This window comes from Tamandua tetradactyla, chromosome 11, assembly GCF_023851605.1.
Source record: "Tamandua tetradactyla isolate mTamTet1 chromosome 11, mTamTet1.pri, whole genome shotgun sequence".
Lineage (NCBI taxonomy): Eukaryota > Metazoa > Chordata > Mammalia > Pilosa > Myrmecophagidae > Tamandua > Tamandua tetradactyla.
In genome coordinates, this window is record NC_135337.1 from 46,815,475 (window position 1) to 46,959,653 (window position 144,179).

The window sequence follows — 144,179 nt, forward strand, 5'->3', positions numbered from 1 at the left end:
AAGCTTATTTTCCTCATGTGAACTCAATTATATTTTCATGCTTTATATTGAGTTTCCAGAATATTCTAATAGTCCATCGTAACTGTTCATAGTACACAGTCACATCTCTGATTATCTAGCAGCTCATAGGTCTAACCTAGTCATTTATATTTGGATGAATATTAGGTATTTTTTCTACAGACAATACATGCTGTGGATAAGAACTTCTTTATAATAATACTCAGTCTCCCCAAGAATCAGGAAGCGGTTCCCATGCTGCAGGCCATAATACTTGACTGTCACCGTGCTTGTTCTAATTTTCTTCTGGCACTTAGGTGGACAGCTAATGAAGTCATCACGTGACAATATTAGAGTTGAATAATAATTCTCCATAAATATTTTTGAAGCACACACTACTTTTGTGATAGTATACAATGTTTATAAAACAAATTAACCAGAGCTCTGAGGTTAGATATTATAATTAAAGTTTTCAACATAAAAATAAATTGATATGCATAATTAAAATAAAAAGGAAAAGGAGTGAAAGGGTAGTTCATTGGCAGAATTCTTACCTGCCATGTGGGAGATTGGGGTTCGATTCCCAGCCCATGCATTTCCCACCAAAAAAACAAACAAAAAATTCAACAAATGGTGCTGCAGTAACAGGATACTCACATGGAAAAAGAATGAAATATGACCCCGCCTTACAGCATGCAAAATAAATAAATAAAAAAGAAAAAGTTTTCATTTCCTGAACCAGTTAATACATTTTATTAGATGTTAAAGCAGTGAATTTTCCTCACCACAAAACTTATTGAAATGTAAGAATATAGAATTATTTGGGGAGGAGTATTGGGTAGTTAAAAAAATACGGGGCATTTTCAACAATATTTAGAACAAATTCTCAGTAGCAAGGCAATCTAATGTTCAACATCTTTAATGATTTTCAGTCACTGGGATGACTCATGGAAGCAGGTAAACAGAAGTAACCGAAAAAAAAAAACAAAACAGCAGGTGAGCAGAAGTAGCCAGAAAACCAGCATCTCTTCATCACCACCTAGATCACTCACTAGCTCAAAGACCTGCACAGTCATTTAGCTTGTCTAAGTCCCCATCTATAAATAGTGGATAATATTCTTTGCCGTACTTAATTCAGAATTGCTGTGAAGATTCCCTGTGGCTTCATTCAGAATCATCCATTCATTCAACAAACACACATTGAGCTCTAGGAGATCGATGTTGTAGAGAACTCAAAGACTAAGAAAGCAAGAAGATTGTCCTCCAAAGAGAAAGATTGTAAAAGTACATAAATAACCAGAGTAAAAATGTAATAGGTGATAAAATGATAAGACAAAATATGATAGACATTCGAAAGATTGAGAAATTACACTATAAATGGGCATTGTGGAAAGTTTACAGGCAGCAGTTGAGCCAAACTGAGGATGGATGGGATTTCACTAGATGGAAATGCAAAGAGGGAGTTTTAGGTAAAACAGAACTGCTTAAGAAAAACAGCATCAAGAGGCTAACTGGAGGCTACCTTACACAAGCTTCAGCTAGATATTGCTGCTACCATGGTTTGCCAAATACCAACCAAACTATTCCTGCCAACCTTAAAGATGCCTAAGACTTTAACTGAGATTCTACAAAGCTTCCATGCACTATGATTGCTTTCCAGAAACCTAAAACCTCCAGAAGGGTTCCTAGACCAGATAAATCCTAAGACCCAGAAGGGCCAGCCTCTCCAGAACATCAAGTAACTCCATCCCAATGATGGTTAAGTTCTGGTGTCAACTTGTGCAGTCGTCTTCTGGAGAGGCGATCGCTTGGGGGCAACTCTCCAACTGCTAAGGGTTAATTCAGAGCTCTGAAGATGGGGTCTAAGGCGCGCCGGAACTCAGCAGCAAGCTGCCGAGGGACCCAAAGACTGGAGCCGAAGACCAAATGTTGGCACTAAGCTTTTTATTGTTACATGGTAAGAGCTTAGGTGCTCGGGGGCTCAAGAGCTAAGGGACCCCGAAGCTCGGTGAGCTTCGGGTTATATACAGTTTTGAGGAGGGGTGGAGTCCGGCATGTACGTCAGGGGAGGGTAGCCAATCACACAAGCTAAGAAGCAGTTGCTAGGCTTAGGGCAGAAGTTAGGAATAGGGAAGTGTAGAACATAACAGGAAGGGTTGCGGTTTTGTGGTGGGTTACGGAAATGGGCGGTCCACGACAGGAGGGGGAGAAGACAGCAGGTAGACGAAGTATGGAGAGAACTCAACATTTTCGTTTTTTAAGCTGACTAGGCTCCAATCCCAAAGTACATGCCACAAACTTGGCCAAGTGATGATGCCCAGTTGTCTGGTCAGGCAAGCGTTGGTTTGACCAAGTATATTTCATGGCTGGCTGATAAACCAGAAGGCTTGTGTATTAAAATCATCAGTCAGTTGATTGCATTTGTGGCTAATTACATCTGCAATCAACTAAGACATGTCTCCCACCAATGAGATAACCCAATCAACTAAAGACTTTTAAGGAAGAAGAGAGAACTTTTCACTGCTTTTTCAGCCAATGAGCCTCTCCTGTGCCATTCATCCAGACCCTTCATCAGAGCTGCCAGCTTCACAGCCTGCCCTACAGATTTTGGACTCTTCCATTCCTACAGTTGTGTGAGACATCTTTATAAATCTCATATTTACAGATCTTTCCTGTTGGTTCTGTTTCTCTAGTGAACCTGACTAATACAGCCTGGTACCAGAAATGCAGTGGCTCTTGAGAAACATAATCTTAAAAATGGGCTTTTATAATGGATTTTCTACTCTGATTAGACTTAGAGGCAATAATTACTCTGTTTCAATAATCAAGATGGCACTGACAGTCCATGGAGTGAGTTGTAAGAGAGAAACTCAAATTATCACCATTAGATTCTGTTAATTGTACATTTATATGAGGCAGGGTTCTGGGTGAGAGTGTTTTTGACACTTTACAGAGTTTTATAGCATTAAGAGGTATAATGATGTTGTTCACTTGTCGTTAATTATGCTGGATATACTGATGAGGGGAAGAGATTAGCTGAAGTCTTCAAATCTGCAATGTCAGTACCATATGGATGATATAAAAGTTTCCATGTTTGCCTCAAAAGAAAATCTTATTTCCTGTGGTCAGTCTTGAGATCTATGAAAATCAGACAAAGAGCCTTACTGTGCAAGTAGGAGATTTACAATGTAAACTAAAATCTCAACTTTGCAGGGTGTTTGCTGTTAAAGTAAGGGCTTTGATTGGAAAAGAATGGGATCTTGAAATGTGGGATGGGGATATATGGCTTGATAATGATGGTGATGGGGAGATGGAAACCTTGGAATCTACTGAGCCTTTGCTAGATAAACCTGTAATGAACTGCCCTGAGGAAAGAGTTTCCCAACCTCCACCCTACCTTGAGGAAGCAGTTTCCAGGTTTCCACTCTGTCCAAAGAAGTCTGTCATCCTACCTCCACCTAATGAGATTAACTGTTCACTGTCTGTTAATCCTATAACTACCTCCCCTGGGGAAACAACCTTCACTCTTCTGTCTGGAGTGACAAATCCTGTTTCACCAGATGAAATTGCAATGGAATGCCCTGAGGTAGTTGGCTTGAAAGACACTTCTCTTTTTTTTCATGACCCACTCCTACCAACCCTCTTTTCCTCAAGACCTATAATAAACTAAAGTCTCAAAAGGCCCTGAAAGGTGAGGTACAAAGTGTGACCCATGAGGATATATGCTATATTCCAAAAGAATTGCATGAGTTTTCCAATCTATATAAACAGAAATCAAGGGAATGTGTGTGAGAATGGATATTAAGGGTGTGGGAAAATGGTGGAAGGACTATAAAATTGGATCAAGCTGAATTTATTCATATGGGCCCACTAAGCAGAGATTCTGCATTCAATGTTGTAGCTCAAGGGGCTAGAAAGAGCCTTAATAGTTTGTTTGGATGGCTGGCTGAAGCATGGATCTGAAGGTGGCTGATATTACCTGAGGATGAAATGCCAGAACTGCCCCGGTATAATGTAGATGATGTGATCCAGAGGCTTAGAGAGATGGAAATGTTAAAGTGGATTTATCATAGAGGACCTGCTCACACACCACAGGAATGTCCAGAGGACACATCTTTCACCAGAACTTTGAGAAATGAATTTGTTAGACTAGCTCCATTACCCCTGAGGAGCCCTGTAGTAGTCACCCTTCTCTGTAGATCAAATATTTCTATGGGAACTACTGTTATTGAGCTGGAATCCTTAAACAGAATGGGGATGATTGGATCCTGAGTTGGCAGAAGCCGTGTGGCACAGTTAATCACCACCGGGAAGGTGGGCATGACCACCATAACGGACTGCAGACTCAAAGCAGGAGTCAAAATAATCTGGGTTGCAGAGACTTGTGGCATTGGCTAGCAGATCATAGGGGACCTAGAAGTAAAGTAGAGGGGCAGGCTACTGAATTCTTGTTTGAGCTGTATAAGCTCAAGAATTTTAGGTCAAGTGAACAGAAGTCCATCTTGAATTACAAAATGGAGAGTCGGCACCTTAATCAATTCCCAGTCTTGAAAGTTTAAAGACCCAGAGCCCCTTGAATGAGGGGAGGTCCAGATACCACTGGGGAAGGACACTTAAACTGCCCAAAATTTACACTGTTAACCTTCCTCCCAGCCTTCACCAAGAAGACCTATGGCCTTTTACCAGGGTGACTGTGCACTGGAGAAAATGAAATGATGAGATGTTTTGGGTATTATTAGATACTGGCTCAGAAGTGACACTAATTTCAGGAGACCTAAAACATCACTCTGGTCCATCAGTCAGAGTAGGGGCTTATGGAGGTCAGGTATAGGTGGAGTTTTAGCTTAGGCCCATTTCACAGTGTGTCCAGTGAATCTCTCAACCCGTTCTGTGGTCATTTCTCCAGGTCCAGAATGCATAATTGAAATCAACATACTCAGCAACTGGCAGAATCCCCACAATTGGTTCTCTAACTCATGAAGTGAGGGCTATTATCTAGTAAAACCCAAGTGGAAGCCACTAGAACTGCCCCTACCTAGCAAAATAGAGAATCAGAAGCAATTCTGGATTCCTGGAGGGATCACAGAGATTAGTGCCACTATTAAGAACTTGAAGGAAGCAGCGGTGATGACCACATCCACATTCAACTCTCTTATTTGGCTTGTGAAGAAAACAGGATCCTTGGAGGATAACAGTGGATTATTGTAAACTTAAGCAGGTGGTATCTCCACTTGCAGTTGCTGTTTCAGATGTAGTGTCATTACTTGAGCAAGTCAACACATCACCCGGTATCTGGTATACAGCTATTAATCTGGCAAGCATCTTATTCTCAATAGCTGTCAGTAAGGACTGCTAGAAACAGTTTGCATTCAGCTGGCAAGGCCAGCAGTATGCCTTCACTGTCCTGTCTCAGGGTATACCAACTCTCCAACCCTATGTCACAATCTTGTCCACAGAGAGCTTGATTATTTCTCCCTCCTGCAAGACATCACACTGGTCCATTATATTAATGATATCATGCTGATTGGACCTAGTGAGCAAGAGGTAGCAACTACTCTAGACTTATTGGTAAGGCATTTGCATATCTTGGAATAGAACATAAATCCAACAAAAATACAGGGGCCTTCCACCTCAGTGAAATTTCTAGGTGTCCAGTAATATAAGGCACGTTGAGATATCCCCTCCTATGACCAAAAGAGGCACAATGCCTAGTTGGCCTCTTTGGATTTTGGAGACAACATATTCCTCATTTGGATATGCTACTCCAGTCCATTTGCTGAGTGACCACAAAAGTTGCTAGTTTTGAGTGAAGACCAGAACAAGAGGAGGCTCTGTGACAAGTCCAGGTAGCTGTGCAAGCTGCTCTGCCACTTGGGCTATATAATTCAGCAGTTCCAATGGTGCTGGATAATTAGGGACTTGGAAGGTACATGATTGAGAGATTGGTTAAAAAGAGGTCTGGGGAATGTATAGACCTTTCCAGGTGGGCAAAGAACACAAAGACATCTGTGTCCCATTTAAATGCTCACCAGAGGGTGACTTCAGCAGAGGAAGGTTTTAATAATCAAGTCAATAAGATGACCTGCTTGTGTATTCTAATCATCCTCTTTCTACATCCATGCCTGCCATTGCTCAATGGGCTCGTGAATGAAATGAGAATGGTGGTAGGGATGGAGGTTATGCATTGGCTCAGCAACATGGACTTCCACTCACCAAGGTTGACATGGCTGTGGCCACTGCTGAGTGCCCAATCTGCCAGCAAGAGAGACCCACACTAAGTTCCCAATATGGCACCATTCCCCAAGGTGATCAGCCTGCTGCCTAGTGGCAGGTTAACTACATTGGACCTCTTCCATTATGGAAGGGGCAGTGATTTGTTCTAACTTGAACAGACATGGTCTCCAGATATAGGTTTGCCTTCCCTGAACACATTTCTGCAAAAACTACCATCTGGGGACTTATGGAATGTCTTATCTGTGAACTTATGGAATGCCTATGGAATACCATCATGGTATTCTACACAGCATTGCTTTTGAACAAGGAGCCCAATTCACAGAAAATGAAGTGTGGGTATGGGCACATGCTCATGGAATGCTCTGGTCTTATCGTGTTCCCCATCATCCAGAGGCAGTTGGGTTGATAGAATGGTGGAATGGCCTTTTGAAGACCCAGTTGCAGTGCCGACTAGGTGGCAATACCTTGCAGGGCTGGGGCAATGTTCTTCAGGAGGCTGTGTTTGCTCTGAATCAACATCTACTCTATGGTGCTGTTTCTTCCATAGCCAGGATTCACGGGTCCAGGAATAAAGGGGTGGAAATGGGAGAGGCACCACTCACTATCACCCCTAGTAATCCACTAAGAACATTTTTGCTTCCTGTCCCTGAAACTTTAAGCTCTGCTGGCCGACAGGTCTTTGTTCCAAAAGGAGGAGTGCTCCTTCCAGGAGACACAACAATGATTCCATTGAACTGGAAGTTAACACTGCCACCTGGCCACTTTGTGCTTCTCATGCCACTGAATCAACAGGCACAAAAAGGGATTACTGTTCTGTCTGGGGTAATTGATCCTAACATCAAGGGGAAATAGGACTGTTATTACACAATGGAGGTAAAGAAGAGTTTTCCTGGAATACAGGAGATCCCCTAGGACATCTGTTCTAGTTTGCTAGCTGCTAGAATGCAACACACCAGAGACAGACTGGCTTTTAATAAAAGGGGATTTATTTCATTAATTCTTCAGAGTAAAGGCAGCTAACTTTCAACTGAGGTTCTTCTTACCTGGGAAAGCACAGGGTGATCTCTGCTGGCCTTCTCTCCAGGCCTCTGGGTTCCAACAACTTTCCCCGGGGTTATTCCCTTCTGCATCTACAAATGCCTGGGCTGAGCGGTGAGTGCTGAAATGAGGTATGCTAAGCTGCTTTGGCTGTGCTATGTTGAGCTCTCTCAATTTAAGCACAGCCAATTAAGTCAAACATCATTCATTGCAACAGGCACGCCTCCTAGCTGACTGCAGATGTAATGAGCAACAGATTAGGTTCATACACCATTGGCTCATGTCCACAGCAACAGAACTAGGTACTTTCACCTGGTTAAGTTAGACAACTGAATCTAACTATCACATGTCCACCCCTTGTCAATTTGGCAACTACACGCATCTCCTTAAACAATACTAAAGCACAAAAAATTATCTACTGGCTGTGGACCTATGAATCTCAAAACACTTTATCTGGTGCCAATATGCAAAGGAGGGACAGTCACAGGATACATAGGGAGAAATTGGAAGGAAAACCTGCAGGGCAAACACCATTGGATTTCAAAGCCTGGAAGTCATTTATCCTTTGGCTTTAGGAAGTGGCAGTTCCACCCTTTCCAAGGGTCTATGCAGTGGCCTGCCACTTTCCAAATCAACCTCAGAGAACATTGAGGAGACCACCTTTTTATCAGCTCCACTCTCTCCAGGTATCGGGATCACACCTGGGCCCTCTGCCATTTCTGGGACACACACTCAACCCATCCATGTGGTGGCAGCCAAGCTCTCCCCAGTCCCCAAGGAGTGTGCTGTACCTTCTCAAGGGCCTGAGGCAGCACAACTCTTCCACTGCAAGGAGATGGGAGACTCATCCTCGCCCCTCAGGGTAAACTCACCCCCTCCATGCATATGGGTGTGCGCACTCTGTTGGCCGAGATTTCTTGGCTTCAGACCCAAGCTTCCATGGTTCTCACTCTGCAAACTCCAATTTGTCCCTTTTGTGTCCCCCTTTGTCCAGATTGGCAGTGGTTCCATTTACACCAATCTCTTCAAGTACCCCAGGACTTCCCCATCATTCTCTTCACAGTTCCTCCATAATCTTTCCCTTAGCCATCCAAAAACACTGTTCCAATATATCTGGTATTTGCAAACTGTGGCAGCACCCCACTCTCTGGTACCAAAACTGTTCTAGTTTGTTAGCTGCTGGAATGCAACACACTAGAGACAGATTGGCTTTTAATAAAAGGGGATTTATTTCATTAGTTCTTCAGAGGAAAGGCAGCTAACTTTCAACTGAGGTTCTTTCTTATGTGGGAAGGCATGGGGTGATCTCTGCTGGCCTTCTCTCCAGGCCTCTGGGTTCCAACAACTTTCCCCAGGGTGATTCCTTTCTGCATCTACAAAGGCCTGGGCTGAGCTGTGAGTGCTGAAATGAGGTATGCTAAGCTGCTTTGGCTGTGCTATGTTAAGCTTTCTCAATTTAAGCACCAGCCAATTAAATCAAACATCATTCATTACAGCAGGCATGCCTCCTAGCTGACTGCAGATGTAATGAGCAACAGATGAGGTTCACGTACCATTGGCTCATGTCCACAGCAACAGAACTAGGTACTTTCACCTGGCCAAGTTGACAACTGAATCTAACTACTACAGCATTTCTTAGTACTACCATGCCTTATGATTAAAGTCAGTGAAAAACTGCAATAACCCAATCCAGGGAAGACTACTAATGGCCCAGAAGTTTCAGGAATGAAGGTATGGGTCACCCTACATGCAAAGAACAGCTGAAGTGCTTGCTGAGGGCAAGGGGAACATGGAATGGGTAATAGAAGAAGGCAATGATAAATATGAGCTACAACCACTTGACCTGACACAGAAATGAGGACTGTAATTGTATGAATATTTCCTCCATGTTTTGATATGAGTATGCGTGCCCTTGCACATAAGCAAATATCTTGTTTTTCTCTTATCATATGACATAAGTTTTATTGTTCATGCTGTAGTATTTAAGTCATATATTATGAAGTTTAACAGTGAATGTTACCTAAGAGCTTGCACCCTATTCTGGAGAGATGTAGTGTGTTTCTTGTTATACGCAGAACAGTTGAGAATTGTTAGACAAAACACATATCTGTTAATGTGTTCTATTTGAGAATTAAGCATGTTTGATTATAATGTATATACATGCCCAGTTGACAAGGGGTGTACTGTGATGGTTATGTTTTGGTGTCAACTTGACCAAGTGATGATGCCCAGTTGTCTGGCCATGCTAGCACTGGTGTGACCATTGCTGCAAGGATATTTCACAGCTAGCTGATAAACCAGAAGGCTTGAGTATTAAATCATCAGTCAGTTGATTGCACCTGTGGCTGATTACATCTGCAACCAACTAAGGGCTGTCTCCCACCTATGAGATAATCCAGTCAGCTGAGAACTTTTAAGGAAGAAGAGATACTTTTTCACTGTTTCTTCATCTACTGAGCCTCTCTTGTGGAGTTTGTCCAAACCTTCATCAGAGCTGCCAGCTTCACAGCCTGCCCTGTGAATTTTCGACTTTTCCATTCCCACCATTGCATGAGACACAATTTATATATCTCATATTTTACAGATATCTCTTGTTCTGTTTCTCTAGAGAAACTTGACTAATATAATCTCTCTATCCATTATTATCAACAGCCCTTTCTAATATGAAAATGTTAGAATGGACTTAGCTCAAACACTTCTAAAGACTGAGTGAAAGATCAAAGGAGAAAGTGGGATTATAACAGAGAAAAAAGGATTTAACAAATGAGTATGACTGCTGAATCATTATATTGATATTTAGTTCAGTCTCCAGTGTCTTGGAGCAGCTAGAAGGAAAAACCTAAAATTGTGGAATTGTAACCCATATCAAACTCTGAAATCTGTTCTGCCACCAATTGTTGCAGTGTGTTTTGAAAATTATTGCTTTTTAGCATGTATGCTATTTTTTCACATAAAAAAGCAGTGCAACTTTAAAAAGGAACTAACTGAGAAATGGGGACTAAATCGGCTTAGTTGTGTGAAGGAACCAGATAAATAAGGTAAATGACCTAAATTGTTGGAAAACCATATGTATTACCTAGGGTTCTCTAGAGAAACAGAATCAGCAGGAGATATCTGTAAATACAAAATTTATAAAAGTGTCTCACATAACCATGGGGATATAGAGTACAAGGTCTGTAGGGCAGGCCATAAGCTGGCAGCTCCAATGAAGGTTCTCAACCAACTCTCAGGAGAGGCTAGCCTAGACAACAGTAAGGATGTAAGAATCCAAGATCTGTGAGGCAGGCCATGAGCTGGTAGCTCCAATGAAGGTCCTCAATGAATTCTCAGGAGAGGCTGGCTGGCTGAAGCAGGAAAATTGATTGCCTCTTCTGAATCCTCCTTAAAAGCCTTTTAGTGATTAGATTAAGCATCACTGATTGCAGAAGACACACTCTGAATACAGCCAAAGTGGTCATGATTTAAGTCCATGAAATGTCTTCATAGCAACAGACAGGCCAGTGCTTGCCCGACCAGATAACTGGGCACTGCCACCTTGCCAAGTTGACACATGAACCTGACCATGACACCATATAATACAGAGTAACAAGCACTGGGTGACCTACAGTCCATGTGTCCCAAATTTAATTTAAGAAAAAGTAAGAAAGAAAAAGGAAAGGCAGTGTGATCCAATTCAACAATCCACAATCTGAACCCACCCTGCAGAATAATCTTAACAGAAAAAGCAAAAACAGTTGATAAGAAATAGAAGTAAAAAGGAAAGGAATGGAATTCAGGGTTAGATTCTGCAGAGCTTTGAAGGCAGTACTGGAGAGTTTCTGTCACAAGGGCTCAACCGGCCACACTCTTAGAATGGGGGAAGTAGTCAATCCCACATCAACATCTGATATCTACTATATGACAGAGTTTGTTCTATGTATTGGGGATACAGAGGTGAGCAAAATCAACATAGTCCCTCCCTTCATGGAGTTTCCATTCTAGTGGGAGGAGACGAATGACAAATACATGTCATGTGGTACTATGAAGAAAACTAAAGCTCCATAAGGTGATAGAAGTGTTGAAGTGGAGTGTTATTCCACTTCTCCAAAGAGAAGGCATCTTAGATGTTGATGGGACATTAGAGGAGATATGTGAAGGAATGGAGAAAGGAAGCTGTGAAAATATTTGAGTGAAGGAGCCACCAAGCAGAAGAAATAGCAAGCACAGAATTCCTGAGGTGGCAGCTTGCTTGGGTGAGTGACTGAACAGCAAAGAAGCTGATAGAGCTGACCAAGAATTTGGTAATGGCAAAACAATAGGAGATGAGGTAGAAAGAATAATCAGAGCCCAGACCAGGCACAGTCCTGTTGACCATGGTCAAGACTCTTTTTAAACACTGGCCTTCATTGAAAGGCTTTGGGCCATTTCAAATTTATGTTTTCAAAGACTCATGTTGCCACATGGGAGAATGATTTATGGTGAGAAGGGACAAAAGTGAGAGCAGAGAGACATATTCCAGATGAATTTAAAAAGCATTTATTAATCACCTACTATGTGCTAGACACTATTGAAGCAGTAGATGTTTTTAAATGATAAAATGGTGGCTGGGGTAGATGTTTGGTCTAATGGAACGGCCTGACTATACCTTGGACTCAAAACTAAGAACAAGCAGCTCCAGCTGCATATCAGGACAGGAACTCTGCCCAAAGTTTGCTTGGTGCGTTCTTTTTGCACAGTAGCAGAACTGGTGTGTATAAATTCCCAGTCCTTGGGCTGCACAGATGTCTCTCATCTTCAGCATGAAATAGAACATTTAGAGCCACCTGCCCGGAGAAGCTAGCCTCCCCTGGAGTTGGCCTAGAACTCTTACCCTGCTCTTTTAGACCACTTGTGCTGTGTAAATAATAAAGGAATCACTTCTTGAGAATCTCTATTGAGTCTGAGATTGTGTTCCCGCAATGTACCATATAGCAACTCACTCCATGGTGCCCCTGGCCTCTAAGAGCAGAGAATAAATGCAATAGGATTTTTGAGTGGGAGCACAAATAACAAAGAAAGTTTCAGACCTGGGGGATAACCCTCACTCTTAAATGCTTTATCCACTTTGGAATATACAATGATTGGATTGTTGGAGATTAGGGAAAGAGAAATTTTTTAAGAAATTCATTAGAAACAGCTATTCTATATGTCCCACCTCCCAAAGGGGAGTGCTTTTCTCTTATCTGAAACCTACTGATATGGTTTTCAAAGAGATTCATCTGGTGGCTTAATTTGTTTCCCTTGTGGAAAGAGGATAGAATGGACTGATGCATGATGAAAAATTTAAGGGAAGAGGAAGGCTGAGTGACATCGGAAGAGAAATAAAAAGAGAAGTGGCTCATTAACACTGACTGGGTATTGTCCTGGGTAAAGTTTACATAAATATTTACAGGGTCCAGAATAGTGCCACACAAGAGAGAACCCACGTGGAGACTCTTTAGATCCTGTCCAGTTGCCACCTGCAGGAGGAAAAGACCTCAACCAAAAAGAAGTCTTGGCCATTTTTTAATGTCCCCAAATTTTTCTATGAGCACTCATAAGATAAAAATACGTAATACATCTAAATTGTTATTCAGTTTTGTTTGTCATTTTATGAACTTTAGGCAAGTATAGTGTTCTAGTTTCTAGCTGCTGGAATGCAATATACGAGGAACAGAATGGCTTTTAAAAAGGGGAATTTAATAAATTGCTAGTTTACAGTTCTAAGGCCGAGAAAATGTCCCAATTACAATAAGTCTATAGAAATGTCCAATCTAAGGCCCCCAGGGAAAGATACCTTGGTTCAAGAAGGCTTAAGAAGTTCAGGATTTCTCTCTCAAGTGGAAGGGCACATGGTGAACACAGAGTTTCTCTCTCATCTGGAAAGGTATATGGTGAACACGGTCAGGGTTCCTCTCTCATCTGGAAGGGTTCATGGCAAATACAGTGTCATCTGCTAGCTTCGTCTCTCGGCTTCCTGTTTCATGAAACTCCCTGGGAGGCATTTTCCTTCTTCATCTCCAAAGGTCGCTGGTTGATGATTCTGCTTCTTTGGGCCATGTTGTTCTGCTCTGCTCTCTCTGAATCTCTTCCTTTCTCCAAAATGTTTCCTCTTTTATAGGACTCCAGAAACTAATCAAGACCCACCCAAATGGGTGGAGACATGTCTCCAGCTAATCCAGTTTAACAACTACTCTTTATCAAATCACATCTCCAGGGAGATGATCTAGTTACAGATTCAAACATACAATACGGAATAGCGATTAGAATAAATGCTGCCTTAACAAAATGGGATTAGGATTAAAACATGGCTTTTCTAGGGTACATGCATCATTTCAAACCAGCACACATAGCTCAATATAGTTTATTATATGTGGTTCACAGCGCATTTATCAAAATTGACCCAAGCCTAGCACCTTAATTTTGGATCCTTTCATCCCCTAAACCTTGCTCGTATTCCTCTCCATCATCCTATAGGCATCTGGTGATGTGCATCTATGTTTTCTCTCAAAAATTGTGTTTTTGAAATGTTGATATCTACCCACTTTGATACATAGATCTAGTTCATCCCTTTTCACAATGTATGCTATCTTGTTTTAGTTTCCCAGCTACTTAAACAAATATAATAGAATGGGTTGGCTTAAAAAACAGGAATTTATTGGCTCAGAGTTTTGAGACTAGAAGTCCAAAGTAGAGCACTCAGTAAAGCATTGCTTTGTTCTTGAAAACTGTGGTATCTGGGTCTGGCTGGCAGTGATTTTTGGTCTTCGGCTTTTGTCACATGGCAATGCACATGGCAATGTCTTCCTTCTCCTCCAGGTTCCATGGACTTCTGGTTTCTTACTCTTCCCACGGCTTTGCTTTCTGTGTCCCATTTTCTCTCTATATAAGGATGTCAGCTGTAATGTATTAAGGCCTCCCCTCATTCAGTCTGGGCACATCTAAACTAATAGCATCTTTCAAAATCTTGTTTACAAATGGGTTCACGCTCACAGGACCAGGGATTGGGACCTGAATTTGCCTTTTGTGGGGGACATGACCCAATCCCCAACATATTCCACCATATGAATAGACATTTTATTCATAAATTCCTTCTTGTAACCACTTAAGGTTGTTTCATTTTTTTTTAAGTGTGCTTATATATTATGGGCCAATCAGATTTCACTTTTTTAAATTAATTTTTTAATTTTTTAATTAAATAAAAAACACCAAACAAATGCAAACATTTTTAACTTTTGATCGTTCCATTCTACATAGTAATCAGTAATTCACAATATCATCACATAGTTGCATATTCATCATCATGATCATTTTTTGGAACATTTGCATCAATTCAGAAAAAGAAATGAAAAGAAAACAGAAAAAAAATCATACATCCCATACCCCTTACCCCTCCCCTTCATTGATCACTAGCAATTCAATCTAAATTTATTTTAACATTTGTTCCCCCTATTATTTATTTTTATTCCATATGTTTTACTCATCTGTTGATAAGGTAGATAAAAGGAGCATCAGACACAAGGTTTTCACAATCACACAGTCACATTGTGAAAGTATATCATTATACAATCATCTTCAAGAAACATGGCTACTGGAACACAGCTCTACATTTTCAGGCAGTTCCCTCCAGCCTCTCCATTACATCTTAACTAACAAGGTGATATTTATTTAATGCAGAAGAATAACCTCCAGGATAACCTCTCGACCCTGGAATCTCTCAGCCATTCACACTTTGTCTCATTTCGCTCTTCCCTCTTTTGGTGGAGAAGGTTTTTCTCAATCTCTTGGTGCTGAGTCCCAGCTCATTCTAGGATTTCTGTCCCATGTTGCCAGGAAGGTCCACACCCCTGGGAGTCATGTCCCACATAGACAGGGAGAGGGTGGTGAGTTTGCTTGTTGTGTTGGCTGGAGAGAGAGGCCACATCTGAACAACAGAAGAGGTTTTCTTGGGGGTGACTCTTAGGCCTAATTTTAAGTAGGCTTGACTTAAGGTTGTTTCTTAACTCTCATTATTTCAAAAGATAACACAATGAATATTCATTTGCAAGTCTACATATATAAGAAAGGATTTCTCTGGTAATATGACTAATACTATTATTTCTATGTCTTTACAATATAAATCTACTCATTTTCATTAAATTCTTTATCATTCTCTCCAAAATTATTGTTAGTTTTGCTTACCAATTAGCAATGTGTAAGAGTTCTCATTTTGTCACACTGTTGCCTCTAGTTGATATTATATGACTTTTTAATTTTTTGTTTGGGTAGGTATAAGATATCTTCTTAATATCTCTTTATAAATTTTATTTTTTATTTTCTGGGACTATATAATATGTATCTTAAAAGTAGCATTTTAAAATTAAGTTTCCCAAACTAAAGAAAATGAACCAGGCATTCTACAATATATTTTCTTATATGTTATCTTGCTTAATCCTTAAAATCCATAAAAGTATTATTGATTTTATACATGTATTTTTCAGTTGAAAATGTTGATGTTAAAATACTTAGGAAACTAAATAACACAAAAACATAAATAGTGAGGCTGGAGGGTGTTGAAAATAGATAGTCATTCATATTTTAAAACTTCAACTTCTGTGTGAGACTAAAGCAAGTGATGTTTATTTGGTGCAAAATTTTTATCTTGACTAGTGTGTTTCCTAATTTAACTTATACGGACAGTTTAGTTGAACACCATTTAAATACATGGAATCTTGAATAGGGCAAGTGATTTTATTGGTTTGCCCAGGTTAATGTGATACCCTGATAAATCTCAGAGTGATTTGAACAGTGAATAAAGATGTATTTGCAAAGTCCCCTTGGGAGAATAGGGAGAAAGGGGAAAAATTTAAACTACTCCACCTGAAGAATTCTTAATATTCTCCCAAGCAGTGGGGACAACCAAATCAATGGACTGAGCCCTCAATCTTGGGGTTTGCCCCTATGAAACTTATCCCCACAAAGGATAGGCTAAGCATACTTAAAATTAGGCCTAAGAGTCACCCCCAGAGAACCTCTTTTGTTCTCAGATATGGTCTCTCTCTCTCTCTCTCTCTCCCTCCCTCCCTCCCACCCTCCCTCCCTCCCTCCCTCCCTCTCTCTCTCTCTCTCTCTTTCTCTCTCTCTCCCCCCCCCCCCCGACATAGCAAGCGAAATCACTGTCCTCCCCACCCCCATGTTGGATATGACTCCCAGGGGTATAAACCTCTCTGGCAACGTGGGTCAGAAATCCTAAGATGAGCTGGGACTCAAAATCAAGGGACTGAGAAAACCTTCTTGACCAAAAGATGGAAGAGAGAAATGAGACAAAATAAAGTGTCAATGGCTGAGAGATTTCAAACACAGTCAAGAGGTTATCCTGGAGGTTATTCTTATGCATTATATAGATATCCGCTTTTTAGTTTTTGGTGTATTGGAGTGGGGAGAGGGAAGTACCTGAAACTGTAGAGCTGTGTTCCAGTATCCATGTTTCTTGAAGATGATCATATAATAATATAGCTTTTGCAATGTGACCGTGTGATTGGGAAAACTTTGTGTCTGTTGTTCTTTTTATCTATAGTATGGACAGAGGAATAAAAAATATAAACAAGAAATAAATAATTGAGGGATCAAAGGTTAAAATAAATTGAGTAGATTGAAATACTAGTGGTCAATGAGAGGGACGGGTAATGGGTATGGCATGTAGCATGTATGAGTTTTTTCGTTTTTATTTCTTTTGCTGGAGAGCAGCAAATGTTCAAAAAAATGATCATGGTGATGAATACACAACTATGTGATGATATTGTGAGCCATTGATTGTAACCATGTCAAGAATGTTTATATGTCAAGAATGTATGTTTGTTGCTTACAATGAAAATATTTTTAAAAAAATACTGCAGCTGTAATTCAAACTCACTTTAATTCCCAACTTCTTTCCAAATGGTTTTTTACCCAAAGTAGAAAAATGGATCAATGTATATGACTTCATTTTGTTCACTCTTAATTGTTAAAAGATCAATTACCATTTAAAAACTATACGCATTCTTATTAGGTTAATTTATAATCAACACCATACTATTTTAGAACATTAAAAAGTATAACCCAGGGTTATGTCAGCTCTTCCAACACCAAAGTTACAAACAAAACAGTAAGAGTGAAAGGTAGGTAAATCACTGTGAAGTGTTAGCAACAGTCTAAGAAAATAACGGCCTGTTTTACTGGCAACACAAGCAATCCATTCTTCAGTTGTTATTAATAAAATGTCTGATGCAATTTGGATGTCATACAAATACTGAAACCACATCTTTAAGGAGCCATAATTCCTGGTTTAGGATATGCTTTTGTTTCACATGCTAAAAACACCATATTGTGTGTGTGTGTGTACCTGTATCTGTGATTGTGATGGCAGAAATGTCATATTATTGGGGCCTGAAAAGCTGGCTCAGTTCACCCTACTCAGGACCCCAGGGAAGTATTTTAATTCTGTTAAGCTCCCAGGGGGAGAAATATAAAATCAATCTATTTAAATCACATCAGAATGTAATGTTTATGGCTGTTTTGAAATCTCTTTCATGCCGAAGGACATGACTCCCTCTGCTTCCCCGTGGAGGCGGTACAGCATATAGGTAATAAAATGAGGCACAGAGTCACAGCCCAGCCTGACTCTTACTACTTGTTATCTCAGTCTTTTCATTGGCAAAATGAAGATGATAATGTCTGCCTCATAGATTCACTATGAATATTTAGTGAGATAATGAATATAGAATACCTGGTTCATAATCAGGTCACATTAAAGGTTAGATATTTATGTTAGGAGCTATCGATAGCCAGTGATTAGGCTTCTGCAAGGAATGGGGTCTAAATGCAATCATCATGGATAGAGCCAGTGGCTTTCTCATTTTGTCTCTGTCCCCTCCTGTGGCTTCTCTTTCTATGTCCAAATTTCCTTTGCTTATGCTTAATCCAGCCATATTCAATTAAGGCCTACCCTGTTGGGTTTGGCCTAATCTTAAGAGGATATTTGAGGGTCCCATTTACAAATGAGTCCACACCCACAGGACTGGGGGTCAGGACTTTGAACATGTCTACCACAATTAGCATTACTGTTTTTAGAAAAAGTCTTATTAGTTTTACTGGACATTATTTTATCTTCTTTTAAATCAATGCATATGTCTTTCTCTAGATACCTATTGCCCTGATATCTCTATGGACACTAACTTTGTTTCATTCTTTATAGAATATGTGGTAATAAAATTATAGGCATACTCTGATGCCTGTTCACGTTCCAACAGATCCTAAAATCTTGGCCTGGAATCTTTGGTACCATGTAGTACAATCTTATGCTTTAGCAAAGGCATCTTGACTCCACAGTTTCTCTCTTATCTCACAAGATTAATAGCAGCATGCAAAATTACTGCCATAGTCATACCACACTCTGTTAGCTAAACATGCAACTAGTTTAAACCTCTGCTTGAAATATGGGCTAAAGTTTATAAATAAAATGTTCTGTGAACAAAACAGAGAACAAAAAGAATAAAAAATAAAAAAATGTTCTGTGGTGAAACAATAAGGTCCCTCTTCCTTCAAAACTTCTGTGTGACTCATGTTAAGCAACAGCAGTATAAGGTAAGCAAGGGACATGCTACTGGAAGTATCACAGCTGCAAAGAGAAATGTTGTTGTCATTAAATTACAAGGAAATCTACCCTGATATCTAACTGACAATTCCTGTTGGGTAGGGAAAAGTTTTCTTCATTTTCAAGCATCACTAGAAAATTGACCCACTTTTGATTGATAACTTTCAGTCCTGTGGTTTTCCCTACTGATGTGACTATTCCATTATATTCTATTTTTCTTTCTCTTTCTGCTTCATCTTCTGGAGCAGAAGCTTCAGTAAAATTCTTTCCAGAAGAGCAGCAGCCATTTCTGGAAAACATGGAAGAATCTGTTCCTTCGAAACCTTAAAATGTGTGAGCAGTAAGAACCAGTCATTCTATTTTTTGAGGTAACTAATACTAACAATAATAAGGAACCATAACCATGATGCTACATTCAAGATGGAGATTTTGCTTTTCCTACTGGACTTATGCTTTCTCACATTCAGTTATCATAAAAAGGTGAAGATGCTGATCAGATTTGGAAACCATCACTTGGCAAAGATGACCTAGGTTATTTTCACATGTGTCTGAAATCTGTAAATTTTAATCTCAATATTCCCAGGGACTCTTATCCTATAGGAAATCAAGCAGGCATCTAGTCAGGCTTCCATTACTTTTTCTTCAGTTTATTTTCTACTTTATCACTAAGTATTACTTCATCTAGTTCGCTAGGTAACTTTATTTGAACCTTTTTGATTTTCTTCCTATTTGATGAATATGAATGTTTAAAAGTTATTAAATTACTCCCTCATAGATCAAGAATGTATAGGCACATTGATCTCTCTTGGGATTTGTGTTATTTCATGGCTTACTGCTCTAGAACTTTCCTTTTTAAATTATTATATTAAGTAGTAGTACTCAGGAAAAGATAACAAATTATAGCTAATAACCGCAGTCCTTCTTATCAAGAATTGTGCTTCCCAAAACAGTGTTAAAAGGGATTCCAGTAAGTATGCCAAGCAAAAAGTTTTTGCCCAAGCTAATACTTTTTTTAAACCATTAATGAAAGCTAAACTATTGCTATAATGCTATTGCACATTGTAATGCATCCTGAAAAAGATTTAAAATGAATTTTTCAAATGTATTTGACCAAGGAAACCTTTACTTAAAGATCATTTGCAGTCTTTCATGCATTAAAGTTTAAGGGAAGCTAGTTTGTGAATATAGAAATCCTAAGGGGATAGTATATCAAAGTCAAAGAAAAAACCAAGAATATTGTGCCATAACCCTTTCTAGCACTCAAGAAAGTTTTCAATTGTTTTGGGCTGAGCAGTTCCTGTAACTCTGTATCTTCTGTCACCAGCTACCAAAGTGCTGTTTTACTCAATTGTTTGTGATTTTTTTCTAGATAACATTCTTTACTCCAGTGAAAAAAAGTGGTGCAGACAATTTGAAAAACTTGGGATCTGCAAACTTCTTGCTTCCGATTTGTATGCCACAATTTGGAAATTTACAGAGTAAGGTTATTTGACATTTCAATTGCACAAATTAAACTCATATCTCATAGGGAAACTTAACTGTCTTAGATTCTCTCTTTTCTTGCCTGCCAACTCTTTATCAGTGCAATTCTCCTAACAGTTCTTTTTGTAAACATAATACTCTACAATATCAATATCTAATAGCAACATTATGGCAATAAGTGCAAAAAATCCTTTTAGGAACCTACAAGGTACTTTTTACTTACTTTTGTTTCATTGTAAAATGGTGATAAAATAATGTCAACTCACTTTATTGCCCCCATTTTCTTAAAGTCAATTATTAATAAGAAGTAAATATTTATTTTTAAAAAGTACAGTCATTCTGATTATGCATTTATTAAATATACTTGCTGATTAAAGAGGTAATGCATATTTATAGAACAATTTAATAAGTACTACTTAGGATATATATATATATATATATTTAGTTAGTTATATACTAACATAGAGTACTTCAATCATTTTTAAATGACATTAGCCAAATGAACTTCCTTCTTAATAATGGGTCCAAAGTCCAGCCCTATGAGTAAGGGAGTTCATGTGACTCTTCAAATATACTACCACACTCTAAAAATTTGCCATGGCAGCAGTGTAGCCTGTATCTTAAGTTGCTGGTGATCTGATCCCTTCTCTGTGCTTTAAAGCAAATTGGTTCTCTAAGCCACAGATTTCTGTCTGTTTAAAACGAAATAGTAATATAATTACAAAATAACACCATGATAATATTAAAATGAGATCACTGATGAACTTACAAATCTAAAATCTCAGGCAAGAGAATCTCATTTTCACTGCTTGATAAAGAAGCTCATCCAAGGCACAATTCAGCTAGTTTCAGAGTACTGTCATACTTATTGGTAAACATCCCAAATAACGATGGAAGGAGACTCACAAATCTGAGAAGGAAGGATGGTTACAGACTGCTAAGACTCTCCATATAGGATCCACTACAGACAAGCTCATGAAGGGCTTTTTCCCATCATGCATAGTAATTTGAACCTGATTCTATAGACAATAAAGAAACACAGCATAATTTGAAGGTATGTAGGAAAAATGTAATCATATACAGGAAGGAGATCCCAAATTCAATGTGAAGGGTCAAAATGGTGACCTTTTGAGGAACAAAGTTGTGAAAATGAAACCAACTAGGCAGTAATAAATCAGGTAAAGCATGATACGTGAACTCACTGACAACTGCAATGAAGAACACATTTAAGATGCTTGCATGTTGGGACTAAACAGTCATCTACTATTTCTTAGTCATCAGAGCAAAGGATGACTTGTGTCTATAAAGAAATGTGTCATTAAGCAAGTGGGGGTCTAGCCACAGGCCATTTCTCAGACGGAATCAATATTTTTACATTTTGACACTCTTGCCTCTTTGAAAGATTTACTCAGCATGACAAGTGAATGCTGAATATCAGAGGATGATTATAATTTTATAAGGAATTGCTGGCAATGCTTATGAGAGCTGAATGATTACCAAGGGCAGTGCTGCAATGTAATGATAGATCATCTCCCATTCCTAAAATCTGCACAGAGTTTTCTTCTAAGATTACAGATGGTACATTTTTTTATCCCATGTTAACTCCCTACAAATTAGGAATCTGGAAAGTTCCTAAACATATGTATAAATGAATGACAGCAATGTCAGCCCATAGACTGAGTGATTGCTTTTGCTTCTTTAGCCCAGAATGAACCACAGTCTCATTCTGACTGATAGATTCTCTTGACAAGTAAAGGCAAGATAGTCCAAAGTATGTTTTTTATTTTAATTGAACTTCAGCCTTAATGGGTTTCAATCAGTAGAGGATTTATAATCTATTTTCATAGGCGTAGGTTAACAACATGCTTAGGGACCATAGGAGGCAAAAACAGTTGATTCCAGGGTGGGCCATGATGGCTCAGCAGGCAAGAATGCTCACCTGCCATGCCAGAGGACCCAGGTTCGATTCCTGGTTCCTGCCTGTGTTAAAAAAAAAAAACAGTTGGTTCCACATCTACATTATAGCACAAAACCACAACCACCACACAAATCCAAATTCTCACCTCAAAGCCCTGAGATGTGGTTTTTCTTGGAAAACTCTTCTCCATCATCATTTTTCCTTGGTTAATTCTTACTTATCTTTCAGGGTTCAGTCTGAACATCAGTTCACCCAAGAAGTCTAATATAATTCCCAAGACTAGATTATCGCCCCTTCCCTTCTCCCATTTCAAAACATCACATTTCTTTCATAGCACATATCGGTGTTTTAATTATCATGTCTATTTAATTTTGATTCAATAGCTTTGATTCCCACTAGACTACACATTTTTCAAGGCCTGAGATCACTTGCTCTACATTATGTCTTTAATGAATAGGATGGAGTCTGGTGCACACACAAAAATACTTGTTAAATAAATTCAATGAATAATTTAAAGGACTCAGAAACAAGCTTTGAGAAGCCATCACAAAAAAGATCCTAGCGGTCAAGTTCAAGTTTAGGTGGTTAGAACCCAGCACCGACAAAAAGAAGTTTCTGTTTCGTGTGGAGAAATAAGGATGGAAGGTGTGTGCCACAAGTCAGAAAAGGAGTAAGATGAGCAGGAGCCAGGGCTAGGTCTTGTGGAGAATTCTACCTCACGGAAAATGCCATTATTCCTTCAGGCATCACTAAAGTACAATTTCAATATCTGTCTAACCATAATTTGGAAAGCAAATAGTTATGCATCACCTCTAATTTTAGCTTTATTAACCCACAAGACATTTTTGAGCTGTCTTGCATTTTCTTCTGAGTATCATGGTGATAAAATCACTAATCCTATAAAATCAAAATAATAAAAATAATGATAAATGTCCCACTCTTCAGAGAACTATATCCTGTTGCTGTTTTCAACTCTTCTAATAGTCCAAGTTTCACAAATAAGTATATTTAGCACTAAGATTTCAGTATGATACATTTAAAGGAGTCACTACTAAATCATTTGTTAGATTGTGTTTATATTTGATATCCTTGGTAAGTCTCCCAGCAACCAATGATATAATCTTAAAAGCGAGGGGAACTTTCTCCAGTAGAAGTAAATCCTGAAAAATCACAGCCTGGATGTTGCTTCCTCCTCCACCTCCCTCACCTTAGAAATACAGTTCTAAGTTTGGACTTTTATAAAAGACTCTATTTTTTAAAGCTTTTAAAATAGGACTTGTGGTCAAATATTTTACTTGGTTTTGGTCTACTTATTTTCAACTGTCATTATGATAGTTTTGAATTAATCATTACCATAATTTACTTGTCCCAGATGAAAAGTATTAGTATTATATTAACCTTTAATTCTCCTTGGAAAGCAAACAACTTTCTACAGATTTATTTTTCTAGAGTAGGAAATTATTTTAGGACCTACTGAATCAAACAAGAGTGAAAAATACAAAAATCAAAGAACATTGCCGTTGTAGTGGTCTAGTTCAGGTATCAATTTGGCCAGATAATGGCGTGCAATTGTTCTGTTGCTGGGGACTTAAATCATTAGCATGTGAAATTCATCTTGGCTGATTACAACTGTGGTTGCCTCAGGGGAATGCCTTCTGCAATGAGTGAGACTTAAAAGGAGAGGTCAGAAGAGAGAGGAGCTCAGCACAACACAGCATAGAACTGGCTCAGACCCAGGCATTTGGAGATGTAGAAAGTACATGCCCAGGAAAAGCTGTTGAATCCAGAAGCTGGGAGAGAAGTCCAGCAGACATCATCATGTGCCTTCCCAAATTAGTAACATTGTAACTAAACAAATCCCCTTTACAAAAGCAATTCCATTTCTGGTATATTGCATTCCAACAGCTTTGGCAAACTAAAACAGAGGAGTAGGGTGCTGCTGTGTTAGCAAATTATCAAACATGTTGGAATGGCTTTTTAAAGGGATGGGGGAGGATTATGGAAGAATTCTGAGGAACTTGATAGAGAAAGCCTAGATTGCTTTGAAGAGATTGTACATAGAAATGTGAAAGCTAAAATACTTCCATTGCAGATTGGAAGGAGGGTAACCCTTGTTTTGAAGAGGCAGAAAACTTGGCTTTTGAATCCTGGTGCTGGATGGAAAGGAGAACTTGAATTCGATGATCTCAATGCTGGAAATTTCTACGCTGAATGTGGAGGATGTGGCCTGATTTCTCTTTACAGCTTATAGTAAAATGCAACAAGAAAGGGATGAATTGAGGACTGAAATTTTGGATGCAAAGAAACCAGAAATTGATGATCTGGAAAATTCTGGGCTTCCAGAAAGTGAGACCCCAGAGAATAATGCCCCATGTGAGGATTTAAACAAACATGGAACCAGTCAGCCATTACAAGACAAGCCAGGATTAGGGATGGAGTTATCCAGAAAGGATTTGTGGAAGGTCATATTTTCTGATGGCTTCAATCCCTGCATGCTGTATGCCAAGTCAACAAATGTTTTGTGAGACCTGTACAAGCAGAACTACTGCCAGTCTGGACTAAAAGGGACAGAAAAGGGACAGATTAAAGGAAGAATGGCCTCAGCAGCAGAACCATGGGAGCTAAGGTTTGAAACCAAGAAACCTCAGGCCAGTAGAGTGAATATACCTGTGCATGGTGGGGGTGGGGGGACTTTGCCCCAGAAGCAAAGGAGGGGCCTCCTGCCTCAATGTTCAGGAAGAGTTCTGGTGCCCCAGGCCTCAGAGAGGGAGGAGCACATTCCCTGGGGATTGGGGCGGGGGTGGGGGGGGGGGGGGAGCCTGGCTGCCACCACATTGTTCTGAAGGGGTTGAGCATTGTGTTCTGGAGATAGCAGAGACTCTGTTGCCACCTAGATGCTGGAGGAGGGTGGGGCTCAAAATAAGGTGATCTCCCCAATGTTCCCCAATGTTGCAACCCTCATCCTAGTGTTTGGAGAGAACAAGGTCACTCCATAGGCCCTTGGAAAGGGTGATACTACTGCTTTATAAAGCCCAAGAATGAATGACTCTCAAACTTTGAAATCTAATGGAGGTTTACAGAATTATTTAGGTCCAGTGATTCCTGTTTTCCTTCCAATTTCTCCCTATGGCAATGGGATCATTTATCCTATGACTGTTCCTTCTTTCTATATTGGAAGCAGATAACTTGTTCTAAGTTCACAGGTTCACAGCAAGAGTAGAATTTGCTTTGGGACAGACCATGCCTGTAACTAACTTTGTTGATATTTTGTACTATTTTTGAGTTGGTTTTGATTTTGTATCGTTACTGAAATGGTTTAAGGCTCTTGTGATATTGTGATGAAATAAATGTATTTTATATATGGAAAAATGTAGTGAATGGTATGCAGGACAGATGAGCATTGTTAGATGAAAACTATGCCTGTTATTGTTTTCTCTTTAGAGATTAAGTGTAGGTTTAAGGTGATGTATAATTGTCAAGATGACAAGGGGTGAACTCTGTAGTAGTTAGGTTCAGGTGTCAAATTGGCCAGATGATAGTGCCCAGTTGTTTGGTTGCTGTGGACTTAAATCATCAGCATGTGAAATTCATCTATAGCTGATTACAACTGAAGTGGCTAAAGGGAGTGCCTTCCACAATGAATGGGGCTTAAAAGAGATGTCAGAAGAGTGAGGAGCTCAGTACAGCCCACGCAATGCAGTTCAGAGCTCAGAATTGGCTCAGGCCCAGATGTTTGGAGATGAAGAAAGGACATAGCCTAGGGAAAGCTGTTTGAACCCAGAAAATGGGAAGGAAGCCCAGCAGATATTGCTGTGTATCTTCTAAAATTACTAAAATTGTAACTAAACAAATCTCCTTTATAAAAACCATTTCAGGTGTTTGGGTGATTCAGTGGTAGAATACTTGCCTTCCATGCCAGAGGCTCAGGTTCAATTCCTGGACCATGCACCTAAAAAAAAAATTCCATTTCTGGTGTATTGCATTCTGGCAGCAAACTAAAACAAAAGTGTAAGGAGAAAAATTTAAAATTAATCCAAATGACTCTGAACTTTTCTTTTAGAATAAATGCTTTTGGTTAGATTTTTTTCATGTAAGCAATATTCCCAAAGAGTACTATGGGAATTTTTTCAATCTACATGATGACAAAATTCCTTCTGAAATAAAAGATGTGCAACCAGCTATTCACATGAACCTTAGCCTCACTTATGTCTGTTTTATGTTTTTATTTGTAAATTTTACCATCTTAATCTGTGTCATTTCATGTTCTTCTAGCCCTTTTCTGCATAGCCCTTACATTTTTCAGGTTCAATTTATTTGTGGTTGGGCAAAAAATATATATTTAAGAAAGAAATGAAACTGTTCCTACAAAAATAATGACAGCATTTTGCATTGTCAAAACGCTTCATTATTCTTTTATACTGTTTCACAACATTACCATCTGCGGTAGGTTAGCCTAGATTAGACTGATTCTCAAAGTGTGTTCCACAGGACCACAGTATCACCATAGCCAGGCACCTTGTTAAAGTGTAAATTCTCTAGCTTTATCTGAGACCTACTGCATCTGTCTCTGGGGTGGACAATTTGGTTGGACAAGTCCTCTAAATAAACCTGAAGTATGCTAACATTTGAGAAATCACCGGAGTGGCGATAGTGCCAATACATTGGAGGCCACTGTTTCAACCCTTGTGTGCAACAATTAGTGTTGCTTCATCTTAACATCACTAACTTTACTCCTAATTAGCCCATTTACCTCTGGAAACTCTATCCTATTGTTACAGGCAATATCTGTCACAAAAAAAGAAAATGGCATTATATAAAATTATGTTCTCTACTAGAAAATCAACTCTAAGACCACACTACATTGGTGATAGGTAGATAATGTCATCAATGAATAATAAAGTAGTACTATTTTGATAATTTTATAATCTAGGCTATTATTTTCCAATCTAAGGTAACAAAAGAAGCCAGGGGAGGTATGTTCAATATTTCAAGAAGCTTATGGAAATTTCTACAAGATAAGACTTTAAAAAATAACTAAATTTTTTTTCTAAAATTACCATTATGGTGTGGTCCTATTGGTTATACATTTGGGATTAAAAAATAAAAGTTGGATCTCTATCTCACATGAGATGAAAAATTAAATTCCATGAAAACTACAAAATCTAAAGATTAAGAGCACAAAATTCTAATTGTAGAAGATGATATAGGATGATATATTTATAATATTTGTGTAGAGAAAGTCTAAATAAGCAAAAAAGTAAAGATTCCATAAAAGATTAAATCTGCCTAAGCAAAAATTAAAAATTCATATATAGTGAAATATACCATAAGCACATAAGAAAATGGCATTCTATGAGAAAAGAATTTGTAATGTAAGTAAAAAAATAAAAGAATAATATCCATAATATATAAATATATATATATATAGACCTCCATAAATCAATTTTAAAAATTGATATTAAAAATGGATGGTCAGGAAATTCCGAGGAAATCAAGTGACTAACAGTCATATGAAAAGCTGCTCACTTTCATTAGCAATGGGAAATGGAAATGAACATAAAGTATGATTTTAAAATGATGTATTTTTGCCTATCAAATTGGAAATTTTTTGAAAATTGCTAAAATACAAAGTAGGTGAAGAGAGGGTGTGTATACACTTTGCCAACTTAACAAAGAAAAGAAATATATCACTATAGCAACAATAGAAAGCATCTTTGTTATCTGGGGGGTTTTACCAATTCAATATAATTCAAATAAAGTAAATTATGATACTCTAAGGAGAACTTTTCCTTTTTTAAATGGAAAGTTAAAGTGCATTTCAAATCTAAAATAAAGCTCTTTTAGATTTCAACAATTCTGTATCTCTATTACATCATGAAAAGATAAATATTAAAATAGAATTTTCATTTTCTTTCATATGCCATTTATATTTTAACTAAATTATGAACTAAAAATATATATTCAGCAAATACAAGATTTTTTGGTAGTGTAAAAACATTCAAACTACTTCCTCTTGATTTCATAAGGAAACAGTGCAAAGGCAAATGTACATTTCGGTCAGTCTTATTTACTAGAAATCCAACCTTCTCAGACTATGCTGCCACTAAGCAATGCTGTGCACTGTACAGAAACACCTCATCTGCTGCATTTTTATAAATCAAGCTTTTCCCTTTTTATTCTACAGTGATTTTCAAAAAAATCTAAAATTTCTATCAAGTACAAACATAAATGCAGCATTCATTCTGCCTTATCGTTATAGATTACAAGAACATATTTCTCAGTACTTATAAAGTGAGTCCTAAATGTTTTCATCCAATGAATTTCCTAAGGGACAGGGGGGACCATGGTTCCTGTTTGAATGCTAATAGGAAGGCAAAAGTAAAAATGATTTGCCTAATATCGAAGCCATTAGTACTATCCATCAATTACTTTCAGTTCTTCTCCTAAGGTTATCATAGGATTATATTCCCCATCCTCCTTGAAGTTAGTAAGACCATATCACTTGCTTGCTCAGAGAAGTGTGAGCAAAAATGATGAATATTATCTCCAAGTAGAAGGTCTAAGAACAAATGAGTGATTTGCTATTTCTTTTTATTTCCTCTCACATGGGGCCAGCAATATCAAAGAGGGTGGCTGTTTTGGCATTCGAGGTCTCTAAATGATGACAGTATGCAGAGAGGGCTCTCATCTGAGTAGACAGGTACCATATAGTTGAGATATAAACCCTTATGGGTTGAAGGAACTGAAGTTTGGGGATTATTTGTCATCGTGGACATAACTGGTCTCTTCTGACACCTAGGATGGCACATTTTAGAAATCCGTCTGAATTATGACTTGCTTAAGTACAGGAAAAAGAGAGCAGATGACAGAGCAGGGATAGGGTACCAAAAGGAAATAATGGAAAGCAAGTTGAGTTTCTGCCCATTTAATAGCAGATAAAAATAGCAATTTAGATTCAAGAGCCCCAAATTCTATATGACCCTCCTATAAATAACCACTCCTGATAAACAGTAATCCCAGTTTATTATAAAATCATTTGTTTGAAGTTTTAAATTTACAAAGCACTAAGAGTACGTGAGTTGCACACTGATGCAAGCAACAAAATATACATATCACTACTGAATCTCTTATACAAGTATTAAGGGCACAAATACATTTATTCTCATAACAAAGAGAAACACATTTCATTTATTAATAATTTATCAGTAACAAGTTGAAGTCCAAATTTATCTAGTAGCTAGCAAATTATTCTGACATCCAGATAAAGAAGTAAGAGAGTGTACATTTGTATTCTTTAATTCTGGTTTAGGCAGTTTATTAATTTGGAGCATTGATGGTGAAACAGGTGAAGCTAGCAACAGGTTTCACAAAAAGTTTATTCTAACTGTTTAATAAGTGCTCAGTTATTTGAGTTCTATATTCAGTTTAGGCACAAAACTAAAACAGGTTTTCCTTTTCAAGTCTGAAAGTGAGCAAATCAGACCATTTGTTACTTAACACAGATAGATATATATGTGTGCATGTGAACTTATAGGGTTTTTTTTTCCCACTTTAGCTATACAAATAATGAGAAGCAACTTTCTGGCTCTAGGGAAAAACAATTTTTAAAGAATACTTCCATTACCTAGCTAAATCCATCAGAGAAAGTTCTGAATTTTCTAGATACACCCACAACTAATTATGAATCAGAAACTGTCTGTCCTTGCAATCATAATTATAAAAATCCATGTGTATTTTTTGGTATTCTTTTTTTAAAACTCACAAACACTGAAAACAAAAGCTTGGTGTTTCAAATAATTTCTACAGAGTAATCATAAACAAATATTATCTGAAATTGTTTGGATATTACTTTACCTAGTGAGAAAGGAAATTCAGCTCCTCTGGTGGTCTAATTCTGAATTTTCAAATACAGATTAAAATACTTCTTGGTAAAGTTGTTGAAAACTAATTGTACTATTTTCAGAAAGTTGAACAAAAAATCCTTCTACTTAGAACATTTATATGAAAGTTATTGAATCTATTTTCCATTACACAATAAATTGTTAACCTCCACTGCAACAGAAATAAAATTCTAAATCAAATATTCACATTGTTGTGTTCACTTTATTTTCCTAAGAAGAAAAACCAAAACAATACACAGGCATATTCTTTTACTAATTTTTTTTCAATTTTTTGTCTACTTCTTGACTTTAACATTACTGTAAGACCAATTTGGTTGTCCTAAACTTGTGCTTGAAAGCATAGATACACCTCCCATAGATGTCACTCCCCCAAATCTTTAGGGACTAGAATTTAGAAAAATAAAACCTAGAGTGCCTCCCCTGTCATCCCCTCAAGCCTTGCATGTTCATGCAATTACACACGGTCATGTCCAAATATTTACTAAATAAATATGCATGGCCAGGGTGATGGCAAAGAGCAACAATTCTGCCACCAAGTTAGAATCCTCCAGAAGAGACCTGGAGCCTCTGAATGAGTTTCTTTTCTATACCTCCCCCAAGATGCAATGCATGGAAGTCTTCACTACAAGACCCTACTCAGCACAATGAGATGGGGTTTTGGTTCTCTGTGCCTCAGTTCAAAGAACACTGACAACCTTAAAAAGCTGTGGGAAATAAACATCTCCTCTAAACTATCTCACAGTTCTTCTGGGCATTGACTGCTCTTGAAATACATGAGAACATCTGGGTAATATATTGACAAGCACAAGTTGTAATGGATTTTTTTTAAAGAAAATACACTAGAGATTGTGTGTGTGTGTGTGTGTGTGTGCATACACCAAACTAACCAATATGCAATTGTCAGCCTAAATTTATATTTAAATTAAACTGTCAGTTTAAATTAAAAATGCACAAAAACTTGCAATTTCATGTTCATTTTTCACAAGAAAACTTTTGCCTGCAATTCAGTTTGGCAATATTTATTGAGAATCTATCATGAGCTCTATTTATAAGAACACTCTAAGCTGGTGTGATTAATCATTCACTGGTTTTAAATTAACAATATCATTTGCCTGTGTGTATATATGTATTTCCCTTCTTTAAATCCCCTGGCAAAATGTTTGCCTTTAAATCTCCAAGGCAGCTATTTGGCTTTCTTTTAATTAATTCATGAGCATTTACCAAAATTCACAAAACTTTACAAGGGCTACCAATGTAAATTCTCAGTCAAGAGCAGAAATTTAAGAATATAATCATTTAAGTCTAATTGAAGTGCAGATTTTCTGGAGAATCTGACATCAGTTTTAAAATGGATCCAAATTAATTAAAGAATTCTTTGAAAGAAATGCATTTACCAATTATAAAGCAGCGCTTCGTAACCTATGCTCTGATGGATTCAGAATGTTTTAAATAATTACTAAAATTCCTTAGGTTGAATTATACAAACCAGGAAAGGCAAAGTTTGCATTAGTATTGGGAAATTTGGACACAGATTATTATCCTTTGATGCCCTGATTAACCATTGAAATGATGATTCCCAAATGCTTGGCTCATCGCCAAACACCCCATGACTCTGGTAGAAACAGGCTTTATAAGAGCTCATCTTGCATATCTAAGGAATCTTCTAGCAACAGAACTTTCTGATGTCCCTCTGTGTGTGTTTGTGTAGGTATACAGCAAGAACGTACTAGCTACAGATAGTCTTTGAATAGGAAATATAGATTCTGTTTCTTTGGTTCTCTGATGCAGAAATGACAGCTCAAGATGAAGTGCCTTTTGCCAAAGCTGCTTGCACCAAACACTGGGGTTTAAGTTCAGTTTGCTTCATCCATTATAGATGGCAAAACTTGAAGGAACATTTATAATGCATGTTACCCGTATATGTGCTGAGATGGAGTCTCTATTTCTCTAAAAATTATTTATTATGCAACAGTGCACTAGAATTTTCAGAGGAAAGGGATTCTTTGCTTACTGTGCAAATCTATGGCTTACCAAAACAAACAAACAAGCAAACAAACCTTCAAACAACAATTTACTTTCATCATAAACACAAGCAGTCATATCTGTCAAATAGGACAAGGAAGGGCTCATTCTAAATAAGTCACAAGATCCAGCAACTTTACAACCACACCAGCTGTATTTGAAGGTCATTATAAGTCCCACAGTGAATTCCATGTGATGTGACCATGTGTATATTGACTGAACCTTCACACTGAGTGGTGAAGCAGTCCAGAAAAATAAGAATGTTGGGCCTCCATTTCATTGTGTTTGACCTTATGGGATAGTTGCAGAATTGTGGCCCCAAAGTGGCCATTTCAACGTACAGGCAGCATTAAAATGTTCTCTGACAAACAGGACAAGTACATGCTTTAGGCCTCAACAGAGTCCTACTCACTCCAAAAGCATGGATAACACAGATAGGCTCAAAACTGCTTCCAATTTTACTTCAGTGGTATTATTTCATTGTGTTTAACTCAAGTCAACACAAAGCAAGTCGATAACATGAAATATCCAGTTAACAAATTTTCAACAGCCAAATCTTACAAAATTGCCCCACAAACTACATGCCGAGATCTGAATTTTCCAGTTAGGTTATAAATTCATGTATCCAATTAACTGAAATACTGCCAAAATGTTTTCTTTTTTATTTTGCTCTAGACCTACAGTGACTTACTATCCTATTGACCTAGGTGCTTGCTGACTTATTTTCTCTGCAAGTGGTGACTCAGAAATAGCAGCAACCTTTAAGGAACTTTTGATGGAGCTAAGCTCCCACATATGTAAGCTGATGACATGCACTCCACAACAGCGTCTGGCAATCTTGTAGAGATTCTTAAGGACAGCCTTCCGTAGAAGAATATACACCCAGGGATCTAAAATTTGATTCCAAGTTGCCATTCGGAGAGCAAAAAGTGTTGTTTCACAAGTCTCCAGAGACCGGTTTCCATTTATTCCAATGTTGGCCATTGTCACCTGGAAAAGAAAAAAAATTGAGAAATCAATTAATACAGACATTTTTTTCAGTTCTAGAGAAGTATTCATTCTACTATCCACAAAATGATGTTATCACTAAAAAAAGAAATGAACAATAGCTGCCAAATTAATTCATACATTTGAATCCTTTGAATTCAAGTTGACATCAGAGCTACAAAAGAAGATCATTTCTATGGTAAATCAAATGTGCATAATTATAATAACTATAAATGTGCATAACTATAAAGCTCAGTAACTGAGCTTTTCAGCAACTATGAACAGTAATTTCAAAGCCAAAACATATTTGTATATTTCAATTAAAAACCTACAGTGTACTTAACTAAGTACACTGATGTATGGATAAGCTAACAGAGTTTGAAGATGAATTTAGAGCACCTGGTATTAATTTATGCATGGCTCATGGCATTGTTCTGAAAAGTTACTCAAGAATTTTGTTTGGTTACTACAATAATACAGTATTTTCTTTTTCATATTCCTTTTTGTATATCCCTCACCCTATCCTTAACTTGACTAAAATATTCCAAAAAGTATGCAATGGAAAGTTCTAAGGGCTTTGAGGAAATTAGGTTCCCCTCCACACTAACCACTGTAACTTAATAATAAGGTATATTTTGGTCTCATATCTCCACTTCTTGAACACCCATGAGGTTGAAAAGATCATATTTACAGAATCAGTTCCATAAATGGTCCCAGCAATAGGTTAGACTGGCCAAATCATTGAGCTTAGTTTGGACCTCCAAACAGATGCAGAACAGACAAACCATGAAGCTTTAAAAACATCCTGGACCATGAAAACAAGATATAAATGAACAAATTTGAAGCTGAAAAATTAAGGAAGGCTTGTATCATTATATCACCAAGATAAATCCCAATAAAAAGAAAATCAAGTCCTCCTAATCTTCTTAAAGGACCATTATCAAAAATAAATGTCTTAATTTTGCCTGATAATACTAATGGTTGAAGGATAAATGCCCCTTATCAAAACCTTCTTTATCTACACAATGCAGCACAAACTCCTTAGCAGACACCTCGTTGATGCCTCTGGAGTCTACTGCTATAATCTCATCTCCGCAAATACCCTATGCTTCAACCACTGTGAATCCTCACCTGTTCCAGTTGCACTATGCTTTTTCTGAACTTTGGCTTGCGTGATCCCTTTGTTTTGAACTCCTATGCTTCCTTTCTGTTTGTAAAAAAAAAAACTCCTATCCATCCTTCAAAACCCATGTAAAAACGAGCTCACCTCCATGAAACTTCCCCTCAACTCTGCCAAGACAAATTAGCAAATCAAGTTGTTCTCTCCTCTGGGCTCCCACAGTACCCTGTTCATACCCAGTGAAATATCTTACTGCATAATAATTATGCATTTATTTATATCTATAAGTAACTTTCATTTTTCTTTTTATTTCTCATACCTAGTAGAGAGTTGACACCTAGGATGTACTCAGAGCTGTTGGTATGAATGCAATCATGTGTAATGTTTATTCATTGACACTATCTCTAGTAGCAGGGCAACTAATAATCAGAGAAACATCTGACTAACCATTACAAGAATCTAGTATTTTGAGGCTTAAAATGTTTCTAAAAGTGTTAAGGCAGCAGTATCCACTAGTGAAGGATTCAAGGGTGGTTTGTTACCACTAAGGAACAAAATCTTGTGCAGGCATACCCCTTGGGAAATGGTTCATTCCCTTAAAGTTCATTTCCTGGGGAAATCACGTATGAAATAGCAAGCCTAAATATTCCTTAGCTAAATAAGGCAGACTGAGTTTTCAATACAGAAAAAATAACAGTCTTCATACAATAGTACCTGGGTCAGGTACAAATTCTTGTTTCACTGTGCCCCCCAACTATATTGAAAAAATACATCTATATAGGCTCAGTTCATTTTAGGAGACAGAAGGGCCAAGACTTGCCTGGTAGATGAACTGAGATATTTTCTCTTTATATATATTTTCATTACTCACCAAATATTGATCATCTGCTATGTGCCAAGCAATATGCTAGCTGCTATGCAAACAACAGTGAACAAGAGACCCTGTACCTGGCCTCATGGGACTCAGAATCTAGCTTGCTAGATTTTTCTTCTTCAAGGATGAACAAATAAATGTTTCTCTTGCTTCAAAAATTATAAGTAAGTGCATTTCCCATTAATGAGTAGGTGTGTTCATGGGGATCTCAGCAAGACACTGCTCCCCAATTGGGAATGAAGAAGTTCTATGCAATTGCACAGGGCAGCTGGCCCTGGTTTAGAGATGTACCAATTAAAACTGCCTGAGTTATATGGCACCCACTCCTCTGATTCTCCCTTCTTCTCTGCAAATGGTAATCACCGGCTATAAACAGGCACTGAGCCCTCTGCTGAATAAGCCCAGTGTCCGAGCTTCTCTTCAGAACACCTTGGCAGTACCCAGGCACCCACTTGCACCTTCTCTCCTTCCTTTGACGCTCAACCTCAGCCTTGAAGACAGGTGGCACAAGGCTCAGCTGCAGAACTGCGCTAATCACAATGTCACTAGAAGAGGTGCGGGTGGAGTATTTATCTAAAAGAAAGTAACAGGGAAAATGCAGAACAACTGAAGTATCCAACAACAGATAAATTATGTTAATTTCACATAATGGATAGGCATGCAGGCATTAAATCATGTTAAAAGAGTATTTAATAGAGCAAATGTTCGTAATTCAGTGCTAACTTAAATATACAGTTACCGGGCGGGCCACGGTGGCTCAGCAGGCAGATTCTCGCCTGCCATGCTGGACACCCAGGTTCCCAGTGCCTGTCCATCCTCAAATAAATAATTAATTAATTAAAAAAAAAAGTTACCAAACTGTATTGACTGTGTGATCCCAAATTTGAAATAAAACAAACATGCGATTTTGTACATAGAAAAATGCCTGGGATGTATCATCAGTGCTTTCATTGGTTAAATCTAGACAGTAGAACTACAGAGGACTTTGGTTTTCTCTTTCGAAAGGTTTACCTCTAATCTGCAAATATTTTACATAGTAATTTGGCTTTTTCTTCCCAAACAATTTGGTGAAATATGCATCTTTACTAGAAAATCACAGCCAATGTGGATTATTTATGCACATCTGTGTATGTGGAAGAAGGTAGCTCTGATGTTGCCACAAAATTGCCTGAAACTCTTGAAATCTGATAAGACTGGCAGAAGTCTGGCAGGAAGGGGGATAAGAATGAGGAATGTCTGCATGTTGAGCCAACAAAAACTGTGTAAAGCCCTTTTCTCTGGACCTATAGTCACCACCCAAATTTTGGAAGCATTCTTCTCTGGTTGGCCCACCCAAACTTGAATTCCAGAGAGTTGCAAACAGATTCTCATCATACACACAGTCTTTCATCTGGTTTCCAAGAGCTCCCCAGCACATGGAACTAGAGAAATATTACATGTCATTTTTCTAAAATATCTTACTTTGGGCCTTGGCAGGCACTGGCTATTTATCTTTGTTAAGGATTAGACTTCTAAGTGGGAAGTGGACAAAGGCCGAGTGTTGGAATAGTCTATGGACAAATCAATGAATTAGTCTGATACCTCTGAGTCTGAAATGACACAACATTACGTAAGAAATAATGAGTTAAAAATGAATGGGAAGAAGGGCTTATATGCATCGCCAGGTTGAAAACAACAAAACAGATGTTGTAATAAAATCTCCATTCATTTAGACCACATAATACAATTATGTCAACTATTAAGGTCACCAAAACTGACACTAATCTCCAAACCACTTTACTCATATATATAGCAGAGCCCATGTTTGCTCAAGTTTTATTCTGGGACTTATTTCATTTTTTTTTAAACTTTTTTATTGTGTAGTATAACATATAAAAAGCAAATAAATAAAAAAGCAATAGTTTTCAGATCACTCTTCAACAAGCAGTTACAGGACAGATCCCAGAGTTTGTCATGGGCCACACCATACGATCCTCTCAGATTTTTCCTTCTAGCTGCTCCAGAATATAGGAGGCTAAAAGGCTTAAATATATTTTTTATCATCACAATTGACTTTTTTTCTTCTCTTTTTTGTGAAAAATAACATATATACAAAAAAGCAATAAATTTTAAAGTACAGCACCACAGTTAGTTGTAGAACATATTTCAGAGTTTGACATGGGTTACAATTCCCCAATTTTAGGTTTTTACTTCTAGCTGCTCTGAGATACTGGAGACTGAAAGAGATATCGATTTAATGATTCAGCGTTCATATTCACCTGTTAAATCTTATCTTCACTGTATTATTCTGGGAATTAACATTTCTCCTTACCCTACAACTGTATACTTTTCTGCCAAAGTCTGTACTCCAGCTGCTGTCTACAGTCTAAAACAGTGGTAAATTGAAGAATTTAGTCAGTTAATTGGGGTATTCATAAAAGCAAAATATGATATTTTTATTTGTCTAGTTGTTATTTCTTTCTCTGACAGTAAACTATTAGTTTCTTGAAGGCAAATATTTTTGTCTCATTTATTCCCTGCTATATCTCCAGCTCCTGGCATGCAGTAGTACAGTCGACTAATATTTGTTGGATCAACTGAATGAATGAAATCCCTAGGAGGAGAAAATAAACTGCACTGTAAGTGCACTGTTTATTGCACTGTAAGTAGTTTAATAAAGACAAGTAAAAGGTGCAACAGGCCTTTTTTACTGTACATGATCATGTTTACTGGCACATGACCACAGATGTGGTCATTAAAAATAAGTTTCTGGGGGTGCAAGGGTAGTTCAGTGGTAGAATTCTGGCCTGCCATGGGTTTGATTATCAGCCCATGCACGTCCCAAAACAAACAAACAAGCAAAACAAACAAACAAAACACAAACAAAAATTCAACAAATGGTGCTGCAATAATGGGATACTCACATGGAAAAAGAATGAAATGTGATCCTGTCATAAGCATACAATTAAATAAATGAATAAAATAAAAATAAGTTTCTGCAATTTTTCTAGTACTTGAAAACTTCAGTTATCCTTACTTCTCCTATTTTGAATTTACTGTGGTTCTGACACAACTGTCCTGAAGGCTTCCTTGGCACCGTTTTTTTTTAAGGAAATTTAAGTACATATATAATCAAAACCATCTCTGGTGGAACATTCAACTTCCTTGATACAAAACCATTTTCTAGAATTTTTTAAACATGTATTTTCATATGAACAATGTCTACAGCAACTATACATACTCTTTATATAGGTTAGAAGCGGTTATTTTCACTCATAACTCATATTGTCAGTGGAAGTGGGCTGCTCCTTTCCTCTCTGTCATCATGAATGAAGACTGGTTCAGAAAAGCATCTTTGAGAAATGGAAGTGTACACAGAAGTACCTCTCACTGATTTGCAAATTTTTGGCCCTTACCGCATTATCATCCAAAGACTAATCTTTCAGTTTGACACTTCCACAACCACAAAGAGTGGGAGTTAATTGTGATTGTACAATTACAATCCAACCTTAACAGGATGATGAGAAATATCCATCTGGCCAAGGGACAACCGTTACGTCTCCATGTTGGGAGAATTTTAATCTACATATTAATTTAGATAACAGATGGATGAAGAACCATGTATAAATGATTAATTTTAAATCACATAGCACCTATGAGTAAATTCAAATGAGAAATTTCATTTTAATTTAACATCAATGGCAATTTTGGGAAAAGACATATTATGTAATTAACTGAAGCCGTCTAAAGGAAACAGGTGATTTTTAAGGTGAAACATATTTGTGGTGGTTTAGCTCTATGGCTCTCATTCTCCAAACAGAATATTTTATATCTGCAACAGTGGCTATCAGAACCTTCAGAAAAAAATACACTATTTTGCAATTCTAGAATAAAATGCTTTTTTACAAAAAAGCTGTAACAAATGGAAATGTAGAGCACTGACAGTGCACATCTTTTCATCTATATATTTTCCATATCTAAATCATATAAATTTCTATATCACTGGATATAGAAGATAATGATATTTAAATTATTTCCCATTTATTGAATACCTGTTAAAATTAAAAGACATGGTGGCATACGGTGAATGATTCAGAGATGAGTAAAAGAGAAATATTACAATAGCAAAAAAAGAGAAAAAGGACAAAATCATATTGTATTTCTTATACCTAATATTAGGACAGCAATGAAATATTTCCCACCCCCAAGTCTACATAACTTCAACAAATACAACCATTTGTACAGATTATTTTTTCTGCCTGATTTGCTGATTAATCAAAGGCCCAACTGACAGCACAATTGTGTTTCTACATACAGACTTTCAGAGTTGCAAAGAAATGAGGAAATAGGCACACTGTATCTTCACCCTCTGGAAAGGAACAATGCCAAAGTGTAATACTTTATATGCATCACTTTGCTCCTCATACCTGCTGAGGAAATGATGTGAAAAAGAAATAGTAGGAAAAAATGTTAAACTGAATAGAAAAAGAAAAAAATGATAGGAAAGAAAAAAATGTTGACACCTGAAAAAACAAAAAGATAATCTCTCTATAAACAATTCATGACAAACATCTGTAGTGTCCATGTATTTTCATTTGTTATTCTAGTCTCTTCTCCCAGGCCTCCACTTATTTTTCAGCCTATTTGGTGGGAAGATTTATGGCAAAATGTCCTAGAATAACTTTCCATGATCCCCTGCTGCTAGTTCTTACAAGATAATGTCCTAATTTCTTTTTATGGCTTTGAAAAAAAAATAAAATACAGGACACTAAATACTAACAAAAAATCAAAATTAAATAAAATGTATATATGTGCTATATCACATGTAACCATTTCTTTAAGGGAAAAATCAGGAAATGCAAAATGCTACCGTCAAAAGATGTGTTCTCCAAGACAGACAGAACTCTACTTGGTTGCAGTGAAAGTAAAATCTTCGTAATGGAATGAGAACACACTACACAGTCATGAGAACGTCCTCATTACAAATTGCAGAAAATCACAGAACTTGACCTACTATCAAAATACGGGCCAGCACTAGTCCACGCTAATGGGTAAATCTGACAGTTAAAGGAGAGCTAATTTTATACCCTGAACCAGGGGGAAACCAGAAAGTTTCCTTTAAATCAGCACAGCATGCTTTACCCCCTAGGAGGGAGAGATACAGACATGAATATTAATTGGAACTGGAACTAATTTCCCTGTGCTACAAACGTTCTTCTTAACACATTACCTCAAAAAAGACCTCACAACCCTACATTTTGCAGAAAAGGGAAAAAGCTTAGCAAAATGAGGGACCTGCCCATGGTAAGTGTCAGGGCCTGAATTAAAGACCATCCAGGACCTATCCTCCTAATGATACACAATCTGCCTGGGAGCCCTGCAGTTGGCTTTCCGACTTTTACCAAACTTTGCCTCAGGAGAGTAGAGATCGTTTTCTAAGGAGTGGGAGACAGTTACAGAGGCACTTGGCTGCAGAAGCACAGACCTCCCAGCAACCAGGCAGGGAAGGAAGCAGGCCCTTGAGATCTGTTGCAATGTCAAGAAAACTGACTTTTCTGCTCTTGCCCCTGACCCTGCTTCTGCCCACCCACTCCATTTCTGTTTCTCCTGTTGTCAGAATTCCTTAAATTACCTTTCGGCTTTAATCCCTGATGCATGAATTTAGTCTTAGTGGTAGTGATTACACAAACATAGAAGCCTTTACTGCAGACCATGACTAGTTTGGGATTAAGACATTTATTTAGACTGAATTTAGTGATGAGCACAGAAGGAGAGCGCAATGCAGAATCCAGACCCTGCTCCAGCTGCAAAAAAATACCTGAAGAAGCCTTTGTCTTTCTGGCTTCAGATTAAAATAGATACACCTTTCCCCTGAGACAGGCAGAGGATGATAAGGCAGAGGCAAACAACCAGGCTCAGGATCATTTGTTTACAAGTCAGAAGGGTCCAGGGAATTCAGTCTAAATAAATGTCTTAATCCCAAACTAGTCATGGTCTGCAGTAAAGGCTTCTATGTTTGTGTAATCACTACCACTAAGACTAAATTCATGCATCAGGGATTAAAGCCGAAAGGTAATTTAAGGAATTCTGACAACAGGAGAAACAGAAATGTGCCCTCATTCATTCCACACACACACAGGATGTTGACATCCATTGCACATGACAAGGCAGATTTACAAAATCTTAGAGGACACAGGAAAGTCTCTTATTTCTAGTCCAATCTTTGCAAAGCAGAAATTCCTTGAAGGTGTCATTAAGCATCTGCTGGAAAAGACTCAGCATTCCTCATGAGAGAGTTTGCGCCATTATTATCTGTGTGGAGTTGTTGAAAGTTCTATTATTATAAGTTAAAATGTACTCTACGTATCCTTGTTTTGTTCTCCAGAGCATGCTCTAATTAAGTTCACTTGCTAAATAAATGTCAGCCTTTCATGTGCCTTTAAAATAATGCTAGCATTATATACTTCTCCATTTCTTCAACTGTTTCTTAACATAGTTTGCAAATCACTGGCTGCCCACCTCCTACACTCTAGTGTCCCAATCTTCCCTTAAAAAAATGCACTGAACAGAAATAAACACAACACTCCAATGAGTTCAAAGTTCAGAGCAACAATCATCTCCTGTGATCTGGACAAACTACTCCTGTGTGCCTCGACGATTATGTTACTTTATTCCCTGCATGAACCCCTATGAACTGATCCTAGCTCTTACTGCATTACAGGAGATAAGTTTATTACTTATTTAATTCTTGGTGAATACATAAAATAAAATGACCCTCAACTTTCCCTGCTTGTTTTACAAATTATTTAAAGACATGGAAGTATGGATATAGAAATATTTATACATAAATACGCAGTCATAGTCTTAGGTAACTGACTCTATATTAACAGATTTACTTGATGGTATAAATATCTAGTTCTGAAGCCTCAGATGTCAAACTTGACCTAGCACCCATTTAAACATTTAGGATGAATTTGTGCCCCTTGTTGACAGCAGAGAGATGCACATGCCCTTTGGTCTGCTTTCATGGTGCCTCTCTAATCCATACCTTGCTTTCCCTGCCCTCACTTAATTAGTGTTGCATAGCATCTCATCATTTAAAATCCAGGGCATTATGTTATAGGTCCCTAACTGGTTTTCCAGTCTCAGTCATTCAACTAATTTATTTCATTCATTAAATAATTCATAAATGCTGGAAACATAATTTTTCCCTTTCTCTTATAGAAATGATTTGCATCCTCCTCCTAATCTACCTAAATTCTGCCATTATTCTGATATAATTTTCTCCAGGAAAATATGGAATATTTTATCCAGGAAAATTATATTAAATATATTAATAAATGTATATAATAAACAGATATTAATTATATTAAAATTATACTAATCTCTCAATAGTTTGGTAATCTCTCTTTATTTTACATCCCAATCATGCTTGGTGCCTGTATGATGCCATTAGCATTGGTAGGCATAAGTATAATATGTTGACTACCTTATGAGATAATGTCCATGCATGTGTAACAATTCCTCAATTACATTTTAAGGAACTTAAGAATAAGAATTGTGTCTCTAACATTCTAAAATCCTTCTGTTCTACCTTGAACACGGTACCTGGGGAAAGACTCCACAGTTGAGATGCTGAGGATGAGAAGAAACTGGCGATTATAAATGCCAAAGTTAAGAACCGTGAGCAGTAAGAAGGAAAGGCAATTCCAAGTCAAGGAGTCAAGGATTTAAGGGGACTAAAAAAAAAAAAAAAAAACAGAAATAAAATTTTTGTGTTTTAAGAAATGACGCATTCTCTCTGAAATCATTAATATCTAGCTTGACCCAAAATACCTTTTTACTTAGGATTATAGGAATCTGGAAGAGTTATGCTGCCATAAGGGAGTGTCACAGTCTCTTGTCAAAACTGAGACTCACTGGGGTGGATTAAAGGGGAAAGACATGAATGGCCCACATAAGACAGATCCCAGAAGGGTTGGGGAGCTTGCAATAAGGGGTGGGGACAAATCCAAGGTGCTATAACATAGACTTCTCTTATTGTACTTGTCTTGGAGGACTTTCTCACAGTTAAGGGAGTTCTGTCATCCACACAGCTCCTGCATAATAAATTGTTAGATTAGGGAGGTTTTAGTTAACTTATTGGTAATCACTGACTACTCTTGTTGGATCTAATATCCCAGTCACATGAATGGAGCAGGAAGACTGGGTCCAGTGGGGTGGTCTGGGCACAGTGGGAATAACTGAATTCCTTTTCCCCAACGTGTCTTTAAGGAAAGGAGGATGAAGACCATGATTGTTACAAGGGAAAGAGATGAAAAAAGCCACATTGGTACTGTGTAAATATATTAACCCAATCCATCCACACAAAACTCCCCAAGGTGGTTTCTATTTTTCTGATTTTGCAAATAAGAAAACTAAAGCCACAGAGAAGTTAACTTGCACAATTTCACACTGCTGGTTAAATGGCAGAGGTACAATTTAAACCCAAGGCTATCTGGCTTCAAACTCTGATTTTTCCATTACATCATTCCCAGTAATGAGATGTTTTAACAACAAATACGATGATAAAAAATAGCTAACATTTAGTGTACACTTACTGTGTTCCAGGAACTGTTTTAAAACATGATATCTATAGCTCATTTAATCCTAACTTTTAGGAAAGCTGTATTATCCTTATTTTAAGATGAAGAAGCTGAGGCAAAAAAAAAGACTAAGTAACTTGCCCAAATTTACCCAGCCAGTATGTCGTAGAGCCAGGACATGAACAGTGGGAGACGGTGGGGAAGGATTCATGGATTTGGGCTTACTTTGCTTTAGTAGATCTCATTTTTAACTCTCCGGGCTTCTATTTCTGTCTGCCTACATCTAGCTCTCCTTTTAGCTGATTCTAGCATTCCCTCCCCCAATATTTTTATTATTATACTTTTACTAATACATTTTATTAAAATCAGTAGCCAATGCTAATAAATGTCTGCTCCAAATCTCTTGCACCCTTAACGATAAATGTAACTGAAAGATAAGTCAGACAAATTGATCACTGTATAAGTGAGATGTCCTTCAGATGGCTGGCTGGCAAAATGATGAAATGGCAAAGAAGGACTATTTACCTCTTAATGGAAAGTTAATAATCAAAGGAAAGTTTAAGTAAAACAGATAGACAGGATAAGACAATGCCCAGGATTTACTATTTTCCCTTCTTCATAGCTATACCATGATGAATGATGTGACGTTCATACTAGTGATTTCTTTCCTTTCCTCCTTGTGACTGATCTTCAGATACCCTTTTGGACCCTTTCTTTTTGGAAAAATCAAAAACTTTGTATTCGTCCCATTGTTATCCTTATTCCATCATTTCCCTTCTTTAGCAACACTGATGAAAATAAAAGTCAGTGGACAAAATTTTAAATTCTTAGGAAAACAAAACATACATAAAATTAATGTATGCTTGTATATACCCTGCCATGTTACAAAAGAGATTTGAGGCCTTTTACTTTATACTTGCTTTTAAAAGCATTTTAAACTCTGATTCCTTGTAACTAAGATTGTCTACATCAAACCTATAGTTAGCTAAGAAAATACTGACTATGCTCTAATTGTTGGCATTGACAGATGCATAAGACAGTTTCATCCTAATCAAGAAACGTTTATATAAAATGCCATAACTAAAGTAATTATCAGCATTTCACCTATGATTTAAAGATAAAAACAACTAGTAGGAAATCAGTTGTAGTACAGGGGTCACACAGTCAGAACAAAAGACTGCTTTATTTGACTGTTGTCAACACTGCTGTCTTAATAGCAAAAGCAAACTGTACCAGTAAGGTGTTATTTTTTTCAGAGGGAAATTTCCAACTGAGACAGTTGGTTTATTATTACAGAAGTTTGGAAAGATTTTCTGAAGCATTTTCTACGCTCCAGTACAATGACAGTATTATTAATATGAAATTTTTAATGAAATGAGTGTCCCTCGAAATATAAAAGATATCCATAAATTTTACAGAAAATCAGTGTTTGAAAAAAACAATCTAAATCTACAGACCAAATGCAAAGGCTCTTATCAGTAAGTATTGTACAGATGAACAAACTGAGAAACAGAACACAGGAAGGGACTGGACCAGCTTTACAACCAATACCTACTTAACTTCAAAGCATAATATGAATATAGCTAAAAATGAAATCAACATAAAACTTCTGGGAAGAAAAAAATCAGACCTTGCTGTTTAACTGGTCAATCTAATTAAAAATATTTCCGTTTCATGGTGATATTTCAGTCAACCTGGTAGTTTGGTCACAAAGATAAGAATCCTTTTCAAGCACTTTGTTTTGGTTTTTGGTTTTTTAACTATCTGAACATATTTCTCTGGCATTATATATTTTTCCTTAAGTACCAAACTGAAACACATCTTCCTTATCTAGAGAATCTAGCATTCTCTAGATAATGATCTTTGGACTAAATTTTTTGATCAAATCAACTTTTTCCTACATAATTTTTAACACTCTGAATACCTATCTATCTCATGGCTCAAATATTAACCTCAAACTCAGTCCTGGATCCATTTCTTGTACAAAATAATCTAGTGCAACGGCTGCACTCCATAAAGTTCTTTTTCTTGGCACATTGTTAAGTTTTACCCATTCTTCAACTGTTCAGAGGCATATGCTACGGCCTCACTAGACCTCAATTCCATCAAGAAAAATACTCTGAACATCTTGCAGATACCTTTATCCCCAGTGCTTTGCTCAATACCTGAAACATAGCAGGCACTCAATAGATACTGACTGTGGTGGTTTGAAGCTATATGTACCCCCTCAGAAAACATGTTTTTAAAACTAATCTATTCCAGTGGGTGTAAACCCACCATAAGTAGGATCTTTTGATAAGGCTACTTCATGACCCACTTCATTCAAGAAGAGTTTTAATCCTCTTCCTGGAGCACTCTAGAAATGGAATGAATACAAGAGAGACAGGGGAGAAAAACCATGGTAGCAAGAAGCTGAGATCCGTGAAAGCTGAAAGAGAAGACAGCAGCGGACACCGCCATGTGCCTTTACCATGTGGCAGAGGAGTCAGACCTCTGACAATCAGTCTTCATGAAGAAAACACTGCCTTGATGATGTCTTGATTTGGACATGTTCATGGTCCTCAAATCTGTAAGTTTCTAAGTTAATACATTTCCATTGTTTACTCCAACCCTTTTCATGATATCACCTTTCAGCAGCTGAGGAAACTAAAACATTGACTGAATGAATGAATGAGAAGAAATTTTAAGGTCCCTGGAGGCCAAAACCACAACTCTTATTTTACACTGTGCTAAATACATAGTAGGTGCCTGTTAACAGTCATTTGACTTTTTTGTAATGCACAAAACAACACGGATTTGCATCCTTTAGTCTGGTCACCATCAGTAATAGTTAACACTCATCAAGTTCCTGGTAATATTATTTTTTCAAAATGCATATGCGATAGTTAGGTGAAGGTGTCCCATTGGCAAGGTGATGGTGCCCAGCTGTTCTCTTGCTGGAGACTTAAATTATCAGCATGTGAATTTCACCTATGGCTGATTACATCTGCAGTCAGCAGAAGGTCAGCCTTCTGCAATGAGTGATGTTTAATTTAGTTAGGTAGAGGCTTAAAAAGAGAAGTCAGAAGAGAGAGAAAGAGTTCAGCACAGAGCTCAGAGCTGACATACACCCAGACATTTGGAGATGCAGAAAGGCAGCACCCCAGCTAAATCGTTTGAACCCAGAGGCTGGGAGAGAAGGCCAGTATACATCACTGTGTGCCTTACCATGTGACAGAGGAATCCCCAGATGAAAGGCAGCTGCCTTTCCTCTGAAAAACTGTACATTTGTAACTAAATAAATCCTCTTCATAAAAGCCATTCCATTCTGGTTCATTGTATTCCGGCAGTTTGGACAAACTAAAACAGATTTTGGTACCAGAGGAGTAGGATGCTACTGTGTTTGCAAGTACCAGACATGCTGGAATGGCTTTTTAAATAGATAAGGGGAGAATTCTGGAAGAATTGTTGAGGATCTTGATAGAGAAATCCTAGAATGCGTTAAAGAGACTGTTGGTAGAAATATGGACTTTAAAGATTCTTCAGTTGAAGGAGTAAGGAATGTGTTGTTGCAAATTAGAAAGAAGGCAACCTTCATTTTAAAGTGGCAGAGAATTTGGCAAAATTGAATCCTGGTGTTGGATAGAGAGGAGAATTTGAATGTGATGATTTGGAATACTTAGCTAAGGAGATTTCCAAACTATGAGAAACACAGCCTGTTTTCTCCTTGCAGCTTACAGTAAAATGTGACAAAGAAAGAGATAAACTGATGTTCTAGTTTGCTAGCTGCCGGAATGCAACACACCAGAGACGGATTGGTTTTTAATAAAAGGGGATTTATTTTGTTGGTTCTTCAGAGGAAAGGCAGCTAACTTTTCACTGAGGTTCTTTCTTACGTAGAAGGCACAGGATGGTCTCTGCTGGTATTCTCTCCAGGCCCCTGGGTTCTAACAACTTTCCCTGGGGTGACTTCTTTCTGCATCTCCAAAGGCCTGGGCTGAGCTGAGAGTGCTGAGATGAGGAATGCTGAGCTGCTTAGCAGTGCTACATTGCAATCTCTCATTTAAGCACCAGCCAATTAAGTCAAATGTCACTCATTGCAGCAGACACACCTTCTAGCTGACTGCAGATGTAATTAGCAACAGATGAGATTCACGTACCATTGGCTTCTGTCCGCAGCAACAAAACTAGGTATGCTCACCTGGCCAAGTTGACAACTGAATCTAACTAACACAGCTGAGAACTAAACTCTTGGGTACAAAGAAACCAGAAATTGATGGTCTGGAAAATTGTGTATTTCCAGAAAGTGAGCCCCAGAGAATAGTGCCCCATGTGAGGATCTAACCAAACATGGAAGCAGTTAATCATTACAGGAGAAGCCAGGATTGGGGATGGAGTTATCCAGAAAGTATTTGTGGAAGGTCCTATTGTCTGATGGCTTTGATCCTTGCATGCTACATGCCAAGTCAACAAATTTTTTATGAGACCTGTACAAATGGAACAACTGCCAGTCTGGACTTAAAAGGACAGGTTTAAGGAAAAATAACCTCAAAAGCAGAACCACAGAAGCTAAGGCCTAGGGCAAGAAATCTTGGGCCAGGAGACTTACCCATACACAACGAGGGGGTGAGTTTGGCCCAGAGGCAGAGGGCAGGCCTTCAGCCTCGATGTTCAAAAAGAGTTCTGGTGTCCCAAGTCAACAGCGAGGGTGGAGCATGTTCCCTGAGGATTTGGGGAAGGCTTGCTGCCACCCTGTTGTTCTGAAGGGGTTGAGCGTTAGTTCTGGAGATGGCAGAGAATCCAGGTGTTACCTAGATGCTTGAGGAGGGGAGGCCAAAAAAAAATAAGATGGTCTTCCCAATGTTCCCCAATGTTACAACCCTCATCTTAGTGTTTGGAGGGAAGAGAGCTACTATATAGGTCCTTTGAAAGGGTGGGACTGGCGCTTTCTAAAGCCCCAAGAATGAATGACTCTCAGACTTTGAAATCAATTGGAGTTTGCTCTGCAGTTTGCAGAACTATTTAGTTTCATTGACCCCTGTTTTTCCTTCCAATTTCTCCCTATGACAATGGGATCATTTATATTAGGACTGTTCTTTCTTTGTATATTGGAAGCAGATAACTTGCTCTCAGTTCACAGGTCCACTGCCAGAGGAGAATTCTGCTTCAGGGTAGACCATGTCTGTAACTGACTTGATAAGATTTTGTATTATTTTTGAGTTGGCATTGTATTTGTATTGTTACTAAAAAGATTTAAAGCTTTTTGTGATATTATGATGAAATGAATGTATTTTGCATATGCAAAGATTTAGTGTGTTTTATGCAAGACAGATGAGCATTGTTAGACAAAAAAGTCTGTTATTATTTCCTATTTAGAGACTAAGTATGGTTAAGGTGATGTGTACAGTTGCCGAGGTGACAAGGGGTGGACACTGGGATAGATGGGTTCACATGTCAAGCTGGCCAGGTGATGGTGCCCAGTTGTTCTGTTGTGGTGGACTTAAATAATCAGCATGTGAATTTCATCTATGAATGGTTACATCTACGGTTGGCTAAGGGGAGTGTCTTCCACAGTGAGTTTAATCCAATTAACTGGAGGCTTAAAAGGGGAAGTCAGAAGAAAGAGAAACAGGTCAGCATAGCTCAGCACAGCTCAGTGGTCAGAGCCACCATAGACCCAGCTGTTTGGAGATGTAGAAAGGAAATGCCCCAGAGAAGCCATTTGAAACCAGAGGCTGAGAAGGCCCAGAGACATTGCTGTGTGCCCTCCCATGTGACAGAGGAAAACAGATGAAAGCTAGCTGCCTTTCCTCCAAAGAACTATAAATTAATAACTAAATAAATTCCCTTTATAAAAGCCAATCCATTTCTGACGTATTGCATTCCAGTAACCTTGGCAAACTAAAACAGCATGAGAAGACAGATTTAATGGCATTTTATCTTGTTTGGTTGTTGTTTTTAGTAAGTGAATAGATTATGTGAAATGATAAACTTGAGACGTGGAAGCTAAGCATAAAGCATTTCACCAGTGTCTCTTTGGCATGATTTTTGTGATGAAATTTTTGTATTCCATTAATCATTATTTCCTCGAGAACTGAGAAATCAATAATTTGCTGGGAGAGGTGAATATTGGCATAGCAGTGGTAAAAAGAAAATGTCAATAAATTATTTTGTTACTTTAAGATATAATATGAAAACTCGTTGCCTTTATGCCACTTAAACTTTTAAATGATAGCCCTTACAGCTTTTTATAATCACAAAAATGAAAATTTAAAATAAATACAGAAATTTCACAAGTCAGCATTAAAGTTAGTAGGTTGAGCTAATGGTGTTTCTGAAAAACAGTACTAATTGACAGATTTCTGACTAACAGTCCTTAAGAAGCATTTCATCTTACCTAAAAATACATAGTTAATAATATGAATTATATCCATGGCCATTGTGGCTTAAGTTTATCATTTGAGAAACTGTCAAAGTGGTCTAATTAATAGAAAGGAACTTTAGCCACGCAGACTACCATTTTTCCTTAACAAAGCCTACAAGACCCTGCAAGATCTGCCTTCTATAGGACAGACTCAGTCCTACATCTGCTTTATGGGTGAGTCAGTTATTTCTACAATGAGCGCAGGTGCACTCATCCCTTTTTAATGAGTGACTGTAGCCCATCTATGAAATGTCTCCTTGTGAGACTGTTGGGGCAGGGAATAGTTTGCAGATTACTTCAATCTTTCTGTAGGGCAATTTGGCAAAATACATTGCAAGCCTCCATAAGGTAGAACTGAAACTTGGATCTAGCAATTCCATGTCAATGAATTTATTCTAAGACCTTAATAGGAACAGTGTGCAAAAGTCCACAGGATACTCATCTCAGTATCATGAATAGTATGGAAAAAATGGAAGCAACCTCCAATAATCAGAGATTTGTAAAACAGAGTATTGTATATTCAAACAGTGGAATAGCTTGCAGCCTTGAAAATGATGTTGCTTACAGATAGTATAAAGTATTATAGATAATATAAATATCTATAATATTTGTAGATAATATAAATATTCATAATTTAATCAAGAGAAAAATTTAAAAATCTGTATTCCGATTAGATTAATATAATAATTATTACAATAGCTAAACTTATTGTGCACTTATTATCTACCCTCTGAGATGGGTACTAACAATATTCCCATTTTAATGATGAGGAAAAAAAGAGACAAAAAGAGGTTAACTTGCCCAAGATCAAACAGTAAAAATAATCTGACCCCTAAAAGAACATTCTTTCTAAAGTCTCCCTTATATATATGTATATGCCCTCAGAAAAGCATGGAAGAATATAAAGAAAAATGTAAAAATATGTAATAATCTTCTCAGGCTGGCCAAACACATGACCACAAACTTTGCGGCTTAAAACAGCAGAAATTCCTTCTCTTATACTTTTGGATACTAGAAATCTGAAATCAAGATGTCAGAAGAATTGGTTCCTTCCATAGTTCTGCTGTGAGTCAGTAATCCTTGGCACTCCTTGGCTTACAGATGCAACATTCCAATATCTGCCATCATCTTCAAATGGGCTTCCTCTCCATGTCTCTTCTGTGACTATGTGTCTCAAATTTCCTCTCCTTCCTTTTAAAGACAAAGGTCATTCCAGGATAATCTCATCTCAAGATCCTTAATTTAATTACATCTGTAATGTTCTTATTTCCACATAAGGTCACATATACGAATACCAGGGTTTAGGAACTGGGCATGTCTTTTTAGGGGTGAACAATCCAATCCACTACACAGTAATTAAGAGAGATTGGTATAGACCTGTGGTAGGCAGAATTTCTAAAAGACTCTCCAAATGTCTCACCCAAATCCCTAAAACTGTGACTACACTGAGTCAGGAGTCCCATGATTATCTTATGTTATACAACACAGTTGTCCTTAAGACAATGAGATTATTCAGGTGGGCCTAATCTAATTAAATGAACTCCTTTAAAAGCAGAATTTTTTCCAGCCAAAGAATCAGATACAAAAGGACCAACTCAAGGTACCATTTCTGGTTTGCTGGTGGACGAAGCCACATGAGAAGAAATGCAAGTGATCTCTGGAAGCAGAGAGTGGTCCCAAGAAGACAGTCAGCCAGGAAAAGGAGACCTCAGACCTCCAGCCTCAAGGAACTGGATTCTGCCAACAACCTGAATGAGCTTTGAGGTGTGTCTTATCCCAAGTCCCCAGGTAAGAGCCCAACCTGATTGACATCTTGATTTCAGCCTTGTGAAACCCTGAGTAGAGAACATAGTTGAGTCCATGGACTTTTGACCTACAGGACTATGAGATAATAAGTGATTGCTGATTTAAGCTACTAAATTTGTGGTAATTTGTTATGCAACAATAGAAAACTAACATAAAGTCTACCACAGTGGTATGCAAATTTAACATCAATAGCAACTTAAGAGGTCAAATAATTTTCACTTTATAAACATACTCAAGCCATGACAGAAGTCACTGAAGTCACTGATCACACATAAAATGTTAATTGCATAACACTTTAATCATATCACTAACAAATTTCTAAACAATCCCAGGAGTAGGTCTCAAAATAATCATAAAGATATCATGACTGTTCTCATCCCCCTAGATGGATTGTAAGCAAAATCTCAAGAAGTTCATTCCCCACACTACTATAAAACTACTTCTCTGATTCCCTCTTTCCAGTATATAAATGTTATTTTTTCAGGGAAGCCAAGCCTTTCCTCTGTGGTTGTACAGAGCACATTGTATTCTTAAGAGGTTTTGTAAATTATACCACTAAAAATGGTTTCACTTAAAAGAAACATGACTTTACCCAGAAATAATCAAAAAGAGATTAACACATGCACTCAATAAAAAAATTATGCTTTGCATTCAGGTAAGTGATTTAATAAAGAGAATGGTGGAATCAGCCTCCTTCAGATTTCCTTGGTTTGGTAAACTAATGAAAGATACAAAATTCAAAATCTCTCTACTCTTGAACTACAAAATTTCAAAATTCCAAAAGGTAATGGTGTCTGGTTGGCATATTAGAGAAAAATTGACCTTATAAAACACACCTATATTAAAAGGCACATCATGAAAAGAAATGAGGCAATGCCAACCTAAAATGACATTTACTACAAGTTATGGAAAAGAAATCATGTTAAGGAAAAGATGAGGTAATTTAGAAAGAAGAGAATAAATGAAACTTTATAAAAGTCAACAATTAAGATAATTAAAAGACTTGCATTTCTAGGGTGCATGGGTGGTTCAGTGGCAGAATGCTCGCCTTTCATGTGGGAGGCCCACGTTCAAACCCCAGACCATGCAACTAAAAAAAAAAAACCCACAAAAGACTTGCATTCCTAGAAAAGAACAGTCTCAAGATTGGTTTTTAAGAGCCTACTCCACTAAGCCCAGAAACCACCAGCACCACAACCAACCTGAGCTCAGATGGGCTTTGGTCAAGAACTCTGCACCCGGAATCTCTTGGTGTAGACTAAATGAAGTTTCTCGGCACAGCTGCTCCCGGGAAGGCCATGGGTACTTGTTCACAGGGTTCTTTTGTCATAAAGCCAGTACTGTTCATGCCTTCTCAAAAAAACTACATATTCCTTTGAAGTTAGGATCCCATTTTAGTGTTTATTATTATTTTCGTGTTTATCTACACATGTAACACTTGTCAAGTGCCCATAGTAGCACTCAATGAATGTTTTTCAAATTATCACTGAAAGGGAAACCTCATACCTACAGCCTCAAGGAATGCAAATTCAACATTAATACCAACTTGAGAAGTCAAATTATTTTCACTTTATAAACACATTTAAGACATGATTGATCCCAAACAACAATACAAGGTACCATGTGAAAATACATGTTATCTGATCAAAGCATTATCATAATCTATATATATCCAAAATTTACAAAGTCCAAATTCAAGGGTCAGAGAGACCCCCAAGTAATTTACCTAAGGACATATGGCTAGTATTTTCAATCTCAGGTGGTGAGAAATGTCTGCATACTATCTGTTATAGGAACTCACCTAATTAGAAATAAAGATTCAAGCATAGAGTAAAGAGATTAGTGTTTTACTCTCAGATATCATTTCATTATAGTCAGGTCATGTGGAGTCCACACGATGAAAATGCTCACTGGTACTGAAAATATAAATCAAGATATCTTTGCAAATAACAGGTGACTGCTAAATATTTGTAGATGAATGTAGAACTGAAGTGGGAATCTCAACCGGTTTACCAAGTCAAAGAATTTTACTGAGGATCTTAATGTTCTTTTCAACTGAGAATGAGTAATGATCCTTCCTTTCTATTAACAAAACCTGAAGCGTGGTCAAGTATCTTGACTCAAAAAGCACAGCTTCCCAAATAAGAATTTGTTGATGCTAGTTATGGTGGAGGCCACCTCTGAAATTTTAAAATACTTTAAGGCAGTATAGAAAAGCTCTACAAAATAAAATGGTATGTCTTGTTCATGTTTATATAGTTTAAAATGGTGGGAGCTGTGCTATTAAAATCATTGGTGAAAAAATGTTTTTATTACCACATCCTTAAAATAAACCACAAACAAAGGACATTTTAACTCCTAAACTACGGCCCATCTGGCATATTAATATATGCTCTCAAATAAATGTATGCACATGTATGACCTTCATTTTACAATGACAAATGCAGTAATGGCTGTACATTTCTGTTTTATAGTAAAATAATTATTATGACATTTCAAAGCTGTTATCTCTAGGCTCAAGAAACAGAGAACCATTTGCAATTAAAACATGGAGTTACTGAACGGTTTTGTGAAGTTCTGTAAAGCCAAAACCAAAAATAATAATGATGATGACAAAACAAAATCGAGAGCCAAATAATTTCATCTCAAATAAAAACAAAATGTAGATGGATAATTGCATATTCGCTACTGTATGAATGACTTTGTATCAAAATGCTCTTTGCTAAGCTTGTAAAGAAGATATATGTTCTGGTAGATAAAGCAGAACTAAATATGTTTTCTTTAAATTTTTTGCCACAAAATTTAATTGCATTTTATCTCAAGGAGAATTGTTTCAAAAGTTTCCTTTGTCACTCATGAGCTAATCTTTATTTAATTGTGATTTATTATTTGCCTTACTTGCCAGTATAAGTTGTAGAAGGGTAATTTATTTATCACTGATGCATCAAATGCAATTTCAAGCAAACAACTTTCTGCCACAATCCTGCTCTGTTATAATCCTTTCTCCTCATGGCAGGCAGAGTGATCTTTTTAACCATGCATCAGATCTTATTTTTCTCTGGTTTAAAAATCCTTCAGTGGCTTCCAATCAAATTTTAATTTAATTTTAGATGAGGTAGCTCCCACCTTCCTTTGTACCCACAAACCCTACCACCTTCGCCTGTGTTCCCTTCGCTCCAGTTGGTATCCTTTGTTTTGTTCCTCATTCCAAGAAGCTCACTGCCCCTGGGTGGCCTTGGTGTTGGCCATAACCTCTGCCAGGCCCATCTTGCTCACATGTCTTCCCATGGCTAGGTCTGTTTACTCATTTAGGGCTTAGCTCATCATGACACCTTCTTTGACTACTCAATCTAAAGCAGCCCTATCCCCGACCCTCAGTCACAGCACTTAAGAGGTTGAAATCACACTATTAATTTATTTGTTTACTTATTGTCTATCCCTCTTCAAACAGCCCCCACCTTCTTGTAACCACCGACCTCCAGAAGAGTGTAACCTCCATGAAGGCAGCAGTATTCCCTCTTATTCAGCACCATAGCCCTAGCACCCAGAACGGTGTCTGACACTGAGAAAAATATTTATTGAATAAACGAGTGAGTATTCCCAAACATATAATATTTATGGATGTGTTTTAAGTTGCTATTTTATAGTTCATTTTCACTAAGGCCATATCTTTGGCTCGCGTTAAATGTCAAGGACTGTGGCATCCTCCCACTGCAAACACAACTGGGTATGGTTGCAAACAATAGCGTTCTGATAGCAAAACCATCAGATTTTGCAAGACACTTGGGATAAACAGGCTGTTCAATGAGAGTTGAACACATTTACAAGATAAGCCTGTTGTGTTGTAATCACAATCTGAAACCGGTTCCTCATCGCACCCTCTGGTTTTAATCATACCCTGACTGGTCCCCTTGAAACATTCAGCAATGACTTTTCTCCTCTGGGTCGGGCAGAGAAGACACAAAAAGAAGACAGAAAAGAAAAAGGAAAAAAAAAACATTTTTCAAAGGGTAAAAAGGTATGTAGAAAGCCTATGTTATTTTTAATAATCAATGCCAATTGACAGAGCTGCATTTTTTTTTCACTTGAAATTTTTAAACTTACCATGATAAATTAGAACCCACTTAGGTGGGGACAGGGGAAGATCAGAGACTAAGGATGGGGTCGGCGCTCTGGAGGGTGAAGAGAAACAGAAGTATTGAAAAAACATTATTGAAAGTTTGTTCCAACAACACTCATTTCAATCTATGCCAGTTTAAAATCAAGAAAAAACAATCCTCCTTCTAATTATGTTTATTTTTCTGCACAAGTCACAACCAACCCAATCGTCTTTGAGTTTTCTTCCTATCTGGGCTCGTCTCCATGAATCTTGACTTAAATTTGAAGGCACTTTTTTTTTTTTGGTGGGTGGAAGTGGGGAGTGCATGGTCCGGGAATCAAACCTGGGTCTCCTGCAGGAAAGGCGAGCATTCTACCTCTGAATCACCCATGCACCCTGAAGGCATTTTTATTTTAACTAAACTTTCAGTTATAACATGTCCAATGATATTGTGCAACTGCTCATGATGTTAAATGCAATGTCAAATTTAACATGACAGTATTCTTTAAAATGTATATATATAGTCATTTTATAATCCAATGAGGATTCAAGAGGGAAACTTCTGTAAAGCCCTTGAGCACTTTCTGGCACATAGTAGGAGGTATAACCAAGGATATTTAATTAGTTAATCCTTAAGCTACAAAACAAAATGTTTTCTCAAGAGCTTAAAGTTAAAAGAATCATCACAATTATATTTGTATAGCTATATTTCAAAGTCTTTACCATTTTTTCTAAACAAATTACATTTTAAAAATAAAAACCTTGTAAAATGGTATAGCTGATGTGAAAAACAATTTGGCAGTTCCTCAAAAAGCTGAGTATAGAAGTACCATATGCTCTGGCAATCCCACTTCTGGATATATACCAAAAAGAATTGAAAGCAGGGACTCAAAGGATATTTGTACACCAATGTTTACAGCGGCATTATTTGCAATAGCCCCAAAGTAAAAGCAATCCAAATCCTATCAACTGATGAATGTATAAGCAAAATACAGTAAAAACACAATGGGATATTGTTCAGACATAAAAAGGAATGAAGTTCTGCCACAGGCTACCACATGGATTCACCTTCAAGACATAATGTTGAAAGAAATAAGTCAGACAAGACAGATATGGCATGATTCCACTTATAAGGAAGGAATTCCTAGAATATGGAAATTCACAGAAATAAGTACAGGTTACCAAGGGCAGGGGGCAGTGAGAATGGAGAGTTAATGCATAAAGGGATCAGGATTTCTGTTTGAGGTGATATAAAATCTTAGGTAGCTGTGAGCAAACATTGTGAAAGTGATTAATCCCAGTGAAATGTATCCTTGTGAATGGAAGGGATGGAAAAATTTATGTGGCATATATGTTTTCAAAATTTAAGAAATATATATAGAGAGTAAAGAAATAATGACAACTAAATGCAACACGTGATCCTGGACTGGATCTAATCATGGAGGAGAAAATGCCCAGAAGGTCATTACTGGGACAACTGAGGAAAAAAATGGAGTATAGATTGTATGTTCTAGATCAATGTTAAATTTCTTGTAATTGATAATTATATTAATGAGGTTACATAAGTGAATATCTTTATTCTTAGGAAATATAAATGGATACATTAAGTTTTCAGTCAAGGAGCAGGATGTATGTGAGCAATTCTAAAATGTCTAGAAAACAGATAGAGATAGATAAATAAATAGATAGGCAGATAGAATGATAGAAGAAATTTGGCAAAATATTAAAAGTTGGTAAATTTGGGTTTGTGGGAAGGGGTATATTAGAGTTCTCTGTATTGGTTTTTGTGATATTTTTTCAACTGTTCTATAAATTTGAAGTTATTTCAAAATAAAAAGTTAAAAAGACAAAAAGTCTCATGTGAAATTCTTATGCATTCAATAACCATAGCTATAAGATGCTATTTTACTTACTAATTTTATTTGTAATTAAGGACTGTAAATGATGAGCTATATTTTCCTTTAACTTTTCCAAGTAACAGGCAGTTTCGTTGTGGTCAACAAAACAGTAGAGACAACAGACACTGGGTCTATTCCTAAGAAGCTCCCTATGCTTTCGAGAGATTAGAAAAACAGGCATAAGACAAATAGTGTGAATTATAAGATTATACAGAATTAGGTGCTATATTGTATCCATAGAGAGAGAGATAAAAGGTAGAATAACCACAGCAGGTTTCACAGGCAAAATACTATGAATGTAAATAAACACAAATCAAGAATTTCCAGAATTGTAATTCCTCTAACAAAAAAAAAAATCAGATGTGAACTGGTATAATATGCTATACTAACATATTGTTTTTAGACAGATGTTTTTAGCTGCCAGACATACTTACATTTGACAAAACCTCAAATTAAACCATGTAATTCTGTAATTTTATTTATGAAGCATTGGACTTTTTTCATTCAATATTGGAAGAAAAAATACTGTTACTTAAACATATCAACATATAAGAACGTTCTGCTTTTAAATATAAAAACGTGTTAATAAACTCTATTTACCCATTCTTAAAGTCATCATGGCATATTAATTCTTCCATTCCATTTCCTTTTCAGGCTGGGTGGTAGGTTCCTCTCTCTACTCACTACAAAGAAGGTTCCTAACTGTTTCCCACAGATCCCACTGGAGTTCAGCAGACAGAGAAAGGAGGTTAATTCCAAAGGAGAGCTCTCCATCTTTCAAGCTGAAATGTTTTTAAAAGTGTTTTGGCTTTCTAGGGGAGAAGAGAGAAATTCTTCAAGACTTGGTTATATTGCTTTGCTGAGTACCTGAATCACTGTGACAGATTACTTTTAATTGGTTGGCCCTTGTCTCTTTATATTTTTAAAAGATAAATAATTTCTTTGTGAGTTGAGTTGATTTGAACTTGAGTTTTCAGAAACTGTGTGAGCAAATAAGGCATCCTAGAGAAAGGTAGCACCAGTGCTGTGGTTGCATCTTAATGTCAGTTCACATTCAAGAGAGGGTTTAAAGATGAGGGCACCGATATAGGTAAAACAAGATGTTCATCCTTACAGCCAAACCGAAACAGCTTGCTAAATCGACCATACCAAAATTCATATTCAAAGTATAAACTCTCTACACAAGCAAGCTGGCTTTTGTATTGTAACCATTTAGCTTATACAGACAAACCTAAAGTGGGCAATTAAGAGAAGATCAATAGCACACAATAAAAATTACTCCTATACAGACTGCTCTCTTCATCACCTTGTAGAAAAGCTTTCAGCCAGCCGGCCTCAACATCTCTATCAAAGATTAGCCAGCAGTGAGTTCAGAGAGATGCATTACAAAGGCAAGGATCTACCTAGACAGAGCAATTTGCATGTATCAGAATATGGCTTTTTTTCTTGGCTGGAAGCAGCAGCGCTTTATTTTTCCATAAAATTAAAAAAAAAAAATCTGCCCTAGCTATCTTTAGATTTTTGGTGGAGAAAAGAATCACCATACATTCTAGAACAGCTTCAAAACCATGCCATGCCATTAGAAGTTTATAAAGACTTCTGAATTTTTTTTAATTATTTGGTATGTCAGGGATTGTTTTACTCACAGACAGTATATGAGAGAAGTATTGAAATTGTCCATCACAAAATTTTTATTTTTATGGAAACATATAAAGATTAAACAGTATCAAAAACTAATCCTCTGCTGCATGCCATGAACACCAGCTTAACAATACAGACCTCAGTCACTGCTTTTGGGTTGCAACTTGGAAATAAGCTTTTATATTAAGAAATGAGAAATAACAAGGCATCCATGCAGTTCTTTATTTCTACATGCAGTTCTAGGCCACTTCGACCCATAGGATGCATTTCTAACTTAAGCAGACCCAAAGGATATGCTAGCTTGGAGGAATATACAGTGTTCTCCTAGTGCTTCAGTCTTGGGAAATTCTAAACCAAAAAAGTATCACCTGGAGTGCTGGAACTTGGAAGAAATGACCTGCTTTCTAAACAGGAAATTTCACTGTACTATCCCATCTATTGACCCTCTTCTGATTTAATGTCATAAATCCCTGATTAGCAGAACTGAAGCAGTTATCAGAAAACAGACAGGAGAATATAAGAAGAGTTTCTCCCACATCATATGTATTTTAAAGTCTGAATTCTGGAGCCTAATCAAGAGGTTGAGGGGGATATGAGAGAAGGGGAAAGTAAAGCTCTACTTGTTCTGTTTGCATAATATGATGGTGCCACGTTCCATTAATATGAATGACACGAAAAGTTTCTTGGACTGTACTAAAATATCAAAACATCTCATTAGTTCAATTTTTAAAAATCACCCCATTAAAACAGAACTGATTATACCATCTGTATCAGGATCTTATAGACAAAATAACTGAAATGACAAAAAATATATAATTATATTCTGAACTGAAATAACATCTATGTATATATATATATATATATATATATATATATATATATATATATATATATATTTCTGAATTAAGTTTTCACCTTAAGGTCAGTCTTAAAAATTTATGCAAAATATTATAAGAAATACAAACTTTAAAATAGGAACGGAGCCTATGTTTTAAGAATGTATTTAAACTTCACATTTTACTTTCTTTGTGCCAAAATTCCCACTGGAATGCTCAAGCTAGAAACCCATAAACCTACAAACTTTGGAAAAGACAGGACAAAGAGTTAGAACGGACTAGATGACAAGGAATATTTTAAATTATATCTAGTTGTCTAGGGTGTAGAGTGAAAGGTAGCACACACTGAGGGGATTACATTCATTTCAGGCCATATTTGCTGAAATAAACAAATTAATAGAAAACATCCCTGGGGAAACCCAGGCATTGGACTTACTAGACAAAAACTTTAAATCAATTATCTTAAGTATGCTCAAAGAGCTAAAGGAAACCATGGACAAAGAACTAAACAAAAATGATGTTTCATCTAACAGAAAACACCAATAAAGAGATAGAGACAATTTATTTTTAAAAAAGGAACCAGATAAAAATTCTGGAGCTTAAAAGTATAATAACCAAAATGAAAATTTTACCAGAGGGATTCAATCGCAGATTTGGGGAGAGAGAAAAAATAATCAGCAAACTTGAAGGTAGTTCAACTGAAATGATTCAGCCTGAGGAGCAAAAAGAAAACAGAAACCAGAACAATGAACAAAGTCTAAGAGACCTGTGGGAAACTACCAAGCATACCAACATATACATTCTGGAAACCCCAGAAAGAAAGGAGACGGAAAAGACCAGAAAGAATATTTGAAGAAATAATGTCCAAGAACTTCCCAATGTGATAAAAGACATGAATCTAAACATTCAAGATACTCAACAAACTCCAAGGAGGATAAGTTCAAAGACATCCACACTGAGACATACTGTAGTGAAACTGTCAAAAAAAAACAGAGATAGACTTGTAAGCAACAAGAGAGAAGCAACCTATCAAGTTATTAATAGGATTAGTGGCTGATTGTTTTATCAAACATCTTGGAGGTAGGAAGAAAGTGGGATAACATAATTAAAGTGTTGAAAGTAAAAAACTGTAAGATAAGAATTCTATACACAGCAAAACTATCCTTCAAAAATGAAAGAGAAATAACATTATTTCCAACTAAACAAATATCTAAGGGAGTTTGTTTCTAGGAGATTAGCCTTACAAAAACTACTAAAAGGAGTCCTTAAGGCTGAAATGATAGAACAGTAGACTTGGAAACACACAAAGAAATAAAGAATACTGATGTTTTACTTTCCTAGGCTGTGCAAAGCAAATATCATGAAATGGGTTGAATTAAACAATGGGAATTTTTTCACTCAGTTTTGGGGCTTGGAAAATGTTCAAATTAAGGCATCATCAAGGCTATACTTTTGTCCCAAAGATGACTGCTGGTGATCCTTGGTTCCTCTGCAACATGGCAGCATCTACTGATCTCTGTCTTCTCTTCCTGGTTCTGCTGATTTCAGCTTATTGCTTCCATGGCCTTTTCTCTGTCTCCATTTTTTTTCACTTATAAAGGACTCCATTAATAGGATTAAGACCATCCGGATTGTGTGGGTCACACCATAACTGAAGTAACCTTGTCAAAGGTTCTACTTAGAATGGATTCACACCCATAGGAATGGATTTAAGAACATGTTTTTTAAGAGTATACAAAACATCAAACCACCACAGCTGGTAAAGGTAAATACAGAAGCAAACATAAAAGCTACTGTTATTGTGCTTTTAGTTTATAATTCCTATTTTTGCCAATGATTTCTTATATATGACACCAAAACCATAAGCAAAGAAGAAATAAATAAATTGGACTTCATAAAATTTTAAAACTTTTGTGCATCATAGGACATTATTAAGAAAGATTTAAAAAAAACCACAGAATGGGAAAAAAATATTTGAAAAGCATATTACTAATAAGGGCCTAGTATCCAGAATATAAAAAGAACTCCTACCATTCAAAAGACAAGCAATTTTAAAAATTTGCCCAGTTTTTAAAATGGGCAAAAATTATTTCCTCAAAGAAGATAAACAAATGGTCAACAAGCACATGAAAAATGGTCAACATCATTTGTCATTAGGGAAGTACAAATCAAAACCACAAAGACATACTTCACAAACTCTAGGGCAGCTATAATTTAAAAAAAAAGAAAGAAAAGAACAAGTGTTGACAAATACGTAGAGAGATCAGAACCTTTGTGCATTGTTGGTGGGAATATAAAATAGTTCAGACACTGTGGAAAACATTTTGTGAGTTTCTTAAAAAGTTAAATATGAAATTACCATATGACCCAGCAACTCTACCCCTAGGTATAAACCCAAAAGAATTAAAAACAGGTGTTCAAATAAAAACTCGTGCACAAATGTTCTAAGCAGCACCATTCTTAACAGCCAAAAGGTGGGAACAACCCAAATGTCCATCAATAGATGAACTGATAAACAAAATGTGGTAAATCCATACAATGGAATATTCTTAGCCATAAAAGGGAATGAAAGACTGACACATTCTTCAACATGATTTAACTCTGAAAAAATTATGCCAAGTGAAAGATGTGAGATACAAAAGGCTACATATTATAAGATTCCATTAATATGAAGCATACAGAATAGAAAAAGAATGTAGATTAGTAGTTAGCAGGGGCTGAAGAGGGAGGGGAGAATGAGGAGTGACTGCACAGAGCTGCCTTTTTGATGATGAAAATGTTCTGGAACTAGATAGGAGTGAAGGTTGCACAAAATTGTGAATGTACTTAATGTCACTGGATTTACACTTCAAATTGGTTAAAATGGTAGGTTTTATGTTATGTGAATTTTAACACAATAAAAGAATCAAAATCAGCCCTTTATATTGGTATGGCAGATTAGGGAAGAAAATAATTAAAATATTCTGTTTCACATAGGAACAAAAACTTTAAAATCCTAGGAAAAATAAAGAGTGAAGCATTGTTATGAAGAAAACTACAAAATTATTCATCAAAAGAGGCTCTGGATTATAGAAAAGATATATCATGATCATGATAGGGAGCATGCTATATAATTTAATTGATAAATTGAACACAGTCTAAATAAAATGCAAGGAAGATAGTTGTACAGAAAATTAAAGACTGATCAGTTGGCTGGAATACAGTCTAGAAACAGATCCATGAATATGAAAGAATTTCATATACAAAAAAGGTAACTTAAAATAGCTGCAGAAAGATCATTCCATAAAAATTCTGGACCAACCAGCTAAGCATATTAAAAAAAAATTCAGATTATTAACTACAAATTAAGCAAACATAACTATATATATATATTAAAAGAATAAATGCAGTAAAGTGGAAGGGCAAAAGAAATAGAGATTGATATTGATGCAATAAACTCAGCTTGAGAAAGTATGTTTAAACAGGAAATAGAAACAATGAAGCTGGAAATACAACTGCTTTGATAACAACTGATTTTATAAGTATTTATACATACTTGAATTATATGACCTCGCTATCCAAAGAGTTCTTGAAAATAATTTAGAAAAATACAAATACCCACACATTCATAAAAAGATGAATATCTAATAAATATGAGAAAATTTTAACGGCTCTCTTAATCAAAGAAACAATATATTTCCCATCAAATTGTAATTTTTAAATATGTCATACCTAGTATTAGAGAGTATGACATATTGAGATGTCAGATAGAGAAAAGATGGAATCTGTCTGGAGGGCAACACATCTTGAAAGCCTTAAAACTATATCCACCCTTTGATTAGCCTTTCTACTTAAGAATTCAGTCCTAAAAAAAGAAAAAGACAAGTACCTAGAGCTTTACAGCAATCTTCATAATATCAAAATTGGAAATATCATCTAATTGGCTCCAAATTATGTTAAATTTTGAGGTGGATATATTGAAAATATTTTATAGTATTATTAATAGAGGAAATACACTATAATATATACTCCATTTTACAAGAATAGAAAACACTCTTTCCCAATCCAATGTCACATGCATGTAAATATATACATAGATATACATATACATGCATAGTAACATCATGTATGTAGATGTATGTACACTCAAAGCATACAAAGCCAAAAATAAGAATGTTCACTATATACCATTTGAGTAAAAGTATGTACCCAGAATGCTAAGAGTTGTTATCTCTGGATAGTGGGATTTGGAAAGATTTTTAAAAATTTAATTTGTAGTTCACTGTATTTTTTTACAACGAAATGTCACAGTTAAAGAAAACATTAGGTTGTTTTTTTTTAAGTAAGAGAATATAATACACGAAATTTAATATTCTTCAATAAGAAGAAAAGGTCCACAGGAATAAAGGAAGTTTTCTCCTTTCCTCTCCTGCCCCTTATACCACCATCTCACTGAAGTCTCTTGCCTTCTCCCCTGTTCCTCACCCACTCCTCCATCCATCTTCCTGTATTTCAGGTGGTTTGTATTTTCCCTTCTGTTTTCTGGTCCCCTATTATGAACATAAATGTAAGAAGCCACAGAGGGGAAAATACAACAACAGCTGCTGGTTGCTGCTGCTGCTAGAGCAACGTGATTTAATACGTAGTAATGAATCTTCAGGATCAGCAATTCTTGCACTATTACTAAGCAATTAATCCCCTACCCTCTCTCATGCAGGGTCAGAAAAATACAAATAGTTGTATCTATCCCTGTATTAAAAGTGGAAAGAGAAAGGAAAGGAGGATGCATGTGAGAGTTTGAGACTGGAAAAGAGAGTGCAAATATCCTGCGTAAAATTAAGTGGTTAGAAAGTATAATTCTTAGAATTTGCCTTAAGAATATTTTCCCAGGCCACATCTCTGACTCCATACTTTACTCCCCACCAGAGAGATAGCCAGACTTTCTTTTGCTCAACAAATGTATGACTTATTACAAATGATTTTTTAAATTTTCTCCATTTTTATCATTAATATTCACATCAATTCAATGGCTTTGCTTTACTTTTAGTGCTTCTAACAGTCTTAACCTAAATTCGTAGGAAAAGTCAGTGGCTTTCATAATACTTCATTTCTCCAATAAACATTCATTTTTCTTTGACATCCTGATCTACCTTTCCTATCATAATAGAAAAATAAATGCAGAATAACTACTTTTAAAATTCTTATATTTTATTACCTGATTTAAGTTTCCTATTATATATGTTCCATTAACTGGAAAAATTTCTAGCTTTTAATATTTAATTTATTACAACCTGCTGCACAAGAGTTTCTTATTTGACATATTCTTCTCTCTAGAAATTATATACATTACCTCATTTCTCCTTGGTTTTTACAATTTACATTGCTTACCCTTGGATAATATTTATTTCCAGTAATTTTTCTTTCTGATGGTAAACCTTGGAAAATTTCCCTTTTATCATTCATAAAAATAACCTCATGCACAAACATTCATAACAGAATATCTGTTACCTTCATATTTCAATTTCCTACACATGTCCACATTTTCATTTTCTATAAGTACTGTTGCTTAAAGTCATAGATATTATAAACATTTTATTCACAGTGATCATTATTCCAGCTTCTAGAATAGTGCCTGACACATGGTGGGGACTTTAATAAATACTTAACAAATAAAAGACAAATAACAGCGTGTGGATTACCAAATCTGAAGTGACAACTCCCTCTCACTGCACTCTTTCATTTAATAACTACATAATGCCTTTGCATCAATCATTGGCTGGCAATTAACTATTACATTATTACTTTTTAATAACAAAAATAATAAATAATATAATCATTATAGTATAGTAACTAAAGTATATGGTACTATGTCGAGCACTATTTTAAGTGCTTTACATATATTAATTTCTCAATCTTCACAACCACAACATGAGGTAGGGACTATTAGTACACCTATTTTACACACACACAAAAACTGAGACACAGAGCAGGTAAGGTCACATTGCCAGTGAGTGGAAGCAGCAGGACTTAACCCCAGGCTCTGAACCCCTACATTATATTGACTCTCCAAGAGCTGATATCTTAGCTCTTAGTAAGTAACTTATTGTTTCAATGACATTAAAAGTTCTTTGAGGATTTAAGGCATATTACGAAGCTACAGTGGTCAAAACAGCATGGTACTGGAATAAAGATAGATATGCTGACCAATGGAATCCAATAGAGTGTTCAGATATAGACCCTCTCATCTATGGACAACTGATCTTTGATAAGGCAGTCAAGCCAACTCACCTGGAACAGAACAGTCTCTTCAATAAATGGTTCTTAGAGAACTGGATATCCACATGTAAAAGAATGAAAGAGGATCCATATCTCACACCTTATACAAACACTAACTCAAAATGGATCAAAGACCTAAACATTACAGCTAAGACCATAAAACTTTTAAAAGAAAATTAGGAAAATACCTTATAAAACTTGTAATAGGAGGTGGTTTCCTAGATTTTACACCTAAGGCACAAGCATTGAAGAAAGAAATAGATAAATGGGAACTCTTCAAAATTAAACACTCTTGTGCATCAAAGAGCTTTGACAAGAAAGTAAAAAGACAGCCTACACAATGGGAGACAATATTTAGAAACGATATATCAGATAAGGGTCTAGTATCCAGAATACATAAAGAGATTGTTCAACACAACAGAAAAAAAACAAAAAAAAACAATTAAAAAATGGGCAAAAGAGATGAACAGACACTTCTCAGGAGAGGAAATACAAATGGCTAAAAAGTACATGAAAAGATGCTCAACTTCCCTGGTTATTAGGGAAATGCAAATCAAAACCACAATGAGATATCATCTCATACCCACCAGAATGGCCATTATCAATAAAACAGAAAATGACAAGTGCCGGAGAGGATGTGGAGAAAAAGGCACACTTATCCACTGTTGGTGGAAATGTCAAATGGTACAACCGCTGTGGAAGGCAGTTTGGCAGTTCCTCAAAAAGCTAAATACAGAATTGCCATACGACCCGGCAATAACATTGCTAGGTATCTATTCGGAGGACATGAGGGCAAGGACACTAACAGACATTTGCACACCAGTGTTTATAGCAGCATTATTTACAATTGCCAAGAGATGGAAACAGCCCAAATGTCCATCAAAAGAAGAGTGGCTAAACAAGCTGTAGTATATACATATGATGGAATATTATGCAGCTGTAAAACAGAATAAAGTCTTAAAGCATGTAACAACGTGGATGGACCTTGAGGACGTTATGCTGAGTGAGATTAGCCAGAAACAAAAGGACAAATACTGCATGGTCTCACTAATATGAACTAACATTAATGAGTGAACTTTGCTAATTGAAGTTAAGAACACAGGTTATCAGGAGATAAAAATAGGGTAGAGACTGGGCAATTGGAGCTGAAGGGATAACAGATTGTGCAACGGGACTGACTATAAAAATTCAGAAATGGATAGCACAATACTACCTGAGTGTACCATAATAATGTAAATACGATGAATGAAGCCGAATGTGAGGATAGAAGGAGGTGGACTGGGGGCACATATGAAACCAAAAGGAAAGATAGACAATAAAGACTGAGATGGTATAATCTAGAAATGCCTAAAGTGTAAAATGATAAGTGACTAAATGTACAAATTAAAAAATGTTTTTGCATGAGGAAGAACAAAGGAATGCCAATATTGCAGGGTGTTGAAAATAGATGGTTATTTATATTTAAACAGTTCAAAAAAAAAATTAGGTCTAAGAATCACCCCCAGAGAACTTCTTTTGTTGCTCAGATGTGGCCTCTCCCTCTCTCTCTCTCTCTCTCTCTCTCTCTCTCTCTCTCTCTCTCTCTCTCAGCCAACACAGCAAGCAAACTCACTACCCTCCCCCTTTCTATGTGGGACATGACTCTTAAGGGTGTAAACATCCCTGGCAACGTGGGACAGAAATCCTAGAAAGAGCTGGGACTCAAAATCAAAGGATTGAGAAAATCTTCTCGACCGAAAGGGGGAAGAGAGAAATGAGACAAAATAAAGTGTCAGTGGCTGAGAAATTTCAAAGAGTCGAGAGGTTATCCCAGAGGTTATTCTTACGCATTATATAGATACCCCTTTTCAGTGTATGGTATATTTGAGCAGCTAAAGGGAAGTACCTGAAACTGTAGAGCTGTTTTCCAACAGCCTTGTTTCTTGAAGATGATGATTGTATAAAGATATACACACAATGTGATTGTGTGATTGTAAAAACCTTTTGTCTGATGTTCCTTTTATCTAGGGTACGGACAGATGAGTAAAAAATATGAATTAAAAAAAACAAATAATAGGGGGAACAAAGGTTAAAATACAATGGGTAGATGGAAATACTAGTGGTCGATGAGAGGGAGGGGTGAGGGGTATGGCATGCATGAGTTTTTTTTTTTTTCTTTTTCTTTTTTTCGGAGTGATGTAAATGTTCTAAAAAATGATCATGGTGATGGATATACTACTATGTGATGATACTGTGAGCCGTTGATTGGGTACCATGTATGAGATGCTTGTATGTTAAGAATGTTTGTGTTGCATGTTGTTTTGTGAATAAAAATATTTTTAAAAAAGTCCTTTGAGGAAAGAGCTCTGTAGTTTACTCCTTGCTACTAATCACAGTTCTGAGCATTGATAATGGTCTTGATCATTTTTCATTGTTTGCAACTTGATGACAATTATTTATAAACTACACTTTATAAATTATTATGATATTCTAGGTATTATTTGAATAAGATACAAATAGCAGGCAGCATCTTTACTTTAATGAGACCATGAAATAAGACACGATGATCTGAAAGCTCAAATGGAAATATTCAAGAAATTTTTCTGAAGCTACGAGCTCCCAATCTTTCTCTCAACACAGCCAAACCTTCTTAAAGGAGGAGAAATGGAAAACATCTGAATTATGTGCAGATGATTATTTTTAATTGGCATGGGAAGTGGCAATCATAAAATAGACTTTTTGAGTATTTTTCAATTTTACTGAGCGTTAACTTCACGTCAATCACTCACAAGACTTTACGGAAGTCAAATCATTTAATCTGATGGTTCAAAATTGACTAAGAATAATTTCAGGTCCACAGCTAAGAGGTGGTGGGGCTGGGACTCATGTCCTCAGTCTGCACTCTGTACAACTCCCCAATTCCAAAGGGAAGGCTCGGTTTGCAGCAGTGCACAAGAAATTAATCAAATGACCTTGATCATTTCTCATTGTTTGCAACTTGATGCACAAGAAACTAAAATAACTCTTTTTATGTGAATGTCTCTGTTTCCTTCATCACCACAACAAGCCACACTCCATTTAAACATTCCACAGTCTGAATTTTATATGGGGGTACAATGGCTGAGGAGGAGTGAGAAAAACTCCCTCCCCACCTGTAAAAAGCCAAAACAGAGGCCACTCCTCTGTACTATTTGTACCCTAAGCCAGGACAAACAGAATGACAAATTTACACGAATCTGTGAAGTAATATTTACAAATATCAAATGACACTATTTCCCTCATTGTATGAAGTCCTCTGAATACAAATAAATGACATTGATACACTAGGTAAAAACTGATGTGGCTATAAATGCCTTCCAAAACAAATATAAAGAGAGTGCACTTCATAAACTTCTCATAAGGGTAAGTTTAAGCTAATAAAGTTAAAATTGTCAAACCAAAATGACTTAGGGGCCCAACAAAATCTTGAATTGTCCTTCAAAAGTTTGGGGGCTTAATAAAAAACCCCAAGTACATTAAGCCAGAGGAGTTCTCTATCCACGAAGGTAAAAATTTAATACCCATGTTCTTGACTTGTTTACACTTAAATCATGCAACTAATGTTTTTTTGCGTCACCTCAAGGTCTACAATAACTTTGGGCCTTTCATAAGCCTTTCTCCTTAAAAAACAGGAAACCATGTGTTACCAATAGTAAATGAACTTAAAATTGCAAATTATTTCAGACCAACATACACATACAAAGCAACAAATTTTTGTGTAAATTCTCAAACTAGTAATTTTTCCTTAATTGGCTGACTTTTTCTGGGTAGTTCTACACTACACAGTTCCATGGAAGGAGATGACATAATATCTAAATGAGTTCAATTTCAAAGGGCTATACAATAGCATAACATATAACCTAGAGTGATATACTTTATATTTAGGTAACATATGAAAAAATGGACTTCTGGAAGATTGTCCTAAGTTTGACTCTGCGGGAAACAGACTTTGAGAGAGATAGTTGCATGCAGGGACTTTACTGAGGAATGTGGGGCAGTAATGGCGGCAGGATTGGACAGAAGGAATAGCCGAGCCATGAGGCAGTTGCAAAAAAGCCCTCAACAGATCCTTTGGTGATTTCTGAAGTCTGGTTTTCAGAAATGTCACAAATAAGGCAAGGGGTCCAATGCTTTGTATCCAAACATCCGTCTGTCACTGGACATAAACTGCCCATGGAGGGCATAACCTTGGGTAAGACAGCTCTCGTTCGCTAAGGGAACTTTCTCCATTTATGACTCTGCCAAAGGGGATATGGGTGGGACTCCATAGTATCCACTGGGAATATCTGAGTCTCATTAGCACAGCAAATTGCCATATATGAGTGTGTGCATGTATATGTAAACACATTCATTCAGCTGGTCAAGACTTGATGCAAGTAAACTCATGTTTTGGAAAAATTTCAACACTTATCAGAGATTTCATTTTATGACAATGAACAAGCAATGTCTGCAAGTCTTTATTCAGAGTAAATTTTTTTCTTCTTTTCCCCTCACATGACTCCTTCAAAGATTAAAAAAAACAAACACATTTCAAAAAATATGTATGTAACTATATTGAGAAAGGCAGTCCTAAAGTTTATGGGGCAAAATTAATTCAGATTTATATTACCTAATATTTTCTTTTGTCTTCAAAACTCCCCATTCAATTCTTGACTCATTAATTTATTCATTCAACAAACATTGCTTAATGACCCACTGTTTGTAGAAAACAAAGGACAAACCAGTAGCCCCCAAGGACCACCAAGACTAACAAGGGAAACTAATACGAAAACAAATAATTGTAAAGCCATAAGAAAATAACACCAATCCTAGTTTAAACATGAAAGTCCCCTAAAAACTGACACAATTCTGAAATACTAGCCCCAAGTTCAAACTTTAGAATGTCCTGGATTCCCCAGGGCTATTTCCAACTGAAACTCCTGAGGAACCTCAGAACAGAAACTTTCCTTCTCCCAGACCTCTCCAACCCACAGCACAATTATAAGTATTAGAAATATCCAGAGATCTTTCAACAGGTCCTGACCACATCAGCAAGTGGGGCCAAGCTGCAAATGAATGCAGTCACCACCAGAGCCCTTCTTCATGCGAGTTGCATTCAGCAAATACTTACCAACCCCAGCAAAGTGTCAGACATTGCCTAGGTACTGAGGATACAGCAATTAACAAGGTCCCATTCTTCAGAGAGCGCATGTTCTAGAGGTAGAAACCAAACAAGGACCAAATAAACAAAGAAATGCATACTATGTTAGCAGAGACTGCTAAGTGCTATGAAGAGAGAGAAAGGGAAGAGAGAAGAGAAGGGTAATTTTTTTAAGATTATCCAGACAGATGGTCTTGTTGTGCAGGTGATATTTGAGCACGTGAAAGGAGGTGAGGGAGAGTGCCATGTGGGTGTCAGGAGGAAAGTGTTTCAGGCAGAGAACACCAAGGCTCAGGGTTAGGAATATGTTCCCAAATCTTCCAGATCTGTTCCTCTGTCAGCTACCATCATTGACCCCACACCACTGACTCTTTGCCTGCCCAAATGCAGACACAGCCTAACTTCCCATACATTAAACTACAAAAATACATCTCGAAAATAAGCCTTTTCTTCTGGATATTAACTTTGAGTTGTGTATTTCCAAGTTATTTAAGAGTTTCATATAAATTGAACCTAAGTGTCATCAGGCCCTTTTTCCAGACAACATTATTTCTACCCCTCTATCCCAAAGGTACACATAGGAACAAGCTAAAACAACTTACAAAAACATTGCCTCTAAAATTAGCAACAATCCAGGAATAAACAAAAAAACCCTACTTTCCAAAATCTGACACAAAATTACAAAGGGCTCGTTTTCTTTTACTTGAAAAGACAACCCATTAGAACCACTCTTGTCTGGTGTGATCAGTTAGAACTGTGAATTGGTTAATTAATAGTTTCAATGTGGGAAACAATTAAACAATAATTTATGCATATATATATATGTTTAAACATTTTCCAAATTTTTTTTAATTTAAGACATAAATGCACACCCATTCCCTATCATTTTAGCGTTGAGACAAGTTCACAAGACACATACACAAATTTCTGTTATAGAGTTCTTAATTATGATGACGAAGACTGTCAGCCTTTCAAAGAAAACAATCTTTACTAATAGTCAACATGTTCTATGATGTCATGTTGCTTCTTCATTTGCCATTAGCTCCTGAAGATCAGGGCAGTATGATGTCAGTACCTTTAGAAATTTCAGCCAATGTTCGATTAGCCATCCAGTACTTTGATCTTTATCTAACAAACACCTTGGTGACCCAATGATATTTTGATACATTGATTAGAAATATTAGCAAACGAGTTACAATCTTAGAAAAATTCAACTAAAATTGGACATAAACACAAATTCCTGGGGAAACTCACCTACACAAGACATTTTGCTCTTTGTATACTTCTTTTTCCAATTCAAAATGATCCCCTCTCCCTGAAGAGAAGGTAAAACAAATGTACGGCCTTCTAGCAAAAGATAGTTTAGATTTAATACTGTCATGAGTCTGAAATCGCTGACTTAGAAACAGATTTTAAAATCATCATTTGGGTTTCTTATATGCTTAACTCTTACCTATAAACTCTGAAATCTGCATTCTGGTCAATCATTTCCAATCTTTTGACATTCGTGCTACTTAAGTTACAGTCAATCAGTCAACAAGTATTTATTGCTCTGCCAAACTGCTAAAATACGCATAGCAATAATAATAAATTCCTTTTAGAGTTACATATTCTAGAAACGGAACAGTAAAAAAAAAAAAAAAAATCACCCATGCAAAGACAGAAGCAAAGAATATCAAGACAATGTTACTTGAACTTGTGGTAAATATCTTTTTTTCCCCTTCACAACAAAAACCTCAAAAGAATGCCTTCAAGATTTGTTTATTAAGGAAAAGTGACCCACCTAGTAAACACATCATTGTTGTCTGACTCACAAAGATTTTTTTGGAATTAATTTCTTGCTAAATGAAATTGTAAGCTAATAAGTGCCTGTTGCAGTTTCCTACATTTTTCTATCAGGAGCATAATTAAATAAACTTATTTGAATTAACCATGTTTAAAATTACAAAATCCAAATATTGTAAAATTTTAAAAGTCTTTAGCAAGATATATTTTAAAATAATATTTTGATTATACTATATTTCTAAATCCCATTTTCTGAAAAGACATATTTTCCCCTTTGAGAAATTAAAAACATACTAATCAAGAGATTTCCAACAAGCGACATGATCATCTTAACTTTGTACTGTTTAAATTCTTTTGACAAAACTAAGAAATTCTCTTCTTTGTCATTAGCTGCAATTTTAAATAGTCTTAGAAATTATCACCACCTTGATATGTTTCAATATAATACACTCTCTCAAGTATAGACATCATCTGTACCTTACTCATTTCCTCATTTTAATGTAGGCATAGAAATGACATTAAACAAAGGTCAAAAAGTGTGTGCAGATGTTCATTTAAATTACAAATCCAGCAATTCAAATATGTCATTCATTGAAAAAAGGACATGTGTAAAGTAAGGCATTAACCTGAAGCTATCACATTATAACACTTTTTTAAAAACTAGTAGCCTGATTTCAGGTGGGCAAGAGAACGGTGGCTCCAACATTCCCATCTGTACAATTCCCCTAGGCACCTTAGCAAAAAAGTAATAATGTTTCAACTGAGATAGTAAGGGCTGGCTATTATTTTAATATTCTTAAACCCGAATTTTTAAATAAGTTTCAACTCAGACTTATAGGATGACCTTAATTTAATTACCAAAGTATGAACAATGTTTGAAACAACTCCAAATATCAATCCATCAAGGAGCAGCTATTGCGCATTTACTTTGTGTCCAACACAGAAAGAAATTTCGAACTAAAAATAAGCATTTTAGTAGTACTGATGCATCTGCGTCACAAGATGTGTCAATAATTCAGTTAAAAAGAAAGTAGATCACAGAAAATGTTTCATTAAAATGAAACTGTTTCCATGAGGAAATATGTTCAGAATATGAATAAAATTGTCATATGTATTCTAACAGTAAAGAAACCAAAAATTTAGGAAAGGAAATTAGAGTAAAGCACAAATTCAACCTGCCCATGGTGACGGTCTGAAATTTTGCTACCTTTCATTATATTACAGTAATAAACCTACCACTCATATTTCTCAAAGTCAAAAGCCAGAACTAAACAGAATTTTAAAGGTAATTGAGAAGAAATAAAAATTAAAGCCCGAGTAATCACCTCCACTGTCCAGATTAGCTGTCTCTTACTTCATTCACTATTTTATTGTAAGGTGCATTTTGGGGCTATGACTGTCATTTAAACATTTTCTTTAAACACTTTTAGCCATCTCTTTTTTCACTTTTTCCATATTTCCTTTCCAACCCTCAAATGAATTTCCACTGTACTCAAACACTATATATTTTGAAATGCTACTTTATATCAAAGTGTAACTAAGAAAAAGAATACCTTTTGTCAAGTGGCAGAAATTAAACTCCTCAAAAACGAATGCTGAAGTGGTTCCATGAGTTGTTATAATTGGTCCCTGTTATTCAGATTCAAAGGCCTATGCTATGAGCACAGATCAGACCCTCACTTGGTTTCACCTACGGCCTCAGAAACTGACAGCAAGCATGTGCCAAAATGTTGACTTGCCATTGACAGACCGTACCTCTCCTTAGTTGGGTTATGATGACCTTGCTAATTAAAAAACAACATGAGAAGACATTTAAATGATTTAACAATTCAAGAAGATAAATTAAAATTTTTAAGCAATAGTATAAAAAGAAAGAAATATTACAAAAGAAGCAGTCCTTTTGTAAAATAAATGGGATGCTATCATAGGATCTGTCTTTACCAGCATTCACACATTTTTATGTTCATCAAAATTATCTAGATTGTTTATTAAAACTCCATTGAAAAAGATAATTAAGACAAATGGGCCAGTTTGGGGTCTAGGAAAACTCACTGGTTGCAAGCACCTCCATCCTGCCATACAAGTAGATACCCTGGTATCATCATGACCTCTGTCTTACCTTTCCTTTTGCCTCACCTCTACCTTTGTATCACCTGTATTACTATCTATGGATATCAGGTCATTTCTCCCATTATCACACAAAAAGAAACTTTAAAAAAACTTTGCTGTCCCTAGCTCCCTACAGGAGGTTTTTTCCCCCTCTCACAGGGCATCTTGGCACTCCTTTGATCACAGAGTAAAATGCTGGAGAGAGTTGACATTTATCAATTAAAAGAATTAATTTTTTTGTCTTCTACCTGGAAGGTAATATGAATGACTTGTTTGTTGCTTATGCCTTCATTTTCGCTTCTATTTCCAAATAAAAATACCAAGCTGTTGGTTTAAAAACTGAAATAAAACAACAGAATGAAATTATAGGAAAGGAACTTCGAAAATAAATAACAGAGGATTACAACAGAGCACTCAACCACTTTCCACCCCTATTTGCTCCACGTTCTGAACCAGATTTCCTGACTCTCCTGCCAGTCATTCTTCTTGCTGCACTATCTCCCAGGGTTAGTGAATTAGAGACTTCTTCATCTGAGCTATTCATATTAATATCTCAATCCAATACCTCTTGCAAGCTGAGATGTGGTCAGGCCATGTTTAGAAGAACCAGCTAGCTAGTATGCCCATTCTATAAACTAATAATCTGCATGAACTTCTATCAAGACTTTAAAGTCTGTATTGTATTATAATTAGTTGATCTTTCTTCATATTATAGGAACCAATCATAATTATATATTAAACATGTGTTACTTATGCTGCAATGAATTTATAGTGCACTAAAAGCAGGTAACATTATAGTTAGAATTGTTTAGCAACATATTTCAGTCAATTCAGGGCTTCTGGGAAAATAACTACGTGTCATAAAAAGTTTAATTCTAACCCAGACTTAAGTTTAAGCACTGAAATAAGTTTTGAGTAGAGATACACTGCAGCATGTAACCAATAGACCAGTATCTCCCATTAACACTAACAACTTTGAAAACGAAAACAAATTTCATCTTAAAAATGGATAAGATGAAGAAAGCAGAAACTAGTCAAAACATTAGGCTCTTACCAGAAACGGACTCCAGCAAATACAGGAAACACACATTATTGCCAGGAGCTGGATGACCATTTCAAAATGATGAGACCTGCCTTGTCTGTGCTGCTGATTTTTAAATTTAACTCTTAACAGTGTAATCCCTGTGATGGCATTGCACGAGAATGACACACCAAGGGCTAAGAGTCCCAGGAAAGAAAAAAGTAGAAGATAAAATCTATCTTCCCAGTCAGTGATGTGTTCTGTTTTGTAGAAACACCAGGTTCTCGACGCTTGAATTTTGTAGTCTCGAAGCCCAAGGATGGGCAGCAAAGCTATAAAAACAGCAAACAGGTACACACCGCTCAACATCATTTTCATGTGTTTGGATGTGATTTTCGTAGAATGAAATATTGGTTTGGTGATTCCAATACAGCGCTCAATGGCCATCACACTGCCTAGAAAAAGTGGGCACAGACCCGAGAATACCATGCAGATACCAAAAATACTGCAAAGGATATTTGACTGGTCAAAACGGATCCAGTCTTTATCAGAAGCATATACAAATACTGCTATTGTTCCATTGATAAGATGACCAAAGAAGTCTGTGATTACCAGGCCACTAGCCAAAAGCAAAAAGGAAGCCTTGGATTTCTGTCTAAATCTCTGATACGCCTTCATGAGAATGGCAATAGCAAGGCTGTTTGATAAGATTCCCACGGTCATGAAGATTATTGAAAAAAACACTGAAAGCCGGTTTTCCGTCTGGCAGGTTGCGTTTGAGAGGAGCCCAGCTGCAGGAGACAGTGGCTGTTTGGAACTGTTCATGGACATTGTTGTGGAGATGAAAGCCGGTCACTCAAGTCATCTCCCTCTCAAAGCAGCGCAGGCTTGCAATCCCGACATCTGTAGCATAAAGAAAGAGGAGCTATGAACACCAAATAACTGCTCATGGTTCATTTAAGACAGAAGCGCCACAGCACCATGAGGTGGGAATCTGATTTATCTGGCCTATCATGAGCAAGGTTGCATCATACCGAAATCAGCACATATCTGCCTGTGGTTCCACATTTCATGTTCAAGGTAATGAAGCTGCCAGCATTAAGACCTCCTTATTAACCTCAGTGGCCCACATGAAAATGGGCACCTCCTGTATGTCTTCTGCTGATACTTCACAGACACTTTAAAATGAAATCATTATAGCAAGACTAGATTTAAAATTCAATACAGCTTTTTGAAATCCTAACAGCCTATTTATAAATAACTAGACGACTTTTGAAAATGTATGCTCTTTTCTCTTATGGACTTGATGCCCAAACTGCAGATCATTCCTTAGGTGAATTAAGTGCAACCTGTACATGAGGCAGATACAGCAGTTTCTTCAAGTGTAAGGGGCAGGGGTGGGGGTGGAGGAGAAGTCAGCAAGTTCACAGATGCTTAAGTGGGGCTTTTCTGAATATGTTTTTTTTTTTTTAATCTAAATTGAATAACGGCAAACCACACACATTGACCCTTGAAAGGCAGACTGGTGAGTCTATAAGAAGGTTTTCTATGATGAGATCCTGGCTCACGACGGGGGGGGGGGGGAGGGGGGACAGGCCGTGTGCTTTCTGTCCACATCTGCCTAGGTACCGGTGATTAAGCTGAAGCTTCGGGGTAACAACATCCAATGGGAAGTTTTTATTTGGCGCCCTCTTCCCAGTGGGGAAAGGTCTGAGTCACGGACACTCGATACCCACGACCACAGCCACCCCGCCCCGAGCTAATTCGATTGGCGTTTCCCAAGCAGCTTTCCCGGAGGCCGAGAATTCCGGAGCCAGCCTTTCCTGGGACTGGCCCCACTCGGGCCGCCCCGGCTGCATCCAGTTCTTACAGCTCGATTTTCGCCGGTTACTACCCTGCCGCCCCCATACTTCTGCTTGCAACATCCTCCCGAAACCTCCTAGCTTTGCGATTGCTCAAATGCCAGCAGGCCGCTTTTTCCCTCCCACCCTGGGGGGCGCCAAAGGCCTGCGCCCGCCCCGCGGCAGGAGTCGAAATGCGGCTTCAGGGAGAGAACAGAACCTCTCCTTTTGCCCACTCCCCTCCTGCTACTCCTTCTACCCGGACCCCATCCGCGCAGCTCCCAGTCGGCACGGGTGGGTCCGGGGACCTCCTACTCTCCAAGCTGATCTGCCCAATTTAGGGAATCTGGTCCGAACTTTTTGCCAAGCACAGGTTAAGATACCCTCCGGAGAAACCGGCTGCCGCGGCAGCCGGGGGGATGGACTGGTGAAACTTCGGTCGGGCAGAATTACCATACGCCGACCCGTGGGAATCCAGTCGCTGGACGGATGGTGGTTACCTTGACATCCCGGGCCGCGGGCGTGGCGCTCTCCGGGGCAGAAGAGCGCGCCCTCGCGTGCGCCATCCCGCGCGTGTCCTCACGCCGCCGCCGCAGGTTGCTCGGCTCGCAGCACAGTGCTCCCGCCGCGGGGTTTGGCGCTCGTCCCGCCAGGCGTTCCCTCCGCGCGCTTCCCGGGCTTGGACACTACCGGCGCACCGGGTCCCTCCGCTTCCTCTGCACTTAACGGCGCCGGCAGCCGGGGCTGGATGGAAAGCGCCGCTGACCTCCGCCCCTTGGTTTTCTGTCTCCTCTCCGCCCCCTTTTTCCAAGAATGTAGAGCAGGACCAGGAGAGACCAAGGCACCGCTTTTCGGTCCACCCCATCAGCAACAGAGCTGCCTTCTCAGCAGCCGGGCCAGCTAGGAGAAAGTTTTGTTTTAAACTCAGTTTCAAGGCTAAGGGCTGACTGAGGCTGTAAGATAGGATTTTGGGCAGCGGAGAAAAGCGGAAAGACGGCTGTTAGTGTTGGACTGTCAGATTGTAGTTTGCAGACTGAACTCATTCCGAGTCCAGCTCGAAAAGGATAAAGAAAGCAAATAGAAGGAGATTGTGTTTTGAGAGTCTGAGTTTTGAGAGTTCCCACAGGAACTTGAAAATTGGTATTCAAGCCTTAGAGTTAACCGTCACAAAGAGGGCTGGACTCTGTTTCTAGCTTTCTGAAAATCTGCGAAAAGAGAAAAGGATAGAACGCATTCTTGAAGGACACCTGCGGATAAGGGATTAGTAACATTTTAGTGAATATGAAAGTTTAATGAGAACAGAATTTCTATTGATATACCCAAAGAGATGTGCATCTAACAAATTTTGTAGGGACCCTTTATAGATGAAGTAAAGAAGTATGTAACAGCTCTATTAAGAATTACGATTTGAGCTATTTGTGTACTGTTATGGTTGCTTTCGCTAATATAGTTTTGATCCATATCTATTTAACTGTCTCTCTCTCTCTTTTTTTTTTTTTTTGGCCAATTATGTGAATCTATTATTGATATTTGTTCTTTTTGTGTTAGTAAAATGTTGTCAGCACCTGTGGGAAAAACTAGTTGCCACAAGGAAATAAACCACCTTTTCTCCATTCTGAAATCATAACGGCTTCTAAATTCCTGGAAATTGAAAAGGATCATAAAATGCTAAAGTGAGATAACATAAATTAGCCATTAATGGTAGAAAGAATGACTATGCAGTTTTCCCCTGTGGTAGATTTTGAGTTTTTTTCTAATGATATAATCATAATCTGTACAATAAACTGATATTCAGGTATGATCAGGGAATTGAGTATTTTGGTTAATCAAATATTTAGGTCAATGGAGAAATATTATATCTGGATTGCCAATATCCAAAGAACAAGTATGCAATAGGCTACACTGAAAATGTGAATGACCTAGAGATTTATTTCTTTCCTTTAATGATTAATAGCACTTAATCACATTACATTGCAATTATCTGTTTACTTATCCCTCTCCCACTGAACTGAATTCCTGAAAAGGTCTTGTTTATCTCTCCATCCTTACCTAGGACAATGACTAGCCACCCACCAAATGTTTAAACTAATAAATGCTACCATGACCATTTCCAGATATTGTAGTTCAGGATCTGGAATGCTTTCAGGCTCTCACATGAGCATCTTATTAACAGCAGCCGTATTATTTACTGGGTAAAAAAAAAATAAAATAAAAAATTCTCGTTATTGCAATGTCAGATCATAACATACTTTATGTAATATATTCCCCAAACAATATTACTTTATATTGCAAAGTATTTGATAAATCCCATTTTAAAGAATTATCTATCTTTGCATGTATTTTCAGAGTTTCCCTTTTTAAAAAAAACTTTTTTGTTGTATAATATATATACAAAGCAAAGAAAGAAAAAAAAGCAATAGTTTTCAAAGCACTGAGAGTTTCCTTTTTAGAATTCATTCCTAATTGAGACATATTTCATCTGAACATCAATAAAAGATTCTAAAACACCAACATCTCTTCTCAAGATAGAAATGATACACTGCTAATGGAGCAAGCTAATAATAAGAATAAATCAAATACCCTGAAAAAAAATGTGTGTGTATTTGTGTATCTGGTCTTGTAAGAGCCAAATGTGATTCAAGTTGCCAGAGGCAACACTTGAGTGCTTATCTGTGAAGAAGTTTGTGAATCAGCAGACGAGGGAAAGAAACAGACCAAATATTAGTAATGCATAACGGGTAACAAATGCTGATAAACCCTTCTGAGAAGTAGTGCAGTTTATTATATTGTTCCTTCTGAGACGTGAACACCCTAATTAAACTATTCATTTATGCATTTATTTAACACATTAACTGAGTACCTATTCTGTGCCAGGCACTATTTCTAAGAGCGAAAAATACAGCTGTACAAAGCATGCAAGACCCTAGCTGCCAGGCTAGGGGAATGCATTTTCTTTTGCATCATACATGTCCAAAACATTGATGTGATTTTAGATATCCTCAATTCCCTTTTGTGTTAAATGGGGGCAAAACTGATGTCTGTCCATATAGAATGAAATAACACCATGACAGGTGTGTGCTTGAAAATCACCTGCATTCAGGATTTTATTATGCAAGACACTTTGCACAAAATATATGTACATTAAAATTAAAGTCAGAGAATCAGGGACTCCGTGACATTGAGGTTGAAATAAAAACTCCATAAAAATCAGAGGGAGTGTTGGAAGCTGATTTTTATAGTTTTAATAAAACTGTCTAGTAAAGCTTTGCAGAAATATGCCATCAAGATTAATAGTGGAAGAATGACGCAGTGTGGTATGAATGAAAATAATAATTACTACCTTTTATTTTCTTATGTTTATTATGTAACTTCTTGATACATGAAAAGTAATATATGTAGTATACTTTTAAGCTGTCAATTATACTAATAGAATTAACACTCATAAACCTAATACCCAATTCAAGAACTATAGAAAGACTACAAAGGATTTCCAATATCATAACATCTATCCACTATGCTCTTTCCCCATTCCATTTTCCTATGACAACAGAAGTAAACACTATCCTGAATTGAGTGCTTGTCATCATTCTCTTGCATTTTGAATTGTTTTAGCATGTAAGCAAGCAGATAAACCCATATATTATTATTGTTGCTGTTTTTGTATCTTAACTTGTTTTGTATCTACAACTTGCATTTTCATAAAAAGTTTGTAAGATTTATACATATTGTTGAATGTTGTAGTGATTTGTTCATTTTCAAATTTCTATAATATTGCTATGTTTAGATATCAAGTTCTTGAAATATTATTCTGTAAATAGCCATTTGTGTTATTTCCAGGTTTTTTTGCTCTATATTTATATTCTACAGTAAATGTTCTTGTACTCATTACTTTATGTTAGAGTTTCTCTAAATTATATATCTAGAGTGAAATTGCTGGGTCAAGAGTATGAGAATGCCCACCTTTCCAGGAGAATACTAAAATGTCTTCCAAAGTGGTTGTATCAATTCTTCCAGATTTGAAGAAGAGTTCCTCTTCACTTACATTCATGGTAACACTTGGTATTTTCTAGCATTTTAATTTTTAACAACCAGATGTTTGTAAAATGATATCACATTATGGCAATAAATTATATTTCCCTTTGCCATGTTTTTTTCTGTGTCATGTGTCCAATTTTAGTTGGGTTGTTGGCTTTTTCTTATTGATTCTTTATATTTTCTAATTACTAATCCTCCATCAGTTGTATGTTTTGCAAATATCTTTTTCTAAATCACAACCTGTCTCCTCACTTGGTTTATGATGTCTTTTTTACAAACAGAAGCTCTTAATTTAATGTAATCAAAGTTATATATTTTAATCTCATCTTTATGGCTCTAGCATTTTTGTGTTGTATTGAAAAAGTTCTTCCCAACCCTGAGACTTCAAAGATATTCTACTATAATTTTTCTAAATATTTTAATATTTTGCTTTTCACATATAATTCTTGAATCCTTCAGATAATGATTTTTTTGTATATGCTATGAGCTGGGAATCCAATCTTTTCCTCCATATGAATAACCAACATTTGTGATCAATCCACAAATCTGGAATGTCACATTTCTCATCTATCAAGTCTCCTTATATGCATGAAAACTACCAATTTTTGATTGCCTATCATGGATAGAAACTATGCATTCTAATCATGTTATAATAGTTAATCCTCCAAATAAATGTATGAAGTTCAAGTGCCCATCATCTCTCGCTTGAATTACAGCAACAATCTGCTCCTCATTGTCTCCAATCTTGCTTTACTCCAATCCGTTGCCCCCATGCAATCAGACTGATAACTTGAGTACCAGCTCCAAGGCCAGACTGACTGAGATTCAGTTCATGGAACAGATTAAAGCCCCTCCACTTACAACCAGTTTTAAAATCTAAGGAAACTACCTAATCCTTTACGCCTTTGTTTCTTCATTTTAACAAGGCAAATATTAATAGTCCCTATCTCAAAGACTCATTATAAGGATTAAATTAGTTAAATGCTTTGAAAAGTAGCTGAGCTTTCATACTCGGTAGGTGTTATTATCTTTCTAAAATGCAAATATGGTTATGTGAATCTCCCACTTAAAACCCTGAAATATTTGTCTATTTTCCATCCACTATTTCCCCAAGTTTTTTCTCTGGGGCTTCAGTTTTCATAAAAGGTTAATATGGGCTTTATCTGTTTGCTTTTAAGATCGATCAGGTTTGGAAAAGCTGTTAAACAGAATACTTTTACTGTACAACATTAATAGATACTAGCATGTCTTTTCTCACCTCCTGAACTCTATGCTTCAACAATACCAATACTCTCTCAGCTCTTGAAACGTGACTGCAGGTATTCAAGTACATTTCTCCCTCTACTTTTAGCAATCTTCCTCCAACCCCTCATCCTTTGCTTGACTCCTGTTCGGTCTTCAGGGTTCAGCACCATGATCCAAGTTCATGTGTTTGCTGTACCCCATGCTAACTGTGATGTCATGATCATGTGTTTCCAGCACCTTGCACATCCAGTGATAGGTACTCAGTTACAATTGAATGAGTAAATGAATGAACAGAAGAAGGAAGTAGTATGCTATAATTTCTCACATATTTCAGTTGTGCAAAGTAGTTAAGTAACTTGCCTGGTTAAAAAAAGTGAGCACATGTGACAAAACCAAGTTTATGCCATAAAACCCACCCTTTACCAATTCCCTACACTGCCTCTGGGTTTAATAAAACCTAAAGTTGCTGTGTTTACACACAGGATTGTGGCTGCTAACACTACCACCAGGACACCTGCCTATATTGTTTTTGTTTGTTTGTTTAGTAGGTTTTACAATAATTCATCTACATTCTTTCATGATATCCAAGACCAACAGGGGCACTTTTTCAGCATTAATATTTGTTAATTCTTCAGACGGGAACAGATCAGAAAGTCTGGGAAGTGGAAAGATGGGAATGGTTGGGAGGAAGCAGAATAGAAAGCTAATTTTTACTAAATTCTTATCCTGTGCCAACACTGTGACAAGCTCTTTTAAGGCACACCATTAACCTTGGAAGATGGTTATTTTTATCTTCTTTAAACAAAGGAGAGATGAAGAAACATGAAGTACTCAGCTCTTTCTTCTTCATTTTGGGAACACAGTGGGCAGTGCAGACTCTCTTAAACCTTTCATGTGTCTCCACACTTCCTTTCAGCCCAGACATTGCTCCCTGCCACTCACTCCTGAGTCCTAGGTGCTTAACACTATGCATTCCACTAAACTGAACTCTTAAAATGAGCAAGGTACTATGCTAAGGATGCTGAAGGCGCACAGATAATATAGTCCCAGTTTCTGCCATTGAGAGACTTAAAATCCGGCAATGGCAATGACAGCTTAGTTCTTGTTCATAGTCCCTATTTTTACTTTTCTTTGTATATCACCTTCATCATTTTCCAGGTTTCCCCTTGTTCTTTTGGATCATTTTCTTCCTGACATCAATAGTGGACACAGATTTCTAAGATCCAGCTAAGAAACAAATGCAATCCACAAAGGTAACTATTTTTCTTAAAATGGTCCTGAGCTTATGGAACACTGGACAAATAGTTTTTGACAAGTGAGAGTTCATTGCATGAGAGGGAATGGACCAGGTGCAGCCCCATAGATGTGTTAGTGTCAAAGTTCCTGGGATGCCAAGGGCTGGGTGCCAAAAAGGAGAACGGTGCTCTGGAAACAAACTTTGCCTCCTTCACTTTTTTGTTCATGCTTACATTTGAAAAATATGGTCTATATCTATTGAGGACTATGTCCCAAGTACCATGTTAGTCACCTCATATATGTATTATTCAATTAACTCTTCCAAGAACTCTATGAGAAAAGGCAAAACCACTGTCCCCATTTTACATGAGCCAACTGAGTTATTGTAAGACTAAAAGATTAAATCATATAACAGTAGAGAGGAACTCAGTCCCAGTTCTGCTCAATTTCCAAGTCCATGATTTTAATGACTGGCCTGCACTACTTCACAGCAGATGGCGAGCAGCCACGACTTCCCCTACATACTGTATTTGGAAGCAGGTATTGGCAGCCGTCATGGTCTGTTCTTTTGTGGCTAAGTGGTTATCAGAGGTCATCTTGATTCCTTGACTACATGCAATATTTGTCCATGATTTTCACATGAACTTCACATTAGTGAAGCATAGTGAAGCTTCAAAACACCAGCATCCAAATCCAGAGCAAATCTGAAACCACCACAAAGGATGATGAAACCATATAGGGAAAAGTAAAGAAAATCATTCTTTAAAAGACCATTAAAAATTAGACTCTAGAACTGTAATTCAAATAAAGAGTGCTTGAAGGGGGAAATATTGATAAGCTCACTGTTTCTCTAACTCAGTACAAAGAGGAAACTGCTTTCCCTGAAAACTGGAGCCCTCACAGATGCAGAAGCAATGTTAAAAGAGCTAAACCAGAAAGCAGAGCTGGATTCTTGGATGTTGGTACAGGGTCTGGCATTCAGAAGGACTCCACACTTGGGGTTCATGCTCTGCAGTTGCCATCTTGATAATTCTTAATAATTTTATCTTTTAAGTTGCATTTTGTAAGTGGATGTGATGGAATAATGAAGCCATGAGCCCAGGGGCTTGGAACCTTGATTCATGTGCAGTCCCACCTCCCTTAGATGGATCTACATGAGACATGTTCTCGGTCACCCTGTTTCCACTTGGCAACTGCTGCCAATCTCCACCTGGGAAGGAGACTAGCCACAGGCTTGGGTAGGTTTGGGGTCAGCTCACACACCCTGGGGCATCTCGTGATGTAGCATGTTAGCTTCCACCCTCACTTTAGGTGAGGAATGTCTTAGACAGGGGCAAGCTTCCTACCCATGTTCATCCACGTACTGAGCACATCCTGACACAGAAGTTTAAAAACCATTTGGAATCACTCATCTGCTGTGGGTTGGGGCACTGGGCCTGAATGGGAGACACCTGGCTGGACTTCCCCTACTCAACCCCCAGGATGGAGCACATAAGTCAGAGAGGCTGGTGGGAAGAGAATCCCAGTAACTGTCAGGCCCAGAGAACGCCCAGACACACCCCAGATGTCTAAGCAGAGTCCTTGGGTGACACTGAGGGTTTGCACTCACCCCACCAGTATTCCCGTGCAAATGCCCTTAGCCGGCTCCGTGCTAGGGGAATACTCTCTTCTTCTCCCAGCCTTTCAGATTCTGGCTTGAGTTTGTTTTCTCTGACCAGCTAGAGGCACCCTGCCAGAATGAGCCTCGAAATACAAATTGTGTAATTTTGGTGATTCCTAACATGAGTTAAATGCGATGACAATTGCATTTAAGCTGGCATTGCACAATATAAAAATGAGCAATAACATTCGTGCTAGTAATTTAACATCTTAATATTTCTTTACTTAGAACACATTAAATAGCCCACGAAAAAGCACCATGAGAAGTCCAGACAGTGACCACAAAAGAAAGGAAAAAGCTTTATGTTCCTGTTTTTTTATTTCCCTCTCACCTTTTGCACACCGAATGCAGCAACCGGGTCTTTGTCATCTATATTCCCCATTATAATGACTGGTCTATAATATACAATATATATACTATAATATAATATATAGTATAATAAACCAGGTCCATATATATTCAATCATCATTTGTTAAACGTTTGAATAAACTTTCATAGTGATTTTTCCCTTCCCTTATGGCACTAAAAGCTTTCTATTTACTAAGCTGATGAACAGACTGTGTCCTCTATGTTTCTGTATTTTCCATAAAACTTAGTGAAATTGTTTTTCTAGTGTTCCTCAATGTGTGTTGAACAACTATAAACTTGTGTTTTTTCTTGTCTCAATAACTATAAATGCTTTTACAATACAAAGTGGAGAATGAAAATTACAGACAGAATAATAATGCTCTCAAATTATGAGGCAGGAAAAAAAATGAGGGAAAAGTGGCTTTCAGCCTGAACTGTGCAACTAATTATCCACATTCTCTGCAATGTGTTTCAGATCTAGGCATAACTGAAGCATCACATCCTAAAAGCCACACATACTCCAATATGTTTGACATTTTTTTGTGCTATTGTAAAATTAAAAAAAAATCAAACTGAAATTTGAAAGCACTGTGTTTGTCATGATATTTTTAATGTTCAAAAAATTTCAGTTTTCTGTGTATGACTTCTCTAACAATAGGAGAATCTCATCTTGCGAAAGCGTCAGTCAGAAACAGCTATCTAGAAAGAACAAAACATGTCAGAACATTGTGCCCTTGACAAATGGCAATGATGCTTTCTTTCACACGACTTAGAAGTTTGTCCTTTCACATCATCAAATTTTTATTCTCAATAGGATAATCATCAGACAGAAATGTCTCCCTTTCCAGAACTACTCTCCTATACATCTAATATTGCCAACATATCTCTACTTTAATTAAACACAATTGAATGAAGATAGAACTTTGCCTCAAAATATGCACCTTCTCCCACATCTCTATTCCTTTAAGCAACCCCAGGTATCCAGCAGATCAATAATGTATTAGTCATCATTGGCTCCTCTCTTCCCACTCCACCCAGACCCCAACATGCCAATTCTGTCCCAGATTAGCTGATGAGCAAGTCACCTAACCCCTCTGAGCCTCCGGCATCTTTCTACGCGTTGGAGAGCAAAGCGGAAAGGAAAGGAAAAGGGGAGAGATGGATAAGACAAAACAGTCTATAGAATTCCTTCTGCCATATGAATTTTCAAGCTAAGTTCTCAATTCCAACTGATTCTAACTCTGCAGAACTTGCATTCCCCTACTTCTTTTCAATTCCACTAGGGGAAAAATCGCTAAGAACAAGGCTTTACTTCTCACTTAACTGAAAGAGTAACCTCCTGATAGACCTCCTGGCTTCCTCTCTTTTCCTACTTTAAATCATAATATTTTCTATTGCCAGATTTTTCTTTCTAAAGTACAAATCTGGGCTTAGAAACCTTCAGTGGCTTCTAATTAGTCATGAAGCAAAAATGCAGTTTCTGTAATCAAACAAGCAAGACCTCCCATCTGGTCCTTTCTTCTGCCCCTGCCCTTCACTTACCCTACACTTTGACCAAACCATCTGCCAAATGCACTTCTGCTTTCTCATCTCGGTCCCTTTGCTCACCCTATTTCCCCTTACTGGAATGTCCTTTCCCCATCTTTTTGCCTCAGAATCATGCACATATTTTAAAGTTCTGATCAATTGCCATCTCCTCCATCAAACCTTCCCCAAAAGTCCCTCCTCTTATCTTGTCCCAAGCTAGAATTCTCTCTATCTCTTTGAACTCCTAAAGAAATTATTTTTCTTTCTTCCGAAATTATCACTCTCTATCTTGCATTATGGATGTTTGCATTCTCTACTCATTGTCTCTGCTCATACTTAATTACTTGAGGGCAGGGACATTAATAAAATATTTTAGATTAATGAATCCATGCATCTTTGTGAGGTTATAATGGAATTTTGAACAACCAAACATATTGGACAGCATATTTTGCCAAAATATTTTAGTGAATTGATGAATTCTAAATAATGTAAAACAATAATGAAGTGACACATAAAATTGCAGGCAGTTCAGGCTTGGTCTAGCCAAGTTTGTTCTGGAAAGAAAATCATGAGAGGTGGTGGGAGAGAAGGGTTGGAGCTGATACACTACCTTTAACCTTATCCTCTGACCTCCACACCTGGCTTGGGACCCTCTCACTTAAATCACTGTTGTTGGCACCTCAGTATCCCTGAGCTGTGTCATCTTATTGCTATAATTGCCACACAAAGAGAATCTCCTTTGCACAGCTGAACTGGGCTACACTATACAAATACTTTTCTAAAAACTAAATTAACAAAAAGAAAATAATCTCAGACCATTAAAAAAAAACATGCATGCTGGTCTGTTTACCAAGTACTGACCCTTTGGCTGGCTCACTCAATCCCAACCTCAAAAGTCCTCTCTGGCTCTGGTCCCCCAACCCTATTCCTTGGTCTCTTAAATGAAACTGGCCCTCCCATACACCATGCAGGGCTCTAGCCAAATTGGCTGCTGTTCCAGACAGAGCACTGGTTACACAAGAAACTGGAGCATGGAATAAGAAACCAAGATAGAAGACCATTTGTATGGATTGGCTGAATGCAGTGGGATCAGTGGAAAACCTAGCTCACTGGCCATGCAGATGCCCAGGAATCATCCCTAGTACCCCATATACAAGGTCTGTTCCCAGTTCCCCTGGACTAATGATCTGAATCTCCTGATTATCTCCAGCAAATATCAGAACAGTCCAGGAATACACAAAATCTTAAAGTTAAGAGGTTCTGTGGAAGGCAAGTACAGACACTCCCAGCTAATGTTAATGCCTGTTTATTTTGCTTATTCAAAAAATAGTCCTTTGTTTAGCTTGAGTAAAATTCTGGGTGCAACAATTCTAGCCTGTTTCTGGGTGAGTTTGCCATCAAGCTATATAATCAAAGCTTAAATTAAGTAGGCAAGAGACCTTTGATAGAACTGGCATAATAGAAATAAAATCTAAATTAACGTGCAAAAGAAGTTGAGCTTATAATCACACCATAACTACAGATGATTTTGGTATTTAATCACATCCAGGCTGTTGAATAGAAAACACACAGGGCACAACTTGCTGCAGTTGCAAGGCTGAAGGTACTTGGAATATGAAATAAACCTCTGAGCCAGGACTACACTGGCAGTCACTGTGTCATTGTGCCTACAACTTGCTGGGACATCTGTGCAAGGCAATCAGCCCACACTGTATAGCCGTGCAGGCCTGCAGCAGTTTTGTCCAAGCAATATTTAGTGTCTGTTCTTTGACACTGTTTCTCACACACTGAATATTTTACAATCCAAAATACATTCAATGCATTAAATCCAGATATACACTGCACCAAGATTGGGTGCTGTACTGCAAAAACTTGATGCTAAAAGTAAAAAAAATTTAAGAAGAAATTATTTCATCAAACATGATGAAAGTTTGACTTAAATTAATCAATTGGAAAATTAAAGAAGGAGCCAAACCTTATTTGGCTTCCTCAAGTATTTGATTTCAAAGGCAATGGAAAACCTCTGGTTCACATATTAACCAGTTGATTGAGTTCATTCTTCTAAATCATCTGGTGTTCTGAAACTAATTTAGAAGATGCCTCTGTGTCTATAGTAATCCTAGTTTACCCTATCAATATTTTTTCTCATTGACTTGCTATTTAACTGAAGTGACCAGAGTTTTATTACCTTCTACAAAATAACTTCTAGCAAATCTGTAAAATGGTTTCCTCTTGCAAACAGTAGCCCTTACAAAGGCCTGAGAAAGGACCTTCATGATTTAGCCTGCAGCTCCCTCTCTAATCCTCACACTCTTCTCCCTGTCATCCATTTCTCTTTAGACACCCTGGCCTTTTTTCTCTTTAAACAGGCTCAGTATACTCTTGTTCTCTCTGCCTAGAATATTCTCTCCGCAGATATTTTGTTAGCTAACTTACTTACCAATTTAACCTCATTACTCAAATCTCATCTTCTCAAGTTCTTTTCTGGCAGTCCTAGCTACTGCTGCAAACATCTGCCTCACCTCTCATCACCACCCCTGCACAGACCAGATACTCTCTATCCCTCACCCTGCACTATTTCCATAGCACTTTTTACCTTCTAGCATGCTATATGATTTTGTTATTAATGGTTATTTTTATTGAACATCTCTCTCCTCCTCTAGAATGAAATCTCCATGAGTGTGTTAGTTTCCTGTGGTTGTTGTTTCAAATTACTTCAAGTTTACTGTCTTATAACAACCCAAACTTATTATCTTACAGCTCTGGAGATCAGAGTCTGAAATGCATCTCAGTGGGCTAAAATCAAGGTGTTGGCATGGCTGGTTCTTTTCTGGAGGTTCTAGGGGAGAATCTATTACCTTGCCTCTTCCAGTTTCTAAAGGTCACCCTCATTCCTTGGTGTATTAGTTGATAAGCTGCAGGAATGCAATGTCCCAGAAATGGAATGGCTTTTTAAAAGGGAATTTAATAAGTTACAAGTTTACAGTTCTAAGGCAGTGAAAATGTACAATTGAGGCACCAAAAAGAGGTTACCTTCACTCAAGAAAGACCGATGAGTTTGGAACACATGTTCTTGCTCCTGGGCTCCATTGCTTTCAGCCTCTGTTCCTGTGGGGGTTCCTCACTTTGCTTCTCTGGGGCTGGCCTCATCTCTTGGCTTCCCTTGGCTCTCTCCAGGTTCTGGGTTGCTTAACATCTCATGGTGCTCTCTGCTGGGCTCCAATCATCTCCAAACATCTGTGTCTCTGTTCTTTGAAGTTTCTTTTCTCCAAGTGTCTACATCTGCTTTCTCTGTCGGCTCTGAAGTGTCTGTCATTTCTGACTCTCTCCAGAAAGTTTCCTCTTTTAAAGAATTATAGTACACTAATCAAGACCCACCTGAAATGGGTGGAGTTATATCTCCATCTAATCAAAGAGCCACATCCACAATTGGGGTGTCACATCTCTGTAGGGATAATTTATTCAAAAATTTCTGTCCTACAGTATTGAATTAGAGTTAAAAGAAATGGCTGCCCCAACAAGATTGAATCAGGATTAAAACACGGCTTTTCTGGGGTACATAATACTTTCAAACTGGCACTCTTGGTCTCTTCCTCCATCTCCAGAGTACATCAGTCCACTCTGTTTCAATCATCACACCATCCTTCCCTCTTCTGAAATAAAATCTTCTGCCTCCTGTTGTAAGGGCATTTGTGATTACATTTAGGGTCCACTCAGACCCTATGTTACAAGTTTATAGTTCTAAAGCAGATCAAATCACATCTGATCATATTTAACCAAATCTGCAACATCCCTTTACCATAGAGAGTAATATATAAAGTTTCTGGAATTAGAATATGGATATCTCTGTGGGGTCACTGTGCATATCACAGTGAGGATAGGAATTTTGTCTATTTTGTGCCTGGAAGTATCTCAAGCGCAAGCCTGGGACACAGTAGGGACACAATAAATATCTTATTGATTAATAAAGCTGTTCTAGTTTGCTAGCTGCTGGAATGCAACACACCAAAGATGGATTGGCTTTTAATAAAAGGGGATTTATTCTCTTAGTTCTTCAGAGGAAACGCAGCTAACTTTCCACTGAGCTTCTTTCTTACATGGAAGGTACAAGATGGTCTCTGTTGGTCTTCTCTCCAGGCCCCTGGGTTCCAACAACTTTCCCCAGGGTGACTTCTTTCTGCATCTCCAAAGGCCTGGGCTGAGCTACAGGTGCTGAGATGAGGAATGCTGAGAGGAGGAATGCCGAGCTGCTTAGGCTGTGCTACGTTGAGCTCTCTCATTTAAGCACCAGCCAATTAAGTCCAACATCATCATCGCAGCAGACACGCCTCCTAGCCGACTGCAGATGTAATTAGCAACAGATGAGGTTCACGTACCATTGACTTATGTCCGCAGTAACAAAACTAGGTATGCTCACCTAGCCAAGCTGACAACTGAATCTAACTAACACATGTCCACCCCTTGTCAACTTGGCAACTTCAAGCATCACCTTAAACAGGTGCAAAAAATTCTCTTCTTGCTGTGGACCTGTGAATCTCAAAACAAGTTGTCTGGTGCCAAGATGCAAAGGAGGATATTCACAGGATATAGGTTTTCATTTCCATGATTTCTTCTGAGATGTCTGCACATAGTCTTATTGAACTTTCGTTGTATGTCATAAATCATTTTTCTCTTGCTGCTCTCAGAATTCTCCATTTGTCTTTGACATTTGACAATCTGATTGGTATCTGTCTTGGAGTAGCTGTAATTTGGACCTTTTCTTCTTGGTGTGTTCTGCACTTCTTGTATCTGTAATTTTACGTCTTTTATAAGAGATGGGAAATTTTCTGTGATTATTTCCTCATTGCTCTTTCTGCCCCTTTTCCATTTCTTTTCCCTTTCCTTTCGTGTGTAGGAGTTCAGATGTCCTGTCTTCTTGTTCACTAATTCTTTCTTCTGCCTCTTCAATTCTGCTGTTGTAAGTCTCTGTTGTGTTTTTAATCTCTTCTATTGTGACTTTCATTCCCATAAATTCTGCCATTTGTTTTTTCAAGCTTTCAAGTTCTTCTTTATGGTATCCCAATGTCTTCATTAGATCCTTTGTCTCTTTTACCATATCCTCCCTCAACTCATTGATTTGATTTTTGAATTGTCTTTGCATGTTTGATCGAACACTAATTAGTTGTTTCAACTCTTGTATCTGAGTGTTAGCTTGTTCCTTTGACTGGTCCATATCTTCGTTTTTCCTAAAGTGACTCATAATTTTTTTTTGATGTCTCAGCATCTGATACCCTTGATTAGTTAATTCTGGAGGTTGTTTTCACTCTTTTACCTAGAATTTTCTTGTTGGTTGGCTTTGTTCTCTATCTCTTTTTGGTGTTCAGTTCAACTTATTCTAGACCTCTAGCATAGCTTCTATTTAACTGTTCAGAATTTTTCAGCCCCTGCCTAAATGGACCCTTTTTTCTTTTTAGGATTGTCCTATGATATCATTGATCCTAGTCAGATTTTCCCAGACAAGACAGGCTTGAGTCTCAGAAGGAGAGTGTACTCTATATAATTTTTCCCTGGGGATGAAGCCCAGCATTTTGTTAGAGATTTCTGTGAAGTGCCTAGATTCTGTGCTTTTTCCATCCTTCCTAGCATGTGGTACTTGTCAGCCTGCAGCCTCCACCAGCAAAAAATGGCGCAATGCCTTTAATTCTAAGATGACCCTGTATCTTCCAAGGGTATACTTGAGACAGGCTGAAGTAGAAGGCAGTTTTAGAGCTTAGTGTTTGGGATTGGAATTCTTTGATTAAGGGTCCTGCCCCCCTTTTTCCTAGGGAAGACAAGCCCTTTAGGAAATTATCTTCCACATTTGACTGTTACTTTGTCTCTCAGACCTATCTTAACTCTGCCCTTGCCTGAATCAGGACTGACAATTGAAAATCCCTGAGGCTTTCTCGAATGAGTTACTTAGAATAGTTTTTTAAAAAACCCTTTTCAGAGTCAGTCTCCAGTCTCCACGATTCCCCTGACAGAATCAAGGAGTTGGAACCTGCCTTGCTCTATGAGCCTTGAGGCACAGCCTTTTTTAGTATTCTGAGATGGGCTGACTCCAAACCCTTGGGTTTTTTTCCCTTAAACTCTGCCTCCTGTCTACCTGGAAAAACCTCAAGATTCCTTTTCTACTTGCTTTTCCTTTGTCTGTGCTTGGAGCTTGTATCCAGCAGTCCAAATTTGTTAATTAGAACTGCAATTGGGGCTTGGCTGGACTGCCATCCTTTGCTCCCAGCAGAAACTGCTTCTTTTTCCTATGGGGAAGTGTTTCCAACTGATCCTGCTGTGCAAGTGGGGCAGAGGCACCAGCCTCTGGATGTTGGGGGGGGGGGGGGTTCCTCACAAATCTTGCTCCTTCCACCCATTCCACACTGGTGTACAATGTATGTCTGTCATAGGATGTCCCCCAAACAGTTGTTCCAGACAGCCCCTGGCTATTTACTAGCTGCTCTAGAGGATGAACTATATTCCACACCTCCCTACCCCACCATCCCTTCCTCCCCCTCCCATCTTATAACATCTTATAACCTTCCTTTTATTGAAAGAAATGAATTTTTTATTCATTCGAATCGCCCCTGAATAATGTGATGAAAATAATCAGTTCCTATATGTTTCTTTTTAAAATTCCACCTTTCAGATTGGTTTACATAATATAAAATATCTGTAAAGAACTATTTTGCAGAATACACACATGTAGAATAACTTTTTCAGAATGTTTAACAAGCCAGTCAATAGTATTGAATGGCATATTAGACTAAACATGCATTCAAAGATGTTTTCTACCTCACAAAGAAGAAACTACACCTCCAGGTAACAACTCACAATGCTGATTTTTAAAAGTTTTTAACACTGGATTGTTTGATCTTCATAGAATTTGTGGAACAAACAGAAGCACAGGTTCTCCTACTAACTGTTAGATCTTTACTCCTTCTGCTAAGCAATTTATAATACTATGGATACACACTTAATTCATTCATTCTTTGTCTTGTTCTAGAGAGGAACAAGGCATTAAAACTCATGATAAAATAAAAATACAGCTGGAAATTTTTAGAAAATCAAGATGGGGCAAAATGTAAATGAGAAAGAAAATCACCAGGAGAGATTAAACATGGAATTCATCTATGCTATATAATTACCATAATTGAACCTCACATTTAGATCTAAGTTTCTTAGCAGTCATTGTGTAATGGAAGTAAAAGTTATATCATTGTTACAGATAAAGAAGACAGGAGGTAGAATACCATTCTTTGGGGGGAAAAGTTGTTCCTAGCACATGGTGTAAAAATGTAACATTTGATGAATGCTGAGCTCAAGCATACCTGGGTTTGAAAACTAGCCCCGCTATTTAACTTCAAAAAGCCTAGGTTTTCTCATCTGTTAACAGAGGTAACAATACTTACCTTAATGGGCTGTTGTAAAGGGTAAGTGATACAAAGTCACGCATTATTGTCAGACACAGGAACAGGCAGTGTGCTTAGAGATTCAAGTAATGTCAGATATTAACATTCCTAGCATTTTATGTCTAAAAATAAATCTCATATAGGAACCTAGCTTGAAGTCAAATATAAGCTTTAGTGTATGTTTTGTATAAATAATTATAAGATGAATTAGTGTGACAATTTCTAAATATATTACCAATTCTAATAGAAATCACAATAATGTCTATTATTTATTGAGTGTCTACTATAAAGGCAGACACTGTGCTGAGTAATTCATATGTACTGTATCACTGAATTCTCACTACAATTCTATGAGGTAAATACTATTCTATTCCTTATTATACAGATAAAGAAACTTAAGTTCCAAGAGTTTAAGTAGCTTGCCTGGCCAAGAATGCAGCTGATAGCACTATTTTCCTCCAATTTTGATTAAACTAATGTCACACTTTATAATAATGACCATCTCAAAAGTTCAATTAGAGAACATCTACTGCGACTCTTCACCTTAAATATGGGGAAACGAGGCCCAGTAGAGGCTAGTGGCCTGCCCAAAGGTCCCCAGTGAATTATGGCAACATTAACATGAGAGTCATTTATCCTCTCATTGGGCTAGCCAATAACTCTACATGGCTGTAAGGACTGTAGGTGGCTTATTTCACATTTATGATGACATAGTTTCAATATTGATCTACTGCAGCACACACTTGACATTCAAAACTATTAGCTTATGCTAATAAGCTAATATGTTGAATTTTAGCACCAATTCAGTGAAAAGAATTCATTAAAACTGATGTTTGATTAAATCTGGTGATTCTGTTGTAGTGGCTCAATTGACCACCTTACTAGGAGGAGCCATCGTCTTATTCTCACTGGCTCGAACAAAGCACCTCCTTAATCACTAGGTCCACAGTAAATTGGGCCTGTTTTACCATTCTGTCATGATTGCTTACCCTATAATTAACAAAATGACTAGATCCAATTAAGTGAATGCAGTCTTTTTATTTCTCCAAATCATTCATCGGGCATTTAATCATTCTCATGGAATACTGCACACTTTGAAAACTCTTGACATTTTCCCTTTTCATGAGTAAGTTTCTTTATTTTGTTGTCAGCATGCATAAGCTTTCAGATTTGTTTTAAACAATTTCTATGGGCCCAAACACTATTTTAAGTAATTTATACTTACAAACTCATTAACTCACTTTATTCTCAGGACGTGTTAAAAGTCAAGTAGTATTATTCTTCCAATTTTGCAGATGAGGAAACTGAGGCACAGAGAGGGTAAGTAACTTGCCCAAGGTCCCAAACATAAGTAGTGGTGTGCTGAGATTCAAACTCAGGCAACAATGATCTAGAGCCCACATGCTTCATCAGATTCTGCTGATTCCATAACAAAGATGTCAAAAGAAACCAAAATCTATCATTACTGTCACTTCACTCTAACAAAACCAAAGTGATAAAAGAAAAGGAACTGCATCCAATTTGGAACTTTTCTCATTGAAGCATTTGTACATTCCCTGTCCCCAGAAATGTTACCTCATCTTTCTCTGTGCTCATACCAAATCTTTGCTCATTTGTACTCGGAACAAATATTTCTAAAATACTCATCAGACAGATACTAGGATAAACACTGGCACACGGCCTTGTCTTACAACTGAGGAGCCCACAAACTGGGACTTTACTCAGACTCACCCAGATTATCACCCCACACATGGCGGTCATGCTCTCATATTGTCTACTAAAAGCAATGTGGAATCAGTGTTGAGATGCTGTTTAAACATCTTACTTTAATTCTTAAGTAAGAATTAAAGGGATATTGAGAATAAAGCATTAAAGGATTTAGCAAAACTTAGAGCCCAATCATTACATGATGTTACTTATTTGATGATATATGACACTTCATGTACTTGAAACATTTTTGTCATGTTACAATTTTATAAATTTTATGTATAGAAATAGTTGTATAGGGCAGGCTCCTGCGGCTCAGCAGGCAGAGTTCTCACCTGCCATGCCAGAGTCCTGACTTTGGTTCCCAGTGCTGCCCATGCAAAGAAACAAAAAAGTTGTATAATGCATTTGTATTTTTATATACTTTTACATTCACAACATTTTTGTAACCTTGTCTCATTTCTTTTTGAATCAGCCTGTTTTCATATAAAATACAGAATTACATAAATGGCTTTCCATACATTTGCAAACTGAAAGTACATACACCAGGCCTAGTTCTATTGTAATTCTCTGATGATGTCACCTGGAATGGAGAAACAAGCAGTCCATTATTTCCCCTTAAATCCCTACACTGTTCATTGTCTCAGATAATCAAAGCATATCTCTGGGAAGCCTTATTTCACACTGGTTAAGAGCACAGGCTTTGGCACCAGTATTCCTGGTTCAGCCCCAGCTTTACCACATATTCATTGCTGACCTTAAGCAAGTACCTTGAACTTGCTCTGCCTCAATTTACTCAACTGCAGATTGGAGGTAATAACCGAACTACCTCTAGTGCTGATACTTCCTGGGATGCACCAGTACAAGAGGTCTGGCTTACAAAATATTGAAATACTTTCATGAACAGCTAGCTACTCCACCATCCTTGTGCCACTCCACATTCAACCTCCATAAAGACACATCTCCCCCGTCTCTTCTATGCCTCCCCACACAACAATGAAAAAGCTTATTCCATATGGTGATTTGGAGGTGAATGCACCCAGAAAATATGTTCTTAAACTTAATCCATTCCTGTGGGTGTGAACCCATTGTAAATAGGACCTCTTGATGAGGTAAGTTCAATTAAGATGTGGCCCACCTCAATCAGGATGGGTCTTAATGCTTGTACTGGAGTCCTTCGTAAGTGGATGAAATTCAGACACTGAGAGAAAGCCACAGAAGAAAGTCTGGAACCCAGAAGAGAAAGGAAAGACCAGAAGAAGGAACAGAAAGGAGAGGCCAGGAAAAACAGTGATGTGCATTGCCATGTGACAGAGGAGCCAAGGACAAGGATTGCTAGCAGCCAGCCCCAGAGCGCCAATCTTTGGGAAGAAAGCATCACTTTGATGATGCCTTGAAACCATGAAACTTTTAGCCTTAAAACTGTGAATTAATAAATTCCCATTGCTTATGCCATTGCAACGTATTTGCTTGAGCAGCCAAGGAACAGCAGGGGTTTCGGGGACCTGTCCAGCTCTGTAGCCTGAATCCACTCCAAGGGTCCAGAACCTATGCCTTACAGATTGTTAAATGTTTCATATATTGCCTTTACCTATTTCATAGGGTTATTGTCAGAAGTAAAAAAATTTCACACTTAATTGAATAAATGCTTAATAAATGTTGCTATTAACATGATTAACAATAACAGCAATAAGAAATGACAATGACATGTGCCACTTAAAAATATCTCCCCCAAACATTGCATTAATTATCACAACATTAATTCTTAAGGCTATTTGAAGGACAATACAAATGTTTCTCAAGGTAGTGACAGTCTGGCAGTGGAAAGAATTAATCCGTAAAAAGCATAATTGAGAATTGTGAGCTTATTAATATTAATAACACAAAAAATAACTTTCCTTAGAATTACAAATTTGAAGGAATGAAGAGTACATCCAATAATAAGGGCTGCTGCTATATGTGAACATAATTATAATATTTGTCCCAGGATAAAACATGAGTTTTTCTAACAAATACTTTTTTAAAATGTCTGTTTTCTCTAGGGTCTAATAAGAATCTAAATAGTAAGAATTTGTGAACAGCATTGAAAAACAAAATCGAAGTTTCAAAATGGTAGCCCAGAGATTATTTTTTAATATTAAATCAAAAATTTGTTGAAGCAAAAAAGTTGAATCCTATAAATTAACCCTTGTTGTAAACATTCCATTTTTGTTTTGTTTTTTGCATGGACAGTAAGCACTCCATTTTTAAATCTCATAAAGAATTTTCATGAGTTCTTCATGAAAAAAATCTTCATAAAAAAATGTTTATAAACCGAAACCTTTCTCTTTCACCTAGTGATCTAAATTCAAATCATATCTTCGAGCATGTGTAGTAAAAAGAAGGAGAAGGGTGAAACTGGCTCCAGGCCGAATTAACCAGCTATGACTTAGAAATAAATAACCAATGCTTAAATGATTTCACTTTCTTTTAAAACCAAATAACAATTGAGAAAAATATCATTTAATAAGCAAAACAGTAAAAATTTTCACACTGACTACACCATTACTTTGCCCACAAGCTTTTTCTCTCTACAAACTTTGAAGGCGGTTTTTAGGATTTATAACTTTAAAAAGTGCTTCTCAGTATTTTTATGAGATTCAAGGTGGTTTTATAAAAACTGAAACCTAGACTTTGAACATCATCCAGATACAATAGTTTTGGGGGTAATATAAAAAAATAACGTTAGCCTTCAACCAGCAGCCTTCTAAAATAAAATAAAAGTAGATTAAATGATTTGGAGACGAGAAAAGCACAGAATGGGGGCACAGAATTGAGGGTGTTAGGCAGTTGCAGGAGGTCAGTTGCCTCGGGCAGAATTCTAGCACTGTTCTTATTATATTCTGTGACTGAGAGGAAGAAGTGAGGATTAAAGTACTCTGAACTGGCTGGGAAGAATATTCCAGAGAAATGCTTGAGTCTTAACTATTTATTGCTCTCTTCATTTAAAAAAAAAAAAAAAGGAAGAGATAAAAAATTTACCTTTGAAAAATGGTCATTGTTCATTGAAGGAAAATTTGAGAATATGTATGATAGTTATTAAATTTTCTTTGTGGCTGATTAAAAAAATACTGTTTATCAATGGCAAGTGGAAAATTGGGAGTTTACACAGCAGTATATTTTCTTATTATATTGTAAGTAGAAATACAAAAATGTCAAGATAAAAATAGGCATCGGGCTGATGGTAGCTCCCAAGAAATGACAAAATAAATGTTCATGAAGGAAAAAACGTTCATGAGGATAATTTTTGTAATCTTTTTCTTATTATTTTTTAATGTAATAGTTGAGGTGAAAGCAATGAGCTTAATAGAAAAATTAATAGGATGGGAACTGGAGACAAATTGGAGGAATTGCAACTTAAGAAGATTTTCTTTAAAGCAAAGAAAATACATGAGACAGCAGCAGGAGAGGTGTAAGTCCTGAGCAAAGGTAAATTTTCAAAGTTTTTTCTCTTTAATGGGAGAAACGATAGCATGTTTTTGTACATTGAGAGCAGGAAAATGATAAAGCAGCAGGAGCAGGAGAGAATGACTGGAACAATTCCTTGAGTAGGCAAGTGGGAGAGGGATCCTGGTGCAAAGAAGACAAACTCACTTTATATAGGAACATGAAAAGTTCATCTGTCATAAAAAAGAAAAACAGCAGATGCAAATAGGTGGGAAGATGTGGTAGAGGAACTTTGTGGAATTCTCTTCTGGGTTATTCCATTTCCTCAGTTATATAGAAGGTAAAGTCAGAAAAGTATAAATAGGGGGACGATGCATTGACAATTTGAGAGGAGAAGTTATGAAATGGTTATCTAAGGGAATGAGAGAGAATGTATATGATTGTTGGACAGTACCAAGGACCCACTTGTGGTTAGGGGCCACGAAATCAAAGGCAGACCACTCACCATGGTTGTGTGTTTTTTTCTCCACAACATTCAGCTGCATGGATGCAGAACGTGAATAAATAGAATCGGATTTCATTAAAAAATATGCAAAACTATGCACGGTGCTCCCAAATTTAAATTTGCTTATAATTTCTGTTGCCCTTAAATACACTCCTTACTGATCCACAGATCCACCCTCCTTCCAGCCCCCATGAAATATTTTCTGACACTGGGCTAGCTTTGGGAACCAAGATGGTCTTTGATGTCTTTGAAGAATCCAGGGAATGAGTGAAGATTTCCTAGCACCTCTCTGAATTCTGACGTATTTAGATATGATCTCTCTCTTCCTATTTCAAATCCGCCTGAAATAATGTAATAACAGATTATATCAATAAGTAACAGAAAAAAACGAGCTAGCAATTATAACATTTCACAACCTTGTCAGAGGTTACATATATACTACTTTCTGAAGAGTGACTAATTTTCATCTTGCATTAGAGTGTTAGCTATGTAAAGGTATAAAATCTTTCCATAACCCTTGAGCCTCTGGCCTAAATCATCCCGTTTTGATAAACCTAAGAACACAAAATATTCTTTTCTCAAACTTGCAGATCATCAGGGCTGAAGAACTGAGCCAACTAATTTCACATTGTCCAACCTTCCCCTTTTCTTTTTACCCACCTTCAGGTTTATTAGACCTCTGACATTTGCCAGAAAGTAGATATCTCACTTTCTGGCTGACCCTCCCATTGGGAGCAAATTAAATTTTCTCTTTTCTCACCGGAGAAAATGGTGCTCTTATTCTAGGACCCTGGATATAATTACAATATAATTGTGATTACTTGAACATGCAGAATTTTTATAAAAAAGAAATATTCACACAATTTTTCTTTAGTATATCTGTATCTGAAAATTAAGCTTAAAGAGAAAACATTACAAATTTAAAAATCAATAGTAAAATAAATATTGACAGAGAGTACTTCACAAAATATTAATTCTTATACAATGCCTTTTAATTATGAAGCATACAATTTAATCAAAATTGAGTTCTTGTACCAAATGTGGTTTTCATTGAGACCTTAAAAAATTTGGAATTCACTCTCATTTAGTCCTTCACCAAATTTTTACTAATTACCATACATAACGAAGAAGAGATAATGGGACTAATGTCTTTAAAAATACATAGCAGGAAAAAAAATATATAGCAGATAACTGGGGCGAGGGCAGTTGTAATCAGCACTGCCGCCCTCCCTCCTCGGTCTAGTTGCAATCCTCTGTCAACCTCTTTTCTAGAGCTGATCAGCCACTGGGATCTGTAGGAAGGTGAAGCCTGAAGGTGTGTGTTGGGTCCCAGTATCTTTATGGATCTAAATAAAGATAGATGATAGAGGACATTTTATTCTCTGAAGCGAAAGTAATTTAAAGTGTCAGCTGCAGAAAGATCATGGCTAAGAATCCGAGAACACTTCCTGAAGAGAATTAAGCCCATGGAAATCCATGCAAGGAAGGGGGTGACGCTTGCTTTTGTATCCCTGAAGACCTGCTTGTCTTTCTGGTGGCAGAGGGTTGACATTAATGACTGGGTTGGCCCAGACTCACAGGGGTAAAAAATGCTACATCCGTAATTCCTAAAGCATCCCTGAGAGGGCTAATAAAAAGTCAGCCAGATATCAGGGAGAGAAATTACAAGCAGAACACCTAGAAGAGAGAGTTTCAAGAGAAAAGGAGGTGCTGGAGGTAATGGATGACCACTTAGCAAAATAATAATAATAACTCATTAGAATTTGTAAGGACTCTGAATTACAGCATGTACCTATAAACACAGGAGACTTTCTGAAGCTAAAAACAGAAATAGATGAAAAGTATGGATAGATTGATAACTTATAAATTGATGATCTGGAGCCCAAAGGCCAAGAACAGCTAAAAATTCAAAGCAAAATTTTAAGAAATGAAAGTCAAGAAAGAACAAAGAAAAAAATTAGAGGTGTTGTCCAAGGGAACTTGCATGAGAATTTGAGTTCTAGGAAAAAAAAGATAAGCAAATCAGGTAAGTGACATCAATTTAACAATTAATAGAAGAGAAATGTACTCATTTGAAATAAACAATAGAACAAATCGAATCTGAATTTCTAGTATGAATGTTACTGAGGCATGTCTTGGTAAAAAAAACTTAAGTCCGTTATTAAAGAGTTTGCAGACAAATTATAAAGTTGCTTACAAAAGTATAGGTTTCAAGTTGGCCAATTTAGATTTGCTTATTGTCCTGTAAGTCTTCCTAGAAGTAGTAGCTGTTCTTTTATACACACAGTATAGATGAAAGAGGAAATCTCACATAGACTATAGATATTAAATAAGCATATGATCAATTTTCATCCAAATGGATGTTTCACAGCCATCTCAAATTTTACATTTCCATGATGGAAATCTTAATTCCCACCCTTTACTCCTTTTCTGCCACCCCAAACCACACATTCTCTCATCCAGTCTTAGCTAGATTTAAACATTTTATTTGAATATATATATATATATATATACAAATTTGTGTATATATGTATATACACATATATATGCTACTATATGTATAAGTATATATATTTTTCTATAAATCGTATCTCAATAAAAGTGATTTTAAATGTTAAAACAGGAGAGCAGATGGATATACAAGTTTAGCATTTAGAGGAGAGTCAGAGCTAGAGATACGAATTTAGAAAACGTCAGTAACTGAATGGTTAAAGCCTTTGGAATTGATGAACTCACCTATAGAGTGAGTGTAGAGAGTGAAGAAAAATGGCCTGAACCTGCAACATAGCCAACCAGAACAATCATTTCTCATTAAGCACTTTCCCAATGCCCTGAGACAAAGAGGTTACTATTTAACCCAACAAAGTTATATTAGACTTTTTTTAAATGCTGAACTCGTTAACTCTTACAGAGGAATCCATTGTTCATTCATAATATGCATTTCATTCTTCCAGGCTAATAATGTTCTGATCTGTATAATGTCCCAGTTTAAGGTTAAAACTATCAGAAGTGTAGGAAAATATATTTGTGTACCAGGGATAGGGAAAGACTTCTGTACAAGGCCAAAACAATGTAAAATATTTGGTAAAATAAATAGTTTTGGGCACATCAAAATTGGGTATTTCACAAGAACAAAGGACCATAGGCAAAGTTTTTTCAACAATTGAAGGACTGAGAGCTGCAGGAATTCTTAGAGAAGTCTAGACTCTGACCAGGGGCTGATATCATGATGGTTCTTGACTCAACTGCAGAAAACTCAGCTGCAGGAAAGAACTCAAGGTCCAGATAGTGTGCACAAAGAATCCAAAGACTAGCCATGTGTACAGCTCAAAACTCCAATGCACAATGAAGGTGAACACTTGATGATGAGCACGGGCCTTCTCCAAAGGAGGAGAAGCAGTCTGAGGCTGGGATACTTACATTACAAGGACTTGGAGGGGCCCTTCCCCTTCTGACTATGCTAATGAGGGATTGATGAGCTGCAATTTTCACCGGCTGTTTTCAGGTGCGACCTGAGTGAGGGCTGGGTGTGTGGGGACTGAGTGTGTACACCAAAAGAAACCATTTATTATGGGGTTTAGAGCCACTTCCTCCACTCTCCTTCCTTAGCTAACCCACTTCATTCCCCACTCAGAGAATTCTGCCCCTTGATCTTAAGGGGTGCTGAAGGAGGGATTTCAGTCTTCTGTATCTGTTTGCTGCTGACAGAGCAGTTGTTGTCCCTGCCTATAATGGGAGCTGAATTCTCTGGATTTTTCTGGGAGGGTATTTTTTTTCTTTCTTGTTCTGGTGTGACTGCTTGGTTGTCTATCAACACCTTACAAGGGCGTTCATTCTGTATCATGACTCACACTGTTACTGTCAAGGCACAGCATTCTAAAATAGAGTGAGGGAGAGAGAGAGATTGGGAGAGAGATTAAAACCCACAAAGCTGAGGAGAATTAGGATGGCTAGCCCCATTAAACAGAAAAGGATGGAGCAAAGAATGGCAACTATCCTAGGTGGCAGAATTTCAAATAAATCAAATGGGAGATCTTGGGATTCGGTGGATAGTCAAGTGGCCTGGTCTCTAATGGAGTTGATGCCTTGCGTTATCTTTGAGTACTGATTAACAAAGAAACAACAATCCTTTCCCAGAATTGCATGTTCCTCCATGGGCTGTTGTAGGGTTCATCAGTTTTGGAGGAAAATGCCTGCTAATGAATTTACCTGAGATTGGAGAAGTGCTACGGTGGAGGCTGTTCATTCAATACTAGTGGATAGTTTGAGGCAGAGTTTATGATAGATCTACTCTGCATGGGCTGTTTTTGCAGCTTCAGTAGGTAGCACTCCCCATTCCTGTTGGTAGCTAAGACTGAGCATAGGAGCTGGACTGCTCTTTTATTCCCATTTGGGATGACAGCTTGGGAAGCTGGGAGCAAAAATGCTCATTTCCACTTTTTAGCTTGAGTACTGGGGTCACATACACCACAGGGGTAGGCTAAGGTAGGTTTTATGCCCACAAAAGAAGAACACTCCCTGATTGGGGTACAGAGAGACAGCACATGTTAGGTTGCCTCCTGGTCCAAACAATGTGCTGCCAGTTGCTGATGTGGTCACCAAGAGTTTGATTCCATCACGGGCAATCCAGGCTCCACTGATGCTGAAAGATGGTGTTCAAGGGAGTTGTCATTAGAATTGCATATGATACTTTGATTTTTATCCCAGACTATTCCTGGCATTTCTGTCAAGTGGTCATAGAGTTTGATGCAAGCATTAGATAGAAAGTCTGAAGATAACACAGGAGTTTTGCATTTGTCCCCTGGCTGACCCTGGCAGAACTGAGTAGATCCCCCTGGGAGTGACAACTTTCTTTAGGAGTGAAATTTTCCTAAGGAACTTAGAGACAGTGAGCATGTGCCCCTTGTCATATGACAGTGATAGTGACAGATGAGAATTCTCAGTGATTTAAAAGGTGTAGTTGCAATAAATAGGTGGGCAGAAGCCCAGAGTTTTTTAGTGGGTGACACTCAAGGCTCCCCACAATGAGGGATACATATTTAACAGGATAGAGATTAACTGCATGTTGGACCATCCTAAGGTAATAAGGATGAGTCTTCATGTGAGCAGAAGGAAGGTAGAAGATGTGTAATAAAGCCTAAAGATTGTAAGAGATAATTGCTTAGTAGAAGGGTTGGGCATCCAGGGGTTACTAAGAACTCATGGCTTATGAGAATATCCCTTAGTTTACAACTTAAGGGTGGTGTGAACCAGTGGGTCTTTGAGTTACTATCAACTCCTACCACAGGTGCACGTTTTTGAGGATAAGGTTCCAGAGTAATGGCTGAGAACAGAGTAAGTAGCTCCCATATCAATTAACAAGTCAGTAATCTTACCAAAAATCTACATCAAGGGTTATGTGAGTCTCCTTCATAGTTACAGCTTGCTGTGAAATGGAAGCTGGTTAGGACCTCCGGCCCCTTCAATCCTCACACAAGGGCAGCATTTCCCCCCTTCTCCCTTCAGAGATGGGGAAAGTCCCTTTTCCAGTTGTCTTCCTTTTCGCATCAGGGACAAGGTCCTGGAGGCTCATCCAGACCAGGATACTCTGCTCCAATGTCCTGTATTCCCACATTTGAAATAGCTGTCTTTCCATCCTGGTTGGCTTTTAGGGTTACTCTGAGGGTACAGGGCACTACTTACAGTGACTGCTATGAAATAAGACTGTCTCTTGTCTCTTTGCTGATCCCGTTGGTCCTTCTCCAGTTCTGCAGCTCTGTCTCTATTATTGAAAACACTAAAGTCAGTGTCTAGCATTTCATTAAAGGGGATTTGTGGCCCCATAGCCATTTTCTGCACTTTCCTCTCAATATATGGGCATTAATAGCTAATAAAGTAAAACCCTAATAAAATTTTCCCTTCCTGGGAGTTAGGGTCTATGTTGGTATATTTCTTCAAGGCTTCTGCATCCCTGGAACAGACTAGGTTTCTCATTTTTCTCCTGGCATATCCCTCTAATTTCATCATAATTCCTTGGTTTATTGGTTTGTTTGTTTGTTTTTTTTTTTTTCATTTCTGCTACAAGACAGGCAATTGTATGTTCTTGGTGTCTTAAATATGCCTACCCTCATTGGTAGTTCCTGTTGGGGTCATTATTAGGGACTAAAGTATCTTCTAGTGAATACTGATTTGGCTTGGCTGCTGCTAGGTTATCTGGATGGGTTTGGGCTTCTGTCCACATACAGAGTTTTTCTTCTGAGGTGCAGCAGGTGTATATAATGATATGGTTGTCTCCCAAGGTTAAGTTCAAAAAGTGAAAGGTACTGAAATTCTCTGGCAATCTTGCCTGGGTCTTCTGAAAAAAAAAACGCTCTAGCTTCTGTTCACATTTGGTTAAATTGGTCATAGAGACCAGTTTATATTGGGGCTAGGCCATATTACAGAAGACTGATTTTTTTTCTTTAGGCCATCTATTTGGAAAGGGTCCCAGTGTTTCGGGGCATCCAACGGGAGAGTCGGTGGGAATAGAAGGAGAATTACCCATGTTTTGCTGTTCATCTGATTGTGTCTCTGCCTATGACAAGGAGAGGAAAAGAGAAAGATAGAAAAAAAGGGGGCATTAAGATGTGGGAGTGGTCACTTAAGGCTCCCAACTGAGCCTCTAAAAGAGACTCAAGCCTTGGACCTGGCCCTAGACCCAGCTTCCTGGGTCGGTTTGACCAGTCAATGATTCAATCTCTGGGTGTCCTCAGAGATCCACCTTTGCCTGGGCATTCCCCAGGCTTATAAGTAGGAGCACAGAAATAGGAAAGTCCTCAACAAAGGTAGAACTCATCCTTGAAGGGAGTTTTTAGAGGTATTTCGGTAACTCCTTAGACACTATAGAAGGTTACAGAGGGACTATGCCTCAGGAGAGGTGGAAGTCTGATGCCATTAATGTAAATTATAATTTAGATCCTTAACCAGAGGATTAAAGGCAAAGAAAAGAAAAGGCAAAGAAAAGGTACCTAAAAAAAATCTAAGTTTTGAAAAGGTTATTTTAACCTTGTAAATGCGCATCCATGGGCTGGGGTAAAGACATTCTGTCCTGCAATCGCCACAGGCAACAGATCCCCTCTCAGAGCTATGAGTCAGTGGGGCCCTGTTAGGTGACCTTGAACTTGGACTTGAAACTTTAAACCATAACCAACACCCTCATCTTTCTGCACCAAGCCTTTCATCCTTTAGCTGGTTCATTCATATTCAGAGGAGATCTTAAGAGGCCATAAGGGCAGGGATAGGTGAGACAGAAGGAATGAGACCAGGTCTTTGAGAGTTCCTACACCCTTCTTTTTACTACCTCCAGCTACTAGATTTCTCTCACTTAAAGCTGTGACCCAGAAGATTAGAAAAAGTCCCTGCCTTTTTCTGAAGAGAGCCTCTCTGCAGCCCCATGGAAATTCCAGGGGTCGTTTCTTTCCAAAGTCCAGACTTATTTATAGCAATTACAAAATCAAGGCTTCAAGCAGCAGGATTCTGAGAGTACCAACTTATCACAGAGTGTGAAGGTGGTAAAAAAGAGACTCACACACGGTACATAGACAAGCAGCAAACTCCCGCACAGGGCAGAGAGCTCCTCCAGTCATGCTCCAAAGAATGGTATTGTCATGGTCAGGGACATGTGTCAACTTGGCCAAGTTGAGGCACCTGTTTGTCTGGTTGGGCAAGTGCTGGCCTGTCTGTTGCAATGAGGACATTTCATAGAATTAAATCATGATCACATCAGCTGCATCCACAGCTGATTCCATTTGTAGTCAGCCAAAGGGGAATGTCTTCTACGATGAATGATGCTTAATCTAATCACGGGAAGCCTTTTAAGGAGGATTCAGAAGAGACAGGTTCCATTCCTGCTTCGGCTGGTGAGCCTCTCCTGTGGAGTTCATCCAGACCCTCCATCGGAGTCGTTGGCTTCACAGCCTGCCCTGCGGATTTTGGACTCTGCATTCCTGCAGTCACATGAGACACATTTATAAATTTTATATTTGCAAGTGTTCCCTATTGATTCTGTTTCTCTAGAGAACCCTAACTAATACAGGTATCAACCATTGCTTGGTCAACCCTTGAATCTGCGTGGTGTGAGGAAGTGGTCCTCCACCACCCTCCAGGGAGAGGGGAGCTGCGGTCAAACGAGCAGGCTGAGATTATGTTCTGTGGCCAGAGGAGAGAGTAGAACAAAGGTGGAGAATGATATTCTTACTTGGAGAAGGTTCTACTGGGTCCTGTGCTGGTCTGAAAATGTTATGTACCCGAGAAAAGCCATGTTTTAATCTTGATTCAATCTTGTTGGGGCAACCATTTCTTTTAATCTTGATTCAGTGCTATAGGTTGGAAACAATCTATCAGATTATCTCCATGGAGACGAGACACCCACAATTAGGTGTGAACTTTTGATTAGATGGAGATGTGACTCCACCCATTCCAGTTGGGTCTTCATTAGTTTACTGGACTCCTTTAAAAGAAGAAACATTTTAGAAAGAGCCAGAAATGACAGAAACCTCAGAGTCGACAGAGTAAGCAGGCATAGATACTCAGAGAATATTCACTTCGGAGAACAGAGTCACAGATGTTTTGAGATGCTTGGAGCCCAGCAGACATCACCATGAGATGTTAAGCAAGCCAGAACCTGTAGAAAGCCAAGGGAAGCCAGGAGATGAAAACCAGCCCCAGAGAAGTAAAATGAGGAACCCCCATATAAACAGAGGCAGAAAACAATGGAGCCCAGGAGCAAGGGACCAGCAGACGCCAGGCATATGCCTTCCCAGCTGACATAGGTAGTCCTAACTTATAGGCCTTCCTTGATTTAAGGTACCTTTCCTTGGATGCCTTAGTTTGGACATTTTTATATGCTTAGAACTATAAACTTGTAACTTACTAAATTCCCCTTTTTAAAAACCATTCCATTTCTGGTATATTGCATTCCAGCAGTTGCAAACTAAAATAGGTTTCTTCATGGTCGCAAAACTGAAGCTGGACAGTCCTGAGTGTTCTTGGAGAAATTGAGACCCTAATCAAGGGCTAGTACCATAAGGGTTCTTAACTCAGTCTCAGGAAAGAATCCAAGAAGTAGTCATTGTATACAGCCAAATAGTTTAATAAGCTGGATGTCAAAGAACCCTGGGAATTCTCTGCTAGATGCCGGAGAGCCCTGGGAATTCTCAGAGAAGTCTAAGCCCTAACTAGGGGTTGATACCACGATGGTTCTTGACTCAGCCACAGGAAACTCAGCTGCAGGAAAGAACTTGAGGTCTAGCCAGTGTGCACAGCTCAAAACTTTAATTTGCAGTGAAGGTACACACTCGAGGATGAGCACGGGCATTCCCCAAAGGAGGAGAAGCATTCTGGGCTGGGATCCTAGCATTATAAGAACTTGGTGGGGCCCTTCTTCCTCTGGCTGTGCTAACTGTGGGATTGATGAGCTGCACTTGTCATTGGTTCTTTTCAGGTGCCAACCTGAGCAAGGGCTGGGTGTGTATACTAAAGGGAACTTTTTGTCATGGGGTTTAGGGTTACTTCCCCCTCCTTCCTTCCCTATCTAACCTGCCTCACCTTTATATATCCCAGAGCAATCTGAGGAGAAGATAAAAAAGTATTTACAAGGTCCCTTTGAGGGACTGGGGAAAAAATGTGGAAATATTAAACTTCCCCACCTAGGGAAGACCTGATATTCTCACAAACATTGCAGACTACCAACTAATAATCCAAACCATTAATCTTGGAGCTTGCCCTTATGAATTTTATTCCTGCAAAAGAGAAGCTAAGACTATTTACAATTATGCCTAAGAGACACCTCTCCCAGCCCCCAGATAACCTCTTTTGTTGCTCATATGTGGCCTTTCTCCCTAAGCCAACTCTGCAGGTGAACTCATTGCCCTCCCCACTACGTGGAGCATGACTCCCTGGGGGGTAAATCTCCCTGGCAGCGTGCGACCTCACTCCTGGGGATGTGCCAGGCTCTGGAATCATGAGATTAAGAATGACTTCTTGACCCAAAGGGGGAAGATAAATGAAACAAAATAAACTTTCAGTGACTGAGAGATTTCAAATAGAGCTGAGAGGTCATTCTGGAGATTATTCTTATGCTTTCCATAGATATCCCTTTTCAGTTTTTGTTTTATTGGAGTAGTTAGAAGGAAATGCCTGGAACAGGTGAACTATAATCCAGTAGCCTTGATTCTTGAAGATGATTGTATAACTATATAGTTTTTATGGTGTGACCATATGATTGTGAAAACCTTGTGACTAGTACTCCCTTTATCCAGAGTATGGACAGATGAGTAAGAAAATAAAGACAGAAAAAATAAATAAACAATTGGGGTGTGGTGGTATGGGATGTTTGGTGTTCTTTTTTACTTTTATTTGTATTTTTATTCTTATTTGTATTGTTCATAGAGTAATGAAAATGCTTGAAAATCGATTGTGATGATGAATGCACGACTATATAATGATACTGTGAACTATTTATTGTATACTTTGGAGATTATGTGGGATATGAATATATTTCAATAAGGTTGCATTAAGAGTGATGATGGGGAGAAGCAAAACAAAACAAAAACAGCATAAAATAAAATGTGGATTTCCTTTGATCAGTTACAAAAACATGCTATGAAATGAGGCATATGACTAGGTCAACTCTATATCTGAAGTGGAGATAGGGATAGGGTGGAAATGAGAGCTGAGGCACAAGCCTTTTCAGATATTATTAAGAATATGTAGAATCTGAATGTTGCACATCTGTAGACACTGATAGACTCTCTATTGATGCTGCCAGCAGCTCCATGTACAGAATAATACCCAGGTATTCTATACCTCAGAAATGTGGTCAGCAATAAAGTATAATTGCAAATTAAGGGTGAGAATGTATTTAGAAACCTTCTGCCATCAAGTATGCAGACAATTTAAAACAACCAGAAAAGAACCAAGGACTTTTGAGCATAATCTTCATGGTCTAATTCAAGAAGTAAAAAACAGATTCAAAAAATATCATAAAGGAAGCAGGTGGTTCATTAAGGACTTTGTTAAAAACTCTGAATAAAAGTGAAGTCATCTACCAGTCAGCGTTTAGGATGCCCTATCAAGAGCTACAGATTTTCAATGACATCAAAGAGAAATGCTGCCAGTAAATTCTACTTTCTTAATTTTACACTGTGCAAGAAACACTAACAATAAAAAAGCAGCTAGCATGAGCTTTAAGGATTGCCTAGAAATGACCCTATGATATCATATCAGTAGCTATCATTTATTTTGTATCTACATGTCCAAGATACAGCTCTATTTGTTTCACATACAGTAACTCATCTAAGCCTTACAATAATCCTATGAAGAAGGCACTATTAGTAAGCACATTTCACAGAAGAGGAAACTGAGGCATAGTGGTTAAGCAACTTCCTTCAAGTTTTATAGTTAGAAAACAGCAGAGCTGAGTTGGAATTCAAGCCTAGAGCTTTCTGAATTCAAAGCCCATGTGAAACTGCTTCCCTAAAAGGGTCTATGGTGAGGCTCAAACAAGGACAGTGATTGAGAACCTCATGCTAGCCCAACTGACCTAGAAAGACATGAACACTTAAGCTTAACTAAAAAATCACCAAAGACAGAGTAGATTAGCTATTATAATAGACAACAAACTCAAAGCAGGCATCAAAATTATATGACATGCAGAGATTTGTGGCATTGGCTAGTAAATTATGGGGTACCTAGAAATACAATAGAAGGGCAGTCTACTAAATTCTTGTTCGAGCTGTATAAACAAAAGAGTTCTAGGTCAAGTGAACAGAAGTCTTACCTGAATTACAAAAACACAGAGTCATGGCCCCTTAATCAGTTTCCAGACTTGAAACAGTTTACAGACTCAAAGCGCCTTGAATGAAGGGGAGGCCAGGTCCCTTTGGGGGAGAACCCTGTTACACTGCCACAAATTTATACTGTTAATCTTCTTCCAAGCCTTCCCCAAGGAGACCAAAGGCCTTTTACTGGGGTAACTGTGCATTGGGGAAAAAGAAATGATCAGATATTTTGGGGATTATTAGACACTGGTTCAGAAGTGAAATTAATTCCAGGGGACCCAAAACGTCACTCTGGTCCACCAGTCAGAGTGGGGGTTTATGGAGGTCAGGTGATCAATGGAGCTTTAGCTCAGATCCATCTCACAGTGGGTCCAGTGGGCCCCCAAACCAATCCTGTGGTTATTTCCCCAGTTCCAGAACATATCATTGGTATAGAAATACTGAGCAACTTGCAGAATCCCTACATTGGCTCTCTAACTCATGCAGTGGGAGCTATTATGGTAGGAAAGGCCAAGTGGAAGCCATAGAACTTCCCCTACCGAGCAAAATAGTAAATCAGAAGCAATACAGGATTCCTGGAGAGATTGCAGAGATTACTGCCACTCTTAAGGACTTGAAGGATGCAGGGGTGGTGATTCCCACCACATCCCCATTCAACTCTCCTATTTCACCTGTGCAGAAAACAGATGGGTCTTGGAGGATGACAGTGGATTATTGTAAGTTCAACCAGGTGGTAACTCCAATTGCAGCTGCTGTTCCAGATGTGGTATCATTGCTTAAGCAAATCAATACATCCCCTGGTACCTGGTACGCAGCTATTGATCTGGCAAATGCTTTTTTCTCAACAGCTATTAGTAAAGACCACCAGAAACAGTTGCTTTCAGCTGGCAAGGTCAGCAATATACTTTCACTGTCCTACCTCAGGGGTATATCAACTCTCCAGCCCTATGTCATAATCTTGTCTGCAGAGACCTTGATTGTTTCTCCCTCCCACAAGACATCACACTGGTCCATTACATTGATGATATCATGTTGATTGGACCTAGTGAGCAAGAAGTAGCAACTACTCTAGATTTACTGGTAAGGCATTTGCATGTCAGAGGATGGGAGATAAATCCAACAAAAATACAGGGGTCTTCCACCTCAGCGAAATTTCTAGGTGTCCAGTGGTGTGGGGCATGTTGAGATATCCCTTCTAAGGTGAAGGATAAGTTGCTGCATCTGGCCCCTCCTACGACCAAAAAAGAGGCAAAATGCCTAGTCAGTCTTTTTGGATTTTGGCGACAACATATTCCCCATTTGGGTGTGCTACTCCAACCCATTTATCGAGTGACCAGAAAAGCTGCTAATTTTGAGCAGGGACCTGAACAAGAGGAGGCTCTGCAACAGGTCCAGGCTGCTGTACAAGCTGCTCTGCCACTTGGGCCGTATGATCCAGCAGATCCAATGGTGCTGGAAGTGTCAGTGACAAATAGAGATGCTGTCCGGAGACTTTGGCAGGCCCCTATAGGAGAATCACAATGCAGACCCTTAGGATTTTGGAGCAAAGCCTTACCATCTGCTGCAGATAACTACTCTCCTTTTGAGAAACAGCTCTTGGCCTGCTTCTGGACCTTAGTAGAGACTGAATGCTTAACCATGGGCCACCAAGTTACCATGGCAACTGAGTTGCCTATCATGAGCTGGGTGTTGTCTGACCCACCAAGTCATGAAGTTGGGCATGTGCAGCAGCACTCTATTGTAAAATGGAAATGGTATATATGAGATAGAGCCAGAGCAGGTCCTGAAGGCACAAGTAAGTTACATGAAGAAGTGGCCCAAATGCCCATAGTTTCCACTCCTGCCACATTACCTTCTCTTTCCCAGACCAGAGCTATGGCCTCTTGGGGAGTTCCTTACAGTGAATTGACTGAGGAAGAGAAAATTTGGACCTAGTTTACAGATGGTTCAGCACGATATGCAGGTACCACCCAAAAGTGGACAGCTGCAGCATTACAACCCCTTTCTGGGGTACCCTTGAAGGACAGTGGTGAGGGGAAATCCTCCCAGTGGGCAGAACTTCGAGCAGTGCACCTGGTTGTTCATTTTGCTTGGAAGGAAAACTGGCCAGAAGTGTGTTTGTTGCTAATGATTTGGCTGCATGGTCAGGGACTCGGAAAGACCATAATTGGAAAATTGGTGACAAAGAGGTCTGGGGAAGAAGTGTGTGGATAGACCTTTCTGACTGGGCTAAAAACATGAACATATTTGTGTTCCATGTGAATGCACACCAGAGGGAGACTTCAGCAGAGGAAGGTTTTAATAATCAGTGGATAAGATGACCCATTCTATGGATACCAGTCGGCCTCTTTCTCCAGCAACTCCTGTCATTGCCCAATGGGCTCATGAACAAAGTGGATCAAACACCTAAATTAAGAACCAGCACCATAAAGCTTCTAGAATAAAATGTAGGGAAACATCTTCAAGACCTAGTTATAAGAGGTAGCTTCCTAAACTTTACACCCAAAACACAAGCAATAAAAGGAAAAATAGATAAGTGGAAACTCCTCAAAGTCAAATGCTTCTGCACTTCAAAAGACTTTGTCAAAAAGGTGGAGACAGCCAACTCAATGGGAGAAAATATTTGGAAATCACATATAAGACAAAGGTTTGATTTCCTGCATGTGGTAGTTAGATTCAGTTGTCATTTTGGCCAGGTGAAGGCACCTAGTTTTGTTGCTACAGACATGAGTCAAAGGTATATGAACCTCATCTGTTGCTAATTACATCTGCAGTCAACTAGGATGCGAGCTTGCTGCAATGAATGACGTTTGACTTAATTGGCTGGTGCTTAAATGAGAGACTGCAATGTAGCACAGTCTAAGCAGCTCAGCATTCCTCCTCTCAGCACTTGCAGCTCAGCCCAGGCCTTTGGAGATGCAGGAAGGAATCACCCTGGGGAAAGTTGTTGGAACCCAGAGGCCTGGAGAGAAGGCCAGCAGAGACCATCCTGTGCCTTCCCACATAAGAAAGAACCTCAGTGGAAAGTTAGCTGCCTTTCCTCTGAAGAACTAGTAAAATAAATCCCCTTTTATTAAAAGCTAGTCCGTCTCTGGTGTGTTGCATTCTGGCAGCTAGCAAACTAGAACAGTGTCTAAAAACAATTATTTATCATTGGAGACTAAAATATTAATTAACCCATGAAAAACACATACATAACTTTCTATTCACTGAACACAATGATAAGATCACAGCAAGTATAAGATCTGTCTCTGTTCTCCACTAGCTGAGCCCACTTCACTACTTTATCGGTCACATGTTGAACCAAGCAAGTAGTACTTTTGTGCAATCTAGATAGTATTTCATGATATTTCTATTGGGACAATGGAAAGAGATATTTTCAAGGCTACCATAAACTCAATTTTAAAATATTCAGTTCTAACTTATTTTCCAGGAAATTTTAAACTGTGAAAGATTAACACTCCTTACCCATTTTTCTCTTGGCTCATCTGATTACATCAAAATCATATGTTTTATATGATTATAAATTATAATTATAGATTAAGTATCTATATCTTATAGGGGATATGGATATAAAATATGTACTGTCACATTGTAAGAGTACAATGACTCTTATGTCTTGATAGTTCAATTTGGCTCTCAAGTGGTACACAGCTGATAGTTTCATTTCCACTTCTAAGTTCTTGAGAAGAATTTCCTCAGCATTAGGTTTTTCCAGCAATCATTACACTATAATGTGTCCTTTCTTCTACATTATTCAAAATCATAAAGTTTCTTTAATAAATAAATCTTTGAATTTTATATTCTCCCAGGTATCATTCTAATGTTTTCCTGTCCTTTTATCAGAGAATTTTTCCATGCAGTAACCTCTACCAAATTTCTGAGATTTCACACTTGGTTTTTATACTGTATTCCTTCCCAAAGTTTCCTTAAGTAATGTACTACTGGATTAACAAGCTAGAAAACCCACTAGGAAAAAGAAAGTCAATATAATCACAGATACAAATGAAATTGGAAATCTAGACAAAATAGTTGATATTTTAGAAAAACAAAAATTACAAAAATTTATGAAAGAAAATTCTTTTATGAAAGGATTAATCATAAAAAAAATCATAAAAGGTTGTCAAATTTTTATCATCCTAAAAGGCAACAGATTTTGAGCAGTTGCCTTATTAATACTCAAAAATAAGTAAGAGTGTGGTTACCAGTTAATATGCATTGAATGCCTGCTATTTACCAGGCACTGTATACTGATAACTTTACATTACTTTGTTAGGTAGCTACTACCTTACTCCATTTTATAAACAAGGACTCATACACAAGCAAAGTAACTTGTCAGCATTTACATAGAGCTAGTAAGTGGTAGGCCCAGTATTAGACCAGACTGAAGAGACCACAAAGCTCAGGTTCTTAACTTCTATATTACAAGCAAGGACAGTTTAGAATGAAGACATGTCATTATTTTCAGAGTTAAGTGAGAAAAACTATATGATCATTTCAATAAAAGTGGAAAAGGTGTTTCACAGAATTCAATATCAATTCCTGAATTACAAATAAAAAACCTGAACTTCCTTCATATGATAAAAAATACTTCTCAAAAACCAAAAGCAAACATAGTACTAAAGGACAAAACAGGAGAGCAAGGTTTCCCAAACTGGTAATAAGGGAGGAAATGTCCACAGGTATGTTTAGAAAAACTAGTCATCCCTAGAACAAATTAATTTATTTGTTTAGTTACTAAATAAATTAAACAGGTTTCTTTTTTTTTTACTGGGAGATTTTGCAGAGGTTTTAATATGCAAATATGTTTGCTCTGTGACTCTCCCAGAGGGGAATTTAGTGTGCTGCTTCCCGAGTTTTTTTGACTACTGAATCTTTGTCCTCTCTGGGAACTAGTGTTCACAGTTATACAATTTGGAAAAGGCCACACTACAGTACTGAAAGTATTTGCACTACAATTACCGACAGAACAAGAACTCCTGATATGACGGCTATTATTAAATATTACTCTAGATGAGCTAGTGAGTTCAATAAGAGGGGAAAAAAGGGATAAATATTGGAAAGGAAGAAAAAAAATATCTGCAAATGATATGACTGCCTACATAGCAAACTCAATATCAAAATAATCAATTAAAAACTAAAAGAGGAAATAAACTCAAATAGGTTGCTAGATACAAAATAAGTATGTCTATAAACTGATCTGTATCCACAATAAGCCTGCAATTTGTCCAGGTAGATTTATGTGTAGTTAGTGAGTAAAGAACAGTAAGGATAAGAGGGGAAAATTCATTGACTGTGCATAAATCAGTAGACAGTTTCCCCCAGTCTTATCTCAGGGGATAAAATAATAACTGGATGCAAAATACATTTTCCTTGATTCTGCCATTTTTTATTTTCAAGGAGAATTGTATCAACCCACATGCTATTGGATAATACAATTAGAAATAATTCTGTTCATAATTAGCTGCATGACCTTTGATAAGGTAACTTTCCTAGGTCAAAGGTTTTATAAAATCTCAGTATTAAAAGGAAATTTGTAAGTCACCAAATATGGACCGAAAAGGCTTATCAATATTTTTGACCTGATTCAGCATGTCCATTTCAGATAATTTATCACAAGAAAGAAGTCAAAATATCCACAATGGAGTTGCTATCACATTTTAAGAGCGAAATATTGCAAAGAACTTCAGCTTGCACAATAGGCTATTGTTGAGAGAAATTATGATATATCCACACTGTGGAATACTAAGCTCATGCCTGTGAAAGCATGAGAAAATGTCCCCAATGTCTTCAAAGAGGAACATACTGGGCTTCAAAACAGTAGGTACAGGGTGATCCAGGCTTTGCAAATGCTCACACACCAAGGGTTGCTGCCAGAACTATGGACCCTCTGGGCAAATGAAGAAAAGGCATCACCTATGGGTAGAAGAATTTTAAAAGGCCCCCCTTCTTCTGAGGTGAAGAAGAAGCATAGCATGGTGCAGAGTGGGCTGGATTCCGGCTCACACTTTTTCCCTTTTTTGGACACCTTTGAGGAGGCAACACCCTGAGCAACCATGGATGGATGACTTGCATTTCAGAATAATACCAGTGCCTATCTCTGCTTGGTAACATTATGTGTGACTTTTATGTTATTCTCAAATTTTTGCAAAATCTACAGAATTTTCTGTATTCAGAAAAAATTCAACAAATGTGTTTTACCTAATCTAGTTCAACCACAAAGAAGTATTTTTTAATCCTCTTGAATAATATTCCTTTCAGTGTGTTCTTCCTATCCATATTCAAATACCTCCAGTGAAGTGGTCTCTATTAAAAAAATTCTTCTTCAAACTACTTATAAATTTCCATTCATTGATCATGAAGAATAAGTTCATCCCTATTATAAACAATAGCTCTTCAAAACTGTTTAACTTATCAAGCATGTTCCCCTTGGATTTTCTTTTCTTCTGATTAATATTCCCCAGTTCTTTACATCATTCCTGTATGACACAGATTTATAACATTTCCCTGTACAAAGGTAAAGATCCTTGCTGACGATTGAATCCTGTGCCCCACAAAAGGCATATTCAGGTCCCAACCCCCATTTGTAAGTAGGACATTTGAAGGTGTTATTAGTTAAAGTGTGCCAAGCTGAATGAGAGTGGGCCTTCATCCAACATGGCTGAGGTCTTTACAAGCAAAGGAAATTGAACACAGAAAGAGAAGCCTCTGGGAGCAGCCAGCAACTAGAAGCCAATGAGACTCAGAAAAGAAAGAAGAGGCCGTGTAACATGTGACAGAAAAACCAAGGACCAACAATCTTCAACAGCCAGTCACAGAATACCACAATCCCCTGCAAGAAATAATTGCCTTGTTGACGCCTCAATTATGGACTTCTCCATGCCTTAAAACCATGAGTCAATAAATTCCTGTTATTTAACTCAATCCATTGTATGGTATTTGTTTTAGCAGTTGGGAAACTAAAATAATCCTTTACCCTATTTAGAAGGAATGAGGTAGATACAGTTCAGACCACTGCCCCCCCAGTAAAATTAACTCTTCAGTCTAAAAAAAGTGTAGCCACAGTGTACAGATTTCCTATGACAGTGAACAGCCATTCTGAAAAAGAAAATGTAGTGATACATGTAGTTTGGGATCTGTGTCTATCTGAATTATGGAACAACTCAATTAACTAAACATATTGCTAGGCTTAATCTTTATAATATTATTTGACCTAATAATGTATCTCAACAAGTCTATTAATGTCATATGTTACAAGCATCTGAATGATGAACTATTATTTTGAATGATGGTAGGTTTCTATGTAAGGAAATCAGTGTCATCTATAAGTGTTTATGGAATAACAAAATTCATAATTTACCTTAACAGTTCATGCATAAGCATGATTATAAGCTCTTAAATAAGTTCTGGGATAGAAGATGAATGAATTTAGGAGCCAAACAACCCAAAAGAGCTATATGTCCAGAGGCAATCCTTACTTATTCCATTGGTCAGTCACCAAGCCCTGAACAACACTTACTGTGAGTTAGACACGTGGCACTGGAGGGACAGAGAACAATAAAACACAACCACTACACTCCGGCACTCAATGGCCAGTGGAAATACACTTATGAACAGAGAATATGGTGTATACAATAATGGGTGTTTGTGCACTATGGAAATTGGATTTACTTCAACCAATTAGAGAGGGGCTTTAAAAAGACTAAAGATGGGTGGGCCATGGTGGCTCAGCAGGCAGATTTCTTGCCTGCCATGCTGGAGACTTGGGTTTAATTCCCAGTGCCTGCCCATGCAAAAAAAAAAAAAAAGGACTAAAGATGAAAGGAAACTTTAGAACAATAGTAAGTTGATGACGATGAAAAATAGGCCAGCACAAATCACTGCAACAGAGAAAAAAATAATTTCAAGAAGCCAGCTTCAAAAAAAGGGTAGCACAGAAAGAGTTGAATACAAAGAAAATATAGCTGTGTCAGACTTGAGAAAAGTTAGCTTGGCCTTAAGAAAACAATACTAAATACATGGAAAATATTCTCTTTTGGTAGAAGCAAGTTCAACAAACTTAGGAAAATGCTGAATAATGAGTGTTAAGAAAAAAATAAATAAATACCAGAAATACAAAGAGTAATGTAGCTCATGAAACAGGGCAAAATAGAATGGGACCTAAAAACATGGGTCCTGCAACAGTACCATAGATTTGATTTTTTACTGCACTGTTTACTGTGGTGTGTGACACCAGGCAAGTTATCAAACTTCTCTGTGCCTTATTTTTCTTGGTTATAAATTAAAACAAGGTCACCCATAACCACTATTTCATAGGTTTGTCATGAAGATTAAATTAAATAATCCTCTTAAAGCACTCAGCAGAACTCCTAACACATGGGCAGGGTTCATAGAAGCATTTCCTATGGTTTTTATTATTGCTAGGTTTCTAGAGAATTCATACATTCATTCCTCATACACTGACTGAATACAGATTATATGGGACAGATCCTGAGCTGTCACTGGGGAGACATTGGGAGAACAAAATTGACAAGATCCCTGCCCACAAGGAGCTTATGATTGGCTGTGGAGAGAGAGAAATAACAGACCATCACAATGAAATGTGAACATAGAAAAAGAAAATGGAAACATATATTAGCTCCCATAAAGTTAAGAAAACTAAAAAAAAATTAGATAAGCATAGATTGACCTCTATTGACTAAATTCACTGATTGATAGGATGAATTGAATTAACTCTTTCAGCATTATAACAAAACATACCAGTTTTTCACTTGTCACCTCTTCATTCTCACTCAAAAGCTTTATCCTGTTGCCCTGTTTGTTGGAGTCACTTTCATTCTCTCATTGCCCTCATCTACGAAGCAAAGAAAAGAACTAAGTACTCAGAGGAAGTGAAGAAATGAATTTATAGTATTGAGGAACTGGATAGAGATTAAGGTAGAGGCAGTGAGGAGATGAGGGCAATAACAGATATCGTGCAACAAGAATAAGAATGCTTAGAAGAGTCTAGAAGAGAAGACCCAACTTTCCTGCAAAGTAGCGTACCAAGTATGAATTCTCTTCTCTATGCTTTCTCCTTCCCTGACCTCACCTAGAGTAGAAATTGGCAAATTAAAAACTTCATGGTGGGTGATGGGAAAATAAGTCCACACAAGTGAAAAATCTGAACAGTTTTGCTATTTTTAAGCATATAAAATAATGAAACTGTTTCACAGGTACTAGGGAGGATTATAAATATATATATATAACATAGTCCCTGCTTTCAAGAAGCTCAAATTCTAGAGGGGAAAGAAGCATAGGCTACTACAATTGTCTCCTAATTTAACTCTTTGCCTCGGTTCTTGCTACTTTCCCACACATCCAGGAGCCTGGATAATCTTTCTAAAAGTCAAATCTGATCAAGACCCTGAATAAAACTCTATGATGCTCTTAGAATGAATAAAATTGGAGATTCTGGTCATGCCACAAGGATCTCCATAATCTTATCCCTGTTCCTTGCCCAGCTTCTTTCTTTGTCATCTCCTTACAATCCTCTTTATCCTTCCCTCTTTCTGGCCCCTACTTTCCCAGTTCAGATCCCACACTGAACCACATTAAAGGGGCCAAATGGACGCCTGGAAAGAAAACTATGTTTGTGATGTGGATGTATTGATTGTAGCTTGGCTCTTCTTTGACCATTTAGACATGGCCAATACCTAAGAGGATTGCAGAGCTTGGGTCCTCAGTACCAAGGAGCTGTTTTTATCAACACTGGGTTTGGACTGTTAAATGAAACACACATTGTCTTTATCAATTTCTATCTTGTTTTAGCCACCATATGTTGAAATCTGTTACAGCATTCTGTATCCTACTTAACCACCAATTGCAGAAAGCTGTTTCGTCTAAATGAACAATTTGGCAAATTTACCAAATGTATCTATTACACGAGAACTTTTCCTTTGACATTTTTATAAAGTTTCCAGCAATTTATGGTCCTCAATACCGGACCGTGGGGAACCAGGACTCTAAGTTTCTTACACTTTCAGGCTCTTCCCAGTGCTCGTCTTCCCCTCCTCCACTCTCTGATTTTTCGTCTACCCTCTCTGGAGAATAGACAGCTGAGGTTCTGCTTCTTTCTTCCAGTAGAGGATTCCAAATCTCTTCCGTGGCTCCTTTAAGTTGAAGCATCAGGGACTTGGGGCAAGATAATTTCAACAAATGAAGATTTCATTTTTGATGAAAACTCATCTACATCTTACTATTAAACATTTAAAAAATTGATATTATCTTACCAATAAAAATTACTAAGAATTTAATAAATATTTAAAAGAATCACAAGCATTTCATCAAAGATCAATTAGCCTAAGTTGCTCATTTGACATAATTGGTGAATGGGTATTCAAAAAATAAGTTTCAGAGATTTAGACTGGGATTCCTGCTCTGGCAATGGTAGATTGACTGTTTCAGATCAACTGACACCAACACAAAATCTGAACATATTATTAAAAAAAAAAAAATCTGCTTGAAGGCATCAAAGAGCTTCCAGCAATAGAAACTCAGAAAAAGAAAACCCAGAGAGGTGAGCCTGACATTTAGTACTGCTTTTCCTCTTGAGGCACTTGCTGATTTAAAAAGCAGCTATGTACCCCAGAGAAACATACTCTTAAACTAAATATTTGAAGAAATAGTGGTTGAGAATTTCTCCAAACTGATGAAAGACATCAAGCTATGGATTCAAGAAGCTCAACAAATTACAAACAGGATAAATATGATGAAAAGCATACCAAGGCACATAGGCATAGTACAACTAAACATCAAAGACAAAAAGAAAGTTTTAAAGGCATCCAGAGATCATAGCTGACTTCTCAACAAACAATGAGAAAATACAAAGTGCAAATAGAAAATACCTGCCAATCTAGCGTTTTATATTCAGCAAAAATGTTCTTTGAGAATAAATGTGAAATAAAGCTGTTTTCAGACACACAAAAAGTAAGAGAAAACCCACACTAAAGAAAATGCTTTGGGCAGAAAGAAAATGATCTTAGATGGAAGCCCAGATGTTCAGAAGGAAGGCAGGCTATCATTTGGGGTCCCTTCATAGACCTTGTCATCTTCTGGATTAGTTTGTTAAAGCTGCTGGAATGCAATATACCAGAAATGGAATGGCCTTTATAAAGGGAATGTATTATGTTGCAAGTTTACTGTTCTAAGGCTGTGAAAGTGTCCAAATTAAGGCACCAAGAAGAGGTTACCTTCACTCAAGAAAGGCTGATGTTATCCAGAACACCTCTGTCAGCTGGGAAGGCACGTGGCTGGCATCTGCCGGTCTTTGTTTCTTGTTCCATTGCTTCCAGCTTCTCATGCCAGTGATTTCCTCTCTAAGCATCTGTGAACCTTCACTTAGTTCCTCTGGGACACAACTCTGAGTTCTGGCTTGCTTAGCATCTCTTCGGAAGGTACATGGTGTTGTCTGCTGGGCTCTGCCTGTGTCTAGGCATCTCCTCTCTCTGTCATCACTCCAAGCATCTCCAAAACACCTGTGTCTCTTTCAACTCTGAAGCAACTATTCTCCAAGTGGCTGCATTGATTCTTTCAAATATCTGTGTCTGCATCTCTATTTGAAGTTTCTCCAAAATGTCTCCCCTTTTAAAGGACTCTAGTAAACTAATCAAAACCCATCTTTCTTTTTTTAACTTTTTCTTGCTTTGTTTTAAAAGTATTTTTATTGAGAAATCTTCACACACAGTCTACACGTGGTACATAATCAATGGCTTGCAATATCATCACATAAGTTGTGTATTCATCACCATGATTATTTTTAGAACATTTGCTTCACTCCAGAAAAAGAAATAAAAAGAAAGAAGAAAAAACACATACATTCCATACCTCTTCCCTCTCCCTCTCATTGACCACTAGTATTTCAATATACACAATTTATTTTACCCCTTATCCCTCTATTATTTATTTATTTTTTACCCTTATTTTTTTACTTATCTGTCCATACCTTCAATAAAAGGGGCACAAGACACAAGGTTTTCACAATCACACAGTCATTTAAAAACTATATTTTTATACAATCGTCTTCAAGAACCAAGGCTACTGGAACACAGGTCAACAGTTTCAGGTAATTCCTTCTAGTCACTCAAATATATCATAAACTAAAAAGAGATATCTATATAATGCATAAGAATAACCTCCAGGATAACTTCATGACTATTTGAAATCTCTCAGCTGAAACTAGATTTTGTCTCATTTCTCTCTTTCCCCTTTTGGTCAAGAAGGCTTTCTCAATCCTATGATGCCAGGTCCTGGCTCCTCTTGGGAGTTCTGTCCCACATTGCCAGGGAGATTTACACCCCTGGGAGTCATGTCCCTCAGAGAGGGTCAAGATGCATTTTGAATGGGTGGAGTCACATCTCCATCTAATCAAAATGCCACACCCACAGCTAAGAGCATCACATCTCTGTGGATATCATCTAATCAAAATGGTTTCCACCCTACAATGTTGAATCAGGATTAAAGGGCATGGCTTTTCTGGGGTAGACAACAGTTTCAAACTGGCATATCTCCTAACTCCATACCTGTGATTATATTATTCCCTTTGCCTAAAATAATCTTTCTTCTCTCTCTTTTCCTGGTGGAACTCTTTTTCATTCTCGGTGGCTTCCTCTGATCCACATAAAGTCATTTCATGTTTCTATCCTTCATTCCATCATTGCCCCTAGTACATACTTCTAGTATTGTACTTAGCACAATGTACTGCAATTTTCTTTAATGTCTGCCTTCCTAAACAAACTACAAATTCCTTCAGGGCAGAAACTATTCTAAGCATCTTTATGCCTTCACTAACATGCGGGATAGGTAGTCAATAAATATTTATTCAATGAACTGAATGAATAATGCCTTATTTATATGACAGTATCAGAACATTCCTGAATCTTTTTCTCTTCATCAAGGAAAATAACAATGTGCAGAAATTTTTTTAAAAAAAGGATTTTTTTGCATGGACTGTTTTGTTGCCGACAGGTATGACAGGAAAAGTTAAAGTAAACCCCACCTGAAATTAATAAAAGTCTCCTTTCTCTTTACCACCACCCACCAGCCTATTGTAATGCCTAATAAAATGTACATCAGAAATCAATTCTCTCTATTACATAAAATATAAATAAGCAACCTTCATAATGTGTATCTATTGGGTTACTCCACAGGCCCTCTTCATAGAGCTCTATCCTTCTTCACATCCATATCAGGCTCAGTCACATGTTGAGTGTGGCACCCATAGTCATGTCCATAGCATTTGACCCCATCCACTGACCATAATTCACTGGTTCAAAAGTGAGTACCTTAACCAGGATGGATCAGTAAAAGTTCTGCTTCTAAAATTTAGAATTTAGAACTCAAGAAAAATTTAATTTCTGTACTGGTGGCTGAACTTGTTACATATAGACTCAAAAACTATATCCAGCCACGTCCTTCCCTGTAGATCAAAGAGGTAGAAGAAACATGCTCTGCAAAGAGAGAAAAATTAAACAGACACATCCAGAGTAATTGACAAGAGACACTGGAAAAGCCTGATGGTGTTGCAGCCCTTCCTTCTGGATCAGCTACATCCAATCCTCGGGCTCATTGGGATATCCTGAATCTTTTTTCTGCTTAAGTTAGTCAAATAGAATTCTTCTGTTTGTACCAAAAGAGTCATAACTAAGAGAAATTTGCTAGAAAATTTCAGCTAAAATCTAATGTCATATTTCTTCTTCAATCGTGTAATATGAGCAACTATAGTTAAATACAAAGCAATCCAAACCCCTCCTTCCCAGTGTGGTGTTCACTCCCACAGGGCAAACTTTGATGTCGGGTTGGTTTGGGAATTCCAGAGTGGTAGATCTAAATAGGTCTTGTGAGCCTGAAACCGCAAAGGGTAGGAGACCGCCACAGAGCATTGACAACTTGGAGAGAAGCTGAGGATCATGAGAGGAAGACAAGGTTTGCTAAAATGGAAAGGGATCAGGGTTAAAATTTGCTCACTTTGTGATTCCCAACAGGCAACCCCAGATACTATTAGTAAGATGCATTCCAGAAGAAACAAGGAAGTGCAAAAGAAGAAAGTGCAGGAAGAGGAAGATCAAGAGTCAGAGGCAGGGCAGGCGATGGTGGCTCAGTGGCAGAGACCCGGGTGGAGACCCGGGTTCGATTCTCAGAACCTCCCCATGCCAAAGGGAAAAAAAAAAAGGCAGAGGCAGATGAGGTGAACTTTCAAATTCTCTTCTATGAGAAGAAATATGAACAAATGAAGGAAGGCCAATATTTGAATGTTATCACTGAACTATGATAGTGCTGCTGCAGATTTTTAAAAACAGGCAGCACACTGGCCATTATGTCCTTGGGTTTTCAAATGCTAGCAATTCACTGGAAAAAGAAAAATTTGATCTCCCTCAAATTTCTCATAAGTGGATTTTTTCTTTAGTAAAAGAAAATAAATGATCAATCATCCGTTATCATCACAATAAAAAGCTTCTAAGGAATGGGCTAAGTTAGGAACACTTTGGGTTTGGTGATTATTCCAAGATATTTTTCAAATGCCTGTGGCTTTAGTAAACCCAAGACATGTTTTATGTTTTACCAAACCCCAAATAAGTTTTTCCAAGCACTTTTTTTTTTTAGAGGAGGGGCTGCACTGTTTCTGGAAGTACTGCAATACCAGGTCGATGCGTGGAGTGGATGGAGCAAGCTCCTATTCTATCTCCCTGCTCCAAAGATCCATTTAATATATTGTCCTCGGATAGAGGACGTATCGGATATTAAACTGATAAGAACAGATACTACACTTGATCTTAGCCAAAAGGCCGAGAAGCGATCCAAGCACTTTTTTACATTTAATTTTTAAGTCATGTGTATTTTAAGTGAAATTTAATTCATGTGTTTCTGATTTATTTACACACAAATCATCAAAATTTTGTTTTGTAAGAACTATTGGATATCCACAGAAGTCTTTTATAAATTGTCCAAAGTATTTTTGTAGTCTTTGAAAGTCTTTTTTTTTTTTCCTAGAAATAAGCCCTCTCCCCTTTTCTTTCTTTTTTCTTGAATTTACTTAAAGCTGCTTCTTATTCCCTACCCTATGGTCCCAAAAGTAATTAAATAAAAAAAGCTATCATTTCATTTTGTTTTTAATTACAAATATAAGGATGTTCCATGTTTTTCTTAGTAATATGAAACTAGGAAACTAGAGACATTTTCTTGCTGCTCCCTTACTCTTTTTTTTTCTACACATTATTAGTGAAAAAATATTATGTGTATTAAATAGAAGGATTGAGTGCAAAGAATTTAAGCTCTTAGAAAAAGTGGATACTTTGGCAAGATGTGCTTAGCATAGACAAAGGTATTAATAATTAAATAAAGCAGTAACCATATAGCACCATTATTATTACTGACAATATTAAAACCAAAAAAGACAGTCACAAAATAAATGAAGGGCAGTTATTTGCTGGTTAGTTCTCTAAAAGATCTAATTGAAGGAGCTAATTAAAATATATATACTTTCCACTACATTCTCACCTCCTTCTAACCCCCATAGCATACATCCACACCCATTTATACTCACATCCACACACATGTTTTAAAAATTAGTCCTTAAAATTTAACGTTTGACACATATATGGTCCTTTCCATCTTTTTTTTCGGCAGATAAGACAAATTTATCTTTGATAATTTGGAGAGGCTCTTAGTATCTTTAAAATATAGATTTCAACAATAATAAAATGTTTACAGTCGATTAGAAGATTTAATTCTATATAATAAGTATTTCAATTCCTATAGTAATAACTTACTGCTTTAATATTTTGTTCCTTTGGAGGAAATTCTTTCTATGACTACATAACTAGAGTTCATTTCCTCAACCTTCTCTTCCTTTGTCTAAATATCTTCATTCTTAACCTTTTTAAAATTTTGACTTGATAGTTGTGCCATTTATTAATGTTTGCATCAAAAATATCATGAATAAACATTAGGACTAAAAACCACAGACCTGACATCTCTATATACTAAATTCTACTCACATTTCTGCTGTGTAATGTACCATTCTATCAGCTCAAGAAACTCTCCAAAGGATTCTACCTATGAAACCTTAGAATAGTTAAATGATCATCACAAGATTATGAAGTTCTCAAATAAATGTCACTTTCATTTCACCACATGAAGTCTGGAATACCAAGTTTCTTCAAACTTAATCTCCATATATGGATTCAAAAATACCTTGATGGAGGGAAAGCACAGCTTGCCTGCAGTCCTCAGCTTACAATATGCAATATGCAAAATGTGGTATTCAACAGGAGAATAGGCATAAAATACACTCTTTTCATAAAATACACTATAAATTTTTACTCAGAATGGATTTTGTTTGACAATAATGCCCTCATGCTTAAAGTTTCTGACCCAAGATTACACCTATCACCAGACATGGAAGACAATAATTTAGCAAACCATCTGTAATGGCACAGTATGGTAGCAGAAATAAAGGTGTCGGGCCTGATTAGAACACCATCTTGACCACTTACCACCTGTGTAACACTGCCTGGGTTACTTTAATTTTGTTGAACTTTAAAAGGTCATTGTGAAAGTTTAATGTACAAGATATTATCCATTTTATCTCATGTAATCCTCATAACAACCCTGTAATAGTTCAATAAGTAATGCCTTGTGATAATTTAATAAGTATTTTAGAACTGAAGAAATAATTTAAGTAAAATATCTGCCATGATACCTGGCACTCATTAGTTCCCTTCCCCTACTATGTAGGAGTCCATAGAGTCTTTATGTGCATAGGGAGAGTATATGTGCAAACAGCTCATCTTGGTCTTAGAAAACTCTCTTCACTCTGTCTACAGTCAATCCTTGTATCACTAAGAGATTGTTGTGAAATGTAGGCCTCTCTCTACTGCTTCAAATTAGCTTTTCTATCCTTTCCCCTTTCTCAGGTCAACACCAGCAAGATTTATTACGAAGACAAAAGACGAGTGAGTGAAGTTACTTCACATTCCAGTAGATTCTTTTCTTTCCTCTGGTGTTTAAAAGAAAAGTCTCATTCTAGGGTGGGCCATGGTGGCTCAGCAGGCAAGAATGCTCACCTGTCATGCCTAGAGGACCTGGGTTCGATTCCTGGTGCCTGCCCATGTTAAAAAAAAAAAAAAGACTTGTTTTTTGGAATGATATCTTGTTTTGTTTGTTGTTAATTTTTTTAATTAATAAAAAAGAGAGACATGAAACCACATTTTGATGAAAAAAAAGAAGAGTCCCATTCTAAAGAAAATGCCATTTCCCACAAAGAAAGGTGGGTGGGCTTGGCTTCCCCTAAATCCTCCTTCTCTTCTCCCCTTTACACGGATACTTTAATTGCCCATTAAACGTTAAAACATTAAGGAGAATTGTGAGTGTCTACATTCCCTTTTTTATGGCAAGGAGAAAAGTACACAATAGTTGGGTTGGCTAAGAAATGAAGAAAAACACCCTAAGAGAAGACAAAAGGATTCTCCACTGATCAACAGACTAGAGCTTTCCTGACAGGAGCTGGTAGAGTACTAATGAAAACGTCTTGTTGTTTAATGGTTGTTGTTCCTAATGTTTCCATCTCTATACAACACTGAATTCTTAGCCACTGACTCACAGTGTGAACAGATGTGCCCACTGGAGAACTCTGAAGAATTGCGGCAGGCTATAACTCCTTCAGCCTTCCCACTGGAGGCACAGCAGTTTAAGTTCTAGGTACAGGTCCATCCACAGCTCCCTGACCCAAATGACTGCCTAAGATCTTCCTTTCTCCATCAGTTTCTCTTCCTATACTTACAATACTCATAGATTAGGTTGCATAGCTTCTCTGATTATGACGGTCATATCTGAATTCTAAATTCAAACCGGTTTGGCAACCTATTTATACTTGGAAGTTTCCCCTTTTCTGTAAAGAGCTGTCTTAATATTTATAAAATATTTTATATTTTGTCGGAACCATATTAATTTCTAATTCATGAATGTAATGTGGGTCTTCTATCTTTACAATTAAAAATATCTTGAGCATTTAAACAATAACATTTGAAAAGCAAATTCCCATTGATAGCATGCAAGTTTCCAGCATATATTTTCAACTTTTGGCATTTATTAAACTGTCAAAATAGTTACTGAATCACTAATACACATTTATTTGAACTCAAGAAACATGAGCGTCTATATACTCACAACACTCTGCTAAGCACTACACTATGGTGATACATTGGAGATTAAAACGAGCATAACTGCAAAAATGCCCATGTAGTATTAATTCCAACCACAGAATTTTTATAATTTTTGTAAGAATTTAATTCCATATAATGTAGTAATTTCTTCTACCCTATATTAATAATTTTCATCTCTTTCATATTCTAAAATCCTTTTATTCCGCTGCATCACTTAAATTCAACTTCTTAATATTCCTTTTCTAGGATACAAATTAATTTGCTTAACTGTAAACAGCAAAATGTGAACGCAATTTTTTTTTAAAAAGTAGCAGCCATACCTTCCACTTTTCTAGAAGATAATGCAATTATTTTAGTAAGCGCCCATTGTCAATATGCAGTCACAGCTGTTCTCCTTAAGCAACTAAGTTGTCTTTGTGTTTAACACTAAATGGTCTAACAGTTTATTGTCAATATGAAGCTAAGTCATAAAATTTAAATTACAATAGAATCCAGCTCTCCGGCAAAAGCAACAACATTAGGACTTTAAAACTTGCAGAAAACTTGAACTAGTTCCAAATAAATAGCCTTAGGGTGTTCTACTAGATGACTATGTTGACAGTCTCTCTAATGTGAAAAAAGCAAGTATTTGTTCAATTATCCACATCACTTCTTGTAGAAGTGTTTGTTTACTATACAGTGCTATTTATAGTTCACCAATCCAAAGACGGGATGAAAACTTATAAGTTTATGTTCAAAGCAATGAGTGTGTCATAGCAAAAGATAATGTAAATACCAACTGATGTCACATAATCAGAAATAATGATCTATTGAGTGAACACGGCAAACAGAATGGGATGTTGAGGGTCTGCTACTACACTGCTGCCTCCCCATAAGCTAAATTCATGCTGGCCCAATTTTCTTCTGTTTCCCAGTTCCAAACATTCTATAAGACCCTACAAACTTTCATAAATTTGTGGGCTAGACTGTCTGATGGAGACCATTACACATCTGGGTGAGACTCATGTTTTCATTTACAAAGGCTTCATTCTTAATGATTGGGAGAAAGAGGACTATAAATCTCCTTTTGCATAAATCATCTTTTGTTTACTAATGTTTATATGAGAAACTATAAAACCCAAGTTTTAGTCTATTTATTATAGAAGGATTAAAGCATACCAATTGAACAATCAAAACAACTAGACTGCAGCAAGATCCCTGAAATAGAAGGATGTTCTCCACATTTTGATATTTGTGGAGGAACAACTGGCAGGAATCTGATGGTTTACATTGCATCCAGGTCACCAGAAGAATTTCTATACTCAGCCTCAACACTGACAAAATGGCAAGTCTCAATGCCCTGGGAGCCATCACCTAACAGAAGACATAAATATTTTGTTGCCACTGTCATTATCTCAATGTTTGCTGTCCTACAGAAGTTAAAGGGGATGCTTTTGGAAACAGAACAAAACTGTCATGGTCAGGTTCATGTGTCAACTTGGCCAGGTGGTGGTACCCATTTGTCTGGTTGGGCAAGTGCTGGTCTGTCTTTTGCTATGAGGACATTTCATAGAATTAAATCATGATCACATTGGCTACATCCACAGCTGATTCCATTTGTAATCAGCCAAGGGGAGTGTCTTCTTTAATGAGTGATACTTAATCTAATCACTGGAAGCCTTTTAAGGAGGATTCAGAAGAGACAGGCTCTTTTCCTGCTTCAGCCAGTGAGCCTCTCCTGTGGAGTTCATCCAGATCCTCCATCAGAATCGTCAGCTTCATAGCCTGCCCTACAGATTCTGGACTCTACATTCCCATGGTTATGTGAGATGCTTTTATAAATTTTACACTTATGAATATTTCCTGTTGATTCTGTTTCTCTAGAGAACCCTACCTAACACAACTTCGTACCAGCAGTGGTTCTTAAGAAACAGAATGTTAAAAATGGGTTTTTATGAATGGTTTTCTAAACTGACTGGACTCAAAGGCACTAAGGACTCTGATTCCCATAATCAGAATGACATTGCCATTCCATGGAGTGAGTTGGCAAAAGAGATAGTCAAAATATTTCCATTAGATTCTTCTACTGCTTCACTTATATGAAGCCTGGCTCTGGGGGATAATGTTTTTTACACCTTCATGGAGTTTTGTGGAAATAGGAAGCATAGAGATGTTGGCTGGTTGTTGTTAGATACATTGTATACATTAATGAGTGAAAGGGATGGGCTTAAGGCTTCAAAGGAGAAGCTTAAGTGCCGTCTGACAGATGTAGACATTTCTGTGAGTGTCCTGAAGGAAAATCTTATTTCTGTAGCTGTAGATTTGAGATCCTGAAAATCAGACTCAGAATCTTATTGTTAGAGTAGCAACTTTACAACGTAAACTGATATCTCAATGTTGCATGGTGCCTGTGGTTAAAGTGAGAGCATTGATTAGAAAGGAGTGGGACCCTGAAAAATGGGATGGCGACATATGAATTGATAATGATGTCGGTGGAGAGGTTGAAACTCTAGATCATACTGAGTCTTCTCTAGATAACCCTGCAATAGTCTGCCCTGAGGACATAGCCACCCCACCTCCATCTGCCTTAAGGAGTTGGCTACCCAACCTCCACTTGAAGGGGTTAGCCCTAGAGTGATTAATCCTGTTTCACCAGATGAAACTGCAAATGAATGTCCTGAAGCAAATGGCTTGGAAGATACTTCTGATTCTTTTCATGACCCACCCCCACCACCCTTCATTTCTTCCAGACCTATAACTAGACTAAAGTCCCAATAAGTCCCTAAAGGTGAGGTGCAAAGTATTATACATGAGGAGATACATTATACTCCAAAAGAACTGTGTGAGTTTTCCAATTTATATAGACAGAAATCAGAGGAGTATGTGTGGCAATGGATTTTAAGGTGCTGGATAGTGGTGGGAGAAAAGGCTAGATCAGGCTGAATTTATTGATATGGCCCCACTAAGCAGAGATTCTGCATTTAATGCTATAGCTCAAGGGGTTAGAAAAGGCATTAACAGTTTGTTTGGATAGTTGGCTGAAACATGGATCAAAAGGTGGCTGACATTACCTGAGGTTGAAATGTCAGAACTGCCCTGGTATAATGTAGATGAAGGGAGCCAGAGGCTTAGAGAGATTGGAATGTTAGAGTGGGTTTATCATGCAAAGCTTGCTCTTATACCCCAGGAATATCTGGAGGATGTACCTTTTACCAGAACAGTGAGAAATAAATTTATGAGACTAGCACCATAATCTCTGAAGAGCTCTGTAGTTGTACTTCTTTGTAGGTCAGATATTACTGTGGGAACTACTGTCACTGAGTTGGAATCCCAAAACACAGTGGGGATAACTGAATCCCAAGTTGGCAGTAGCCAGGTGGCAGAACTTAATTGCCAAAAACAGGGTGGATGTGGCTATAATAATAGACAGCAAACTCGAAGCAAGAGTCAAAATAATCTGACTCACAGAGATTTGTGGCATTGGTTAGTAAATCATCATGTGGTACCTAGAAATACAATAGATGGGCAGTCTACTAAATTCTTCATTGAGCTATATAAACAAAAGAGTTCTAGGTCAAGTGAAAAAAGTCTAACTTGAATTACAAAAAGACAGAGTCACAGCCCCTTAATCAATTTCCAGACTTGAGACAGTTTGCAGACCAAGAGCCCCTTGAATGAAGGGAGGGTCAGGTCCCTTTGGGGGAGAACCCTGTCTGTTTAGAAATTAGGTATGGTTTAAGGTGATGAGTATAGCTGCCAAGTTGACAAGAAGTGGACTGTCATGGTCAGATTCATATGCCAACTTGGCCAGGTGGTGGTATCCGCCTGTCTGGTTTGTCAAGTGCTGGCCTGTTTTTTGCTATGAAGACATTTCATAGAATTAAATCATGATCATGTCAGCTACATCCACAGTTGATTCCACTTGTAATCAGTCAAGGGGAGTGTCTTCTTTAATGAGTGATGTTTAATCTAATCATTGGAAGCCTTTTAAGGATTCAGAAGAGACAGGCTCCCTTCCTGCTTTGGCCGGCAAGCTCTCCTGTGGAGTTCATCCAGACCCTCCATCTGAATCATCAGCTTCACAGCCTGCCCTACAGATTTGGGACTCCACGTTCCCACAGTTACGTTAGACACTTTTATAAATTTTACATTTACGAATATTTCCTGTTGATTCTGTTTCTCTAGAAAACCCTAACTAATTCAAAGACAGTGATACAAATATTTTCTCTTTCTTTCCTCAGCTTCCTTGTTGGGAATGAGTGTCATCCAAACACCGAATGATTGCTCTAAGGGACCAGTTTAAATAAAGCCTCATTTCCTGGGCCCCACCCAGGTCTGCTGTCCTTTGGATCATTCTTTCCTTGCAGTTCAAGGGTAGCTTCTTCTTCACTCTTTCTTGGATTTTCATTTTCCTTTGATGGAAAAGATAAAGTAAGGACTAGAAAGCTTTCCAGCAACCACTGAAACAGCATGACTCTTGTTAATTTGTTGTAAGCTTAAAATACCTTGGGTACACCTACTTCCAAATCCATGTCAAAGCAAAATATAATTTTTAAAAAACTATCTTTGTAATTTTTCCTGCTAACAGGAATAATGTACAGTGAAAATACGAATGATTAAAAAAGTCATTCAGACTAGGGCTGGAATCCAAGCTTAGCCCCTCTCTATATGATCATTAGCAAGCTGATCAGTCTCTACAAATCTCAGTTTCCAAGTATCCAAACAAGTTGCTAAAGTACCCAATAAAAACTATTATTCTTATTAACTTGCTATGAAATTATCAGGTGAACCTTTATTTATATGCCACAATTCTGAGACCTTATTCAGACTAGCAACCCACCACTCTATTCCCCCAGTCTCTTACTGAGAAATACAAACTGAGTCTAAAGGCTCCACAGAAAAGTCAGACACCTGCTGGGTTCATCCTCAGGGAAACTTGATAATAATTACACACTCCTCCTGAGACCTGGGCCTGCCTTGTTTGGGAAAATCTGATTGGGTTTGACTATAACTTGGGAGACCCTCCTCAAAAGAAAAACAAAAGATACGTATAGGCAAGAAAAGAACCAGAAAAGCAAGAGGTGAAAAATTCTGAGTTAAACAGAAAATATACTAGAGATCTAGAATAAGTTGAACTGAATGCCAAAGAACAGATAGAGTACTAGGCAACAAGAAAACCCTAGGTAAAAGAGTAAAAACAACTTCCAGAATAAAATAATCAAGGAAATCATAGGCACCAGAAAAAAATTACAAGTCAAACAAGGAAAAAAGAAGATATGGCCCAGTCAAAGGAATAAATTAACACTTTAAATGAGATATAGGAATCAAAACAATGAATTAAAGATTTTTAAACAAGCATGCCAAATCAATTAAAAAATCAAATCAATGAGTTGAGGGAAAATATGGCAAAAGAGATGAAGTCTACAAAGAAGACAGACATTAGGCCACCATAAAGAAGAGCTCAAAAGCATGAAAAAACAAATGGCAGAACTCATGGGGATGAAAGGCCTAATAGAAGAGTTGAAAAACACATAGTCTCCATTGGATATTGGATATATCTCTGTGAGTTTTCAAAAGTCAATCCGTCTCTGGTGTGTTGCATTCCAGCAGCTAGCAAACTAGTACACAAGTCTATAGAAATTTCCAATCTATGGCATCCAGGCAAAGATACCTTGATTCAAGAAGTGAAGTTCAGGGTTTCTCTCTCGATTGGAAGGGCACATGGCAAATATGGCACCAGCTGCTAGCTTCCTCTCCAGCTCCCTGGGAGGTGTTTTCCTTCTTCATCTCCAAAAACCGCTGGCCTGTGGCTCTCTCCTTCGTGGTTCTGCGGCATTCTGTCATCCTTCTGTGGTCGCTCTGAATCCCGTTCTCCAAAATGTTCCCTCTTTTATAGGATTCCAGTAAACTAATCAAGACCCACCCAAATGGGTGGGGTCATGTCTCCATCCAATCAAATTTAATACCCACTCTTGCTTGAGTCACTTCATTGGAATGATTTAATTAAAGTTTCCAACATACAGTACTGAATAGGGATTAGAAGAAACAGCTGCCTTTACAAAATAGGATTAGGATTAAAACATGGCTTTTCTAGGGTACATACATCCTTTCAAACTAGCACGTAATCAATTACAAAATGAAGCTGTCAGAATCACTTTAATCAAATGATCAAGGTGAACATCATCAACAATGGAATAATACAAATCGTGATCAGATGCAGTGAGAAGAACCCAGAGCCACTTCTGCACTATTCCTGCCAAAGATGCATAACCTAAATCTACTCGAGAGGAAACATCAGGAAATCTCCCACTGAAGGACATCCACAAAACAACTGCACTATAATCACGAAAGACATGAAAGTCAAGGAAAGACCAAGGACTGTTTCAGATCGAATGAAACTAAAGAGACAGAATGTAATGTTTGATTTTGACCTGAATCCTTTTGCCATAAAAACATTTAAGGATAATTTAAGAAACTTGAATGGTGTCTGAGGGTTAGATGGTAGCAATGCACTAGTGTTAATTTCCTGAGAGTTATGGTTGTATTGTGGTTATTTAGGAGAATGTCCCCTTTAGTAGGGAATACACAGTAGAATATCCAGATGGGGTATCATAAAGGCAGCCTGCTCTCAAATGATTCGGGGTGGGGGGGAATTGTTAGTACTCTTCTTACAATTTTTCTGTAAATCTACATTGCTTCAAAGTAAAATACTTCTTAAAAACCACAATTAATAAATACACTGACAAATACACTGAATTACCAGTGCTTTTAGAGCATCATGGAAAGACAGAAACAGAGATCTCAGTACAAGTGAATAGCTGTTGCCAGTTACCTGACAAGTTTCATGTAAAGCTTTGTAAAACAAAATATGCTTTATTGTTTCATGCATGGCCTTTTCAGATATGTTGCATGAGAACGTTTGTCTGTCTGTCAGCAGTTGCCACTGCCGACCTTGCCTCTGTTCTTCAAATGGAGCACACAGCGTAGGCACTGGGTCAGAAAGCGACTCTCTTTCTAGTAGAAATCTGGTAACTTTCCACTACAGCTTTGAAAGCCAAAATCCACCAAGAAAACTCATGTCTCTGTTTACCAGCTGGCATGGGAAGCCCTTAATGCCATCATGATTCCATATTTAAGCTCATTATAAAACTGAAATTGGCATCCCATAGTCTATTTCAGTTCCAGGTAGACAGATCTTGACACGTGGTTTTCAAAATAAAATAAAAGAGGTGACAGTTACCCCAAACTGAAGTGGCTAACAATTTGAAAGCCACCAGCAGAAATGCCAGCCTAAGGAGGTGTACAAAGCATACTACTTGTGAAGTTTTTTTATAAATTGCAGAATCTCACAATGTAAAGAAAGAAAAATCTTAGACTTAATATCTGATGATTAATTAATCATTTAATGGTTTTCATATATAAATACTTTCTAAATTAATCTAATCTGTGACCTGATACACAACTCTTTCTCAAACATTATCTAGGTTGGAGTCACTCAAAATAAGAATCCATAGCCAGTAACTACACAGATGTATTCATACATACAACTCAGAAGCTGGTCTAGCTCAGACTCACTACAGCAGGATTTATAATGCAAAATAGGTATACAGAATCTTTGTCAGTTTCAAAATTAATCATTTTTTTTATATTGTAGTTTGTGTTCTATTGGTATTTTTTCTAGGTATATGCTCTAGTTTGCTAGCTGCCAGAATGCAATATACCAGAAATGGAATGGCTTTTAAAAGGCAGAATTTAATAAAGTTGCAAGTTTTCAGTTCTAAGGCCATGAAAATGACCCAATTAAAGCAAGTCTATAAAAATGTCCAAATTAAGGCACCAACAAGAGGTTACCGTCGTTCAAGAAAGGCCAACGAAGTTCAGGGTTTCTCTCTCAACTGGAAAGGCACACAGCACACATGGCGACGTCTGTTAGCTTTCTCTCCAGGCCTCTTGCTTCATGAAGCAACCTGGGGCATCCTCCTTCATCTCCAAAGGTCACTGGCTGGTGGACTCTGTGGTTCTCTCGTCATTCTGGTGGCTCTCTCAGAGAGCCTTTTCCAAAATGCTTCCTCTTTTAAAGGATTCCAGTAAAGTAATCAAGACCCATGTAGAATGGGTGGAGCCACATCTACATGGATATAATCTAATCAGGTTCCAGCATACAGTGTTGAATAGGATTTAAAAGAAACGGCTGCCTCCATGTGATGGATCAGGATTAAAACACGGCTTTTCTAGATTACAAAATCCTTTCAAACCGGCACAGCATACTAATTCAATTATTTTTATTAAAATGCTATCTTCTCTACACATTTGTTGCCCTGTTTTTTCACTTAGCAATGTATTACAACAGTACAATTATTTCTTACATCAAGAAGCATTTTTCAGAGCCTGGCTGCACAGTAATTGCCTGTATAGTTGCTCTTATTTTTCTTTTTCTTAAACCATTTTCCTATTAGTTAACATATAGGTTGTTTCTAATTTTTACACTATGATAAATATTCTTCTATGGACACTTTTTTAAAAAATCTGCAGCTCTGATTATTTCCTTTAGATAATTCCCAAACTGAAATTACTGAGCAAAAAAAAAAGTGTACTACAATAAGATTTTTTATAGTTTTAACGAATTTCCAGCAAGAATGGTTTTAGCAATTTGTTTTCCCAGGAACATTGTTTGTGTGCTTGTTTCCAGCTCCCCCTTGCCAAGGTATTGTCACTTTTCAATGACATGAACTAAATTATGTATTAAAAATAAATAAACAATTGCACTTAAGTGGATAGACCACCCTTTGGGAAAAGCATTGCTTAGATAGTCAACATATTTTGAGCAACAATTTTTGTTGTTTTCTCTTTTTTTCTCACCAGAGAGAACTTTATTGCCTTAAAAGGCTGATTATCTGTTGTCTCAAAGAAAATAACCTTCTGGATATCCCCATCCCTCACACAGTTGTCTGGCTAAAATAAACTGCCCACAAAGAAAAGAAATGTTTACTTCCTTGGACTTCTTTCCGAGTTCTACACACCAGTCACCTCAAGTGTTGCAATTCATTTCTTTTGGCCAAAGTAAGCTGATTCACCAACTGGTTTTAATTAGCTATGGTTGAAATGGTGCTTGCTTTTTGAACCCCCTTTTTAGAAACGCAGATTTCCAAAACAATTACCTATTAGGCTTCAAGTCTCATGTTTTCTAAGCCTGAGGGTGAATTTTTTGTTTGTTTGTGCTTGTTTTGGAAAGTTTAAAAATCCACTTAGATCTGTTTGAGGATCAGATAGCCAAATAAACATAGGTGCCATTCTTCGCGGCACAGTTATTAAAATACTGTACATACTTTTGGTTATTCTACTTGGTTTTGGCTTTCTCTAGTACTACTACAGGAAGCATATACGATTGCTGACTCCATTCACATTACTACAAAACATAAAGGTGCAAAGACACAAGATAAAGCCACTGGGTTCAGCTAATTTAATGTGTTTACAGAAAAGGGTACTTGGATGTATAAAAGCAGACATCTAACTTATTTATTTGGACTTTTCAAAACAGTAATAATCTTCATTGCATTGCCAACAAGTAGAATTTCCTCTCCTAAGTATTCCACTATTGTTTTTTTTATCTGAAATACATTGTAGAATAGAGGGTAATGCACGATAAAGAAAGGCATTGCAAATTCAGGGAGGAGGGAAATCTCAGTATATTACTATCATATAGTCCTTTGGATTTTAGCATTTGCTATGGTGTATTGCTTTGAAAGGATTATGTGCCCTGAAAAGCCATGTTTTAATCCTGATCCATTTTATGGATCTTATAATCCTCACTCAGTACTACAGGTTGGAAACTTGATTAGGTTATCTCCATGGAGATGTGACTCCCTCAATTGTGGGTATTAATATTTCATTAGAGGGAAATGACTCCACCCATTCCAAGTGGGACTTGATTAGTTTACTGGAATCCTCTAAAAGAGGAAACATTTTGTAGAGAACTATAGCAGAGCCAAAAGAAGTAGAGACCCACACAGCCAGAGACCTTTGGAGATGAAGAAGGAAAACTTCCCCAGGGGCGCTTCATGAGGCCTGGAGAGACAGCTAGCTGATTATCACCATGTTCACCCTGTGCCTTTCCAGTTGAGAAAGAAACCCTGAACTTCATCGGCCTTCTTTGAATGAAGGTAACATCTTGTTGGTGCCTTAATTTGAACATTTTTATAGATTTGCTTTAATTGGGAAATTTTCATGGCCTTAAAACTATAAACTTGCAACTTAATAAATTCCTCTTTTTAAAAGCCATTCTGTTTCTAGTGTATGACATTCCAGCAGCTAGTGAATTAAAACACATGACATAATGAATATCTCAACCTAATGTTGCATTCAAAATCATTTTTGCATTTAAATATCCTTGCTTTTTCACAGAGATCCATTTGGATGAGGCAAATGGAATTGGAATTTTACATTAATTAGCCCAGGAGAACTATGCTCATGAATGTTTTTCAGGTACTGTTACAGGTGCTAAACTATGTCCACTTCATAGTCTGATCTAGTGACACAAGCAGGGAATAACTAAACATTTTTATTTCTTGAGAATTCCCAGATTGAGCAATAATTTGAAATCAGGAAACGAACTTTACAGTTCATGAGACTCCATAGTATTCAGCTTGACTGCAGTAACAGTTCATGAAAGAAAAGCAATTTTCATTTCAGTTTCAAACTGAAGTTTTAGTTGTTTGCACACATGCACTTTGTGTGTGTGTGTGTTCTAGAAGTTTCCTGATCTGATTCTTCTGAGAATGGACATGGATATTCCTTTGCCAAAACAAATAAATTTGGCTACATTAGGGCAATGTATTATTTTGCCAGTTGAATTCACTATGTTCGCCAATATATTCCCTCTCTGTACACTGTGAAGATGAGGTCCTATGACTTTCTGTCCCCTAAATTCAGACAGAGCCCTTGGCACAACAGGCAAGCAAGACTGCAGGACATGGAGGCAAAGAGACCTGCTCTCTAATCTTGTTTCTACTACTCGCTGGACCTCCATGCTTCAATTTTCTCATTTGTAAAATGGGGAGTCTAACAATACCTACCGCATAAGATTTTGGTGAGAATTAAGAAATTAAAGTATATAAAGCAACTGGCAGTGTCTGGAATGTTTTAAACACTCTAAAATATTAGCTATTCATATTATTATCCTTTTTATTTTGCTCTGTCTATATTCCAAAAAGTATTAACAGAAAACGTAAAACTTGGAATATATTTTAAAATTAGGCCCACTGGAATGTTACAAAATTTATCATTTCTTTTCCTTTGGCTATTCATGATGCAGTGAGTTTTATAAATTATAGCATTTCAGGTGTTTTTACCTCATATTAAACAATCAATTTACTTATTCAAAAAATTTTGACAAGTAATATTAAGTACCTACAATGGTTCAAAAATCCATGGTTGGTGTTTTTGTTGCTAAGGCTGACGAAATGCAATATACCAGAAATGGACTGGCTTTTAACAATGGGGATTTATTAACTTACAAGTTTATAATTATAAGACCATGAAAATGTCCAAATTAAGGTATAGGACAATACCATCTCTGAAAACTTGTTAGCAGCGAGCTTGGGCTCCTCATTCAGATAGCAAGGCACATCATCGTGTCTGCTGGTCTTTCGCTCCCTGGTCACATTGGTTTAAGCTTCTGGCTGCACCGTTTCTGATTCTCTGGTTGCTTCTCTGAATTTCATTTCCTAGCTCCTAAATGTGTTTTATCATCTTATAAATGCAGTAAAAAAATTAAGACCCAACTTGAATGAGGTGGGTGACATCTCAATTGAAATAACTTAGTCAAAAATTCCACCTGCACTAGGTCTACACCCACAGGAATGGATTAAAAGAACATGATCCTTTTGGGATACATACAGCCTCCAAACTACCACACTTGGGGGAACAGGCAGAAAGGAAGCAGCTTCTGGCCTTCCTCACAGCATTTGGGGTTACTAATACCATTCAATCCACATTGTTTAGTCCTTAGAAAACTTGGTAAATTTTCTAGGGTTTATTTTTCCAAATACACACACCTGCTTAAAAAAATTAATAAAGAAAACATTCAGATTCTATTTAAAATTCTATTTTTTCCCAGAGCTTTTCTCACTTGACAAGAACCCTATTTCTAAAGTCTGTGAAGGGTGTTGATTTAACCAAAGTTATTTTTATAAAAATCCACCAACTGTCTGTATAATGGCAAAGTAAATTATTTTTAAAATTTTAACTTCAGTTAAGCTTTTTTGTTTGGGATCACATAAACACCTCATTGGGTAATTCTGAAGATTAAAAAGCATACCTTTTGTACAATACCTAGGAATGCAATAGATGAGCAGTACCAGCACGATTATCTACAGCCATCGCAATAGGAAAGAAGATTCATATGCACAGTTTACATTGCATGCCATTAAGTTTTTGCCTTATGTGACTAGTATACTTCAGAATACAAATTTAATGTGTGTAACAATAAATTTCCT

At 37.5% G+C, this 144,179-nt stretch overlaps 1 protein-coding gene and 1 non-coding gene across 5 annotated transcripts; both read right to left on the reverse strand.

Annotated features, from left to right (window-relative positions):
* Positions 1-29,283: 29,283 nt before the first annotated feature.
* On the reverse strand, positions 29,284-79,207 carry PTGFR (prostaglandin F receptor). Of its 4 annotated transcripts, none has more exons than XM_077120525.1 (3): positions 79,098-79,207; positions 76,790-77,659; positions 29,284-33,190 (listed from the first exon to the last, which is right to left on the reverse strand). In XM_077120525.1, the coding sequence occupies exons 2-3, from the start codon at positions 77,585-77,587 to the stop codon at positions 32,891-32,893; spliced, it is 1,098 nt and encodes a 365-aa protein (XP_076976640.1). In that variant the 5' UTR covers positions 77,588-77,659; positions 79,098-79,207; the 3' UTR covers positions 29,284-32,890. The 4 variants fall into 4 exon arrangements, with proteins under 4 accessions (XP_076976640.1, XP_076976637.1, XP_076976639.1 ...); XM_077120522.1 differs by having other exon boundaries at positions 79,051-79,098; XM_077120524.1 differs by lacking the exon at positions 79,098-79,207 and adding an exon at positions 78,981-79,086.
* A 48,942-nt stretch (positions 79,208-128,149) lies between these two features.
* On the reverse strand, positions 128,150-128,340 carry LOC143651129 (U2 spliceosomal RNA). Its single transcript, XR_013159866.1, has one exon. It is a non-coding gene; the product is annotated as a U2 spliceosomal RNA (small nuclear RNA).
* Positions 128,341-144,179: the final 15,839 nt, after the last annotated feature.

Coding starts and splice junctions, on each gene's coding strand:
- PTGFR (XM_077120525.1), bottom strand. CDS start 77,587: ATGTCCATGAACAGTTCCAAACAGCCACTGTCTCCTGCAGCTGGGCTC. Junction 33,191..76,789: donor TTTGCTGGAGTCCGTTTCTG/GTAAGAGCCTAA, acceptor TTTCTTTTCCAG/GTGACAATGGCCAACATTGG.